Raw genomic sequence first — 141,697 nt, forward strand, 5'->3', positions numbered from 1 at the left:
ACCCAGTGCTGCTCGCACCCCAAGCATTGCTCTAGGCTGAGCCATGCAAGGCACCTGAAGCATTTGCTGACCCTCTGGAAGTGCCGAAGACACAAGAGATCTCAGTTTACAATGCTGCTCGTGGTACCACTAGCAGACCCTTACAGCCTGACTGTAAAACAAGGATTTTGTTCTGCTTTTTCTTCAGTTCTGAATATACCTTTCTCATAGCTTAATTGCATGTTAGATGTAACTCTGTATTTTTATGCCTACACCTCTGTTGGCTGCTTGTCATTTGTCTGCTGCCCAGAATGGAACTGTAACGCATGTACTCTGGAGGTGGTGCTGCCCCATCTTCCACTAAAGGTTTGTCTTTGTGAAGTGTCGCAGCAGCGGTGATGGCAAAATCCATCCGATGGGGTCGCACTGCCTGGCTGCTGATGTCTGTCTGGAGTGATGTGAAGCTGATTCAGCTTCCTATGTACAAACTTACTAGTTTCTCTTTCATAAACCTCCTGAAATAGCTCGTTGCAGGCTAAGCTTTTTCAGTCCATTCAATCAACAGTATTGTGATGTGTACATGCACGTTCTCCTCAGCTGTGTGGTTTGCCTAGGAGAAAACTGGTTTATTTCTGTATCACTTGCAGCTACAATCAGCATGAGCCATTTGTTTTGTTCTTCTGGTTTTATTTTTGTATCTCTTGAGACTTCAAGTTCTAAATTAAACTAAACAGCCAGGGTCCTACTCGGGCAGAAGCTTTGGGTAATGATTTTTCTTAGTTGAGGACATGGTGACAGAAAGTTGCTATCTCTTTTTTTTTTTTTTTTTTTGCTGTGCTATAGAGAGGCAACAAAATGCTACAACTCCCAGAAAGGTGTTAATAGAACGTAGCTAAAGCCGATATAAATGACAAAGTGTGACTGCAGCCACAAAACCAGTATACTAGTGGGTCTCGGTTTGAAAGGCAAATCAGTATTTTTTTATGACTTGTCTGAATCAGAACACTTTACTACATCTTCTGGAGGAGACGATAAAGTGAGGGCATTTTCTTTTGCAAAGCCTCTGTATTATTGGGTTTTACTTTTTTTAGAGTAGATGGCTGGGAAGTTTCTGCAGTTTGGTGGAATGCATGCCATCAAAGTGCATGTGTGGAGGGAGTGTTTGAGTTACTTCTTTTTAATCCCCCTTCTCCCACCAATTCTTTTTTGGCCTGATCATGAACTCTGTAAGCAGAGGCATCGAGTGCAGCCTGCAGGAGCTGAAGGCCCTATCTGAGGGAAGATACTGCCCTGAATCTGAGTGAGCATGAGGGTTGGCAAGGCTTTAGTGTCACTGTGTGACGCTGGTGTGATTCACCTGTTTGGTGGATGAACAGGGCTCTGCTTCCCTTTCAATCCTATACCGTGTTTTAACCATTTTAAGTTGTACAAGCAAATTGTCAGGAGAGAGCCCAGTAGGTGAAATGACAGCCACAACAACTGGACATTGAAGTGCTTGGTTTAAATTTCCTGATGTTTCAAACGGTTTTATTTCTTTGTATGGCTTTAGCTTTGGAAAATATAGAGCAGCTGGATTCCTACAGGTCTTCTGATACAAGAAAACCTTCAAGAAGTTGTAACTAAATGCCACTTGCAAAAGAGTCAAAGTCTTGGAGATCTAGGTTCCTGGAACAGGAACCTAATCCTAGGAGTTAAGGTTTATTTTAAAATGTTCCATTTGTGTCTTAAAACTGTAAAGAATTATGTTTCAAGAAGTGCTTGGCCAGCTCTCCCTTGTGATTCAGACCTCAAGGATAATGCTGCTCCTTTTATTTTCCAGGCCAGACTGTAACATTCCATGGGTTCATAATGTATTTATCAGTGTAATGATCTGTGCAATAACTTAACAAGTCTAGGTAAAACCTTTGTTGTTTAATGCAGGATACATTTAAAGATACAGTCGTCCTCTTGGGGAACAGGAGTCTACTAAGATATTTCAGTTCTCACCTTACTTGGGCAATACTAAATTTCAGTAACCCTACTGAGAGAGTCTTGAGCAATCAGTGATTTAAATAGAAATCAAGGAACATCTCAATGTCCATTTTAAGAATTGAACTATGATGACATGACATCCTCTAGCTGTAGAGCCCTCCTTCATTTTCATGCCAGCAGAAACCTGGTCAGTATGGAGTACTGTATCTTTAATTTTCCTGATGTGTTTTTTGTGAAGTTCACAGGAATGACAATTTCGGTGAACGCTATTCATTGTTCTGTAGAGTGGTACCGAACTTGAACTGCGATGTCATCTTTTAAGAAGCATTATAATAAAGCAAAGAAATATGGAGCAGGATGGTGTTTAGCCCTCCTTCAGGAGACTTCAGTTCATTTTAAACCCAGCGGCGCTGGTGTAGCTTTTGTGTGATGCTAGTTGTCACCTGGTTAGCATCACGGCTAAACTCAAAGTGGGATGCTTTATAATTAAGAAAGTGGAAAAGTATTCTTACTATATGAGTATGAAATTGGCTGGAGGAAAGGAGAAGGCATGAGGCTATGTCCTGTTGGGCCAATGTCATGCATGTTATTCACTGCCAGCAATGAGGGAGAAGGGAAGCTGCTGCTGTTGATGACAGAGCCAAAACTGGGTGTTTCAGCTTTATCTGTTATTGCAGTTTCAGAGTTTAATGTTAAATACTAATTTAGGATCTATTTGAATTAGGAACAGTCTTAAGATGATGTTGTTGCCTCCTTTATTTAAAGAGAATTATAAAGTAGAGACTGAAGTGTTTGCAATATTTACTCCAAGTTTTTCATTAGCTTGTAAACAAAGGCACTTGCCACCGGAGAAAAAGCAACATATCAAGCAGTTTTCCTTTCAAGAAGTGAGATTCCTCTGATGAATCCTTCAGCTGGTGGTGATGCTTCACATTCAGATCCAGTTTCCTTCATCAGCCACGTGAGTGCTCCGGATAATTCATGACTGCACTGAGCTTTAAGTCAATTTAAAATGTTCTTGGTTAGCAGGACTGCATCCTTGTTGCCTTGTAGAAATAACTATTGATTTTTTTTATGCAAACAAGTCGGCATTTGGGTTGGGTAACAGTGCTGATATTATTGCATTGATGCACTGTGTCTGTTCTTGCTGCAAGGTCTTGTGTTAAAGGCTGCTCGGTGTGTTGGATGCAGAGTTTTCAGCTGGGATTACTTCAAGTAAACAGGATATGCTGGTTCTGGAGGGAGGTGGTTTGGCTCTGTTCTGACAGCATATGGAGGCCAATGACCTAGAAACGTACAAAATGCCACGGGAAGCAGTCGTGTATATTCTGAATTCCAATCTGAGCAGAACCAGCAGCATCTGATGGAGTCTTGATCAGAGAAAATGTCATTGACTTGAGGGTGAACAGATCACTACTACCTCACAATACCCAACTTGCTGCTTTGTCCCTTCACAGCCATATTCTGTGTGCTCTGATCCAAGTAACATGAGCAAATCCAAAGCTGTTTGTTAGCTGTTTGTGTATGATCTCACAGCAGATGCAGGTTCAGAAGATGACTACCTGGGTTTCCTGGGGTGGGCAGCTCACTGATTTTAAGGAACCAGACATTTGTGTCAAACCGAAACACTGAAACAAACACTGTGAACCTGAGGTGTTTAGGAGCAGGCAGTGTGCATGTGTCCTGTTTCCCCTTCTCATGCACTGTACCTGTTCCAGCAGGTTCATCGGCAGGTGCTTTGCTCTTTTTTTGAAGCACATTCTTGGCTCTGGGGACCTTCTGAGCACTGTGACCTTCTCTGAACTTCATGGGCTTAAAGCGGTACACAGGTCAAAATGGGCAGCAGGACAGAGTGAAGGCTGATAGCATCTCCACTGCTTTGACACAGGCTTGCATGATGTGGCCATTGGGTGAATACTGGAAGTGCTGTACAGTGAAGTGGAGCTGGGTTGTCCTGTTGGAAAGCTGTAGAAGCCAAAGCTCTGATGTACATCCAGCACAATCATTCATCATCTGTAAGTCAGTAATTTGCAAGGAGGCCAAGGCACATTGCTTGTCTGTCTTGGCTCCAGCTGTTTGTGCTCTGTCAGCACGAAGCTGCTTCTCCTCAGTAATGCAGAAGAAAGGTTTGCTGGCTCATCTAGTGAGTTATTGAATCATAGAATGGTTTGGGTCAGAAGGGACCTCCAAAGCCCATCCAGTTCCAAACTCCTGTTCCTCCTCATCCTATCCCTGCCCTCCCTGATCAAGAGCCCCTCCCCAGCTTTCCTGGAGCTTCTTTCAGTACTGGAAGCTGCTCTAAGGTCTCCCTGGAGCCTTCTTTTCTCTGGGCTGAAGAACCCCGGCTCTCTGTCTGTCCTCATATGGGAGGTGCTCAAAGTCTCTGATATTTGTTTTGGGCGAGATGAAATTGCACTATGTGTTTCTATCCTCAAATGATGCTCTGCCAAGCTCTGGGTTTCTCCAACATTGCCTCAATGGCAATGCTTAAACTGGCTAGAAATGGAAGAGATGAAGTGAAATAAATGCTGAGAAGACCCTGGAGAAGCCTACTTGTAATTGCTGGGAACAAGTAGGAGAGACCAAGTCCCTCTGGCTGGGCTGGTTACAAGGACTGCCAAGACTACAGTTGTGTTGTACTTCACCAGGGCTGTGAACGCTGCTCAAGCAGGAAAATCCAGTGTTATCAGCTCTTCACAGTTTGTAAACTGGTTTCTGTCTTTCCCTTTAAGCTCTGCCAAGCGTGTGCTCCCTCTGAGAGGCTGCTCAGCTTTGCTGAGGCTGTTGAATTTTACAATAGATAAATTGGCTTCTGCCAGGAAACACAGAAAGGCTGGAGTGGAAAAAAAAAAATGCTACCACTTCTGATTGAAGTGCTGCTGCCTAAATCAGCAGTTCTTCACTGGGTTGCTGAAGTTGCCTTAAATGTAACAGTGTTTGGCTAGCTAGAGCAAACCTTGCTTTTTTCCTAGTCTGCTGGCTGGGAGGGTTAGTGTGTGTAAGTGGATGTGCTGGACTATGGAAATGCTGTTGTGATCGAGGTCGAACTAGGAATGTTGTTTACAGAAACTTTTTCCTGTGGTGTTACTGCATAAAGAGTGATTTGCTATTTTAACTCTGTTCACGGATCTATTGACTCCAGCCATCTGCTGTCACTTTTGGGGTGTATCTCAATGCAGTATGTGGGACTTGAACTTCACATGTAGCCTACCTAGACAGGTTCAACCTGAGCTCCCAGCTACTGCACTACAGGTAAGAGTAAATCTGAATCAAAGACTACGTGCAAGTCTCTTAGATCTTGGTGTTGGCAAGAAATTTGTCTCTAAGCTAGTTATAGAACTTGGTGATGGAGTGAAGACTTCTTGTGTAACCTAAGCTGCTAGTTATCTCCCAACTAGTTAAACTAAATCTTTGCAGAACAGATTTGCCTGTTTCCACTGCCTGTTCTCTCTGTGATGGCGGTTGTGAAGGGCTTTGTTTCTTTTGTAAAAGGCCATGCACGCCCTGGGTTCTGCTGGTGTTGCAGTCCAGAAGCTGACCTGCCTTTCTCTGTTCCTGACTCATTTTCTTCCAAAACCCGTGAGCTGTCAGAGGTGAAACAGCTAAGCTGTGCTCGGCTGCCGCTCTCAGTGGAACAGGTGATGCAACAAGGAAGCTGAATCTGGTGTGTTCCAATGAATGATGACCTTCAGTGAGCAGCTACTGCATGGCACCAGCTCAGGACCAGTAAATTTTCATTGGGCTGTTTTCCATTTGCTCCGGTGGTCTTACCACAAGCCAGGCTCTGCAGGCTGCCTTCCCTGAGCTGAAACTCCTCCAGATCAGTCCCAGTGCAAACCTTCTCTTGCACTGGTTGTTGTGGTGAAGGACTGGGGCAATGTCCTGGCTCACAGGGAAGATGCTATTACGCTGTTAGAGCTTGTGGACGCTGCTGGTGAGGAGCCTCACTTCTCTTTCCTTCCTCTAGAGGGGATTGTGTTGCTGTGCATGGCTCTGGAAGGGACCCAGCTTAAATGAGAGGCTTAAGTATCTGGATACAAGGTTAGAAATGGGCTCCTGCTCGTCTATCTGCTTCCCCCCAGCCCAACCTGTCCTTTGCCTGTGACTTTCAGGCTGTGCTAAGCCTACATGATGTGAATTCCTCCCCCCAACCACACACATGCCCCCCTTTGATTTTACTGGCTACCTTATGGTTTTACCTCTTCTTTCTCTAGGGCAGCGTGTACCAGGCTGGATGGAGGCAGTTTCAGGCTTGGACTTTAACAAGTACCAGGTTCTAGGCTATTCCATTAACTCTTATTATCCTGGTGCTCTGCTGTTAAAGCAGTGTTACAGCTCTTTCTTTATGCTGAGGAAGCAGCAGACAATGGTATGAAGCTGGGACAGGGCTGTCCTCTCCATCGCTCGTGATGGTGCGGCACAGCAATAGCTAACAGTTCTCTTTAATGGACTGTGATAGGACTGCACTCGCCCTGCTAGCAGCAATTCCTTTGGCCACGTTCAGTGAAAGCTAATTGTAACGGGATCAGCACGTTCCTGTTGAGTATGAGATTGAAGACTCCCACTTCTCAAGCCCTAGGGGCTTCTTCTCGGGGTCTAGATTTGGCCACTGCATGTTCTGGGCAGCGTGGGACATGGTCCTGACCCAGGTTGGGGTTCCCAGACCATGCTGGAGAGCTGGGAGTGCAGCTCTGTGGTCCGCTCCTCCCTGGGAGGCTTTTGTGGAGCTGGAGCAGTGAGGGATATCTTGTAGAGAAGGGACTGGGAAGTCTCCATGTCCCTGTTGGAGAGATCTGCAACACCTGACTTTGATCTTATAAGATCATGTTGAGGAGCCTCACCCTTAGGGAGCATGGGGGGAATGAGGCTCATCTTGCCTGCTTTGAAGTCTCACACCCAGCAGGAGCTGAAAGTTAAGGACTGAAAATTTTCAATGTTTCTTCTAACAGGAATTGGGAAGTGATGATGCAGGTTCCATATCTTGTTGTGTTAGTGTTTCTTTTGTTGTTGTTCTTTCTTTGGCTTTTTTCCAAAGAAGACTTTTATTATTTCGTTATGAAGGTAAGTGTTTGGTGGGCTTTTTATTAAAGCTGCAGGTCCTGGAGCAATGCAACTGTGGGAGAATTTTATTTTTTCAGAGGTTTGGGTTTTAATAGCTAAAGTTCTATCTTTGTAGTTTTAGACAACCATGACTGGGCTGTAATTAAAATTTTCAGTGAAACAAAGATCTTATTTTCTCTTTTGAATGCAGCCAGTTTTTTTTTAACTTACATTTGATTACCTGGAGTTAGCATTCCTTTTTTTCTGAAGAAAAAAGCAATGGGTATTGCCCTATCATCCAGATTTATTTTCTGGAATGAAACAAAGGACGCTCAATGACATGAGAGCTCCAGCTTAGATTTATAACTGGCTAATGAGAAATTGTTGTATAACTTTTCTGCCACTAGAAGGTAATAAATCTTTCCAAACTTCTTGGGCTCTATGAATGCTGCTGTCCACACTCATTATCAGCTTCCAACACAGAAATGAAGGAGTCTCTGTGGTGCAACACAGGTTGCTGGTGCGCAGCAATCTCAAGGCTGGCTTTAAGGGCTACAAGATGATTCTCCTGGCTGCTGTTGGGTGTGAGATCTCCATGCAAGGTGCTCCCAGTATTACTGATCTGCTATTTTAACTCTTTCTCTGTGGAGGTCTTAACTGTGAGGTGGCTTCCAGAAGTTGCTGTGGCACTGACATCAACGAGTTAAGCAGCAAATAGCCTTGGGGGTGGATTGTGAGCTTTATAGCCAAATATAAACTTCTTTTTTTGAAAGCAGCAGGGAGAGCCTGGCTCCCAAACAATGCTGGGCTCTCTGCTGCCCAGCCCAGCTGGCAGGGGTCCAGCCCAGGTGAACACACCTTGCTGGGGACAAGGAGTTATTAACCCCAGGGAAAATGTTCTCTGGCAAGAACAGCTTGCTGTCAGCTGGAAGGGGGAGGACTTTTTCACTCAGAGGAAATGCAGGCCCTGCAAAATTAGAGATTTTATTGTGTTGAGGTTGGCTGTGAATGCTTTTTTTATTATTTTTTTTCCTGAGCTGAAATAATCAAGTGTGTGTGTGTGTGTGTGGAGAAGTGATGGCTGGTTGCCAGCTGCAGGCTGCTGGCATCGTAAGTGCCAGCTCAGAGCAGGAAAAATCTGAATCTCAGACTGTTGCCAGGCTTTGCTGCCCTGCATGAGAGATTTCTGCAGCTCTCTGCTTGCCCATTTGAAACGCGGAGCCTGGGGAGGACAAAACTTAGGCAAACTCTGCAGTCATTGACAAGGATGAGGGCGACAGCTCCTGGTGTGATCTGTGCTCACTCCTGCCTTGTTGCTGCAGGAAAGGAATGGTTTACAAATAGCTTTTCCTTTTTTTCACAACTTGTGCATTTAAAATTTAAACCCATGCTCTATTAATTCCTCCTTGTCTTTTTCTCAGTCCTGCTTGGGTAAAAGAAGGGGAAAAAATCAATTAGTGGGTGCTAAACCTTCTACTTGGCTTTATAACACCATTGGGAGCTGAAAAGCGAGAGAACTGGCTGTACCCAGCAGTGCCTCTATCTTTTCTGAGCACTTAATGAGTCAAACAACTCGCTAATTTGTTGAAACAGAAAAATCCAGACACTACAGTTCCTCTGAAGAGGAAATATAGATAAAGTGACTCTGCAGTGGTGCTTGGGTATTCATTGTAACCTTGGACTCTAAAGCCATGCTATGAATAGCACCTTTTCAACTGTAGATCTAGCTGATAACTAATTAAACCTGATTATCCCTGTATGTATGGGGACTAGAGGAGATGTATCTAGGGATCTGTCAGCCATGAGGTGCTGTCACCTCCAGGATGGAGCTGACAGCCGCTTGCTTGATGCATGGTCTCTTCAGTGACACAAAGTGCTTTAGGAGAAAGGTGTCAGAGCTGCCCAGGGCACTCCTGAGGTGACATAAGAACCGGGTGCTGTGAGTGCAGGGGCTGCCTGGTTTTGCTTTAACATCCCTTTTCTCTTGAATTGATGAGATGCTCTCTCCCCTCAATACAAAAACCTGAAGTTGTGACCCTCCGGCTGCTGGGCTGAGGGGAGCAGAATGTTCTCCAAGCCTGGATCTGTGCTCACGTGTAGACTGGTAGCACAGGGCAAGGGGATAAGAAATGGTAAGTGACCTCCCTGCTAACATACTTGTGTGGCTTCCAGCAGGGAAGAGGGAAGCAAGCATCTGGATTACCATATTCGAGGCCAAGATCTGACCTGCATGCATTTACCTAATCCCTATTTAAAAATTAATTAAGATTTTGAGGCTTCCTGTTAAGTGGTGATAAATTACACAATTTAGTTTTATGCTGGTGAAGGGGAAAAAAAAATCATATAGTTTGTCTCAAGCCTGCTAACTTGTTTTATGAGCTTGGCTCTGGTCCTTGTTGAGAGAACAACTGCTGCTCCATAGTCACCATTTCTATAGCAGGCATAATTTTACAGTGGTCCTCTGTCCTCTCATCAGCAGTTTTAGTCTATTTGGCTGCCCATCATCCCCTCAGGCAGCTTCCCAAGCACATCCTCAGCAGACCTGGACATCACTGGTTGCTGTGCCCTCCCTATGTTCCATTGACTGAGTATTCTTAGGGCTTGAGGAAATAATATATTTTCAGTAGGTTCTATTTCTTGGTTTTGTGCCTTAAACAGAAGCAATAATGTCTTATTTAAAGGGGACATTATTTAAGGTCATTTATGGAAGCAATAAGCTTTTTTCCTCCTGTGTTTTTCATGATAGAAGCTGGCAACAGCTGAAATCCTTTACCTTGTTACTATAACAGCAAAATACCTGCTCTCAGGCTTGGAGCTTCACTTTAAATAGTCTCTCCTTTTCCTTTCTTCCACTGAATAAAACAGCAGCAGTTTCTCTCTAGTTAATGTAAAGAATACCAGACCCAAAAAGAAAGCAAAGAGGGAACTCTGGGTCCCTTGTGCCCCTCCAGAGTGCGAGGACATGGTCTTGGGACTGGTCAGAGCAGCCAGGAATCCTGTTAACCTATAATGCTGGCAATGAGGTGGCATTAACCGTAGACTGTTCTGCTTTTAGCTCTCTTCCATGGTTTCTAGCACGAAAGCAGCTGCTCCTGGTGCTGTTGTTTGGCAGGCTCTGCTGTGGCCATGGGCTAGGAGAAAGGATGAGGTCTGTGGTGGTTCTGCGGGCTGGATGGCCTGGGGTGAGTTGGATGAGAGCTGGACTTCAGTTTAGGGATGAACACAGTGCCCTGCTGGGTGGGAGCCGGCTGCCTGTACTGTGATGGGAAAGCAATGGGATGGGCAGGGGAGCTCTCCCCATGTGATGCATTCATGTCACGAGTGAAAGATGCTGCAGTGCTGGGCAGGAATGAGCCCTGCCATCCTGGGAGCACCTTGAAGGCCCTTTTGCTGAGGCTTCAACCCACAGACCAGCATCAGCGAAGCTGGAGCAGATTCCAAGAGACAGCCCGAGAGCTGCTGGCTGAACCCTCCTGTGCACACAAGGAGAGCCTGTTTTCCTGCATTTATGGCATGGTGTGATCAGCAGGACACGGGAGAGAGCATGCTCCAGGAGAGCCTGGATAGAAGGAGCCTTGTTGGTGCAGCCTATCGCTGTGGTTCTCCACACAGCTGGGCTTCAGTGGCTGTTTAACTTGGACAGGAGCACCAAGACTGAGATTTGTTCAGCCCCACTAGCTACATCCCTGCTTCTCCTTCATCAGCAGAGCCGGTGGTGATGCTCACCAGAGGAACACCAGCGTATCTCCAGCTACAGAGGCGCCTTTACCCTGTGTCACCTATTCCTTCTTGCTCTGCCCCCATGTCTTCATGTGCAGAAACGTTGCCTGTCTTCTCCCCCTCTGCTCAGACTGTGCTTTGTCCTTGGCTATCTGGAGAGGCGCAATGCACACCCTGAATGCTTGTGTGTGAGTACTGATGTCTCTCATGGTGTCAGGTGCCTGTCACATCCAGGTGGGCCATGGTGCCCTCTCTGTGAAGGTCTGTGCTTGCATGCTGATTAACAGAAAGGATATGGATGTGGTGGAACAACTCGTGCAGATCAGTGAAAGCCTGATAAAGGTTTTCTGCCCCACAACAGAGCCCTATAGAATGCGTCGGATGAAGTCAACCAAGTTCCCAGCCATCCAAACAGGGACAAAGTGGTTGCCAGATGGGAGATCAACAGCACCTAGAGCCCTTAGCTGAGGGGAGACCTCATTGCTCTCTACAACTACCTAAAAGGAAGCTGTAGAGAGGAAGGAGCTGGGCTCTTCTCCCAAGTGACAGGGGACAGGACCAGAGGGAATGGCCTCAAGCTCCGCCGGGGAGGTTCAGGCTGAATATTAGGAAAATTTTTTTCACAGAAAGGGTCATTGGGCACTGGCAGAGGCTGCCGAGGGAGGTGGTTGAGTCACCTTCCCTGGAGGGGTTTAAGGGACGTGTGGACGAGGTGCTGAGGGACATGGGTTAGTGTTTGATAGGAATGGTTGGACTTGATGATCCAGTGGGTCTTTTCCAACCTGGTGATTCTATGATTCTGCAAAGTGCACCTTGAAGACGGAGTTGTGTGGTATGTATTCAATACACTGTAAAGATGTGCCTTGGTACCCACAGAACAGTGTCTACGAGAGCTGAGTCTCTCGGGGGATGATATGAAAATCCCCTCCTGACCTGGCAATGAGCGGCAGTATTTGTCAGAGCCCATCTCACCAGATGGGTGTTACTGGGCTCTGCACCCCAGCCTCGACTCTGAGGAGGTGCAAGGCATCTATTTTCCCCTCTGAAATGATTCAGCATCTCCCTCTTGGTGACAGCGGGCTCCTGGCTTCCCAGCTAAAATCTTACTTTGTAGAACTTGGTGACAAAAGGGTTTCAATGATTTGGTTTTGGGAGGACACCAGAGCCCAAGGGCAGCTCAGCCAGGGTGGCAGACAGTCTGTAAAAGCAGGTCCTCCTGTTTATCTGCCATCCTATAACCACAAGCAGTGAGTGGTGTTTCAGGACATGGAGCTCATTTGGGAGTGCCAGGACTGTGTGGTCCCATGTGCCAGCTCGCTGCTCCTCCAGGGCAGGAGGCGAACAGCTTTCCCTTTGATTTCAGACCTGGCCCCTGTTTGCTCTGCTTATCAAAACACTAACCTGAGCGTGTTTGATTTAGCTCTGTTGGCATAGGGGGAATGTAAGCCTGGAAGGGTCTGCTTGTGCTGATGGGGATATTGGCTAATTAACTGCTGGCTGATGAATTGCTGCTAAAGATGATCTAATTAAGTCAGCATTTATTTTACTGCTGCTTTATTAGGCTTCACATAGAAGCAGGATCTCCTTAGCTGATACAATTTCCTTCCCTTCTCTCACCCCATCTTCTCCACATTCTTTTTTAGTAGGTTTCCTTTATCTTTCTGAGTTTTGATCCTCTATGCCAGCCGGTATTTTTCATTCCTGCTTTAACTAATGGAAATAGAATTGCACACATATCCGATAGCAATGACCGATGTAATTAATCATCTCCACATCCCAGTTCCTCTGCCTATTTGTTTGCTGAACACCATCGCTTTCAGGTCAGCTCTGGCCTGCAGAAAATACCTCAAACAATGGAAATGTCTGGTAGCAGCCGAGGCAGCTCTTGGTGCCTGGAGGTAGGTTTCCGTGGTTGGAACTAGCAGCATCACCCAGGCAAGCAGCTTGGCATCAGTGAACTTCCAAACCCATCAGTGCCAGCTCTTGCTGACTGCAGCCTGCTTCTCCTCTGACTTCTGTGGTGGCTGCTGCAAGGAGGAAGGGCTCAAGCTTCCCTGAGCCCACTTTTTAGCAAGTGTTGGATGCAGCCCACTCTGGAGAGAGGTGGAAAGCCCTTAGGGAGGAGACTGAGAGCAACCCACCCTAAGGCTGTGTCTTGAACCCTTCATGGGAAAGCTACAGCGTAAGGAAGTAGGTTCTCAGTCCATCTTCTTGCTGATCAAACCCCTGATCCTTCAGCCTGTGAGTGCCTGGAGCCTGCTGGAGTCATCTACACCCAGCAAGCAGAGAGGACTCTGTCTCCAGCCAGCTGGGAAGCAGACCTGTCACCTGGCTGGCTCTCAGCTGAAGCCTGGCTGGAGAAGAGCGGGTGAGAAACCAGCAAAGCCGGGATCAGATTGCAGCAGGCTCCTCCTCCAGAGAGGGAAGGAGAGGCGAGGAGCTGGAGCCGGCAACTTCAGGCTGCTTACCTGCCCCTTGCCAGCCGGGCTGGGGACCGCGCTTGGGCGAGCATCTTCAGAGCCTGCATCCCATGGGATGTGCAGGTCCCCTGGGCGCATCTCCCCACCGCTGCCAGCCTCCAGCCAGGCATGGAGAGCCTGAGCAACAGCCTGAAGAAGAAAGCCACGGAGCAGCACTACAGGGCAGAGGTGATGATTGCTGGAGAGCAGCTGAGGTAGGAGGTGATGGGGCCCTTCTCCAGCCGGGAGCTGTGCCCAGGGTTAGCTCCTGAGGCTCTGGGCTGCACCCGGCTAGCAGGATGCTCGGAGCTTTATCCTTGAGCAAGTGCTTCACCTCTAGATGTTAGCGCTTCCCCCATCCCCATTAACTGCTGATCCTTCGCTCACCTACCAAACTAGTGGTGAACCACGTCCTCTCCTGTCTTGCCTTGTCTGGCTGTTCCTTCCTGGGCATCTCTTCCCTTCCACCTTCAGGTGCCAGGGGACAGGCAGGTGTATTTAGGTGGCAACAGGTTTTTTTTTTTTTCATCCTCTTGGCATCCTCCCCTAAACCCAGATCCTGATGTGGTGACACTGAGCAGCCTCCCCAGGGTCCTTGGTCTCTGGCTGGATGGGGACAGCACCGCCTCTGGGGGCTTTTGGACGTTTGGGGTAGTCTAGGAGGTCATCCCATGGCTGCCAAGCACCTGAATTGTTTTGCACAGCAACAAGTAGGGTCTTCCATCTCTTGAAAGTCACTTTTAGGAACTTGTGCTGGTTTGTAGTCCCAGTTCTTCAGCAACTCCCAAGGGTATTTTTTGTCTGGCTTATTTTTATTATTATTATTTTTTTTATGAAGAGAGAAATGTGTTCTCCTATGCAAGAAAACCTGTGTGGCTGAGAAAGCGTGTTCCTTGAGTGTCAGGGAGTCAGAAACCCCTGCTTGCTCTTAAGCACACAACTACAACTTTCTAGCTCTTGAGGAGAGTTTGCTTGTTTGTATTTGGAGCCGCTCTCTTTTGTTGTGAATTGTGGGTGGAGAAGAGGAAATATATCCTTGAATAGTGTAAAAAGCCTGTAAAGGTTCTGTGTTACTATGTCGTCCATTCCTGGTGAGTCATGTTAGCTTGAGATTTATTATTTGTATTGTATCAGGGGCTGATAATTTCTAAGTAAGGACTGGGGAAGGAACTGCTGGCCAGGATGGGATGTGAAAGCTGGGGAGGGTCGGGAGATGGACACCACTAACCTGTCGCTGGGCTCCTCCTTCCCCTGCAGTTTGTGTGGTTGGAAGGAGAATTGAGTGATGCAGAGCACAGCAGCTGACAGCTCGAGCCTGTCTCTCATGCTTTGGCATTCTTACAGCCTGGCAGGTAAGGAGTTAGTGACATGAAGCTTCCAAAGAACTGGATGTCACAAAGGTAGCAATGGGGAAACTGAGGCAGAGTGACTGGAGGATGTCCCAGGCAACAGATGAGGCAGGGCTAAATGTCCTCATTGCCCTCCCCTGCTCTTCCTCAGGTAAGGAATGAAGCCTGTAAATGAGCCTCCTGTTCCGCTTTCACTCTATAAGCCTCGATCAACATTGTTGTATCTACATAAAATCTCAAACATTTGTTTTGCCCTGTTCTCTGCTTTCTACCCTGCCTCCTTGCTGTTGTATTTAACCAAACAAACCTTTGCTCCACCTTTACAGTTCTTTGGCTTCCCAGCAAGTTTGCAAATCCCTCTGAGTTTGGTTTGGCTGGAAGGATGAGTCTGTTCAGTGTCAGAGTGCATTTCCCAGCCAGAAATAGCCACACAAGCGAGGGGTGAGGGAATGCTTCATGGGGATATCCGGGAGCGAAACAGATCCTAAAGGAATCTAAGGGAGAGTGGATTCTGTGCTTAGTGACTCTGACAGCCCATTGATTCCATGAGGATGGTGAGGGGGAAGAGGAATTCTGCATCTTGAGTCTCTCCTCATCAAAAAGATGAAGATATAATAATTCCCATTGATATCTTGGTCTCGAGTTGGAGAGAGCTGCTCTCTCAGTCTCATTCCTTGCATCTCCTGCTGTTGATATTTCTGTTTCAGACAGACAAACTTGCACGGAAGTCACATGAGTTTTACTGGGCGTGTGTTCCTGGGTGGCATTCTGCAAGAGAGGCCCAATTAGTAATTTCTAATTGCAACAAATGGCTTATCTGCACAGAGATATTCTGGAACAGCTACCGTGCTTTGAGTTCACACCCTGCTGTAATCTGAGGTTCTCAAGTTTAGACAAGCCCTTGTGCACTCTCTCATCCGGGTATTCCTCACAGTCAAATGAACCAGCTGTTCACTAGCAGCTCTGTTAAGCTGCATTAATCACTCTTAAGTGTAAAATATGTTTGGTGAATTTATGTGTTGGGCAGCAAAACTGAGAGGAGAAGGAAGGTTTTCTCCAATGAGGAGTAGAATTGTGATTTCAGCTACTATTCAGAGTGTTTTATTTGGATAATCAACTTGATATGCTGGTAAAACGCTCATACTTTATTGCTCTGGAAATTGGGCTCACCTAAAGGTGTGTAGCTAAAAATGCCAGAACTTGTGTTCCTGGCCAAAAATCTAGGAATTTCTGGTCATTCTTTCTGGAATTTGGATCTCTGGAAGTGGAGATGTCTCCCTGGAGGAATGGTGGGACACCGCTTGATGTGGTGTGACCAGGTGAACATCTCTGGGCTGCGTTATTCAAAAGACCAGACTACAGGATCAGAATGATGTTCAAAAGCCTGTTATTAAATTTTCAGGACTGGTAAAAGTGGGGACTGGTAAGTAGACTTGTGCTTATTAGGATTTCCTTTTGAGATTTAAGTCCCTTTTTCCTATATGTACATTTAAATACAAGCAGGAAAATAAAACACCTCAATACCAATTCACTTAGGCTGCTATAGGTGTGCAAAGCTCTCTGCTCTGCCCTAGAATGTACTGGTGCTTTTGCAGACTGGGAGTGCAGCAGACTGGGTTTTGCTGAGCCCATTTGCAGTGGGTTTTTTTGCCTGAATCTGCCTCTCCGGTAGCTTTTTTGCAGATATGATGTTGTGGCTGTTGTTGCCTTTTACTAAGCACTTAGCTTTTTGTGTGTTTTTTTTGTTGTTGGGGCTTTTTTTTTTTTTTTTTGGTTTGGTTGGTTTTGTTTGGTTTGTGTTTTTTCTTGTAGAGACAAGAACAGAAAAGATCCTTTGGGTGATGTATCTTTGCAAGGCCACTTGTTTGTACTCAGCTGCTGTGGGAATGTGAACCCGAGTTAATATCCTTGAAAGATCCACCTTGACATTTAAGATTCTCAAGGTCTGTTTACACGGGGAGGAGATGATGGAGGGTGCTCCAGAGACATGTTCCAGTTCCATGCAGGCAGGTGTGACTTCTTGATGTGGAATAGTTACCACTTTAGGGATTGCTCTGGCTGTGAAACTACGATACAGTAAAAGCAGCACATTTTCCAATACGAGAAAGCCCTTTGCATAAGCCCTTGATTCAGATCGTGTTCTGAAATCATGTGAAATGGAAACACCCAGCAGTGACCAGGAGAGGAGCTCCTTGGGTTGCTCTCCAGCAGTGGAGATCCGGAATGCCACTGGGAGAGCACTGAACTGCCAGAGGAGCAGGGAAATAACATTTGTAACAGCTGAAGTGTCTCCAACTCTTAATTCCCTGGAGGTTTGTGTTGTGGGTTTTTTTTTTTTCCTCCTTCATGTTTACACGGCTGCGGATCTGCCTCTCAACAAGGTCACATGAGATGAATAACGATGTCTTTGTAGTGACCTTGACAAAGAAGCAATTTGGTTATCCAACACAGCCTACCCAAAGCATGTGAAAGCAGCGCACCAACGGCCAGGCAAGGAGGGTTTCATAAGAGTCGACTCATGTTCCAGCAAGCATTTTATCCGCTTGTTATTCTGCTTTTTCCCCCACCCTCTCTTTTGAAGAATTAATATATCCATGGGGTAGGTTTTGGCACCTAGAAAATTCATAATATTGCATTACACATCCTTCCTTAATTTTTATTTTAACTGGAAGCACAATTATAAGCCACTCATAATTTTATTGGCTTTGTTTTGCAATGTTGTATATGGACTGGTTTATAGAGGTGCCAGCTGAGTTGTTTGAAGACACGCTTGGTGTTTTGCCCTTCTATGTCTGAAGGACAGAATTTGTCTCCTCGTAGTTGGTGGAAAACAGTAAACAAGAGGAAAGTGAAAAGACTGCAATGACATTTGAGTTGTGTGTCTTCCGCTGCCTTGGGTCTGTGGGCAAGAGGGCAAACTTATCACAAACTTAAACCAGCCCAAGAATGGCCAAGACTCCGCTGCTCCAGAAGTCCTTGAAAACCACTTAATTTCTGTCCTGGAAGTTGTTCCTAACACAATAGTTTCAGAAAAAGTCTATTTTCTTTTTTTTTTTTTTTTTTTTTATCTTTAAAATCCCAGGTCTGTGTATTTTCTGCAGTAATCTGAAACGTGATAAAAAAAGACCTACAGGAAGAATAGTTGGCCAAGAAGGCCAACAGCATCCTAGTTTGTATCAAAAATGGTGTGGCCAGCAGGACCACAGAAGAGATTGTCCCCCCCGTACACAGCACTGGTGAGGCCACACCTCAAATCCTGGATTCTGTTTTGGACTCCTCGGTACAAGAAAGATATCGAGCGGCTGGAATGCATCCAGAGAAGGGCAACAGAGCTGGGGAAGGGTCTGCAGCCCAGGGGTTATTGAGAGTGGCTGAGGGACCTGGGAGTGTTTAATCTGGAGAAGGGGAGGCTGAGGGGAGACCTCATCACTCTCTGCGACTGCCCGAAAGGAGGTTGTAGCGAGGTGGGCGCTGGTCTCTTCTCCCCAGTAGGAAGCAATAGGATGAGAGGAAATGGCCTCGAGTTGCACCAGGGGAGGTTTAGGTTGGCTGTTAGGAAAAATTTCTTTACTGAAAGAGTGGTGAAGCATTGGAAGAGGCTGCCCAGGGCAGTGGTGGAGTCTCATTCCCTAGAGGGGTTGAAAAAATGTGAAGATGCAGCACTTCAGGACATGGTCCAGCGAGTATGTTAGTATTGTGTTGATGACTGGACTTGATGATCCTAGAGCTCTTTTCTTATCCTAACAATTCTATGATTCTAATCAGACCATGTGGGATTATGGTCTGCGTGTTACTGTGGGTAAAGATACGTGTGTGTGTTTGTATATTTATATATAGCTTTTATAGACTCCTGCTGGCTCTTGATAACAGTAGAGTACTCTTGGCTAAACATTTCTTATCTCTACTGAACACGCTGCTAAGTGGCATCCCACTTCTTGATTACCAAGGAAAGACAATATATAAATAAATGACTGCTTGTCTTCTCATGTAGCAGGGGGATGTCTGGGCAGGGAGCCTCTCTAGCTGCAGTTGCTGCTGCCTGGGTCTGCATTTTGACAGTGGACCATGAAACAGAGAAAGGAAAAAGCTAAAAACTTTCAAAACAGCAGGCAGATGTCCGTAGACTGTTCTCTTTGGGCAAAATCCATATGTCAAATGACGGCTGGTCGCTTGTGGGAATCGGCCTTCCAGGTAAAGAGAGTAAGATACTGAATATAGATTTCAGTGTCTGAGGGAGATCAGTCAAAGGCAAGACCAGGAGCTGGCAATGCATGAATCTTTGGTTTAGTATTTTAGTTATCAGGAAGGTCTGAAAATATCTGTGAAGAATTACATTGGCTCGTAGTAGTCTCAGCATAAATTGCAACAGTCAAATATTAGTTCTTCATCCAACAAAAGGTTTTATCTTTATAGTTTTGAGACCCTAGTATTTGTAAATCCTACAACATAGGATAACCCATTGTTATCTGACAGTTTGTTAGAATATTTAGTACTTCTTGAATGGTGCCTGAAACTGTTGTCTTGCACGCCCTACTGTGGACATAACTTCTTCAAAAGGAACAAAAGGGCGTGAGGCATGAAGTAAGAAAGGCTGCAGTGATTAATGCCTTTGTAAAATATACTGGCCTGGGGCACAACTGTGAATTGAAATGGATAATTTGAAACCAGGAACATCCTGGAGTTAGGGAGGAGATATTAATTAAGCATCTCCCTTCTGAGTCTGCTGCATGCACTGGGCATTTTCCAGGGTTGGTATTTTGGGAACAGTCGTGACTACAGGGCAAGCTTTTGGCTTCTGGACAGATCTCCTGCCAAGCTGGGTTGTCTTTGGCTTGAACACAGAAGATCTCTGTGCCTTGTAGCTTGCTTAGTTGTTAAGTTCCTTATAAAAGTTGAAGCCATACTCACCTGAGTAACCTTCACCCATATATATCTTTCCACTGGAGTCACAGACGAGCCATAAAGCCAGAGTTTTCAGGATAGGAGGTTGCTGTTCTGGTAAGCTCTGTCCTGGTCTATCCCAGTTTGAACCAGGACTGTTGACCACTGTTGCTGTGGGTTAGTGGGTGCGAGCATTAGTAGGATCCACCTGGCACTTGTCTTAGACACGTGTCGAAGGGAGGGTGATGTGCCAAGGTGACAAAAGTGCTATTAATTTTTTCTGTGTTTTGACCCTTTTTCACAAACTCCAGGTAGTTGCTATGTATTTTTTAAGGGCTTGTAAGGACAAAGAGACATGTATGGTTCAGACTGTGGCTGTTGCAGACGGTAATATAACCTGCAAAGTGATACTAGGAGAGAGTGGGATGATGAAGGGAGGCTCCTTAGGAATCATTCATGCAGTCTTGCAAGCAAAGAGGTTTGGTTGAATTTATAAGTCACTGGGTGCATGCCAGAAGTCCCAGACCATCAGTGTTTTTTTTCAAGCTGGGCAGACACTGGGCTATTAGACCTAAATTCTCCTGTAACACCAGCTATGCTCAATGTCTGTCTTTCTCTCTAGGCTTCGCCTCCACGATGGGAAGCTCATTAAAGACAGACGTTACCACCTCCGGACATACCCAAACTGCTTTGTGGCGAAGGAGCTCACAGACTGGCTGATCGACCACAAAGAAGCACCGGACCGAGAGACGGGCATCCGCCTCATGCAGAAGCTAATGGACCATTACATCATCCATCACGGTGTGTGGGTTTCCCTGCTGCCCGCTGAGTCTCCCTGGGGTGGTGGCTGTGTATCTGGTCACCACGTGTGTCCATCAGCCTAGGATATGGAATCACAGTTTAGGTCCCTGTTCACGACCTTCATATGGGTGAAGGTTCCTGGAGGATCCAGGAGATGATGGGCAGGCATGAGGCTGTGTGCTACATGACACAGCATCTGAAGTGGCTCTGATTTGAAAGCAATTTCTGTAACGCCTGACCTATGTTGTCCTGCAGCACTTGCATTGGCAACTGGTGGTGGGTATTTTTATAGATGTTCATGTTGATGTTGTGCAGCAGTGGAAGTTAAATGTCAACACACACTTCACATCTGCAGAAAAGTCCATTTTTTTACTGTACGAGCCCAGTGTTCCTCAGTGTCCCCACCCATGTTGGGGTAGGACAAGTAAGGGTATAGAGTCCCTAAAGCTCAAAGCAAAAAGTCATCTGGTACCTGTAAACCTGGGGCTGAAGCAGTCCTGTAGAAATGCCTCCCTCGGGAATTCAGTGTGTGATGCCATTTCAAAGACTTGTCTCCAGGACGTGTTTCCTGTTAAAAGAGGAAAAAGAAAAAGGAGGGGGCAAGGAAGAAAATCTTAGTGACCAAACCCAGCTCTTAGTAGTCAGGGTTTGTTCTTTTTAAGCATTATTTGGGACTTTCAGCAGTTTTGGACTAACTCGGGTCAGGTACCATGGTCTGCAGAGCACTCCCCAAGGTGCAGCCCTTGGTCCAGATAGAACAATGGCAAACAAGAGCTTCACATGGGCAAAGAGCGGTTTCTCTCCTTTGATTTTTCAGGCCCAGTCAGGGACAAAAGTCCTAGATTATCAAACAGGCCTGGGAGACCGTTGCCCTCAGTGGCTGAGCTGCTGACTCTTGGCTGAGCTCTCTTGTTTCCAAGTCTTTGGGATGTGAGCTGTGGTAACCTGGGGTTTGGTGGGAGTTTCTCACAAGAGGATGCAGCTGAGGAGGCAGAAGCAGATGACAAAATCTTCTCCTCTTCTGTAGGGTCCAGAAATAGCTGCCTTTAACCACTGCAATGCAAACACTGTTGCCATCTGCTACTTGCTGAGGTTATTGCCCTTTACATTAAGCTGCCTTGAATAAAAATAAACTCTGCTGCTGTGCTTTATCACAAAAGTTTGAAGCTGAAGCAGTGAGTTCCCAGTTAACCATTAACACTTAAACTGGATTATTTTTCCATCTCTACAGCCCATGGTTTCAAATAAATCCATTACTTAATTAAACCTCTGTGACACTGGGTACCAGTGCTGTTTTGATTGCTTATCATGGATGCGTCCCTCCTGCTTCTGTGATAATTCCTGGCAGGGCACAGAAGTTGACTTTCCAACTTGCCTTATGACCATTAATTTTCATTAGTCCTAAGGAAACAGGGCTGCCTGCTAACTGCAGTGCTGTGCTAAGTGCTTTGCAATTTGCTGTCTAAACTCTTTACCCTCTTCTCCACTGGGATCCAGAAGGTGATAATTATCTCATGAAGATCATTGTCTGTGCTGTCTCTTAACAGCCTGATGCGGGTTGAGCTGTTATTCTATTTGCATGCTGGAAACACTGAAATTGGTTTTCAAATAGTAAAATAGCTTTGGTTTTCTATGGGCACAGTCCTGTAAGCTTTTATGGTCAATGCCCGATTGCAATGACATCTGAATTGTTGCTCCTTGGAGTTGTTAAGATGCAAACTTTTGCATTTTAAAACAATCTTCTTAACCTGCCTTGTTGGTTGATGAGTCACAGGCTTGAGAGTCCTGATTTCATGCCATGAGAGCTGCTCAGGGGGAATGATGATCTCCAGATAATTGGACAGTTTTTAGCATTCTGCTGGTCACCAAAAGGAGGATGAACTCTTCTCAGTCTGCTCAGAAGAATGAACAAGTGTTAGAATTGTCACAAGCACTATCTTCTGTCTTTTTAACTACTATTACTTTAGTGAGGAAATCTTTCTTGACTGGTTTTTGGGTTTTTTGGTTAGTTGTTCTCCCCCTGCCCTGAAAATTTGCCTTGTTTTCTGGGCATACTATCATACTATCATCGAATCATAGAATGGTTTGGATCGGAAGGGACCTGGAGGATCATCCCAAGTGCCACCCAACCTGGCCTTGAACACCTCCAGGGATGGGGCAGCCACCACTGCTCTGGGCAGCTCTCTCAGCCTGTCCATGGGAGGTGCTCCAGCCCTTGAATCGTCTTCATCACCTTCTCTGGACTCACTCTAACAGATTCTTTATTCTGTTTTTATTTTACTACTGAAGTTTCCCCTTCTTGCTTCTGACAGGCAGACCTGAGGGAAGGCTGGCTGGCTGGTTTGAGAGATGAATTGTGGTTTTGGGCTGAGATTTTGGTTTTTGACTTGCAGTCTAGGAATTTGTGGCAAGCAAGTTTATCTCAACGCCATATCCCAAATATTTACCTGCTAAATGCTGCAGACGCTTAACAGCCACACACTTACAGATTGTGTGCTTATCCCCAAGATAAATATGAAACGGAGGCTTTTCACGTGTAATAGATTTGGTTATTCCAGTTGTACACACCTAGCTTTGAAGAAGAATTACTCTCTCGAGATCAGTTTGCCATGCAAATGAATCAGGGAGGGTCAGCACAAGATGGTGTGGAAAAGTTGCTGTTGTTACTCATTTTAGAGAGGTGATTTTCTGGATTTTAGATGCAGTGCATGAGTTTTTCTTCTTGTCCTCTGAGTCTGCTCACATGTGGCAGTAGCTCTTTAAAAACAGCTGCCTGAGACATTGCTGTTTGTTTTCTTTTAGTTTAAACCAAAACACAAATATTATAAATTAAAAAAACAAACCGAACCTTCATTACAATGGATGTTTTGGTGACTGGATCAAAATATAGATCCAAACTCAAGCTTTCTCAGGGTCTGTTCATTGCCCTGTCCCACCAGCATGGACTAGAGGCAGTTGTAAGTACCTAATGTGGGCAGCGAAGGCTCAGATGCTGGTTGCCCTGTAAGATGAGGGACATAGAGAAGGACAGTGCATGCAACCCTCATAGCTTTTAAACTAGAGATCTGACCCTGCTGAGTCTGCCCCGAGCAGCTCTGTCAGCCCCTGCTGCACTGACCTCCCGCTCTCAACTCCTTTCAGTCTGCGATGAGCACTCCGACTACAAGGACGCCAAGCTGCTGTACCGCTTCCGCAAGGATGATGGGACCTTCCCTCTCAGTAAGGACGTAAAGGTGTTCATGAGAGGGCAGAGTATTTATGAGAAGTACGTGAGTCCTTTCCCTGCAAAAGAAGTCATAGCTGGGGCGCTGGGAGTGCATTCTGCTGGTTGTACTGGCTGATGATGCTCTAAAGCTGGGAGCTGCAGCTGGCTTCTCTTTTCCTTCTCTCTGCTGTAGCATTGGGAAATGCTGCTTTCCTGAGCTCTGTCGCAGCCACAGGATAATTGGCCTCCTTGGGGCTGTATTCTGAAATAACGGATCCTTTGAAGGGCTCCGACCCAAGTGCCGGTGTGGGGTCCGGTAGAGGGAAGCACTAGGTTCCAGTCTGCAGTTTGAGTGCTTCTGGGATGAGCACATCCAGCGGTTGCTTCCAGCCCTCCCCTAGACTCCCATTTATGTCCCACCAAAGCCAGCAGGGTGTAGGATCTTCAGGACCCTTATGGGTTTGGATCCCTGCACCTCACTCAGACTGTCTGCAAAATTTGTAATGGGAGACCTGATTCATGATTAGTAAAAAAACCCTTCCTCTTAATTTGCTTTGTGTTGATTGTTTCTGGTTCTAAAATCAAAACAACTTCCCAGACGTCTAACAAGTCCTTTTTGTGAGACTGGGTTCAACCACAGACAACCCTCTGGACCTGTTTCCTTTCACATCTTCTCCATCCTCAAACCCTGACAGTCAGGTTCTCGAACTGACACCAAAGGAGAAGTCCTTCAGCTGGGCTGCAGCTGGTCTAGGCTGGCTCCCTGCCCTCTTGGCATCCCTTGTCCTTCTCTTCTGCTCTGCAGTGGGGACAGGGAGAGCATCCAGCGGGTCTCACAGCTGAGCCTGCTGCACCCTCTCGTGGAAACGCTGGATTTAGCGCTCGCGTACACTATGAACTGATGATGTGTTTACCAAAACGCACCTTCTCCATCAATTTAGACTCTGCCATTTGTTACGTGCATTCCATTGCTTGCTTGACTTTCCCCTGAGACCTTTAGCTGAACTTATTTTGCCAAAGCTGCCTCCTTTCCTGTGATGAAGATTTACGAAGCTACGTTACTGCAGTCCCGCATTTCTTCTTCTCTTCCCACTGCTCCCAGGCAGCAATAAATTGGCTGTAATGCTTTGGCTGCTTCTCTTGGCCTTGCTTCAGCTGACTGCAGCTCCCGTGTGGGACAACAGCATCACAGGAGCCCTGTCCCACCTCTGTGCCAGGCTGGTGAGCATGGAAGAGTCAATTCTGAAAGTGAGAGAGGAGAACTCGGTGAAGTACCAGAGGACTTTCCTGGGTTGTGAGATGATCGACTGGCTTATTCAGGAAGGAGAAGTGGAGAACCGAAAGGAAGCAGTGGAGCTGGGACGGGCACTGCTGGAGCATGGGATCATTCAACATGGTGAGCGAAGGTCTGGCTGGAGCTGGGGTGGGAATGAAGAGATGAGCATAGTTGTCAAGTCTGTGCTACGAACAAATCCCTATTCATGTCATGCAACAAGTGCTGGTCAAGTGCCCACTTGGAGATGGCAATGGGGGCTTTTAGTTCTATGTTTGGAGCTGGTGACCTTTGAAATCGGAGCAATCTTCCATTGCTCACAAAGGCTTTGAGTTGAAATCTGAGCTATTGCTTTTCAGTTCTTCAAAGCCTCCGGCCACAGGACTGGGATCCACCCCTGGGGTTTTGAGTGCTGGGTTGTGAGGATGTAATGTTCAGCTCCACTTGGCTGGAGACTGTAACCATCTGCAGAAATTAATCTTTCAGTTCAGAAGGCAGAGGGAATCCTCTGAGTGTCTTGGACAGGGACAGGTAGAGGTCCATGAGTCCGTGGCGAGAGATGGCATCTCTTGGGGAAGGGGTCCTGCTGTTCCTCCTTCCCTGCAGGTAGAATCAGGAAAACTGCAATAAAACACAGAGGCATTAAAAGCAATTCAGCTGGGTCCCCCAGATTATTTGCCACATATTTTTTGCACCCCCTTAGCCTCTCCCTCCTCCCTTGTTCTCTCCTAGTCTCCAACAGGCATCACTTCTTTGACAGTGACGTTCTCTACCAATTCTGGATCAACTTTCGACGGAGGCGTCGTCTCACTGAGTTACTCAATGAGAACTCTTCTCGTGCCCTGTCTGAGAGCCCTGACAGCCCTTTCTGTCTTCGCAAGCTCAACCCAGACCCAGGCAACACCAGCTTTCTTTCTGGTAACTATGGATGTGTTTGTGCAGGGGCTGGAAAGCAAGGACTATGTTACCAGAGTAACCCAGAGCTGAGGGTGTTGCTCCAGCAGAGTGCAGGGTGTTCCTCCAGGCATCCTATGGATTATCCACCCACCTGTTTGTGGTGGATGGACACGATGCAGTGGCAGTGTCTATCACAGCTCCCCATCCTTGGAAAATACCTCAATTTACTGTCAGCTCAGCTCTTGATCTTTCTTGGAAGCTCGTTTTATTCTTTCGAAGCTTAAATGCTATTTTCAGTGCATGCTTACCTTTCAGATGTGGGTCAGGCTGGTGGGGGAAGTCTGTTACTTTAAACTAGGCTTCTTCTTCCTTAGATAATTGGTATTTCTGCTTCTTTCAGTCCAGACTAACAAGGAGATCAAAATTGTCTCAGCAGTTCGAAGGAGCAGCATCACTTCCCTCGCTGGAAACTCCAACCCCTACTTCAGCACAACTCCTACGCTGGTGTTCCCTCCTGTGGCTGAGTGCAACCCCAAATCAGGTCTGGGCTTCTGCGTTGCTCTGTCATTGCCCAGGATGCTCTGTTCCTTCAGGGCAGGGGCTAGCTCTCCTCTCACATCCAAAAACCCATCCACTGTCAGCTTAGTGGCCTCCAAGAGGAGAGGGTTGGTCTCACCTCCGAGTCTGGTTTAGAAAAGTGTGCAAGTGTTTTGAAAAACACCAAGATGAATGCAAAGATTTCTGTGTGTAGTGTCTGTGGCTGGTTCTGACATCAGTTCTGCAGTCCACGGTAATCCCTGGGCTGCCTCATTATGCACTCATTATATATGAAACCCTTGATTCTGATAAGATCTGTCACCTTGTGCTCCTAGTGTTAAAGAGACCCGTCACCAATGAAGAGCTCCTGTCCCCTGGAGCCCCCTATGTCAAGAAAACTCTAACGGTAAGTGACCGTGGCAAATGGCATTGCTGACCCAACAGTACTGAGCGCTCTGACTGTTCTTTGAGGGGTTTCTGTCTGCTGTTCTCACCTCTGTATATAGAAACCTTGATTGCGTGTCACATCATCCTGGCTCTTTCTTGATGAGTCCCAGTGGGTCAGTGTCTGCAGATATTCTTGTGGATGAAAATGTGTTCAGCCTCTGAGTTTAAGGTATATTAAAGGGGAAAACCAGAGAAGAAAGCATTTCCTGGACAGAAAAGGTCCCATTTATGTTTTATCCAGCTCTGTACAGGCTGTAGAATCGGTCAGGTCTTGTGACAGCTGAGACTTTAATGCTGATCCTCTGTCACACAGGGATCACCTTTATGCATCAGTGAGGTTCCTGCTGCAGATCAGACACATTGATCTGCTCCATCAGCATCTGGAGAAGCACTGAATGGGGAGCATCTGGGAGCACTCTTGCCTTTTCTTATGGCAGGCTTCTTCCATGGACAAAAGAAACACACTGGAAAATCTAAAGGATGCTGCAGACAACCTGAGCTTTGGGCCTCTGCTTTTCTATTTTTTTCTAAAGCTGTAGAACAGGTCAAGGCAGGGTTGGTGGGTGTTGGGTGTCATGAGACAGCTCCTGCCCTGTGGATCCCAACACCCTGATTTTTGTGTAAAAATTCTCAGCCTCTTCCTGCTTGCATTTGAAAAGGGGAATCTTCCAGTTGACCAGTTTAGGAAGCACGAGGGCTGTCTTGCCATACTGGTTTGACACAAGTGGGGTTACAGAAGAGCCGTGGATCAGGTTCCCAAATTAACTGTGCTGTAGAAATTGGTGGGAAGGAGCAAGAAAAATAAAGCTGGTGATTAGTGTGTCATGCATGAGGACGTGCTGTTTGTTCTTCTCCTGAATGCTCTTGCCCTGCCCTTCAACTCTGCCAGCCTGGCCCTTTCATGGCTCATTTCCTTCTGCTTAGCTGTGCAGTTGCTGTTATTTATTTATATGGGTAATGTGCAAAGTCCTTTGGGAATTCCTTTTCCCTTTTTGTCACGTCAGATGGCCACAGTATCACAGCAAAGTGCTCTGACAGACTGAGATCAGAGTGGGAGAAGTTAAGAGTGGCTACTTCCACCCTGGAAATGCTCTCCTGTGCCAAGGAAAAGGCACCGTGTGCGTGCTCTGGAAATGTTCTCAGCATGCTTTTGGTGCACTTGCACTGCTAATTTTTGCTGCCTGTGCTTCACTCTTCTGCGCTTGCTGGCAGGGAATATTCATCAGAAAGCAGATTTGCAGAGAGCAGTTAATCTGTGGTTCTGCATCTTGCTGTGTAGCCCAGGAATATTCCGCTGTGCTCTCCTGAATGACAGTGGTGTTGGAGGAACTTCAGAGGTTTCTTTAAAAATGTGTATTTTACCCAAATGTAGCAAGACACTTAAGCAAAACATAAAGGTCCTGTCATCTCACTGTTGGTTGGAGGAGGCTTAAGGCAAACCCTTCCTTCCTCTCTCATGCGTGGCAGAAATCAGCATCATGACCAGAGTTCTCCATGACACTAGGAACTGTTGCATCTCCTCTATCCAGCCCATTCCTTGGATCTAAAATCTCTTTTTTCTGCTCGTAGATTGTAGGGGATGCAGTGGGCTGGGGGTTTGTGGTCCGAGGAGGAAGGCCTTGCCACATCCAGGCAGTGGACCCAGGAGGACCTGCAGCCGCTGCGGGGATGAAGGTACTTCTTACTTGTGGAGATTTAACATGTGGCAGATCTTACGTCCTGCTTGAGCTTATCAGGTTGAACACACACTCTGTGATCATCCCACCCCATCCCATCCTTCCTTACAAAAACCCCAGCAGCAAGGGAGTGATTTCTACAAGTTGATATAAGTCTAAAGTCACAAGGACATTTGAAATGATGGGATTCTTCAGAGGCAGAGTGTGACTTTTTGTTTGCTTCAGGCAGTATTAGAAAGGGGATGGATAAATCTGTTTCATTTTCTCAAGAGCCCAGTTAATTTCTCCTTACATAATCTCATTTGCTACTGGATTGCTAGGTGTTAATATTGTTAATATTTCCATCTGTAAAATGAACCACTGCTCATAAACGAGTCTTTTTTTCTCTGTTAGCTCAGTCTAAATCCCTGTGGTCCCTGATTTGTGATACAGTGACTGTAGCACAGTGATTGTTAGCGTAGCTTATGGAGTGGTAATGCTTTAGGGTTTGAGGGTTTTATAGTCAGTTATTTGCATTGCAGGCTCTGGCTCTAGTCAGGCATGGGCAGAAGTTGTCATGAAGACATCAGCTGCCACAACCCACTCTTCCTGTGCTTGCAGGTGTGCCAGTTTGTTTTCTCAGTGAATGGTATGTATGTTTTGCATCTGGACTATCAGACCATCAGCAGCCTCATTATGACAGGACCACGAACTCTTGTGATGGAAGTCATGGAAGCCATTGAATGAGCAAAGGATCTCATCCCACCGCTGTCTGGAAAATCAGGACACTCCACTAAGCAAGGATGGACTGTGGGGAGGGACCAAGCATGACCATTCACTCTGAAATGTTAGCCAGGGATTTTAATATATTTTCAAATAAATACGTTCCAATGGACAAGTCTCAGATTTTGATGTTCTTGAGCTAGTTGGCTCTATTTGGGTCTAAGATCTTGCAGCTCCTTTTTAATGCCAGTGGGACAGTTCAGCACGTCACAAACCCAAGCCTTAGAACAAGCCACTCACCCAGCCAAGCTGCAGGGCAGGTGGTACAAGCTGGTAAGTAGCAAGAAGTTTCATACCAAGTGCGTACATCTGAGCTCGGCTGAGTTGTCTGTGCAGTCTACCGAGAATGCAATGTGCTTTCCATATGGCCCAATAAGCCGTGCTGTTGACTCTGTCAAGAAAATAAGGAAATGAGTACAGTGATGTATGCTTCCTTGTACAGAAAGTCGGAGGCTCCTGCTCCTCTCTTGGCTTAGCCATGCTCACAGCCAGGACTGGTTGCTCTTTCCAGCTGAGTTTCGTGAAAAGGTGAGACTTCCATGATTGTACTTTTTGTGTCCCCATCCCTAATAACCTTTAAATTCATTAACCAGCTTCACCTCAGCATGCAGCCAGGCAGAGGTTCCAAGCATCATAGGCTGCTACAGCCAGTGATGGGGAAGGAGAGACCCTAAACAGTGTCTGTCACAAGGGAGAGGTTGTAGGGAGGTAACAGAAATGAGTGAAAGTCACCAAAATCCAGGTCCCCCCAGCCCTGCTGCTCCCAGAAAGTGTTCATTTGCAGGCAATGCAGAGTATTCGTGTGCAGACTACCCTGTGAATGAACTGAGTACAGAATAACAGGTAGTAACAAGAAACTGGGTAGGGTCCCTGCTTTCCAGTTCATGGAGCATCCTGTTTGTGATCAGCCTGCAATGCTGTGCATACAGCAGGATGATTTCCAGACTCCTGCTTAGGGCAGGTCCCTCAGTGCAGCTCTTCTGGCCACCAACCAAGTAGTAAAATAATAAACCACCAGACCCAAAACCACAATCATTTTCACTTGGTTAAAGTGGGAGCTGACTTTCTTGGAAAATCTGGTGTTAGCTGTGTATTAGGTGTCACATTACTGCTGGCTGCCTTTTTTTCTTTGGTATAAAGGGATATATGTGGTCCCCTATGCTGATGCAGAGGTATTAGGACTACTTGGAGCACAGAATTCCTGGAACATGGCCCAAGTGAGATGTTTGCATTGATAATCCACTGGGGTCCTTCCAGACCCTGAGTGAAACCAGACAATCTTCTAAGCCAATTGTCAATATGCTCATAGTTGTTATTTCTAGCCATTCTGTGCAAAGCAAAGGAGCATCCAAAGCCTTTTTGCTTTTTAACTTCTGGTTGGTGTTGCTGTTCAGGAAGGGCTTGGTTGTTTGTGGTGCCCCCAAGGCTTAATCCACAGTGTTGGTCTTGAACTAAAATCAAAGCCAAGAGATGACAAAATTTTATGGGCACCTTGGGATAAGTAGGTCAGAAAGCAACAACCTGAACATAAGCACTGGAAGCAGCTCCAGATTTTTCCGACATAAGCAGAGCACAAGTTTTAGCTGTGGATCTGAATTTCCTACAAGTGAAGTGCAGGAAATCTGTGCTCTTTCCTGTCTCGCACCCTCCAAGTCTTAAAGTAAACTGAAGCAAACCTGGGCACCTACTGAAATGCAGTAGGAATTCCAGAAGAGTCAGTTTGTGGTGTTTACATGCAGGGCAGTGACAACTCTCTCTCCACGGGCTATCACACTCTTCATGTTTTGTCTTAACAAATTTAATTGATTGCTTTTAATGTTATTCTTTAGCCTGTATATCGCTATGCTTTTAAACACTTAGTAGATTGTAAAGCAAAATGACAATGAATGTTGCTGTTTTGGCACCAAATGTTTCTTTAGAGTGCACAAATATTTTAAAACTATGATTTTTTTTCTCCTGTCTGAGTTGATGCTTTCGAAGGTGCCTGTGTCTCCTGTACAATGGCAATTGGAAGCTTCTTGCAGCTCATTGTTACAATGGGTGAGTGATGCTGACAGTCCCCTGGAGAAGCAGCTGAAAATCTGGTCTCCGTTTGTATCAAAAAATGCTCCTGTCAGTTGTTCCATTCCTGGCAACGAGGACAAAATCTTTCCAAAACAGTTTTGGCACGGAGGTGACTGGCTCCTCCAGGCACTCTGTGGCTGGGGACCACATGCCGGTGGAGGTCAGGGCTGTGTCCCGCAGCTGGGAAGTCTGCAGCACCGTTGAGCTCCAGTTCATGATTCAGCCTCTGGCCTCGCCAAACTTACAGATGTGCTTAATTTCCTTAAACAAATGCAACGCTATTTGCCTTCAGAGGAAACGCCAGGCTCTCAAAAACTATTTAATGGGATGTGTGTGGGGTTGGACTGACTTCATCCCTGGGAGGCTGACGGTGGGCGGCAGCCACGACTTGTTGCTGTGCTCTAGGAAATCAGCGTGCAGCTTCCTAGATGTATATTTAGTATATAATTAGCAACCCCCCCCAAAAAGTAGGCGGCTATATTTCATCAAGCAGACTCCAGCTTTTCGTGCACGCTTTATTTAGCAGCATGGAGGGGCCAAGCAACGTGTGGTGAGAAGGAGGTGGGGGAATCGCTATCCCTTCTCCCCCTGCTCTCCCTCCCCTTCCTTATCCCTCTTGACGTCTGGGGATTGAAATCTCTCATCACGCCGAGGAGCAGACGAGGCGCCAGGGCTGCTTCTCCCACTATTTAAGAATGTAGCCGGATTCATCGCACCTCCCGCCAACGCCAGGGAAAGCTGCATTGCTCCAGAGGTTTGTGGCTCCTTTCCCTTTGGGGCTTGGTTTGCAGGGATGCTGAGGAGGGGCTGTGTTGGTTTGGGGCACGCATGGGTATTGATGAAGCAGGAAACTTCTGCAGGGGTTTGCTCTCCAGGACACTTGGAGCTGGTGCAGCTCAGCCTAGGGCAGCACTGCTGATGCTGCAAAGGTCTCATCCTCTCATGGTAAAGTTGCTTCAAGACTCACTTTTGCTGTAGGTGAGGTCTAGATATCACCAGGACAATTATCAATTTTTTATCAATTATCAATTGCTTTATCAATTGCTTTACCAATCCTTTTGGCGTGATGGCTGAGGGAAATGCACCTTGTGGCTTGTTCTGTTGCTATAGGGTTTTTTTTTCCCCTTCTTTTTTTGTGGTTAATAGTATAGGACCTGCAGGAAACTGCTGCCAGAGGACAAGTATTCGGAAGGGCTTGTTAGCAATGGCAGTTGTTGGGTATTTTGCTGGTGTGGGTTTGCACCAAGCTGATGTTCCTAAGCCTGCCTGGGCTGTGGGGACCTGCAAATGCTCAGCCTGGAAGTGAAACCTGTTCCTTACTTATTTGTGCTATAATACCTGAGAACTTTTTTTCAACACTGGAGCTGAAATACAGATTTCTATGAAAAAAGAAGCAGAAAAGGGGTGGTGAATGTGGTTTTTTTAAATCTCTTTTGGATCGTTTAACTAGCAAAGCACTTGAGCAGTGTGGGACAGACTCACTCCTTGGAGGTGGCCACTTCTGGCAGGTCACTGTCTCTTCTGAAGGGCTGATCCTGGTGCTGCTCATGTGTCTTGCAGCGAGCGGACCATGAGGTGACATGGCTTTTGCCAGCACTTGTGTGCAGAGACAGTGATGCCCTCTGGGCTGAGGAATGATGGTAACATGCCCAAACTGCTCATGTGGAGGGTGGAATAATTCACAGTGCCCTCGGAATCCCCACTTTTAGTTGTGCTGATTTAAAGATGTGGCAGGAATTTTTTTTTGCATAGATTTGTTTTTTTCTGAAACTACAGCAACAACTTTTAAAATTTCCTGTACAAATAAGGGGATCTCCGACTGCATTAACCTTCAAATCCCCTCTGAGCACACAGCTGGGTCGAGTGGGAAGTGGTGTGTGTGTGTCCCCAGCCATTTTCCAGGCTCTGGAAATGCCACATGCTCCATGTGTTGCTCTTTCCAAATTCCTTCCCTGGGCAAGTAACGAGAGCAAGGCATCAGCATGCCAGAGGCTGCCAGCTGGCTGATGTCACGGTGGTTCCCTCTGTCCTGGGGTCCACAGCTCAGGCTGGCTTGCTGGTGGCACCCGTGAGAGCTGAAATGGATGAGAAGGGACCATGGGGTCCCAGGAGGAGCTGTAGGCCCAGCAGGTAACCTGTGGAGAAGATGCTCTGCGGGTTGGGGAAGAGACAGCTCCTCCAGTTGTGTATTTTCCATCATTTCAAACAGGTGCATTCGTTATTCCTTCTTTACAGGTAGGAAAATGAAAGCTGGAGAAGGAAAATAACGATGGCTTTGCCTCTGAGCTAGGGAGAAGAGATGAAGTGCCTGCTCTTTGCTTTAGTTGCAGTAAAGATCTACACCCTGGGGACTTGGCACATTGCAAAATAGCACAAAGGAAGTTTTGAAAAGGGAATGTTTAAAAAATGCCTGCTTTTTGCTGTTGTTTGGCACATTTACCTCTACAGCCAGGGCAGGCTTTGCTTTTCTTGAGGTCATGGTTGGATTCTTGACACCCACCTGTGAAGTGTTTGCTGTTTTTCATAAGCAATGACTTCATTTTATTAGCTGGAAAAAAAAAGCAGCAAGTGTTTCCCATGGCTAAGGGTTTCAGTTACACTGCAGTTGCTCTGTATAACCTGATCGTCCATCAGAAAAAAGCAATCACAAACGGAGTAGGGTGGTTAACATCTCCCTGTTATAACTTGCATAGTTTTCCATCCATTCTTACAGCAATTTAGAACTGAATTAAACTCCAGGAGATTACGGCTGGGTCACTCGTGCATGTTTATTTTTCCTTGAAATCACTAAAAAGCTGATGTATTTGAGGGGAAAGAGGCATTTGCCAGGAGCCTCTAAATACCTGTCCATCAAAATGAACACAAGTGAAATGTCACTGCAGATGGTGGTGGAGGAAATTTGTGTATGGTCTGGTTCTGCCAAAAGCAATAAGGCTGAAATGCATAGCACAAAAATGACAGATGCCAATGATGCGTTGCAAAAAGCCAAATAACATGTGTTTTAAACCTGGTAAACTGAGACTGAGAGGAGGGGGAGGCACTGTTTCCATCAGCATGGTTTTATGCCAGTCTGATGTTTCTGACCCAAGCTCAATGGAACTGAAATACAGACCAGCAAAGACAACTGAAGGTGCTAGAGGTCTGTAGGCTGTAGGGCGAGGGCTGGGGTTGGCTGTCCTTACCCAGCCCGCTCTGGCAATGCCACAGAGGTTACTTCTAACTCAAACTGATCCTCTGCCACCATTAAGTGCATCATTTTTCAGTCTTGTGCAGTCTTGAACAAGTTAAAACAAGACTATCCCAACAGGTCCTGAATATAACTTCTTGGGAACCCCTTGTTTCTGAACAGCTGACATCAACTAGGTCTTCTGTGTCCCTCCTGCCACACAATTGCTTTATGGCAATGACTGCAGGGTCATTAAATCTGTGCTGTAAGGAGCTCGTCTACCAAAGAGTGTTCCCCTAAATGCTTTCCCCCTTATAATTCATGGGTGCATTGCAGGGAGATGAGAAAGATGCTGTGTTTGTATAACTATTGATTTTGGCTGTGATAATCAGAAATAATTACTTCTGCGTGGCTTAAGTGATAAGTTGTTCTAGAATCTGTCTATCCAGTGTTTTGGTTAGTGTTGTTTACTTCCATGATCAGAGCAGAACCCAGCACTTATTGTACCACTGTTGAGATTGACCTACCAAGAGGGCAGTGCCCATCTGCAGGACCAAGCATGCTGAGAGGAGTACTAGGTCAAGGTCCACTGCCCAACACAGCTTAGTGCTCATCCAAGGCACTCAAGACCTGTTTTGGAGAGACAAAAAATGTAAAATAATATCTAGGAATTGCAGGAAAACTTAGTATGTGCTTCTCCATCTACTTCTTCAGTGCTGTTGGTGGTAGAGTTGTATTTATCAGCTTGTGTTCCCCAGCAAAACCACAGGCTTTGAAATGGTAAAATGTAAATTTTCTTTCTCCTTCTTGATGTTTGCCTTCTTGTAGGTCCTAGTCACCATGCTGATTCGTATGTGTCTCTTTTTTGCCTGCCTGCCTGTGATGAGCCACGTCTGGGGACGAGGAGGCCAAGGTGAGGAACCCATCTGCCCTTGCTCTGGGCAGTTCCCTCTGGTCTGTATGTCACCTGGCTTAACTTGTCCAGCTGAGCCCTTTCCATTTGCTGTGGTACCACATACAAAGACCATTTTCACTCACTCATAGGAGTTCAGGGGGCTGCTGTGCTCTGGTGTCTGTGAAGCTCCGGTCAGCCTGCTCCCACACATGTAGAGCAACAGGAGATCAGGGGCCCCTTTGGGGAGAGTATCTTGATCCCTTCCCACCCTGAAAAGCCTGTCCTCATCCCTGGCAGCAGTTCAGCGTGACCCTCCCTTGCACTAGGGATGCATTTTAGCCTGTATAAGCAATGAAGGATGTTTCTGTGATCTGCAACGGAGCTCGAGAAATGGGAATGCAGAGAGGTATTGCTTCTATCCTGTGTTCATCCCGTGTTTGCCCTGCACTCTGAAACTATTGCTTTGGATGTATGTGGTGATACACGGTGCAACATCTGGATAAGAAAGCACACAAGGTGCATTCATCTTGTAATATGTAGTGTTCCCGTACCATAAATCATAGAATCAGGTTGGAAAAGACCCATCGGATTGAGTCCAACCATTCCTATCAAACACTAAACCATGTCCCTCAGCGCTTTGTCCACCCGTCCCTTAAACCCCTCCAGGGAAGGTGACTCAACCCCCTCCCTCGGCAGCCTCTGCCAGTGCCCAATGACCCTTCCTGTGAAAATTTTTTTCCTAATGTTCAGCCTAAACCTCCCCTGGTGGAGCTTGAGGCCATTCCCTCTCGTCCTGTCCCCCGTCACCTGGGAGAAGAGGCCAGCACCCTCCTCTCCACAACCTCCTTTCAGGTAGTTGTAGATATTGTAAATATACCATATATACAGTGTACCATATATATAGCGTACCATAAATGATCAGAAAATACCTATAGCACCTCACCACATCCTTTCTGATAGTGAAGATCCACCTTTATATTATGTTCAAACCTTTTGTGGAAGTAGTCAGCATGAAGATTTCGAGAGAAATGATGGCACTTCAGAGTTTGGACAGACACACCTCCATACTGTGTATCTTCCAAAACAGCCTCTGTAATTAAGTCTGAGCTTAACTCCTGTCAGCTGGAGAGCAAGGTTACAGCATCAAATAGCGCACATCCAACACAGGGCAGAGAAACAGTGGAGCTTTCAAGGCTCTGGGGCTCATTTGCATCCAGCACATAATGGTTCTTTAGAGGATGCTGTCCTTCCTCATCTGTCTGGGGACATTCTTGCCTTTTTAGCTTCTGGGCTCCTAGAGTGATGGCCGAGGAGCTGGACCACACTTGGCCAAAAGACAACAGCTCCGTGTTTAATCTAACCATGAATCCCCCTCGTTGTTCCATGATCTTTTACTCTTTCTCTTAAGTGTGATTCTGGGGATTGATCTTGCCCCTCACCCCTCTTCCTCATGTTTTCTTTCTTCCTCTTCAGATTTGCCAGGGCTGAGAAGAGAATCTGAGCTTTGTTTCCCCAAAATAGTTATCTGCTTGTTGGGCAGCTTGCAGGAAGTCCCTGCAAGGAGAGGTTAAGGCACAGATGTTGGGCTGAGACAAGCAAGTCCTCGCTGCTTTCCTGGGCTGTGTCTTCATGGCAAAGATGTCAGGAGATGTCTGAACGTCATTACAAAACCAGACTGGGGACTCAAGGAGTCTGACACAAACAGTTTGCCAGCACTGAGCAGGATGCTTCAGGTCACCCTAAGCTCTTCTAGTGAGTTAAGGGAAAGAGATTGGTGACAACTGCAAAGGAGTGCAGGTGGTTCTATGGTGCAGGCAAAGGACACGCTCACTCATTCATTAGGGCAGCCTGCTGGAAAGGCAGCTGTAGGTACAATGTCAGGAAGGAGGGGAGGTAAATCTGCTGAGTTGCCCCTGCCAATATCCAGTCAAGTGAAAAAATTTCCTATGGTGACATTTGTACAGCAGCACAGCTATGTGTTACTGAGGAATCATTCACTCAAAGGGTGACACATGAGTTCAGACATCTAGCTGGGGTTTAAAATATATCTGTGAAATCCGGAGATGATAAGGGCTTGTGCTCTTTCTTCTTTTTACCTCCTTGCCTGACATTATTTTCTTCTTCAGGATTTGTCATTTGGTTTGCTGCTCCCTGCAGCAAACTGATCTAAGCTGGTGCCCATGAGTTACGGTCCTGCCAGGAACTGTTATTTACACTTTATTAGATTTTCTTTCTTTTTTTTTTTTTTCCCCTAAACACAGCTGGTCCTTGGAGCTGCCTCTGAAATGAACTTTCTGTACAAGTATAAGATCCATCACCTGGGGAATTTCTGTATTTCTCAGCAGCCCGAGCCTACTGAAGAGCCTCCTAAAGCCCTTTTCTGTGTCCCCTGCCCTCCCATTTCAGATGTTTGCACCAGCACACTTGCTGAAACAAAATGTCCTGCGTGAAAGCTCCTGGAGAGTCCTCTAGGCTGTGAGGGATGCAGAGAAAGCTTCCACCTCTGTTTTCCCTGTTTGCAGAGATATATACTGAGGTCTTATTTGAGCACATGAGAAACTCCTCTCTGCATAGGGTGGAGGCTGCAGGTTTGCAGTGCCTCGAGGTAGGTTTCCTGGCAAAGGTGTGGAGGAAATGCAGGAGCTGCTGTGCATCAGGGGATGGTGTGGACTTGCCTGGGCTGGTGAAGGTTTCTTCTACGCCGCAACTGTTCCTATGTCCATAGAGGAGGTGGCGTTATGTGGTGTTTGGGTATGCACATGCAGAGGGACGTATTGCATCTTTAACAGCACACACATGTCTCCTCCTCCCCAGGGTCAGGCAGGCTGAAGCTCACTGTTCTTTCGGAAGACAGACTGCAAATGAAGTGGAAAGAGACTGAAGGAAACATCAACGGCTACAAAGTTCGAGTAAAGCCCATGGCAGGTACGTGCTAAAGCCTTGGACATCAGACCCAGCAGAGATCTGAGTATGAGTGAGGGACTGAGCTCCTCCTTCTAACTGATGGACAGCAGGACTTAAGTAAGAGCATTATTTAGCCCTTAAGGTGATACAGATAAGACAGAGGGAATTATATGCTAGTTGTTCTGGTTTCAAGTGTTGTGTACCTAAATCAAAACTCTCTGCTGGGCTGTACATGCAGTATGGACAAGAAGCCTTTCTGGTCACCATGAGAGCAGTCTGTAGTACCACATCAGTGCAGGCGTAGTCCCTCTTACCATTCATTTACCGACAGAGATGGAATTCATCCCTCTTCATCCTAAGGGAAAGCCTTAGCCAGCAAATGTTGCTGTCTGGGACAGTGTGAGGAAAAAAAGATAAGGAATGTTCACTGCCTGCTTCTTCTGGGGGAGCTCCTTGCAATCTCTGCACCTGCAGGGACGTGGGATGGGAAGTCTTTGACCCTGTGGGAGGATGGGGACTGAACCCCTAGGTCCCTGCTTCAGCCAAGCTCCAGCTTTCCCTGACATGGGATGCTGAACCTGGTGGTGCTGGAATGACACAACGTCCCTTGTGGGGGAGCAGTGGTTGGAGGCAACCTTAGTCTTGGTTGGCATTTGGGCTTCAGTCACTGCTGCTCTCCCAGCGAGTCAGAGAAGGGAGCTGCCAGGCAGGAGTGCATGCAGGAAGAGCTTTTGAGATCATCTACTCCCTTTTAGCTCACCCTCCACCTGTTTCCCAAGCCAGAGCAGGAAGTTTCTCATTCCTTCCCTGCCCCGTTTCTCCCCAGGCCTCATCTTGACGGAGAGCTATGAGCATCCCAGGAATGCAGGGAATCCCTGCCCTTGCTCTGGCACGTGCCTGAGGCTTTCCTCTTCCTAGGGACCTAGGGATGGTGGAGTTGGAAAACATCCATCTCCATAATCTAAACTTAGCAGACCTTTCTTAATCATAGGATTTGAGGGAACTACTTTGCCTCTCTCCCCGTTTTGTGCAGCTCAGAGACTGTGGCGTTGGCTGCTCCTTTGCACAGCTACCTTGCTTTATCTGCTCGATACTGTGCCAGCAGCAAAATGCTCCAGTTCCTGGCTGGTTGAAGTGTCACAGACGCCAACACCATGGGGCATAGCTGGAGGGCTCTGGAGGCAGCGCTGGCCCCAGAAATGAGCTGTCTCCCCACAGAAAGCAGTTGCGCTTGGAGGGAGATGAGGTTTGCAGAGACAGCAGAGTGAGAGTGGCTGGGATGAATAATGTGATCCCCAAGTGTCAGTGATGACCTCCAACAACATCAAGCCACTTCCTTATTTTCTCATGTATGACCTCAGGCACATCAGCTGGTTGGGTGGTTTCATAGTTGCTCTTTACTAGTAATTGTCCCATCTTTACCCTCTGAAGACTGGCTTTTCACTCAGGAACTTCTCAAGAAGTTGGTGAAAGTTGCACTAACAGGGAATGGGAACTGGTTTTCCACTTGGGGCATGTACTGGGAATTTAAAAAAAGAAAAACAAAAACCCCAAATATTCTCAACTCTGGATTGGGAAAAAAAGTAAAAATCAGAGATCCACAAAATTAAAAAAGAAATAGGAGTTGTCTGAGGTCCCAAGGCAGACATTCCCTGCATTTTATCAGTGCTTTTGTTACTGTCAACTTAAATTTAAGCTCTAACAGTCTCTGAACTGTGTTTTCATCCCACCTCAGGGGACTCAGAGCAAGAAGTCATGCTGAAAACCAAGACTCCCAAAGCCACAGTGGGGGGGCTGAGCCCTACCAAGGAATACACGCTGCAGGTCTACGTTCTCAACGGCTCCCAGGAAGCCCTGTTTGCCAAGAGGAAATTTGTGAGTAAGTAGAGAGACACATTTTACCATTCAGAGAGCTCCTGAGGCTCTTGGAGATGTGGCGCCTAAGAGCTCATCCTCCAGAGGATGCCCTGTGGACTGTGCCACTATCACAGAGCCTGTCACTGTTTTGATTGGAAAGGTGGATGGTGAAGACCCAGGAGATAAAGGATGGGCTGTGACTCACAGGCCTGTGAGATTGACTCTCTTTCCTTTTTTTTGATCTGCTTACAGTAGAGGAACTAAAAAATGCATCCCAGACTAGAAATAATCGAAGAAACTCAGGAACTGCATCAGGAAAGAATCTCACCTCTTCGGGGAGCTCAGCAGCTGAGCACAGTGGGATGACAGAGGCTACCCCACCACCTCTGAATGCCGTCTTGGCACAGCCAGGTGGGTGCACAGCTGTCCCTACAACAGCTTCCACCCCCTGCAATCCCTGCTCCATCAAGGACATGCATTCTAGACATGCTAGTCCAGTTTCACCTTTTGCGTGTATCTCTATGAGAATATGGTAAGAAACCTAAAGATATTTGCCCCCATGCCAACCAAACTGTCCAGCCTGAGAAAAGCACATCCATGTGTTCCTGGGAGTCACAACTGAGAGCAAATCCTTTGAGAAGAAGCTGCTCCCAAAGGACTGAAGTTAATGATTCTATGATTTCCTAGGCTACATATGGTCTACAAGAAGGTGCGATCTCTCCCCTATGGCTGGGGGCTGCATAAAGCTGCATAGACACTCATGTGTCTAACAGCAAGGTTTGCATACGTTCAAAAAAGCCTTTTTACTTGTTGATGGAAGAAAGATCCATCAGGACCTTTATAAAAAAGACTGGCCCTAACACAGGGTGTTTCTGAGCCACAGATTGCTGAGGTCTGGAGAGCACACTGAGTGTTAAGTACCATGGTATGTTTTCCCTGGCTTATATTTTATAAACATTCATTATTTTCTATCATCAGATTTAACAGGACGGACAAGTTTTTTATGTAATCCGTTACTGAGTTCTTCATTAACTCATGAGCCTACTTGCAGCCCTCTCAGAGAGGCGCGAGTGAAGATCATCTCCTCTGTTTGACTAGCTTGTTTGCCAAGGGCTGTAGGACTTTTATCCTCTCTGAGCCCCCTACACCTCTGTGATATGTGGCTGAAACCAGCTGGCTACACAGGGATAACAGAGCTAGGGACAACGGTTTTTTTCTTTTTTTTTTTTTTTTCTCTCTTTGGAGCACAGCAAAGGACAGAGCTGAAAAGAAAAGGCAGAAAGGGACTCAGGCAAAGGGCTCAGGAGAATCCACAAAAAACCAGCCCAGTGTGGAGACCAGTGTGACAGAAGGAACGCCAACAACCACAAGATCATCCAAGCACAGTCCTGCAAACTCGGAGCGAGAGTCTCTAGGAAAAGAAAAACCCACAAAGGATTCATTGAAGCGAGGTGAGAGGGGGTTCAAACATGTCTTACTACTTCTTCCCCACTGTTTTCCTCATTGAATACAAGCCTTGCATCCCACTCTGTCACCAGGATTTTCAGCAGCACAGGTGCTGCTGACAGTGCTTTTAATTGCTAGGTCATGCTTTGGAGAGCTCTCAGGAATCACTGGAGAAGTTTGGAGTTCTGTGGGACATAACAGATCTTAAGGCAAACTGGAGTTAGGCCAAAAATTCCTTCCAAAGGGTTTAATTTATTGGTTTGCAAGTATTCTCTCTAATCATGTAGCCAGCTCCCTCTGCTTCTGTCAGAGCCATGTAAGAGTTTGAGTTCTTCAACAGGTTCCCTCGCCATGGACCTTCCCAAGCCTTCAGAAGGGGAGGAGCATATCAGTGATGTTTGTTAACCCAACCTGCTCTACCTCCTGGACTACTTCTTCATGTTTCACAGATAACTGATCCATGATGATCCTTCAGATTCGTCAGCTAGGGCTATGGCAGGGCAGGTGGCTTACAGCCCCGTCGAAGTGATGGGAATGGGATTGACCAGAACATCCTTATTTGGTTCCTTGAGACCAGTAGGAACCAATGGCTGTGAATAGAGACAGCAACCTCCTTGCAGCCCACTGAATCTTGATGGGAACACCTATTTCCCTCCACCAAAGATGGCAAATCCCCCATCTGAAAAATATTTGGGGATGATGCATTTGATCAGCAACATGCCCTATCCTATCCTCTAAGAAGCTGCAGCCCTGAGGTGAGGAGAAAGGCAGGGATTGAGTATTTGTGATGCCAGCAGGGAGACTGGATTTAATATAAAGCCACAAAATAATTATAGCCCACAGGGGATCTCGTGATGGAATGGAATTAAGCAATCACCTGCAATTCTTGGAGACTTAGGCTAGATAAAAAGCGAGTGATGGGCTGGGGCTGATCTATAATGGAGCTGACAGCTCCTAGAGCAGAGTTGGGTCAGGCACACGATTCCTGACAGCTTTAACCCATCCTTCACAGAAATACAGCTGAACACCACTCAGTTTCTTGTGTGCTACCCTTAGCCATGTGGTTGTCCCAAGACGCTGGGAAGCGTCAGGCTGGCAGATGGTCTAATCCACCATCCAGACAAGCCCTTACATGGCAGATTTGGTTTTGATCTTAAAACTGAAGCTTTTCCTCCTTTACAATCGCTTCTCTCAGTATTAAACCTTATCTCCCCCAGGTTTCCAGTTTCAGTGTGACACATCTGCAATGACTGATATCGTCCTGCTTGTGGATGGATCTTGGAGCATCGGACGCAACAATTTCAAGCTCGTTAAGGATTTTCTGAGCAATTTGATTTCCCCGTTCAGTATTGCCAAAGACAAGATAAGAGTAGGTAGGACACTTTCCTGCTTCCTGGCTTTGGGAAGTCCACGTCCAAAGGGGCTTTAGTCTCTGTTCCTGTGGTTATGTGCTGCTCTGAGGAGCTTTTATTCCTTTAGGGTAGGGTCCTGCTTGCTGCTCTTGACAGATTTTCCCATCTGGTAGCAAGCTCTGGCCTCTAGTGGCTGTAAGCAATAGCTGCACAATGAACACAAGTGATGTCTTCTGGGCAGCATTGATGCTGAGAAGTGTTTGGGATTTCCTGCCTACCTTTTATGAGCACTGCACAGACAGATGAGGTGGCAATGCTACATTGGAGCAGCTTTGAGTTCAGCTAAGAAGGGTGCTGCTCCCAGCTCTGAGAGACGCTAACCCACTGGACAGCACTGGCCAGGCTGTGTGGGAAGTCAGGACTGTGAAAATCCTTCCCACAACTGGTAGCTGACTAATTTGACTCCAATTAACACTGAGAGATTGTCAAATCCTTCAGAGCCCCACCAGAGGGGTAAAGCCCACTGTTCCCAGGGGGGTCTGAGGCACCACCTTGCTGCCTGCATGACAAGAATCGTGTAGAGAAGCAGGGCAAGAAACTAAATCTGCTCAGCCCCAAACCCTTTCGTTATTTTATGGCATTGTCTCCCAACAAGCCTGACACCACCTCCCCAAAATGGGTCTTCTCTTGCAGTTTACGTTGTCTTGTGTGATGCTGATAGCTCTTGCCTTCCCCAGGGCTGTCCCAGTACAGCAGCGATCCCCGCACAGAGTGGGACCTGAGCGCTTACTCTACCAGGGATCAAGTGCTGGAGGCTGTGAAGAATTTGCGGTACAAGGGAGGCAACACCTTTACAGGTAGTTCCATCTCCCTAAACGATCTGTGGCTGCCGTGAGCAAAGCGGTTCCCATGAGATGACGTGGGAACAAGGAGAACCCTGTGGAGAACGAGGCCACTGGGAGAAGAGAAAAGAGTAAAAGTGGGGGCTTGTGTGTGAGGCTGTAGCACGTCACTTGCTTCTGCTCCTCCCCAGGTCTGGCCCTGACCCACGTGCTGGAGCAGAATTTGAAGCCAGATGCTGGTGCCCGGCTGGAGGCTGAGAAATTGGTAATCCTCCTGACTGATGGAAAATCCCAGGATGACGCCAACCTGGCTGCTCAGACGTTGAAAAACCTGGGTATAGAGATATTTGCCATTGGTAAGATCACAGTCATCGATAAGCTGTAGAGCAAAGCCAATCCGCTTCTGATTGTCTTCAAATTGAAGGTTATGTTCCCTCAGCTTTGATAGAAGCATCCTGAGGGTGCGAAACTGAGGTAGCGAGTAGGACCTCATTACATTGTGGCTAAGATGAAAATTAAATCAGTTATTCAGCACAGGCATTGCCTTCAAATGGGATTTCATTTGTTTAGAAAAAACATTCATTTACATGAGAGATTTCACACCTCCCATCCAAAAGCCTTTCCAAGCCTCAGAGACCTGTATGAGAACAAACTCTGCAAAGCTGGAATTAAGCAAGAGAACATTGCATTGGGGAGGGCAGGAAACCTCCTTTATAATTACTGCCTCTCACAACTTCCCATTTCTCTGAATAATAACATTATCTGCTTTGCTATCTGGCAGCAATAATGAGGCACAAAATGGCTTTGAGCAGCTCTGTCCTTGATGACTAAACAAGTCTACTAGAGATTACTACATTGGCAATAAAGTTGCTTAGAAACTCTCCTAAAATTGCAGTTCCCAGAACTTTAAGTGCTGATTTATGTCAGGAACACACAAGCAAGGCTTTATTGAAGAGGGTTTTGTAGCTAAGTGGCTGGTACTCTGATTTCCTTCATGAACTGAGTGGAGCTGCAAAGCCTCAGCTGCATTTTGTGCAGCACAAGAGACCAACATCTCTGTTCCTGTAATCACTTGGAGATCTGTTCCTGGGTGGGGTCTTTGCATGTCCGCTTTGGTTATAGACTCATAAATAGAGTAGTTTGGGTTGGAAAGGATTTTTAAATGTCTTCTAGCCCAACCCTCCCTCAGTGAGCTGGGAGAGATTCAACTTGATTGGTTTGCTCAGATCCCCATCCAACCTGACCTTGAACACTTCCAGGGACAGAATACCTCCCTGGGCCACCTGGGCGAGTGCCTCACCACCCTCATTGTAAAAAACCAAACAAAAGAAACAAAAGAAAAAAAAAATCATTATCTCTAATCTGAATCTGTTCTCTTTTAGTTTAAAAGCATTGTCCCTTGTCCTATTGCTACAGCCCCTACTAAAAGTCTGTCTCCATCTTTCTTAAAAGCCCTTTTTTAAGTATTAATGCCTCAACAATGTCTCTCTGGAACTTTCTCATCTCCAGGCTGAACAACCCCAACTCTCTCAGCCTTTCCTGGTTAGAGAATATGATATCGTTTGGTCCTTAGACATCAGGACCTAAGCATTAATCTCAAAAGCACCTTGGTTCTCCCTTCAAGAGCAAGGGGAAAGGAGGTCACAAGGCACCTTCTGCGTCCGTAGAGTTGAAAGACCTTCCCAGGCTGGACTGAGGCTTTTGCTGCCGGAAAGCCCAAGGCCGTTCTCAGACACCACCCACCACTGCACTGGAATGACTGTGAGGCTTTACTTGGAGAGCAGGATGATGTTGGACCCATCTTGCCTCTGAACAAAACACACAGGAGCAGGAGGCAGGAGCTGATCCTCTTTGGGGAATGTTCTCAGTCTCATTTTCTTCTCTGGTTGCAGGGGTGAAGAATGCAGATGAGGCAGAGCTGAAGCAGGTAGCCTCAGAGCCACTGGATCTCACCGTGTACAATGTTCTGGATTTCCCGCTGCTGAGCTCTCTGGTTGGCAAGCTCACCAGGGTCCTGTGCACCAGGATTAAGGAAAAGAGCAACAAGGAAAACACAGGTGAAGGGCAGCCTCCTCAGGTGAAGGGCAGCCTCCTCAGTTAGGGTTGAGCTTCCTTCTGCTCACCATCCACCTCCCTTGCCACCAGGACTAACCCTTTCTGGTATCTTTTCTTCCATGCTTCACGACCCTGTCAGCATCACTTAACCTTCTCCTCCAGTGCTGGTCTTGCTCAGCCCTATTTTGGATACACCCAAATATGCAGACTTATCTTGAAAAGGTATTCCCAACACCCAGCAAAATGTACAGCCTGTTCTCTATGAAGTATTTATGTCCTCTGTATGCCCGGTTTCAAACTACTCATTTCAGAGAAGCTGGGAACAGTTTCTATACTCTACAGGGAAGGAGACTAATGACTTGAAAACTGTCACTCATATTTGTGAGCTGGAAAGTACACTTGGCAAGAGAAGTCTGATTATAATAGAGTAACTGTGTTTTTAATTCCCAGGCAGCACTGTGAAAGATACCCCAGTGAACACAGGTCCCCAGTTGAGCCCAACTGACCTTAAAATATCAGCTGTGACCTCTAAGAGCATGCACTTGACCTGGAGTCCTCCTCTGAGACCACCAAAGAAATATCGGATTGTGTATTATCCATCTAAGGGTGGCATCCCCAAAGAGGTAAGAGACCCTTCTTTGGACATCCGAGACTGCAGTGTCTTCCAGATGGTAGCTGGGGATTTAAGTAGACTTGAATAGTCAAAGAGACAAAGGCAGTTCTTGTGTGACATCAGCCTCAGATAAATCTCAATGCACACTGAGTGTAAATGTGGTCGGCTGATAGGATGACCAGATAGGGCAGGACATCAGACAAATATTATCTTGCTAGAAATACTACAAGCCATGCTGATGCTGGTTTTTCCTCTCTAAAGCATCTATTTTCACTCAAAGAGGATGAACCAGGCACACAGAGCTGTCCAAGATCCTCATCTGGGATGGGTACGACTTAGAAAACAAATGCAAATTGTTGGACAGATTTCCATTGATTTCAGTGAGAACACAGATCCTGGCCTTAAAGGACAGGAATGGTTACTGCCTCTTACCTCTCTGTATCGACACAAAATTCAGAGGGGAAGCGGACTTCATGTTTCTGGGCACAGATCTACCACAAAGAAGCCACGCTTGCTAGAAAAGCCAGTTCAGACATTCCTTTGCTAAAGAGCTCCTAGCACCTCCTCACCTTGACCGTTCTCCTTTGTGCTTTCAGGTGGTTTTAGATGGAGCAGTGTCCTCTTTGCAGCTTTCCAATTTGACCTCGCACACAGAGTATCTGGTGTCGGTGTTTCCTATTTACGACACAGCTGTTGGGTTTGGGCTGAGAGGCGTCACCTCCACATGTAGGTCGTGAGTACAGGGAATTGCGCCCATGCATGCTTATGATGATTGAACAAAGTTCTTTTTTTAGGACCATCTCAGAGTGGAGCCTGACACTGTATTTCCCCCCCCTTCCTCAAGTTCAGTCGGTCTACAGCTATCTCCCTCTGTGGAGATGTTCAGGACTTGACAAGATGCTGAGCAACCTGCTCTTTGAGCAGCAGGTTGGCTTGGAGACCTTCAGGAGCCCCTTTCCACCTAGATCACCCTGCAAAGGAGATGGCTGATGTGGCAGAAATATCTTGCAACCCTTCTACTTTTTATCCTTGGGTTCCATGTAAATTAAAGCTATTCTTTGTAAACTGGCTGCTCCACTGTATTAGATTGGGGGGTAGAAGTCCACCAGCTTTTGCAGTAGCTGTTGCAAAGCCACGTCTCCTCTGGGGTCTGAGCTGTAACAGACCTGATACACTGAAGATCTCTTTCTTCCTTGTATTTCTCTTCAGTGCCTTTGTCTTCCCCTCGCTCCCTGCGTGTCTCCGAGCTGAGCCACAACAGCATCAGGCTGAGCTGGAAGGCAGCCCAGGGAGCCACACAGTACCTGGTGCTCTGCTCTGCAGCCCCTGATGGAGCAGAGGACTATACAACAGAGGTAGAGTTCATGAGAATGATGATATTATCATTTTTAATGTGTCTGGGTTGAGTTTACTTCCAAATCTAAACTTCGTGAATTGGTTTCATGTGTTTTAAAAAAAAAAGTGTCTGCATTATTGCCAGCAACTTCTTGCATTGAAGATTTTTCTAATGGTGTATCGCAAAGTGATTCATAACTCTGAGGGTTTCTCATGGGAAATTAAGGCATAGAGAGAGAACAGACTACCTCATGGGGCCCTGGAAACCCAGGCACTGAACTCACATCTCTGCAGCCCCAAATGTAATTGCTGTATCCTTGAGGTCGTACAGAAATGCCTTTGCTTTGTTTATCTTAAAATGGTAATTGAAATCTGTTAGGGCAGTTTTCACTGACCTCTAAACCCAGACCTACAACACTGCATGAGAATAGAACAGTGCTCAATGGCTGGAAAAGCCTTAAAATCAGCTAAGACCCCTTCATGTGTACATTTTAATGAGTTCTCTGGAATACCTGTGGGCAGAGGGTATGAATTTAAAAACAAAGGAGTGACGGGAACACTCTGAGTCTCTTTGACTCGGATTCCCCCCAAATGCACAGCAATTGGATGCAGGATGTTTTTCAAAACACAGCAATTAATGCTTATGCTTTCAGTGCATAATTGTGTTTTGTTAGGGTTCAGAACGTTTGAAGAGAGACCATCATTTAAAATTGTATTTTAGCATGTTGGAAAAGTTCTGCAGTTACCTGACCTGCACTCTGTATAGAGTGACACGCTCTGAGGCTACAGGATGTCTGCAAAACCAGCATTAAAGTGTCCCCAGCTTTCCTACACCCGTACTCTGTTATTGCAGGCTCCTGAAAGTCTCTGGGGTGCATTTCTGCAGCAAGCAGGCTGTTGGAGGAGAGCTGTGGCCCCGCCGTTAGCGGCAGGTGGCAGCAACCCAGCTGCTGTGGCTCTGCTTGCAGCAGGCAGCGATCCTGCAAGAGCTTTCCATGTGTCTGAGCAAAGAGGCTCCCATCTTTCCCATGCACCCAGAGCAACAACAGCAGCAGCATCTTCATATGAGGCTTACACCTCTGTAGACTAGAAGGTTATGTGCGCTCTTAATTTGCATCATGTCCCTTGGGAAGAGAGGAAGAACATCGACCATTGCGGAGCATCTAACCCAGTGGTCAAGTCCCAAAGTGGAGTTCCCTTAGTGCAACCAAAGGGACCAGGTCTTGCTTTGTTGAGAGCATTTGTGGATACCCCAGAACAGAAGTACACCCCAAAACACCTCTCTGTTGGCAGGTGAAGGTGGCCCAGCCTGAGGTCCTGCTGGAAGGGCTGTCGCCCAGCACGGAGTACTCTGTCGCGGTGTACGCGATGTATGGGGAAGATGCGAGCGATCCGGCCAGCATCCAGGAAACCACCCGTAAGTGCTGCTGCTGCTTACTGAGTTGTTATTAAATGCTTAAGGCAGGAGAGGTGTGTTAAATGAGGTGTTTCCCATATCGTGCGTGTGGCTTGTAAACACGCTGCCTCTTCCCTGCCTGATCTTAAGCAAGAAATGGTCCCCGAGGGGATCTCTAATGACATTGTGAACTGTGAAAAGGACTGATTTTTTCCCCTGTTAAGAGAACTCCTGAAAGAACTATTCCCTGAGGTCCTTGTTTGCGGAGAAAGGGGAATTATTTGGCTGTTTCATCACCTAAAGCACCTCATACCTCTCATCATGCCCTAGAGGCGTCTATGGTAGTGATAGAGACAATATTTTCCCTCGTAGTGAATGAGTCTCTTTGTTCAAGGTGGGTTTTTCTAAGAGCAGTAGGAGGCAACCAGTGGCATTGTTATTGTGCAGCCTGTGAAACCTCAGAGTGCTCTCACTAACTGTTGTTGCAGTGGCCTTGAGTCCTCCAAGATACCTGAGCTTCTCTGAGCTCAGCCACGCGTCCGTTCGAGTCAGCTGGGAGGCTGCATCTCCAGCTGTGAAAGCTCATCGTGTCTCCTATGTTTCTAGCAAAGGGAGCAGTCCTGGGGAGGTGAGTCCTCAAGGGGCTGATGGAAGGGGAAGCTTGGAAAATCAGTGGCTGGCTTGTTCTTCAGCTGCACGGTCCAGGGAGGGCTTATCTGCTGGCAGTGGGTCAATCTGAAATGTGCCCCTCTGCAACTATCCCCATGCTCTTCTCCAAATACTCATGCAACTCCTCCCCCGCAGGTAGAGGTTCCTGGCACTGCAGCATCCACTGTCCTGAGGCCTTTGTCCTCCCTCACCCAGTACTTCATCAGTGTCCGATCTACGTATGATGAAGGGGACTCCTTTCCAATTACTGGCAACGTTACCACCCGTGAGTAGGGAATGGCAATAGTTTTGGTCCCAGTAATTGGTTTGTGTGTGTCTCAACTGAGATGTTTTGAAGACCTGTCCCAGCAGGTCATGGCCAAAACCCTTGCATAAATCCCACTTGATGATTGTTCTTTGTGTAATGTTTAAATTGAGGTGGGAAGAATAAAAAGACCAAGCAAATGAAGAAAAAGCATGTGGTATCACTAACCTCTGCGTCCTTGGGAGCCCTCCTAGCCTTCTCACTTCCACGATACTGGCATGATATGTGTCCTTTCCACAAATGAGATAGTCTTTCTTAATTAGGGCTTTAAAAATAATTTACCCCTCTCTGGCCTGATGGCAGTTGTCATATGGGCCTGAAGAAGTGAAAGACAGGCTGGTCTCGGACATCTGCCTGGTTGATGTTTTGCTCCCTGACCATCTGCTTCCCACCTTGGCTCTGACAAGGCACTGTCAGTGTCTGTGCTTCAGCTCGTTTTCCTTCTGCATCTCTCAGTAAAGGTCCCCCCGCCACGTGCGCTGAAGGTTACTGAGCTCTCTGGGAACAGTCTCCGACTGCAGTGGGAATCTGTCGCTGCCTCCGATGTGGTTGTCTACCAGATCAAATGGAGCACAGTCAGTGGAGAGAAGCCTCAGGAGGTATGGGACCCATGCGGTGAGGAGACTGGGTTGGCTTTGTGCCTGCTTGATGGCTCTGATCTCACCCGCAGGAGTGGCGTAGGGAGATGCAAAACTATTCAGGTTAATGCACTCAAGAAATTAAACAGTTGGGCACCCAGCAAAGGAGCTTATGGAACAAGACAGGATGTGTCCTGGGTCTGTTCAATGGAGCGGTCACCTTGAGTGCTGGAAGTGAGCGGGACAGCAGGGGTGGAGTCCTACAGACTCTGGGAAGATTGCAGAAGTGTTCTGGAAAAACTCAAGGATGAAACTCAATAGGGACAAGCAGAAAGTATTAAGCTTAGGCAGGAATAATTAACTACAGGTATATAGGATGTAGAACAAATAGCTAAGAAGCAACTCAGTAGAAAAAGATCCGGGTTTGCAGAGAATCACTAGCCCACAATGTCAAGTTGTTGTGGGAAAGACAAAGATAATATGTATTTATAGCTAGAGGTGTTGCCTCTAAGACAGGCGAAGAAACTTCTGCTTTCTGCAGTACTGGTAAGCGCTGGCTATTTTGGGGGTCCTGCTCTTCTAGAAAGATGAGGTCCAACTGAAGAACACACAGAGGAGAATGACCAGAGACAAAGCTGGTGCAAGAGAGGCAGGGATGGGCCAGGTCACGTCTTCCATCTCAAACCCCCATTTTCAGTGTGGGTGCAAACAGCAATGTGAATGGTGGCTGAAATAGGGGTGTTCTGGGGTTTCTGTTCCCAGCACACCTAAGAGCTGGAAACTGAGCAAAGCGATTTTGTGTTCTAGTCAAGTTGACTGCGTTGTGGTACTGAAGTAACTGCTGAATATAACTTGGCGGCAGTGCATGGGCATCTACTCTGCATTAATTAGGGATGGAATTTTGCCTTTGCTTAGATATGTGCAACCCACAACAGTCGACTTCATCCCCAAAGCCCAGAGCTAACTCATTTGTTCTTACAGGAAATCTGTGAGACAGACACTTGGATGGCATGAACTAGCTCGGGGATGCCTGGGAACTTGACTGACTCATTTTTTCCCCTGCTGCAGCTCTCCATTGCTGGAAATGTGGCAACTGCTGTCCTGTCAGGCTTGCAGAAGAACACTGACTATAAAATATCCATCTGGGCCTATTACAAAGATGGTGCTCGAAGTGACACTGTTTCTGTTCAGCACAGGACCAGTAAGTGATCAGCGCTCAGTATCCGCAGCCTGGGGATAACAAACAGGGCAAAGGCCGTCTCAGAACCTGTCACAGACCAGCAGCTCAGATCTGGTCATTTCCAGCTCTGAAACTCCAATCCTGAATATCTGAAAGTGGGTAGAGCTGTTTAGATTCCATCTTAGAGTGTTCTGAGTTTGTCCCGAGACAAATACACTGGGCAAACACAAGCAGCCTGGTGCATCTTACAGGCATCCGATACCCCTGCCATGTGTTTCATGTGGAATACATTGCTTTCCCCCTCTCTTCTGTACAGAGCAGTGATGCAAATTAATTGGCTTCCTGAAGGGTGCTCAGCTGAACTGTGCTACCCGATGGATGTTTCCTGTTGGTAAAATATTGTCTGTCAAGGAGGGTGAGGATTTCTTCAGCTACGTCACTGCTGAGCTGTGCTTCATCTGAGGGCACTCAGAAAAATGAGAAAGAATCCTGCAGGCAAACTCTGTCTGGAAGCGTTATCTAAATCTTGCTTTGTGTAGAGAGGGTACGAGGTTAAAAAGTGGCACTCCCAGAGGTCCTCTTAATTAATATTGCCTGTATAATGGCTTTGTTGGCAGTGAATGGCATACAATTCATTCAACTGCAGCAATCCTCTCCTCCTCCACCTCTCAGCTCTCAACCTCCTTTGCAGAATAAACTCATTTAGGCTGGTGTTGAGCTGATAAAGCTCTGAGTAAATGGCAGTCTTGGAATAAGAAGCTCAGGTTCTATTAATAATGAATAATAACATTTGTTTATAGGATGCTACCTCAGGTGAGTACCTAGGAGCTGCATACCAACAGAAAAAAGAAAGCATCCTACAGGTATATAATGATAAAGGGACAATTAGAGCTGTTTACAGGGTTTGGAAAATGAATGGCTACGTTTTGAGTCATGAATTACAAAATGTCAGAGGAGCTCCCTCAGCAAATGGCTCGTGGTAGCGCCCTTCCAGGCATAATTCAACAAGCCAGTCCGTGCCCTGGTGAGACACAGAAGGCAATTTGACTTCTGCTTGTCAGCTGCTGCCCTTGCTCAGGAACAGGGATGCTTCAGGGATCTCAGACTTCGCCTTGCTGCGTGAGGAGAGCAAAGCACTCAAAGAAACCAGCGCGCAGCTGGGTGGCCAACATGGAGTGTCAGTGCCTGGGTGCTGCTGGTCACTTTGCGTGAGCAGGGAGGGCAGAATCACACTTCTCAGGGCCAATATTTGCATGTGTAATCAATACCTTTGCTGGTGATTCTTTCTTTTTAAGGTTTAAAGCAAATGCCCACAAGGGGAAAGTAGCCTGTGAGAAAGGATGGATGGTGACTTTGGGACTTCAGAGGATACGTGTGGATGCCAGCAAGTTGACTAGGGGTTGTACAATGGATGTATAGGAACACATGGCATTAGGCAAGACTCTAGGAAACTCTGGGATGTGGTTATACTTCACACCTTCACTGTTTCAAGCAAAAGCTACCATCTTGTACTGTGCAATAATAATTGTTTAGGATGTCTGCAGGGTCAGTCTACCTGTCAGAGCTCGTGGATGGTAACCCTTTCAGCATGGCAATTTCTTATGTTATCTGGAAAACCCCAAATCCTTGGTTTGATTTTTATGAGCCTGCTCCACCCTGATTTTCATCATACAATGAAATCCTAGGGGCTGAAACAACACCGAAAGCTACCTATTTCTCCTCAGGATGGCAAACTTTGGGTTGCAACCTGGCGACTAACAGTAATCAGGCTGTGTTGAACACAAACAAAAGTGGCCTTAGAGGAGGCTGAGGAGACTCTCATCCTTTCATCATTGCTTTCCTCCTTGCCTCTCTTGGCAGCGTCCCTTTATACAGGAGTAGGTCAAGTCATGAAATTTCTCTTAAAAATGACTCAGTAGAATTTGCAAGAAACACTGAAGTTTAAGGACAGTGGCTGAACTGAAACTCAGCAGGAAGCAGTGGTAACATAAGCTTCTCTCCCCATCCTTCATCCTCCCTGAAGTAATTTCCTTTTGAAGGTTAAAGGAGAAAATGCCAGGTCAGAGCAGAGCGATGCTTTTTGCATGCTGGTTTTGTGAAATGGAACAACGTTCCTCCCCTGGGAGCGAGGCGAGAACACCAAGTTCAGTATTCAGGACCACTAATCCCTCTCGTCCTACCTGAAAACCCACTTCAAGGCCAAGGGGCTCTGCAGACACCAGTCCCTCACAGACAATAGTTCACCTAAAACATCATCCTCTCTTATAAAACCCAAACCCCTTCATCTCTGTGCTGTGTCACTCGGTAGGCTTGGGTTTTCTGTTCTTCCTGGCAGGCAGAAAAGCTGTTTCAAAGTTATGGCTTGATATCTACCTTCAAAATGTTTATAAATTCAAACTAAAATGGCTGAATAGCTTTAGCAGGGACAGGAACAAATATTGGAGACAGTGACATGGTGCAGGTCCCTTCTTATATTCTTAACTTGCTCAGAACTCACTGTTTAAGTTGTAATGGTGTAATTAAATCTTCAGGGAGAGCAAGAGGGAGTAAAATTACTTCTGGAGTTAAAAAGTGTAGCTGGAAAAACCTCACATCTTCAGTCTTTTTTAAAAACACATAATTATTTATTTGAATATTTAACTATTAACATGGAAGAATATTTTAATGGAACAGATTCCAGGGGTTTATTCTTGTTTGAAAATGTGGCTGTGATGCTGCTTAGACCCAGAGCAAGCGGGCTGGGATTCCTCCTGTGGAGCGGCAGAGATTCAAGAGGTAATCGAAGGCACAGATGGTGTCCTCTGTGCCAGTGATGCTTCTTTCCTCCTGGGTGGCTTCGGGAGGTGACCTTTCCCCTGGCTGTCAGGTCCATGCCATCAAATTCTGCCAGGCCTGGGGGCTTTCGGAAATAGAACCAATTCAATAGACTTTCCCTAACTTTCACTTTGTTCACTTTAAAAAGAACCTCCGCTTCTCTCAGCTGAAGGAAATAGCCAACGTAGCCAGGGAAGATGTAGCTGCGTAGCACAGCACTAATGATGGTGCTGTTGAAGTGACTTTACCTCCCACGCTTGTTTTCTTCTTCGCTTTACCTTGCGGTGATGCACAGCAACAGCCTCCAGCCTGATTCAGCTGCCAGCAATCTTGATTCAGCTTCAGTAAAAGTAAGCTCATTTTATAGGGAAGGAGGATCAATGAAGATGCAAACGATCTTCACGCAGCCTGTGCTCTAGAGTCACCCTGGGCTTTGCTGGGTGGGCAGAAGACCCTTACAGGTAAAACTGCAGAACTGAAATCTTCGAGTCTGGGCGTGCGTTCCTGACTGTCTTCATGGCTCACCCATAATTTTTGGTCACTTCTGATTAAAATGCTTCCTTTTCTCTGCCCAAAGCTTTTGTGTCCTCACAACAGCACAAGTTCAAGGCCAGGCACATGTATTTACTCAGAGCAAGACGCAGGTCGGTAACGAGCTCCAGGAGCAGATGACCCCATGCTCTTGAGCCCCTTGTTTGAGCAGCAGATGGATTCAGCCCCGTCTGCCTTTTTCTTACTAACTCTCAGCCTCTGCTCAGAGAAATCACTCTAGCGTAACAGCCTCTGTTACCAGGTCCAGTTTGCTACACAGCAAACTTTTCCCCAGGGAAAGAAATGCATTTACATAATTAAAAATGCTCAGCTTTGGTCTCTGGCAAACTCTTTTTCTGGCTGACCACGGCTCACCCCGTCACCTACTTGGGGTGCGTCTATGCATCACAGTGTAGGGCCAGAAAAGGGAGATAGCTCAGGCACTTGTACGTGCCCCTTTCCTCGAGGCTGAGTGTGTTGGTGTGAGAAATGCCTGATAAAACTCTTAATTGCTGGCTGCTCTGGGATCTTCCATAGTTCAGAATAATTTTAAAACTGAAAGCAAATTGCAAAATATTAGAAATCATGATGAATTAACTTCGAAGTATGATCCAGGTTTAACCGGTAATCCAAATGTTTGTCCAGTGTATCTCCAGGTCTTTGAAATTCAGTTGTGGTTTGGGTCTTTATGAAGGATATCCTTTGGTGTTTGTTCTTGGTATATACAATAGATCTCTTTTTCTTGTGCTTCTAGGGCTATTCCCTCCTTCCAAGAATTATTTCCAGGTCTTAGGATTTGAATTGTTGAACGCTTGAGTTGTACTGTGTTGTACTCAGGCAATCTTCATCCCTCCAGGATCTGTTTTCTGTTTTGCCTGGTCCCTGAAGCGCCTGCTTCTGCTCTGAGCATCAGTTAACAGCACAGCAGAAACACAGAAATGGGCTTGGAAGCAAATGCTGCTGGCCCTGTTTACAGACATTACTACCTGCCTTTTATGCTGTTCACCTTTAATCCCTGCTGCAGATTCCCGGAGCCCTCCCACCAACCTCTTCATTGACTCCGAGAGTCCCACCAGCCTCCAGGTCCACTGGACCCCTCCTGATGGCCGCATACAGCACTACAAGATCACCTACAGCCCTGTTTCTGATGCTGGTGCTCAGCAAACAGTAAGTCTCCAGCTCCTTTGTAGGTGACAGGTGCTGGACGAGGGGACGCAGAGACAATTTTGTGCTCAGGGGAACTCAGCTCACTCCAGTAGGGTTTGCCATAAGGATAGCTGGTTTGCAGGATGACAAAAGCAAATTTCTTCCTCTGACCTGCTGGACGTTGCTTTATGAGGAGGACCTCCAGGCTTCTTTGTGATTAAGATATTTGTGTCCTTCAAAGCTCTAATACCTCATCTTTCTCCTCTCCCTGAACTGGGCTGGGGAATTCGTAGAGGCAGAGGGGTGGAGCATGAACCTACTGCCCCTCTGACTTGGGGAGGTTAAACATTAATCTTTTAAAGGCCAGCTTTGCTACTCAAATCCAGACTGGTTACCATGTTATGAGGCACATCTACTGCATTTGCATAGGGAACGTTGGGATGCTCTTGCCCTGGGCAGGGCTATCCCAAAGGCATAGCCAGGCTTCCTTGGCTTTCTCTTACTGTTGCCTGAACTAATCAGGGATGCTGCCCTGGACGTCATTGTCCCAGCAGTCGCTATTATAACACTTCCATGTAGCTCTGGGTTGTAAGAGCTGTAACAGGAACCCTGCTCAAATATGGGTTTCTTTTTCCACCCTGCTGTAGATCATGGCTTCTGGCAAAAGCACCAGTGTGACCCTACAGTCACTGCTGCCCGATCGAGCCTACAAGGTGGTCATTTCAGCCATCCACTATACTGGAGAGAGCGAGAGCACATCCGCAACGGGGCGGACGGGTAAGTGTATCAGTCAGAACGTGCATGTTCTTCATAACCTCTCATCCATCAGTCTGGAGGCAATCTCCATCACGGCAACGATGCTCGCATTTGCTCTGTGCTGTGCCCAAGGCCAGAATTTTGCTCAGCAGGGTAGACTACTAGCCTTGAAAAGGGAAAGTCCTGCCCCAGTTTCTGCACTCCTATGCATTACTGGCAATTCAAGGATGACTGGGAAGAGCTGGTGATCATGTTGATCTTGAGCCAGGCATCGCTGTCCTGAATAACAGAGCTCACGCATGCATTGCTTTCTCTTTCAGCTCCTGTGTCCTCTAAATTCCCTTCAATACGAGGATTCATTCCATCTAAAACAGAGGGTAAACAATCTCCTATGAAGTCTTGCTTTGTTGTTTGATTTTGGTTTTTATTTCTCAGTAACAAATTGCATGGTTTGGGCTCTGCAGGGCAAACAGGAGGGGATACGTCAGTTCTTGACAGATGCCCCTGGGGACTGTCCAAGGACAGCCAGAAAACACAGAACTTCTTAAAATCAGATTCCCTTAGCAAAGAGACTGATAGTATTTTTAGAGGATTGCTGACCAACTTGACCAAAATGGAGAAACGGAAACAACGATATGTTTTAAATTAAAGTTCCCTGTAAAGTCCCTTATTAAATTTAATGAGCATATGTTCTCAGAACTGATACAAAGCAAACTATGAAAGGGATTAGTAAGAAACATTGAATTGAATTAATGGGGTGATAAAAAGTTGTTAAGAAGCAAATATTAGAAGACAGATATTGTGGCAGTAATGCCTTTTCCTCTCTATTCAAAATAAATCTCAACAAAACTTCAGGTTCAAAACTTATTGAAGGAAGGCGTGTAGTGATAGGATGAGGGGCAATGGGTATAAACCAGAGAGAGGCAGATTTAGACTGGACATAGGGAGAAATTTCTTCACAATGAGAGTGGGGAGGCACTGGAACAGGTTGCCTAGGGAAGCTGTGGCTGCCCCATCCCTGGAGGGGTTCAAGGCCAGGTTGGATGGGGTCTTGGGCAGCCTGATCCAGTGGGACGTCTCTCTCCCCATGGCAGGGGGGTGGAATTAGATGATCTTTAAGGTCCCTTCCAACCCAAACTATTTTATGATTCTATGAAAGCACAAAGGAAGAATGAAGTGAATTAGATGAGAAAATATTAGTTTGTATCTAAAAGATGACATATCAAACTCAGCTTTCAAGTGGTTTAGTGAGGAAACCTACAGGTGTTCAGACCACAGTGGAAAAGTCTTGTGAACTTTCAAGCAGAAAACAATTGTCCCATAAGGCTGATGAGTCACCTTGTAGAATTTAATATAGCTGTTTGGCTGTGATGGCTGGAAAGAGGAGAAATATTAAATTGTGTGTGTTGCATGAAGTAGCTTCTTTTAAGTGGAGATGATTAGTAGCAATGCTGGGAAAACTGTTTGATGTGCAGTAAAGGTCTTAAATATTGATAGGTAACCAAATTACTGAGAGAAATGGCCTGATGTTGCAGGAGTGAATGTTTATTGTAGAGTGAATAACTGCATTTGGCTGGGACTTGGGGAGAAAAACAGAAAACAGAGAACAACAAGACAGCAGGGATCCTAGGCTGGAAACTAGGAAAAAGTCTTCAAAGCAGAAGTGCATACTGCCAGTGTCAGGGGTCCCTGCCCAGCCTCTGATATGCTTTGTTTGAGCTGAGCACTGCCAGATCAAAGAATGTGAGCAACCTAAGTGCCTGCAGCTTGGGAAGGAGGGGAGAATTGCCAGAGACAGCAAGCTGGACCCCAGGGTCTGAGCAAGGGGCAGGTAGAGCTCCCTGACTCTCAAGCAAGAAAGTCAGATACCTGGTAGATGGGCAAATTTATAGCCTGCTTATATAACTTTCTGGGGATTTGTGGAATTTTCTTCATCATGCTTAAATTTCTGAGCAGTTCTTCACCTTTGGAAAGCTGGTTGGATTCTGGAAGAGGAAGGGAAAGAGTAACGTATAGCTTGTAAACACAAGTCAGATCATCCTAGATGCAGGACATTGCTCTATAACTGGGAGGTGGACAAGCTCAATGTGATGGCTTTGAGGCTCGTATTTCAGTAGCTGATTTCTAAACTGATTTCCATAGACACGTTCAACAGTTTTATACTCAATGCTACAGGAATTATGGGATGTATGTATAAAACTAAGCATCAGGTTTAATAACAGAGGTCATGGCAATTTGTAAATCTTAGTGACTTTACTCGTGGGTTCAGCAGTCCTGTGACCATCGAAGTTATAGGTTTGGGTGCCTTTTCTTTAATGTGTGTCTTGATGACACTGAAACTCCTGTAAACTTGAATCTTGGGTGCCCTGGGGGGACAATAAGTCACCTCCTTTAATATTTTTATGTTTTACAAAACTTAGCTATGGAAAATTGAAAGCCTTACATTTCTGATGGGGTATGAAATGGCATTGATGCAAGAACAGCAATAGCAAGGCTATCCTGGAGCCTCAATATAATGATCTGCTAGATTCTATTATACTGATGACCTAGAAAACCATTTATGAAATAGCCTATCTGTCAAGTGTCCTTGATTTTCAGGGACAATTCTCATTTTGCGTCAAGCTTTCCCTTTGTCCCTGTTCCATCTGGCACCCATGGCCTGGGATTTACATGGTAGCAATAATTGAAAGTAGCATTCGTGCTTTGTTTCCTAAAACACCCCCTCACCTGAGCCTTCTAAACGCCGAGCGTTCATAGCCACGGTGCCTCGTGGTCCACTTTTCATGTTCCAGCCTTTTCCCCTCTGGTTTTGCTTTCTGACCTGTGGCACCTGATAGGATTTACCAAAGGAATCTCTGGAAGGCAAAGTGTAAAACTTTTCCAAAGCTCTTTGTGAGTCCCTAAAGAGTTCAAAAGGCAAACTCTCAGGCTGAAATACATGTTTTTGCTGTGTGTATTTTGAGTTGGAGGTACAAAATTTGGAACTGCAGGTACTTTATTTTACAAAACCATTAAGATGCAAGTTGCAGTAAAGGCAAAATAAAAAAAAAACCACAAAAAAACCCGAACCAAACCACCTAGTGCTTTGATGTCTGTTTTTAAATAGAAACTTGCAGAATATGATTCTCCTTGGTATCTCACATTATAAGATGCCAGGTGAGTTAGAAAGCAATCATGAAAATGGCTGATGATGAAAGACAGTATTTTCATTTTTGCGATGGTGAGGCAAGGAACAACCTTTATGTTTGCATTAACATAAACTCTCTCTCTCTCCATATATATACATATACATACATACATACATATATATATATATATATAAAAGACAAGGTTGAAGTCCAGGCTCTGAATTAAGTTGTAGAATATTTGAAGTTTTAATATATTTTCCCATTGCTCTGCCTAGAGGAACCACATTCATTTTGCTTCTATAATCCCATACTGTGTCTTTTTTCCTAATAGTTTTTCTCTTTTATTTTTCCTCACAGCTTGCCCCACCATCAGCTCTATCCAAGGCTCCGTACGAGGTACAGTGGCACATCCAGTGGTCCTGGGCTGTGAATGTCAAAGCACTCCACCCTGGAGGGGTTCAAGGCCAGGCTGGATGGGGCTTTGAGCAACCTGATCCAGTGGGAGGTGTCCGTGCCCGTGGCAGGGGATGGGACTGGATGGGCTTTGAGGTCCCTTCCAACATAAACCATTCTATGATATTGCAATATGTTTATAATTGTGACTCAAGCTGTATTTTCAGTCTTTACACTACGTTATTTCCTCACATTTTAAAGGAAGTTCCAGTGCCAGAAGCTCTATTTCAGAGATAAATGGTTCTCAAGTAGGTCATTTCTTCTGGCAAACTCCCTAGTACTATCGGAAAATAAAAAAAAAACAACCTGAAAAAAAGCCCCAAAAAAGCCACCTTGGACCAACTCCCAGGCAAAAAACCAGCTCAAACCTAGAGACTGCAGAAAATTGTAAATGGTGAAGGGGTGAGGGAATCCAGAGTGAAGGGACGATGTTGTAATGAAATTGTAGCCTTTCCATTTGCTAAAGAATGAACTATCTCCTTCATCCCAGCCTTCTGCAAACTCAGATAAACTGAAAAAAAAGAATCCCATTTGCACGATCTTGTCTTACTAAACAGAAAACTGAAATGGGAAAATGACTTGGAGCTTTAATGATGAGTTGGGATAGTGAGATGAAGCTGCACGAGCCGTGGAGACGATGTCAGAGATGTCAGGAGAGAATCTCTGTAGAATGCATCAGACAGGTCACCCCTGGGTCTCTCATGAAAATAGAAAGAAATGGAAATGATTGTATTTTAAAGTCCTTTCCTAATTTTTCTGACTTTTAAATGTAAGGCATTTCAGAGCAGAAATAATTCTCTTTCCTTGCTAGCAATTACTGGACTGATTCCATGTCTTTTGAAGATAATATTTTTGCATCTCGTTGAAAAAGAGAAATTATTGGAGTAACTTCTTTCTCATTTGTTTTTCATTCTGGAGATTTGAAAACATAATTGTGAACATCTCCGTCTTTAGCCTACTCTTCTCCGAGAGGAGGGGATTACAGTAAATATGTGCAGAGGGTGTAGATGCAAACTCTTTTCCTTGGCTTCCACTTGTAGAGTACACGCCAGGTTTCTAGTGAGTTTGCAAAGCCTTGCTGATGTCCATATTGCTATGGCTTTTTTTTCCTGTTGCTTTCTCTGTAGTTGCTAAAGGCTAATTCTATCCTTTTTTTACACCCTTTTTTACACTCTTTTCTAACCACCTTATTTCTGTTTTCTTTTGTCTCTTCCAGGATTTGATATGATGGAAGCTTTTGGCTTAGTAGAGAAGGAATACGCCTCCATTAACGGCGTAGCTATGGAGCCTTTCATCTTCAGCAGTTCCCGTACCTTCACCCTGTTCAGAGACACCCAACTCACCCTGAGGACCAGGTGGGACCAGAGCTGTGACCTGTGTCATCCCTGTCATGGCTCTCACGCATACACATTAGCTACGCTCACAGCAGAGGAAGATCCTGGTTTGGGGGTGAATGATGCGGCCCCACTGGCAACATCAAAATGAAATTATAAAGATGAAGAGCTAAATCCAACCATAGGTAGACTGAAAAGAACACTAGAGTCTTTTCTTTTTAATATATACAGAAATTAATCTCTAACTTGCTTCAAGATGGTTATGGACTATGTCCTGTGAAATTAAGGGGACATAACAGAGGTATTCATTATGTTTTTTGTGCAAACATTTTCACAGTGAGGTTTTTCCTTTCTAAAAAAAATCCCTTTTTCCAGCAGCGTTGGTTGCTTTGATGGATGTAAGGATCATGTCATGTAGGAAACTGCACCATTCTTTAGTTATTCTGTCCACAACCACGTACACTTCAGTGATGGCAGTTTGAGGTCACATTTTTCATCTTCAGTCCCTCCTCCCGGTATCTCTGGTTTGGAGACAAGTCTTTGATTTAGAAAATATTTGTCTCATAGCTGCTCTCTTCAGCTTGGGTCCTTATTGATGAGAGGGAATAACCACTGACTCTGGGTTGTGACTTGACCCTGTTCCGTTGTGGATGAGGCTTCTCCATAGGGTCCCAAGCAGGCCAGGCAGCTCCCATGACCTCCCTCATTCTTTATAATAATAAATCAGGAATGATCTGACTCCTGACATTCAGCACTACTTTGTTTACAGCCTAATTACTAAGGCACTGGCTCAGTTTAATCTTAGTTAAAGAAGCAAAGCTTCTTAGAGTAAACAGAGTGGGGGAGATTGGGAGAACTCTTTGGTTTAAATACTCAGAAAATTGTGGGTAAATCCCTTTGTTCAGCTGCCTTTCAAGGGCATTACTCCTTCAGAAAAAGAAAGAGAAATAAGAACCTTGCATTACTTATGAATCAGTGCTGAAAAGATGCTTGATGAGTTGTGTGTATGCCCATGCAAATGTGTCCTAGTTCAGATTACAGATATATTTCAGGCATAACCAATTTGACCTTCCTCCTTGCCTTGTGTCCTCTCGCTGCTGCTCCTGCCCAGTGTGCTCTGGCGAGTTTGGCAGTGGCTGCTGAAGGAGCTGGGTTGTGCTGATGGGCATCGTTGTGCTGGGATTTGGCAACCTAGAGGGGGTTTTCTGTGGGCTCTGTGCTTATCCCTGAAAGACTCTTTTATTAATTTCTGCCAAGGCTTAAAGATTTGCCCATGCTACCTGAGGATCATTCCTCCTTCTTGAAGAGGAGACTTGAGGGAGTGGTTTAGAGCCTGGCAGGGATGTTTGGCAAGCTCCCACTGGGCTCTGTTTTGAAAAGCATTAAGGTCTCACTTGCCATGTCTTGACATTCCCCAAGGCAGCTCTGGCAGGGAAGGACCGATACTGACTGCTCCACCTGGGTATCCCCTGGAAAACAGGGGGCTCGCTCTTTCCTGGTGCATCGCATTCAGCTCCCTTGCGTGAAGCTTCTCCAGGCTGCTCTGCCTAAGAAACACTAGAGATGAGCCCAGTCTGCATGATGTTGCCTGCTGGCTTTCACTGTTTTAAGCCCCTGACGCTTGGCTTGTCTCGTTGCAGTGATGTCCACCTCTTTGCAATCCCCCCCGAGCACACCATCAGCATCCTCCTGCGCCTGCTGCCCGACAGCCCCAAGGAGCCCTTCGCCGTGTGGCAAGTAACAGATGAGGACTTCCAGCCCCTCCTTGGTGTTAACCTTGACCGTAAGGTTTCTTGTTGAATACATTCCATTCAGGTATTTGCACACATTTCTGCAAGCAGCAGAACTCATTTTGGTATTCCCTTGGAAAGTTTTTATGGTTTAATGTTCTTGTTATAAGTCAGAAGTTTTGAGAAGCTTTGTTGTTGCTGCCAAGCTTGAATTTTAAATGCTTCCTTCTGCAATTAAAAGATATATTTTAATTTTTAATCTACTTGTAACATATTCTTTATTTTTACACATTCCTTTTGCACTGTTTAGAAATATTTAATGATAAACTATGAAGTGTTTCACCGTGTTCAAGCCTATTCAATTACTGTTCAGTATGTAGGTGAAATTAATTTCTGTTTTAGTTCTAAGCTGTTATTTTTCCTATTCTCTCGTAGCCAGTAAGAAATCCTTGACCTATTTTAATCACGACTACAAGGCTGATTTGCAGGAAGTCTCCTTTGACCAGCAGGAAGTGAAGAAGATATTCTATGGGAGCTTTCATAAGGTCCTTATCAAGAGAGGGAGAGATGTGGCTCACAATCTCAGTCCACTCTGAGAGTATTATGTCATCAATGTGTCTTGTTCAAAGTGAGGAGTGATTATACAAATGCTTTGCATCCACATTGGTAGGGAACTGGCAAACCTATTTGACACGCTGGAGTTTATGATTCTAAAAAAATATGGTTCATACTCTACTTAAAATACTAGTTTCACATATTGATTTCTTTCCCTTCCCCCCAGAAACTCCAAGATGAGGGGGTTTAGGTCTTAATAATCAGGAAAAATAGAAAAATCAAACTTTTTTTGGTGGGGGGGGTGGGTTTTGGTAACCATTTAGTGCTGGAAGGAGGGGAAAAGGTGAATCTAAACTGTTGAGAAAACCACTTTATGACTCATAATACTTTTTTTTTGTCATCTCTGTTCTCAGAGCAAAAGTATTCCACCCAAATAAGCTTCAAGCACTTTCTATCAGTACTGTAGGCAGTTGCATTATTCAGCTAGTTCTGAAAAGTGAATTATTAAATACTACAACTCCTGAAAGGCTTCTGCCAAGGAGAGGTGAGGGGAACATGAGGGAAAAGTGCAGTGCTGCACAGCAGGCACAGCACATATCAAAACGTATTCCTGAGCCCCACTACTCCATTCGATCCTTAAAAACACTCCAGTAGTAACAGCAGCAGTCTGGGAATTTGGCAGAAGGCACGATTGTCTTTAAAAGACTCCCCCAGCTCATCGCGGAGCTCCAACCCGCCTCTTTCCACCTGCCACCCAGGTGCACGTGGCCGTGAGCCACTTCAAGATCAAACTCTATCTGGACTGTAAGAAAATAGCAGAGAAACCTATCAACACCGTTGGCAGCATCTCCACCGCTGGCTTCATCATGCTGGGCAAAGTGACAAGGACCAGAGGACCCAGGAGCGGGTCTGCATCGGTGAGTCCCAAGAGGTCGGTGCTGTCAGAGAGCCAGGGGGCTTAAATTGGGAGCTGGTTGGGGTGGGCAGAGGGAGAGGAGTGCCATCTCGCATCATTCTCACTCAGAACGCCTCCAAATGTTTCTGTCATGCACAACCGTGCCTTGATCCTGCTGATCTCCGTGATTTTAATGAGCTTTCCTGTTGCAATGTTTGTCCCCTCTGCATCCTGCCTCTCTTTGAGGTCGGTGATCAGAGGCAGCAGTGTGAGCGTGTCCTGGAGGTGCCATCCGCTGCCTGCTTCATCTGAGGACCAGGGAAACACAGATTCTGCACTGAGAGGCAGAAGCAGACAATGTTTGGGAACCACTTCTGCAAGGGAAGGTTGTGCATACCAGCCCCCACCAAGTGATATTGGGAAATGCCAGTGACTGAAGGCAACAGGGCTGGATGTGCCTCAGTCTCGTAGTTTGGGCTTGCCTGTCTGCATGCAAATGACAGGAAAATAATCTGCTTGGAAAAAAGAACCAACAGCTCAAACACGCGGTGCTAGGCTGGATCACAGAGATCCTTACTGGATCACTCAGTGTTGCAGAGAGCCTGCTCCCCATGAGAGGAAAGAATAAAGGGAGGTGTGGACTTGGTGTCATGCTTTATGATGGCCCAACATGTGGCCTTATGGCCAAAAATCCCCATAAGTGATGCCACCTGCGGTCTGTTGCCATACTTAACTCCTCAAAATAGGAATGTTAAATACATGGAACATAAGGGGCAAGTCCATCACTCAGCATGTGCTAGTGGGACTGCAGAAAATCATTCATGGCTTCTGTGAAGCTTTTACTTCTTAGCTCTGCTTTTAGATTTAGAAGTCCAGGGGAAAACAACCCATCAGTTAACATACAACTTCTCTTGTCTCAAAACAGTGCAGTAAAGCCAGTTTGTCTGGTGTGCTTGCCTAACTGACATGAGAGGGGCAGAGGTCTGGGTTATATAGGGATAAAAGTGGACATTGGAATTGATTGTAAAATATGGGGTCAACTATATAGCAGAGCAGAGGACAATATTCAAGCAGTTTTTATTTATTTCCTAAAGAAATTAGGTGGCAATTTGATCCCAAACCTCTGGCCAACAAGGCAGGAATCTGTGCTCTCCTTGTCCCTCACAAATTCTCCCTGCTTAGCTAGACAGATTCAGTTATAAGTAATGAACAGCTTCATGCCATCCCTGCTCCCATTGCCTTTCCAGCCTGGCAAAACTTCGCAACTTCCACAGCTCTGCTGCCCTTGAAGACAGAGTGTCTCATTACTGCTTATCACGGAACCTTATTTAATTTAAAATATCTTTAACTGCCACTTGTTCTATGGGGCTCATCTATATCTCAAAGCTGCATGGCACACTCCCAGGGCTGTACAGCTTGCTCGTTGTTAAATGCATGGACTGGAAGGAAAGAAAAAAGATGAGAAATGGTGTCAAGGAAAGAGAAAAAAAGATCTTTGCCTTGTTATTTCGTTTTGGCTTTGTGCAGTGTGTGCTTTGTTAATCAAAATGGGAAGATAGGTCAGTGTGGTGAGAAAGACAGGTTGGGGGTTCTTGCGAGGGCATCACATTTGTCCTGGGAAATGCTTCTGCCACATTCGCTCATATCTCCGTGCCCCTAAGGGGAGAAAAGCAAAGTCTCTGCTCACATTTTGGTGGTGCTGAAGCCCAGTTACTTGAGAATTTGCTCACTATTGCAGGATTGTGAATAGATTAGATGGAGTCTTGGGTGTGAAGCTGCTTGTTGACTTTCTTAGCAAGACACAGAGACCTGAGGGCTTGTAAACCACTCCATGGTTGGGGATACTTTTCATGCCATGACTTTTCTGTGCATAATTATATTTGGGACCAGATAGATGAGTCCTGTCAGATCATCACTGCAGGTTGTTTCAAACATCTGAACATCATGAGATGTGATGATGACCCATGTGTGCCAGTGCTACTTCCCTGTCAAACTCTCTTTTTTCCACAGTTCCAGCTGCAGTCTTTGCAGATCGTGTGCAGCAGCGTAGGGGCAGAGGAAGACAGATGCTGTGATCTCCCTGCATTGGTAAGACAAGAGGGACTGCTCTGCTAATTGGCATGAAGCTGAGCACTGAGGTGACACTGCAAATGATTTTGATAGGCTCACGGGGGAAACTATAGTTTTTCCCTCTTCTCTTGGGAATAACACTTGTGTATTTCTTGGTGAAGTGAACAAAACTGTGTTCGCTTCAAAAGGAAAGAAACACTCCAAATTCCGATGCAGTGAACATCCCTCTTGTCAGGAGCTCATCAGTGACAGCAGCCCTGACAGCCCTAAGACTTTGCGGCCACCTCAGCCCTGAGATTCACCGCTTCCCCCCCCCCCCGCCTTCCTTACAGATTTTCTTCTCAAAGCAAGAAGCTGCTTGGTGGGGTATATAAACAGGTGGCAAGGAGAAAATTATCTTCCAGTATGTGTTATGGAAATGTCAGTCAGGACTGGTTCATATTTTTTTTTGTCTACACTTGTTATTTGAGAGAAAAATGAAACACTGAATTGTTCACAAAAAACCTCTCAGTGGAGTAAAGAAAAATCCTACTTTTCTTCAGCTGAAAAACTGAAAATGTTACCTGTGGTCCATCCTGCTCTTGAAACGCAGCTGCTCTTGACACCTTGGCTTGCTTCTGTTTCAGAGGGATGAGGAGACCTGCCCTGCCTTAGCTCCTGCCTGCTCTTGTACTTCTGGCCGCCCGGGCTTGCCAGGACCTCCAGGGCCCCCCGTGAGTCCAGCCTTCCACCCAGTATATTGCATGCTCTGGTGTTGCTTCGCATTGTCCGGGCATCAGGCTTGAGGATAACGTTCCTGTAATATTTTGCCCCCTAACCTCAATGACTCTATGACCCTATTTTCTTTACTGACAGAATGGTGAAGAGACTGCCCAGGGCAGTGGTGGAATTGTCATCTCTGCAGGGGTTCAAAAAGAGTGTCAATGTGGCACTTCAGGACATGGTCTTGTAGGCGTGTTGATGTTGTGTTGATGGTTGGACTTGATGATCACAGAATCATAGAACAGTTTGGGTTGGAAGGGACCTTAAAGATCGTCTAGTTCCAACTCCTCTAAGATTCCAGCTTAGAAATATTTTCAAACCTGAATGATTCTGTGATTCTATGATTCATTATGAACACAGGAGAGTCCCTATGGGTTTAAATTGCAGGAGGAAACATTCCAGTTAAATACTAGGACAGTTGTTATTAAAAAGTTTGCAGTTTGGAAGTTTAGGGAAAAGCATTTCATTTCCACAAGGCAGCCAAAACCTTACAACCTGCCCGCAGCACCCCATTTCGACCCTTCCAGGTGCCTTTCTCCTGGAAAATAACCATTAATAAAACCACAGGCCTCTTTGCTCAAGTGCAAAGGTTTCAGATCACCCCTTGCATTGCCGTGGTTTAACTGTGAATTCAGTTTCACGCTTTGCAAGACACAGCACCTTATTGCAGAGTAATTACATGCTCATTCTGGTGGAAGTTTAATTACACAGCACACTCCACCGTAACAGTTTGCTTCAATATCCTAAGTACATAATTACCAGCTTGCATTGCCCTGTGGTTTAAACATCTCCGAAGTACAACTCTTAAAGAGCGAGACTCTTTGAAGCATTAGAGAAATATGGTTTTGACACATAACCTTATCCTCACACCATTAAACCTGTGGTAATTTGCTGCAGTTACAAGAGCACGCCTTGCTATTTTTAAAATTCCACTTAGCAAGACTCTGTCCCACCTTGTATTTAGCACCGTCCTTAATGAGTGGTTTTGACCAGGTCCAGCTGACTTCTGAAATGAGCTTCTCGGAGCTTCTGAAAGCACCTTTCCCAAAGCTCTCTGCCTGTATGTGCTTCTTAATCTGTTTTTTTTAGAGACAAGAATAGAAAATTTCAGATTCAGATGGCAAAAGTCCACGTGATGTTGGTTCATGCCAGAAGATTGGTTTCTGCCCTGCGTCCTGCAGTTATGCAGATGTAGAGCTAAGCCAGGTCTCCCCAGAGCTGGCTGCTCTCCCTGGTCTTAGTGCGTATCTGCTCTCTTGGGACGGTATTATAAAACCCAACATAGTCCCAAAGGGTTGTAGACATGACTGCCTCTTCTTTTTCTTCCCAAATGTGTTCCCATGTTTGTATGCGACCCTTTTCTTTATTTGTTGTTTCAGCATGGCTTTGCTGGGGCACTTGGAGGGAGGTTGTTGGGCAGGTTGATGATGGTGAGCACAGTGTAACCACCACCTGTCACGGAGAGGCTGTGCTGTCCTCTCCTTTCTGCTTTTCCACATTTGCTGGGTGGCTTCATTCATCTTCTTCTTGCCTCCACCTGCTGCAAGCTCTCTGGGGCAGGAAACATCTTTCACCATGCACAGTTTCTGCCTCCTGGGCTCATGGTTGCACTGCAATAAAGATTCTGATATTCCTAACAGCAGCTTTGTGTCCTCCTGGCAGGGCAGCCCTGGGAGGAGAGGCCCTCAAGGGGAGCAGGGGGAGCCAGGACCCAAGGTGAGTCCGAACACTCAGTGCTGCCTCTGGCTTTGCTTCAGGCTGCGTTGGGGGCACGATGCAGGGGTGTAGACTCCTCTGTTAGTGCAGCTGGTTGTGCTCAGTCTTGGTCTAAGCTGGACTTCTTAGGCTGGGGAGCACCCTGATTGCATTGAATTAATGCGATGTACGTGGTCAGCAATGTTCTCTGAAAGCAATCTCGCTGGAAACTGTCAGTCTTTGTGCTGTGCTCTGCTTGTTCTGGCTGCCCAGCTTCCAAACCAGACAAACTGGTACTGCTGTGGGGCAGAGCAGCATGAGGAGCGAAGCAGAGCAAGAAGCACACAAACCCTCTGGGAGCAGCCCTGAGGTGAGTATAGGAAACGGCTGGATCTGAAACAGACTTCCAGGACAATTGGATCAAGCCCTGGTGCAAGTGCTCACTGCTCCACCAAACAGAGACTGACCAGCTCATTGGCCCCCTTCTTCGGGATAACATCTGGGGAAGCACTATGGTTACAGGGGAAAGATTCTGGGGATGGAATGTGAACGGATGCAGATCTCAGCCGCCAGTTAAGGAACATTTCCCTTTTCTCTCTGGCCACCTTGAATAACAGGAATAACAGATGCACCAAGACCTTGGACCTTATAGTCAAATGCAGCCAAAGTTATAGAGATCCCTTCACTGTCCTAACTTCATCATGAACCCTGTAGATAGTTGATGCTGACCCAGGTCATGCAGTGCATGTGGAGAGCAGGCACTAATTACTTTCTTTCCTTATGTTTGATTTCATGTCTCTGGCTTCAGGGTGAACCAGGCCCACCTGGACAAATAGGGCCAAAGGGTCCTAGCGGCCAACAAGGCTCTCCAGGTTCCCAAGGAATCACGGTTCAGGGTCCTGTGGTATGTGATCTCGTCCCCTGCCTTTATTTTTCCTCACTTGCTCTTTGCAATTAGAACATGTCTCTGAAATGGGTGTCCCGATAAAGCCCCCAAAATGTGGTCTATACGTTTACATCATCCTTACTAACAGCTGGGCAGCTGCACTAGAGAGAGATGATGATCATTTTTTCATGCTGGCAAGGCCCTGCATGTAGTCATTCTGGCAAAAGACTGCTTTTGTCCAGACTCCCCCTAATGTGCCTTTAATAAAAAGAGCCCAGTGGAGTATTTCAGCATTTTTCTTTGCACTGATCATTATTGCTTGGCAAGGAGTAGAGATAGAAGCTGCTTCTCACATATCTGGGATGGCAAAATCCCAATGCACGTGCTGTGGCTGTAAAGTATCCTGTAGCACCGCAGAGAGTGGGAACAACCTGGGATGTGGATGTGGAGCAGCAGGATGCTCTTTCCCTTAAAGAATGCCAGTGTGTGCCTAATCATGTGCTCTGCTTTAATTCAAGGGACCACCAGGAATTAAGGGAGAGAAAGGAGACACTGGAAGTCCTGGCATGCAGGTAATGGTAGTCACTGATCTTTCTAATGGTCTCAAAGATCTGTCAACTTTTCCCAGTAACTGCTTTGAGCAGGACTGAAATGCCACAGTTTTACGGTCTGCTTGGAATCTGCATTTGTTTTGGGCTATCACCATTTTCCCAAAGGAAACTGAGTGAGCCAGTGCAAGAAAAATACAGCTATCTGGATCTAGATATAATGGAATTACAGGTGGGATAACAGTCATCGCTCTGTATTATGAATAACTCTGTTTCTTCTTCCATCTTTTTCTTATGTCCCCTATCACAAGATGAATTAGAGCAATGATTATCAGATGCCAACTTTACCCAGCAATTCTGATTTACAGGGCATTCCCGGCGTGCAGGGAGCTCCAGGCAAGGATGGTCTTCAAGGTGCAAAGGTAAAACTGCCTCACATCTGAGTTTTCATGCGTGGGTGCCTGAAGTTCTGCTGTGAGTGTATCAGCAGAGACTTGGAACCTCCACCTCTCCTAATGTACTCAGTGCACAATCAAATGGTCTTTTTACAAAACCAGAGGGACTGGGCTGAGGGAAATGGGGTCACCTCTGGTTTGGCCAAATCTGACCACATGCCACCCTTCTTGCCTGCTTGGCGGATGCATTTTTTTTACCCGTTCCTAGCAAGTTCCTGTTAAAAGCAGCACATAGGAAAACCACCCCACTGCTTTCTAGGTCTCTTTGATTCCTTTCATTAATAAATGACTGGATTTGATGTTGCAGGGTGTGAGAGGACTAGAAGGCACAGCTGGGCCTCCAGGACCTCCTGGACCAAGGGTGAGTACTTGCTGTGATATCTCTTCCTCAGCAGGAACTAGCTGACCAGCTGTCACCCAGAGGTGCCAGGGCAAACCCTCTGCTCAGAGGGGTTTGTGCCCATGTCCACTTCCCCTGCCAGTGCCAGTGTAAAAAGAAAATCTTCAGCTTTTTGTGGTGTGTCCTGGGGAAGCTTTGAACCAGCAGGGATATTTTTGGCTTGCTATGTTTGCTTTCCTGGTGCTACTGTTTTCCAACTCTAGTTGAGTTTGGGGTATATGGATATGGGCTTTTTACACCAAAACCAGCAGGAGCTGGAGGATGCAGGCAGGTATGAAATGTCCCCCCACTTCCCAATATCTGCTGCCAGGGCTGCCTGTAGACAGTTACATTTACACTCTGTTGTGCCCAGGAGAGCAGAACCTTAAGATCTGTTGGTTTATGTCCATGTGCTAACTTTAAAGCACCACAGACCTTCTAAGTTCTGTGAAACAGGTACTCTTCACTTTACATGAGAGACTGAACCAAATTTAGTTTTAAATGATGAGTGGGTGGCCTAACAGTTACTGATTCTCAGTGCTGAGTTATAAGGAATTTGGCAATCTTGAACAGTGGGAGATGGAGGTCGCTCATTGCTGTCTTTGCATTACACCCCACAGTAGTTGTGGTGAAGTCAGGTATTTTGGGAAGCTAAGGTTGAATTTGGCTCATAACCTTGACTTGGTCATCCTGGGAAGATGTAGAGCCAGCAGGGTTAAACCTCAGCTTTCTAAATATGAGGAAAGCACTGTAGCCTTCAGAGCAGGCTCTGAGAGCTCTTCTGGTGCTGCCTTGAAGACTTCATTCCTTTTCACTGATCAAAAGAGTTATTAATCTCTATTGTGCTTAAACGTAATAGCTGGAAAATGATAAAAGGAAGTATTTCTACTGGTTGGTTTTGGCTTATTTGTTTCTTCCCTTTATGGCTCCAAAGGGCACAGAAACTTCACAAAGAGGAGATCACCGAAGAAGACACTTCCCACTCTCTAAGCTGCTGCTGCTGTTGTAAAGCATTAGAGGCAAACACAGGTCTTAAAAGAAAAAGAAAACAGCATCATGGTGTTAGAAGGCAGAAGGAAAAGGTTATGCTCTAGGCTGTGTCTGAATCTGAATATATAATGAAGGATCTAAAGCCTGTAGAGTAAAAAACACATTGCAGTTTGTTGGCAAAACTCTGCTTCACTGGCTTGACAGTAATTGAGACAGTAATAGGAAATGATGGGAACATGACTCATGCCAGTTTACTCTTAGCATTGGACTCATGGCTGGATGAGGTACCGACATAAACCTTAAGGCTACAATGCCCTTGCTGGAGTCCTCTAAACTGAAACTGCTGGTGCCCCTGGAGCTGTAGGGAGTTGTCAGCCTTGAACAGAAAATGAAGGAAGTTTGGAAGTAATTGGACTTTTAGCTGTGTCTTGTAATTAATATCTGCAGGGTTTCCAAGGAGCGGCAGGATCCCGAGGCAACAGTGGAGAGAAAGGACCTCCAGGTGATGTTGGGCCAACAGTAAGTTTCTGCTTTTGGGTCTCAAAGAAAGCCAAGAGATGAAATAATTCAGGGGAAACAAGCTGTTCCCACAGCGGCTCTCCCTCAGAGTCTAAAGAACAGTTTTAATTCACACTCACCCTTCCTAAGCTGTTTGGATAGGCAAAGCCCAGGCTACTTAACTGTTGAAAGAGCATTTAACAAATCCCACCTCCCTTTGCTCTCTGTCAATTCACAAGCTGCACAAAATCCAACATCCAAACAAATATCTGATGTAATAAAGCAAGACTGTCTGTCCTGAGCTGGAGTAGCCAGTGCTGGGCTTGTAGGGACAACAGCAAGTTGAGGTGTCACAGTTATTGCTTCTCAGATGAGAAAAAGAACCTGCTGTGTCGGAAAATTTAAGATTGCATCTGAGGAACCTCTGCATCCCTGTTGATGGTGCTTTACACCACTTCTCCAGCTGCTGCTTTATTATTGTTTTTCTTGAAAAAAAAGAATCCAAAGTGTTCCTATGAGCTTGAAGCTTTTCTGGTCGCTGACATGAGGTCAAGGAAGCAACAAGAGTGTGGGAAACAAGCTTTGTGTCCCCTGTCCCAGTAACATAACCTCCCATCGCCCCAACTGATTTTTTGTTTTCTACTGCTCTTCCTTCCCCTAGACTTTTATTTTTCCTTTTCTTTCCTTGTAGGGGCTGCCGGGTCCAAAAGGAGAACGTGGAGAGAAAGTGAGTTTTTTGGTACTAGGCAACAACACTGTCAATGTGTCCTTCACTTTGCAGGCTGTGCTTACATATATGAGCCTTCTTGGTGTTGAATAACTTCAGGTACCTATAACTTCTTGCTGCCTTTGTGCTGGCCATGCTGATGGGATATAAACAATCCTGAAGCAGTCAGGAGCTTTTTAGTATCAGTTGTGGTAACGAAGATAAAATGCCAACTGCCATACTTTGCTGAGGACAAAAAACCAAAACCACTTGACTTGATCGAGTTGCTGGTTTTTTTTAAATGTATTGTGCAACAGGGAACTGACTTGTAGTGATCCTCTGGAACGTCCCAGCACAGGGCCATGAGGGCAGGAGATCTACACTGCCTTTGAAGGTTACTTTTGGTTAAAAAGAGACCCCATGTCTTTCTACCAATCTGAGTCTCATTGTCAAGACCGACTGTCACAGTTTAGCCCTAGTCTGGCTCGACTGGCGGCTAAACATGAGTAGTTGTGACCCAATTCCTTTCTTCCCTCTCAGAGAAAGTGAAATGAGAGAAAGAGACTTGGTTGGAAACTAAGACAGCTTTAATGAAACAAAAGCAACAGCAGCAGCAGCAATAGTAATAATAATAACAAATTCACTAAGTTGTCCCCCTTGATGATTACATCACCACTGATGCTGCAGAGCTGGCATGGGGAAGAGCCCTCAGGCTGGACTCAGCAGCAGGAGGAGGTTGGACTCAGAAACCAGATTCCTTTCAAGTTAATGCTTCAGTATTATAAATTTTAACAACATTCTCCTCCTATTCCCACCAGCTTTTCTTTTTTTTTTTTTGCAGTGGAACGTTCCTTTTCCCCCTCCCTTGGGTGTTGTTTTAAGCTTTTTTTTTTAAGTTTGGGTAATCTGCACAGTGATCCAGCCAGGGCTGTATATTTTATAAACGTTTTTGGTGGTACGCAGTGTGTTGGTTATGAATTTTCACCGAGTCAGTGTTTATTTTTAAGCAGCTTTTTGCATATTTATTGCTTTTCTCTACTTCACTAAAACTTTCTAAAGAACCCTTCAGATCTGATTTATTCATACTACAGTGACGGTAAGAATCAATCTTCATAAAAGATTTAGACAAAGATAGGATATTGTAATATCTGATCGTATTAAGTGTTTTACATATCACAGAACATTGAGTTATAGACTTGAACATCTTTTTTGATAAAATTTGGGAGTGAAATTTACTCTCCCCTTTCTGGTAGCTTCGGTAATTATAGAGATTCTCTTTGGGCTTTTTGATGTGCATCATTGATGTTTCCCAATTTCAATGTTATGGCTTCAGAGCTTTGTGATAAATAAATGAAGCTGCATTTCACAGTAATTAATACCTCTGAAACCCAAGCTGACATAAAGAATGGGCAGAAAGCTGCCATGCATTATGATATCGAACCTTTCTATAAGGCATTATTACTCTCCTTTTTCTTTTCCTCTATTTAAAATTGTTTCACTTTAGGGGGAACCACAGTCCTTGGCCACGATTTACCAGCTCGTTAGCCAGGCTTGTGAGCGGATGATTCAGAGTGAGTATTGCTTTCAGTTCTGGAGTCCTCAGCACAGGAAAGATATGGATCTGTTGGAGCAAGTCCAGGGGAGGTCACAGAGATGATCCAAAGGCTGGAGCACCTCCCGTACGAGGACAGGCTGAGAGAGCTGGGGTTGTTCAGCCTGGAGAAGAGAAGGCTCCAGGGAGACCTTAGAGCAGTTTCCAGCACTGAAAGGGGCTCCAGGAAAGCTGAAGAGAGGCTCTTAATCAGGGAGGACAGGGACAGGACAAGGGAGAATGATTTTAAACTGAAAAAGGGGAGATTGAAATGAGATCTTAGGAAGAAACTTTTTTCCTGTGAGAGTGGGGAAGCCCTGGCCCAGGCTGCCCAGAGCAGTGGTGGCTGCCCCATCCCTGGAGGGGTTCAAGGCCAGGCTGGATGGGGCTTGGAGCCCCCGATCCAGTAGGAGGTGTCCCTGCCCATGGCAGGTGGTGTGGAATTGGATGGGCTTTGAGGTCCCTTCCAACCCAAATCATTCTGTGATGAGTATAAGCAGCCCAGCTCCTGATGTGTTTGTGCCTTTCCAGCAGTTGTGAATAAAACCATGGGGGGAGACAGTGTGAAGCTGTAGTGGCCCAAGGATTTCCTCCATCATATGCCATGCTGAGCACCGTGCATAACAAATGCCTCATTGCAGGCTCTCAATGCTGCGTTGGTTTTACTGGTTGGTATCAGCACAGTGACCTGTGAAATGTTTCTTCAGAAAACCCTTTGGCCCTTTGCAATCCTCCTTTTATTTTTTTTTCCTCAGTTGGGAAGACTTGAAACCAATTTGAAAGGAATTATTCTTTCAGTGACTTTTGCTAATTCCTCATGAGATTTTGGTAAAGCTCCAGTGCTGTGATGCACAAAGAGAAGCAGAAGTTTGCCCAGGGTCAGGCAAGCACAGTTGTGACTCAGCTGCCCATCTTCATTTTGTACTGACAGCTTTTTAGCACTAGCTGGTAGTTTTAAGTACCTTTTCAGACAACATCATCTGGTTTTGTCTCTTCTCTGTATATTCTAGCCAAGGAAACATTCATTTTTTATCTTCCCTCCCAGCCCATGTGTTGAAATTTGACTCCTTCCTTCATGAACATTCAAGGAAGCCAGTTCCGATTTGGGAAGAAAGGTTGAAACCAGGGGAACCAGGACCACCAGGTCCTCCAGGTCCACCAGGGAACAATGGGGAAAGAGGAGAAAATGGCATCCCTGGACAGCCAGGCAAAGATGGGTATCCTGGAGAAAGAGGTATGGACAGAAGGATTCATAAGCATTCTTTACTGTAACTTTGATACTCTAACTAAACATTTCAGTGCTTCCAGCAGTCCTGTAAAGATGACCCATGATGTTATCTCATCTGATTACTATTTTCCTTTTGGACTTCTCTCTCCTAGGAGGAGATACACAAGTTAGATAGCACAAAGAGCAGGGAGAAGAGAGATGAAGCCCACTCTTTTTGAAAGCTCTGTTTTGAGAAGAAAGCCATTTTTTAGCTTTGGAGGGGTTGGAGAGTTTGATTTTAGAAGACAGGAGGCTTTCTTGACATGGTCATGGGCAACTGGCCGCTCTGGAAGAGCAAGTAGAGCCCCAGAAAGAACTGAAGAAAATGGGTATTTCTCTGTGCTGTCAAAAGCTGTGACTCTGCTTCACTTCAGCATCTAAGAAGAGCCTGGTGAGAGCATTAATTCAGGGTGAAACACAAAATGCAGTGAAGTGACACATGTGTCTTATCTGTGCTTAGGTGCCCCAGGGCCCAAGGGAGAAAAAGGGATGCCTGGAACCAGTGAGGATGGGATGCAAGGACCCAGAGGCAGAACAGGTAGAGTAAATACAACCTCTTTGTATTGACCCAGTAGGACCACCTGGAGCTCCTCAGCTCTCAGATTTCAAGTGTAGCCTTAGCACCTCTGTGGTAGGGCAGACTGGACTTTCCACCTCAGCTCTGTCAGCACCATCCTGGATGGTTACTCTGTGCTGGGACATGAGATTGCTCCAGGCAATCTCTTCCCTCTGGTATCCGTTCCCAGGTGATGATGTATATTAGGGACCTGAGACACATTCAAGGAGTCTTAGCTTTCCTGCCTTTTTGGATGCAAGACCAGGCGCTCAAGTAATTGAAACTCTTTGAAAATTCAGCTCGTGAAGCACAAGGGTTTTGGAGTAATCTGTTTGGATTTGCTGTATTCCTCCATCCTGATCCCTGCTACTTAAAGTCAGTGGGAGTTTTGCCACTGACGTAACAAACCAGATGCTACCGAGGGAAGGCAGTCAAACATATCATTCTGTACTTAAATTTTTATTCTGGCGACATAAAGACACAAACCACAATGACTCTGAGATGGGTCCTGGGGGTAAGGTGATTTTCAGCACTGACACGAGTGGACTTTGCATTCTTATAACCAGGCTCCATTATTAGCCAAGCTGGATATCCTTAAAGACAAAAAAAAGACCTCTAGTGACGGGGATTCAGAAGACATGTTCTGACTGGCAGGTCTGATTATTCCACTAAAATGAGGAAAAAGATACTCAGAAAATTAGATACCATCTAGGACAGAGAAAATATAGAAGAGGTATTACTCTGAAGCAGCCAGTGTAGATCTGCTATGACTTACAGTGCTTGTCCTTCTTCAGGCCCACCAGGAGAAGTTGTGCTGGGGAAACCAGGTCCAAAGGGTTATCCTGGGAATGCCGGTCCTCCAGGTTTTCCTGGTGTCAGAGGGCAGCCTGGCCAGCCTGGATATCCAGGGGGTTGCGAAATCTCTGGATGTTATGGAGCAGGTAGAAGAGGTAAGTCCTGACTATCTCAATGCAAAAGTTATGATTTTACAACTGGTCTCTGTATTTACTTCTCTTAAGCTAGGCAGAGACCTCTGTTCATCCTTTAGACGCTATCAATCCTTCAAAAGCCTCCTTTGCAAAGCAATCAGGATGATTCACATGCAATTCATATGGATAAAAGCCAGTCCAATTGTCTGCTCCTAAGCCATCCTTCATACATTAACACACAATTGCAGCAGTAGCTGAGCAGATGGAGTGGTTATGGGAGTATCTTCTGTTCTTAATGTCCCCATCAATGTTTCCATGATGGATTGAGAGGAACAATGCATTTCATGGAGATTCAGTTGCACAAAGTAGTGGGAAATGAGGAGAATCACTGGCACAAACAGAAGATTTACAAAGGAGAAGAATTAATTCTACACCATTCCTTCTCAGTACTTGACACTGACTTAGCTGTTTGCTCAGTGGCCTCATCTTCTTTCCACACACAGATTTCATGCCCTGATGGGTGGTGCAGAGGCAGCTGAAGACATTGCTTTGCCCTGGAAATCTCTGGGTGAAAGCTCCACGCGCTCCAAGGGAAGCAGCAACCAGAACACCAGATGTGTAGTTTATATTTTTTTAATGTCTCATCATTTCTTCATGGACAAGTCAATCGAACACTAAATCCATGAAACCAGCCTGTGTTCAAATGAGTTGTGTGTCTGTTTCTCAGCACTGGAGCACTGCAGTGTTCCAGCTCACACTGCACATCCCACAGCAAGGCACAAGTGTGCAGGCTGACACACTTGAAAAAGAAAAGAAATAATGTATTGAAAAAAAAAAAGAAATAATGTATTGAAATGCTCAGAAATAACAGCTCATTTTTGCCCATTTGTCTGCTTGTAGTTCCTTTTTGTCACTTGTTATTCTATGTCCCTAGCACAGAGAAAAACAGCACCTCATACCTAGAGATGCAAATCCACTGGAGCAAAACTGCAGTTTCTGTTGGTTGACAAGGTAACAATCTAGCACCATTTTGACCGTTTCTGCTGATGGTTTCCTTGCAGGGCTGTGATGTACACAAGCATCTCAGACAGCAGGATAACCTTCCCGTGACGTGACAAACCCTACTGTTTAACCTTGTTCTCTGGGGCTTGGTAACTGTCAAACAAAGCCTCAGATCAGACAGAGCAAAGCCATGTACCAAGAGGAGCTGGAGATTAACCTACTGGCCTTTTCCAGCTCTGCCTCCTGCAGTCTCAGTAGCTACTTTACATTTTATCAGGTAGAACAGTGAATAGCTCAAAGTCTGACTTTTATATACAAGACATGGAGGTAATTGTCACATTACACCCTTGTGCTTGAGTGAGTCGTAGTCTAATATGTATCCAGAACAAACTGTACAGGTGCTGATAAACATGTACCTCCCCTGCAATCACTGCTTCAGGCAGTGCTCAGTTAGGCTGCTTGTAAACTGTCCCTGCTTCAAAAACAATTGTTTCTGAATGGATTTAAACCTGGAGCAACAAAAGATTTGGGGTTTGCAAATGAGGAATGAAGCAGAAAATATTGGCGCAGGTTTTTCAAAGATGCTAAGAGGCAAAACATGGAGCATCACGCATATTCCTGTGCGCTTAGTTTGGATGTGCAATTTCTGTACCTACATGCAGACTGGAAACTGGGGATTCATATGGCTATAGCCAGTCTTTGAAAATTTAACAACAAATAAATCCACATTTAGAAATCAGAATGTCCCATAAATACCAAAGAGAAAGAAGTCTACCTTAAGAAAATTTGGTTGTTTGGACACGGAATCTAAATATTGATTCTTTTTGCCATTATGGAAAAATTCTAAGTCTTATGAGGTGCGGCTGAGGGAGTTGAGTTTATTTAGCCTGGAGGAGGCTGAGGGGTGATGTTATTGCTTTCTATGACTACCTGAAAGGAGGTTGTGGTGAGGTGGGTGTTGGTCTCTTCTCCCAAGTAACAAGTGACAAAACAAGTGGAAATGGCCTCAAGTTGCACCAGGGGAGGTTTAGATTGGATATTAGGAAAAAATTCTTTACCGAAAGAGTGGTGAAGCATTGGAAGTGGCTGCCCAGGGCAGTAGTGGAGTCTCCATTCCTAGAGGGGTTCAAAAAATCCTGTAAATGTGGTGCTTTGGAACATGGCTTTGCAGGCATGGTGGAGATGCGCTGACAGATGGACTGGATGAGCTTAGAGGCCTTTTCCAACCTTAATGACTCCATAGAATTAAAAACTTTTGCTAATGGAATATTTGAACATATAAGACTTTTGGGAGAGTCTTTCTGCAACAAAAGTAACACGATTACTGCATTCTGTAAGTATTCAAAGCAGTCCTTGGCTTAATGTATATTCATTGTCTACAAGCTTGCAAGAATTAATGTTTTCAGTATGACATACATTCCCTTTGGGAAATGTCAGAAAATTAATAGAAACACTACTCTGATAGCAGTAACATTTTTGTTCATTTTGAACTTTCCAGAGTTGCCTTGGCATACAAAATAGAAATCTTTCTAGCCTAGATGAAGTGTTGCTGCAGAGGAGGCTCCAGCCAGGAGAAAAAGGAGAGGTCAGAGGAGCTGAAGTACGCAGCACGTTGAGAACAGGGGGCTTGGAAGAGAGACGTTCATTGAGATAGGCACCTTGAACATGTGCAGGTGTTTCTGTTCATATGGGTCAAAGAGCTTTTGATCTGTGTTTCCCCTATTCTCTGAAAAGTGAAGATATGAAAATAAACCTACCAACCCTGCATTCACAGTAGTTCTGCATTTAGCACTGGGTACAAACCCCAACACCTATGATAACCAGCAGATGAAAAGCAGTGGGCAGGAAAGACAAGGAGATAAAAGGGGTGCCCTGCACAGCAGAACCTAAAATTGCTCCCATCGAATGCTCACAAGCTCAGTAAGGTAAGTATTTCCATATGCATTGTCTGCATTTTGCAGGTACTTCTTCTCCCTTTCCAATTTTAATAAGTGCAGCCAAATTCCCATTCCTGAATTGCTCTTCCGTCTGCTCAAATCCAGTAACTGCAGGTGAGTTGACATAGAGCTCCTCTGTTTTTCTTTATCGACTGTTTTTGAAAGTCACCAACATCATCTCACTGTCTTGGGATTTAATCTATTTGGTAGAATTTCAAGTGACCTTTATTTGTCTGATTATTTCAGATACAGCGTAAAGGGTTGGACTTTAACAACACTGGGTCCCTGAAGAGCTATTGATTAAGAGACAGACAACCTGCACAAACAACTCATCCATTTATTTTCCTAAACTTTGTCCTATGAGGGGTTTTATTCACTTGAAATTGTGGATATTTAGTCTACCTAGTATCACAGAGCACAAATACAAGTGCTTTGTAAGGCAATTCCTTGAAGGAATTCTTCTTTTGGGAGATTTTAGGCACCGAGGATGTCCTAATCCAGCAATGAATGCTGGGTTCTATTAAACAGCAAACAGAAAAGATTTCAGTGGCTGGAGAAACATTAGGAGCCTTAAAGGTGGAGGGGCAGGGAAGCTCTGAGCCCCTGCCCAGCCCAAATCACAGTTCCCTCCTCTGTCAGTGAGCACAAAAAACCCAGCATTTGTGAATATTAACATCCCACGCTCTTTGCTGAACACAACCTGTTGTTTTCCCTCCTGTGCTGTTCTTCAGCATGCTTTGTACTTTTCTCACCCCATTTATCACTTTTAACGCAAACTGCAGTGAAGAACAGTGCAGTTTCATTAGCAATGCCATTTAAAAATTTCTCTTGCAGATCTTTCCTTGGTGGGGACTTCATTCTCAAAGCTTCAATCACTACAAATAAATGTTTGGACATATATTTTTCTGGATTTAAACTGGTTTGCTGGATAACTCTGGATTAACCTCAGTGCATAAATGGAACACATCCCTGTGAAATCCCACAAGTTCCTTCCGTTTCTTCCCCTTCACAGACTGTTGTCTGATTACCTCCCCTTCTGATCAGTTGTTATTGAAATCCTTTGTCCTCATCTGCTCATTTTTATTGCTGCCTTCAAGTGTCTGTGTCATAAAGACTTTTCCCCACAATAGGGACTGTAACATCCTATCTTTACTTTCTTTAAATCTTTTATCCTCCAGGTCCTAACTTGCTATAAATTTGGATTTGTCTCCCTGCTGCATAGTTTGACCCACCTGGTGCAGCTGGATTCTGGCAGAAACTGAGGACCTTTCAGAGACAGATTGTTTTGCTACAAGCATCATTTTAAGGTATTAAATCAGTCTCGGGGGTAAGATACAATAAATCTTGAGGACTAACAGTACTAACAAGCGTCTCCAAAAAGGCTTTCTCTAGGGCTCAATGTCTTGGCTAGACCAGAATTAGACTAGAAGGAGTGGAAACAAAAAATGCATCCTGGATGCTCTTATTATACATGGACATCACTGTAGTGGAGGAGAGATAGATCACAGGGGCTATCAAGGCAGGTGGGGCTGTTACAGGGGGATTTGCCTTAGCACTGTGTGGAGATTTTACCTCTCACACATGTATTTTTCTGCCTGTCTGTCTCTACACACGTGGACTTCTTGATAAATGTCTAAAGAGAAACTTATCCAAAGGGGAGGTGATACACGCTATGTGGATTAGCTCACCAGAGAATGAGATAATGTGGTGGAAACCAGTCCAGAAAGCAGCTGGGGAGATGGAGATTACATAGATTATCCTACTAGCCAGCTGCAGATAAAATACCCTGCGTGTCCTGTGGCTGGGAAGGTGACCCGGACAAAGTTACCATTAGGGAGCCAGAAGAAAGAGGATATAGGGAAAAACAGAAGAATGGTGGTAGCTAAGGTTATCATGGTTAAATTTCCATGGTTTTGACCTTTATCCATTCACGGACAATGGATCTGTGCTGATGAGAAAGCACAAAACACTATGGTGAGAATACAATCTCTACTCCACAAGTAAAGCAGAAAAAGATCAGCACCCACGACTGCTTTCTGTGATGCCCTTGGGGTCTCTGAGCTTAGTTTTGCACTCTTAGATCCTGAAAAACCGTTACTTTGCTCTGGATCTCTTCCAAGTCAGTTTTAGAGCTCCTGCAGTATCCCAGTCTTGCTTTTTCGCTCTTCTTCTGATGTCAGCTTGTTCGGTCAAGCCCTGGGAATCGGTTCTGAGCTAGGAACGCTGCAAATATTAACAGCCTGGTGCATACATTTTTCTGGAGTCTTTCATATGCTAAAAACCTCTGTCTTTGTGTTTCATGGGTTTGGAATAGCAGAATTATTCATTACAACCATTTACAATTATAGTCTGGTTCATGTCCCAGTTTTATTCCAGTTTCTGATCACTGAATCCTATAGAGGGCTAGCATCCTCCTTAACCTCCATGGTGGAATAACCTGTCTAAGAAAGAGCAGTAGGTGTTTATTCTTATTTTCCCCCCTTAGATTTTACAAGGCAGCACGTTAGAAGAAGGCGGCAAGACTTTATCTGAACTTTAAACAGAGGAACTATTAAGATCATCTGAGAAGAAATACAGTTGCCACTGTATGAAAAGTGTTATAATGTTAGGAAAAGAGAGGATGCCAGTGACCTGCATTACCCAGGCTTCTCCCCACATGCCTGTATATCTTTGTAACCAGTTTCAGCTGTCACTTCTCATCTTGTCCTGCCAAACCCAGTGATCCTGCAGTGATGCTGACTCGGGAGGGACACAACCACATCCTTAGTGCTCCTAATCACACCCGATATTTCCGATGTGCTAATGGAGCAGATAGGTGTGGCTCTTTCCTCCTCCTCCTGCATGGCAGGGCAGTCCTGTCAGGGGTTTCATGTCCTCGACAGGCAGTCTTGCTCCGTTGTTGTCACAGTGCAGCTCTCCCCTTGAGATGCTGCCATCACACTGTGCACACTGGCAATTGTTTTTTGCAGAAAAAGTGCAGATCTGAGATGAGTCCTTTGCTGTCAACAAAGCACAGCCAGTGCCTTCCCCTGCTGTATTTCAGAATATGCCACCTTAAATATTTGTCTCTTAAATCTGTCTCTCACTCTTGCAGGGACACCACTCCTGGTCCACTTTGGCCATCACTCCACTGCTGCCTGTGCCCGTGTTTGCTGGGAGGTCACCGGTGAGCAGAGCCTCAGAGATGCTACTGCCTCTCCAACCTAGCTTGGAAAGCGCATGTGCTTTAATTGCCAAAAAACATGCTTGCACAGCCAAGTCTCCCACCTGCTCCAGTGCTTTTGATACTCATGGCTTCAGGAGAAAGAGGAAGAGGAGGAGGTTGCAGTGGCAGCACTGAAAAGCTGTTGTGGGCATGGCTGTGGTCTGGCAATGTAAAGCCAATCTCCTAGCAATGCCCAGGGGCAGAAATCGTCCCAGCCTCAGGATTATTTTATTAGTGCATTCTGAATGTGAGAAGGCACTGGTGAGAGTTCAGGCCACCTCCGTGAGCTTAGCCTGTGTGCAACCCAGCCCATAACACGGCTCCTGCTGGGGCATGCAGGGCTGTGATGCTTGGTACGTTTATGCACTAGACCTTGAACATGTTTGACTGTTTGTTTTCTTTCCATTGCCATAAGCAAACTCACTGACTGTGAAAAGGGATAAATGAGCGTCTTCAAAGACCGAGACTCTCTTTATTCTGAATACAAGCAAAGAGGCAGCAGCAGCAGCCTGGGCTCCCTCATCCTCCCTCCCCACACTGTGCCAGCACAGCTACTCATGGTACTAGCCCAAACCACAGCTACTTTACGTTTTTGTGAGGTGTACAGGCTCCAGGCACTTGGTTGAGACTGTGAACATGGAGGTCACTTGCGGCTTCTTAGATAAGGCCAAACAAGCTGATCTCTGCATTGATTTTTAGCCTGCACTGTTCAGACTGAAAGCAGTAACTTGGGTTTCAAAGAAGTCTCTTTAAACTGTTGTTTCAGTTCCAATGTTACCAGCACAAGACTATGCAGCTCTCTGCTGCTCTCTGGGTGATGTGGCATGAGCGAGCCTCACGCGCCAGGCTAGCGGTGCCACACATCTCACCTGGAGTCTCACCTACCCCAGGCTCTGGCTTCTACCCAGACTTTCCATGCTGGCCTCTAGGCAGCTGCCGGCCTCTCCCGGTGTGTGTTCTCCAAAGCTCTGGGCTCGGGGCTGCCCAGCAGTAAACCTCACGGTGGCCAGTCAGTCATACGCATGAATATCCCAGCTGCAGGGCGCAGAGGAGATGCTGGATGACGCCCAGAGCCCCTGAGCTGCCAGCCTGGGCTTTGAGTCATGCAGTCACAGCAAGTCCCGGGGGAAGACTGTATTTTTAGACTGTGTTTGCCTTTCCTTGCACACTGTGATATAGTGTTTATAAGCCTTTCTGCCTGTAAGACTTGTGAAGTGAGCAAGGAGACACTGGGCTGGGTGCTGCTGTGCTGCTCCCACCTGGCACTCAGCAATGAGAATGAGAAGGGTGGGTGTGTAAATACCAAACAGAGGGGATGCTGAGCTGGACAGACTTATGGTCTGTCCCAATGTGGTTACTCTCCTGTGGCTGCAGATGCATACAGAGAAAATGTAGAAAATATATGAAGCCCGTGCTTATCTTCTGTCTTACAGTCTCTCCCTCATGCATCTGCTTCAGCTTTGCCACCATGCATTGATGTTCCTCTACAGCAGGACCTGACTCCAGCCTCCCCCACTCCCTCTGGCGCGTGGTGCCTGCCCCTACCTTCTTGTGAGAGGTCTCCAAGCAAGGACAAGGTAAGCAAAAAGATTGGTTTAGCTTGGATAGAGCTGGGAAGAGCACAGCTGCTTGAACAACTGACCAAAACTAAGGCCTGTGATTTCTGCACAGCATCACTGTGAATTCCTCTGTGTCCTGTTTAGGTTTTTCCATGTACTGGCATATTTTCTTATTACACTAGCACACTGTCCTGGATTTCTGCTGTGGCTTCCCCATCTCCAAGCACCTTCTACACCTACAGAAAGGGCTTTTCAGCTCAGGATGACCCTCTGATATTTCACAGCAGCCAGGATTTGGATCCAGGAAATTTCCCTTGGAAATACACTGATATGCTACCAATAGTCTGAATCTTAACCCCAAATCCTCCCTTCATTTGCATGATCCTCGTTCAGTCACGAAGAGCATTGGCCGAAGTTAAATCTAGAATCACAGAATCGAATGGTTTGGGTTGGAAGGGACCTCAAAGCCCATCCAGTTCCAACCAGGGACACCTCCCACTGGATCAGGGGCTCCAAGCCCCATCCAGCCTGGTCTTGAACACCTCCAGGGATGGGGCAGCCACGTCTTCCCTGGGCAACCTGAGCCAGGGCCTCCCCACCCTTATTGTGAAGAATTTCTTCCTAATATCTAGTCTAAACCTTCCCCCTTCCATTGTAAAGGCATTAAACCTGTTAATATAAAGAATGTAACTGCTGGGTTTTGGCAAGCTAATGATCATTGTTGGTCCCAAAGGAGCTGAGCTGCCTTGGGGAATTCATTCATCCTTTCCAGTCTGTCCATCTTTCCCAGCTGACCACAAACCACATCCTACACAGGTATCCCCAATCTGGAACTTTATTTATAAAATGACTCATACAGGGACACACAGTCCTGAACCACTTCAGTTTGACAGGGCAAAATCACTAAGGCAGGGCACAGCGAGACCTCTGAAGATGACTGGAGCTAATTTGCCAGGGGCTGGTTTGTAGATGCGAAGCCTCTTTATGTGCTGCTTTAGGGAACAAGCTCGTGTTCTTACATTGCCAAGTAAATGCCAATGAATGCCACCATGCTATGTACAGACTTTAATAAGAACTTCTCCCCTAAATTAGATGGAGGAGATGAAAATGGCTTGGCAAAATGATGTGACCTCAGAAAGTATCCTCAGAAATCTCTGGAGCAACTCAAGCAGGGATACCCATAAGTTATCAAGAGGGCTGCCTCCATCTCTCTGCTCCTCTCCTTCCAGGTAAACTAAAATCCACAGAGTGGGATATACTTTTTTCTGGGGCTACATTTAGATCATTCCTGCCAGCCATGGTGGAAGGAAGAGACCAACAGTTCCTAGCAAGCACACAATGATGAACATCCAGAGGAAGATCCTGTCAATGACCATTGCAACATACTTCCAGTCTTCCTTCACCTGGGAACACAACAAGGACAGGCCAATTATTAATAATTATTTGAGATTAAAACTACATTAAGAAGATTATTAACAGTTTATTCCAAAAAATGACATTTTAATTTAAGTCCAGAGATAGGAAGGGAATGTCTTGCTTACATTTAGTGGTCTCATTTGATGGCAAAGGTTTATTCTCTCAGTCATTAATGTGGGAGACAGATTCCCAGACTGCGTGGGTGTGAATGTGCAATTGCAAACTCTATTCACATCTCTCCAGGGATGACATATGCCATAATGTAGCTCCTCTGCACACTCACTATCTTGTTTTCCATGAGCAACAGCTGTAACTGGGTGTGTAAATGAGGCAGAAATTCAAACTGGGCAGGGAGGGGGTGAAGAAATTGCTCATTTCCCCATGCTCGTAAATAGATTTGCTTGCAGATAATGAAGCCAAACTCTTTCTGTGAAAGGATTTAGAGCTCTGGGTGAGTAAGCAGTGAAAATGAACCAGCAAATGAGAGAACTGGTCGTATTCACTCTGCTTTTCCCCACTTTTGTCTTGCTGCGGGAGGATTTTCCAGCAATTCCTCTCTGGAGAGGTCTAGTACTTATTAATACCATCAGGCAAGAACTGTAAATGGCTATTTCATTAAGAAAGAAACCACATACATATGAAAACCTCTTTTATTACACTGCTGTTATTAATTTCTTTCCAGGAAGATGACTGATCAGATGGTAAAGTTTTATTTGATATGGCTGTACCCATTATAATTTCCTACAATATCTCCCTTGGTGATTAATAGACCCAAGGGATGGAATTTGGCACACTGCCTCGCTCTTAAGGGAAAACATCTCAGTGGGAGTGAGCTCAGACTTCTTCAGTGCAGCATGTTAGGGGTGTGATGTGAGGAGGAGGAGGCAGCAAAGCTGAGGCTAATCTTGACTGGGGCTGCTTTAGTGCATCCACCAGTCTGCTACTGTGAGCAAACAGTGCTTGAATCTGTCACATACACAGGGCTGTAGCAGTGTGAAAAGCCCAGTGCACTAATAATAGAATACAATAGGAGAAGACTTTATATTCATTTTAAACAGATAATAACAAGGGAGTAGCCCAGAACAGTAGGTATGAGCTAAAAGAAATGGGGAAATGAAGCACACACTGGAGACCATAGCATATTTCCCTTGAATTTGTTTTCTGAACAAAGCTTCTTAACTTTCAGGAATACCTGAACGTTTGCAAAAGCGTAATAATCAGTTAAATATTTTCATACAACGGATAATCCTATTCCCTTTAAAAACAGCACCAAGTTAAGCAAGTCTTTATTATTCAGTAGACAGAGGTAAACAACTGAGGTTCATCCAGAAGCTTGTTATCTTCTTGGAGAAAAACAGTTGGACTTGATCTCAAAGGTGTTTTCCAACCTAGTGATTGCATGATTCTATGAAACCATGTTGGTTTACGTCTGTGCAGCCCTTAGCACAGTAATTTAGAGATGGATGAGGGAGAGTAAAAGAAACAGTGACCCTTGAAAAAGAATTCTCTCATCCCAAGGTAGGATCTCAGTGGATAACTCCCCTTTGCTGTACATTTTCCAATCTACTCATTACTTGCTGAGAGCTGGAGTGAGTCTCATTCTTATAACTCCTGGTGAGAAGGCCAGCTAAGCAAGCTCTGGATGCTTGTGTTCATGGGATTAGTGCTTCATGATTCAACCGATGTGTAAAGAAAATCTGAAATTTACCATCCGTTGTCCAGCTGGAAAGTTGGATTGAGTAAATACTGCCCTGTCCTGGCAAAATAAGCTTTTTTTTTTGAGTATCCATGCTAGTAAAAGTGACTGCTTGATCACTCAGAGAGAAGAAATGAACTAGATGAGTTTCTTTTTCAGAAAAGAAGGGGGAAACAGGATAAGAGGAATAACTTGAGAAGTTCAACAGAACTTCGCTTTCAAATGCAATAGTCTACGCCTGAATACTCAGCCCATCTTGCAAATGATGGCTGGGAGTGCATCAGATGTTTGTAAAATCAATATCCAGGTTCAGACCGAGAGCACAGAAGGGTGAAATTGGAAATTATGGAGAGATAATGACAAAAAAAAAAAATCAGAATGAAAAGAAATTTATCTGGATTTTTGTTTTGGTTTGTTTTCTGGCAGTGCTGTAGCTTTTCCCTGATTTCCAGCACCTGACATGGAGCATGATCCACAGAGGCCTCTCTGACAACATCTCTGCAGCTGCCAACATCTGCCACCCCAACCCCTGAGCTCTATTTTGATTAGTTTTTAGAAGCTCAATCAAAACTATTTTTGGGAAAGGATCAGGGGCAGGTACCAGCTGGCTTCCACACTCCAAATTCCCGAAAGGCAAGGGAGCTTGCAGCTCTTCCCTGGTCCAGCTCCTTGCAGGTCTGGGAAGCAGGAGCAGGGCATCCTATCCCAGGATCTGAGCGGAGAGCTGAGGTGCCTTGGTGACCTCTGATCCCCAGAACCCAAAGCCTGCAGTGCAGATTACAGCACTCATGAGTGATTTTGTTGTACTTTGTTAAAAATAAACCGGTGAGATTATCCCATGTTCCCTCCCCCCTCAGTTCCATTCTCTCCCATTTTATATTTAAGCTGTCTCCAAAGTACTTATTAGAGTCGGCCAGAGATGCACATAGTCAAGGCTTTTCAGGGCTGTTGGTGTCTGAGTCGTTTGGCTTGTGTGTGACATGCAGCTTGTTTCGCTCCTCAGGCTGTAATTAATTTCTAATGACATTTCTATCATGTGCAGGGACAATTCAGTCTTGCATTTTTCCCAACATACCATTGTGCTGGCATTGTTTGCAGATATCTTTTTGCAACAAACAGCTGCCTCTTGCATTTCCCAATTTCTTTCCGCTGAAGCACTTAATTAAATGAGCTATTTACTTTTAATTTAGAAGCACTGCCCCTGTGGCAATGGTGCTTTAGAAGAAAGAGAGGAACTTCAAAAGCAGCTCTGTTCTCATTCTGGGAAGGTGCATGTCTCTGAAAATATTACCTAGCAGACAGCAAGCCATCTCTCAGGGGCTGTAGCTGCAGCAGAGGTGCCTGCTGAAAGATTTGTTGAAGACTTCCATGAAGAAATGCCACAATTTGATTTTAGGATGAAAGCAGATTTCCGAGTACTGATTTTTCCCCCCAGTATATTCTCCTTTCATTAGATCAGTTCTGCTCCTTACAATAAATTTCAGTTCCAGAAGATGATATTTCCTTCTTTGCCACTTCCACCTGCAGAAAAAATGTGTTTTCCACTGGACTTTACTTGGATCCAGAAAAAGAAAATACTATGGGCTCAGGCCAGGCTCAGCAATCGTTCCCCCAAATCTGAAAAGCCAACCCTGGCTTCCAGTGCCAACCACAACTACTGTGAAAGAGCAGAAACCTGCGGGCAGGTTTGCAGGCTCTTCCTGGGGAGCCTGGTGCATCGGTGGTCCTGGGGGTGACCCTTATCTGCTCATTGTTGGATGTTTTCCTGGTGTCTTTGCAGCCTGGGCTGGCAGGAGGTCTGGTCAGAGCCCTCAAAACTGTTCCTTTTCTTCTGCTTCTGATGTCTAGTGCCGTAAGTAGCTTTCTCCTCAGTATAATTGCTTTGTTTCAAAAAGGAAGAGCAGTGGAAGGTATAAAAAGACAATCTGTGGCTTCTGAAGACTGTTTTCATTTTAAAGGAAGTTGCAATCATGGATTAAAAGGAAAGAATCCAAGGTATTTATTGATTCAGTTCTTGATAATATCAACAAGCTCAGCAGAAAGAGAATCAGTTGAAATGGGAAGTATTGTTGGTGTAATAGTCTTTCATTTACACCACAGGGAAACAAATGAGTTAAAAATCAACTGACTTCCACTTTACTTGTGATTATTGCTAAGAGGAGAGAGCAGAGTTTAATTCCTGCAGTCCTACTGTGCCTGTGAAGTGCTTCAGCCCCGCAAAAGAGTGCTGGGCTGTCAAGTAATGAAAACAGGGATTCACAGCCCATCTCTACCACGGATTTGTTCTGTGACCTTGAACAGGTCGCCTCATGTCTGTATTTTGGCTGTCACTCCTCAACACGAGGAATAAACAGTTACTTCCTCAAAGGGATGTTGTGAAGTGAAATACATTAAAGAACAGAGACCTCTCAGACTGCGGTACCAGAGAGTATATAAATGGACAGCAGCATTTAATCTTTTGTTGCTGCTGCTAAGTGCTCAGTGCTGTGAAAAATGCAAATATAAAGATACTTTCCATGCCCAGGAAGCCTTGCATAAAAGCACTATGGCTTGCCTTGCTCTAAATCTTGAGATAACCAAACTGTAAGGACAGCTGAAAAAGTACTTTTTGCTGACAGATCCCTCTAGGAGAAGCTAGATAAGACTTGTCTTTAGCAAGAATCCTGACTTCAAGTTATCTTGTGGCATCCTTTGTTATGGCCATGATTAGCCAGCACGCTGTATCCATAGCATCGCAGGGGAGGAGCTACAAGAGGTGTGAGAGGATGTGGCATTCATACACTCATTACCATCCCTATTAAAAGGAATTCTTTCAGCTTCTATTTTCCTTCTCTATTTGTAGCCATATTTACCCCTTCAGAGAAAGTGTGAAATTTGTTTGTCCACCCACCTTCCCGCACAGAGCCACCTGCTCCAGAGGAAGTCCACTAATGAGGAACCGCATCACGTAGAGCTAAACATACCCCACAATGTGCCCACGCTACGATGAGCTTCCCACATCCACAACCTATTTGGAGAATTTGCCTTCCCAGGCTCAGTAGCCAGAGTCAAAGCTTAATAGAAAACAGAGAGTGTGAATTCCCCGTCTGTCAGAGCCTTCTCTATAATTAATAAGCCTGCTATGCTCCCACCAGATGACTCCTTTCTTGGGTCTCTCTCACAATCTTAGCTGTTTCCTTCCTACCTACCAACTTACTCCTGTTTTCTGCTGGAGAATCAGGGCTGTTCTAGAGCAGCTTCATCTGCCTTTGGTTCATCAGGCTGCTTGGTTTATCTGCCTGCCACAATCCCAAAGAAAACTCTCCAGCTGTGCCAATGTGTTCAAAAGGCATGAAGACAAGGACGGCTGAACCTACACGAGCAAGCGTTTTCTCTGCGTAGCCCCCGGGTCTGGTGGGGCTTCCTTAACAGCTATTTTTTACATACCCAAGGAGAGCAAAGTAAGTGAGCGTACTTACTGAGAAATCCGCATCTTCTGCTTGCAGGTGGTCTGCGATGTAGTGTACCCCTTCCACTGCCAGCTTCATAGCTGGGGACATCAAGAGGAGATGTTGCTCTTTGGCGCTGTGACTCTTGCTCCCTTGAGCTGGTTTGCCAGCTGCCTCGCTCTTTTTGCATTTACACTTGCACTGAGGGGGTTTGTGTTGGGGCTGCTCTTCATTTAGCTGGCACCGCTGGGATGCTGGAGAGCCAGTGGATTGGCCGTTGGTCTGGGATGAGTCCTCCTGGAGGTAGCAATACTGGATGCTCCGGGACCTGCAACGGATACTCCCTTCCTCTGCCTTATTTGGGCTGTACATCTGCTGAACACTTAATGATCGGCCTTTTGAGATGGAGGCGGTCTGGGTGTCGCTCAGGGGGTGGCATGAGGGTTGTGGAGAGGAACAGGTCACTTGTACAGGCTCTGGGTGCAGGACTGAGTATTGCTCAGAAGGGGATTTGCAGATAGGCTGAGGTTTGACTGGCTCCTCGAGGTGGGCACAGAAGGAAGATGTGGGTGATGGCTCATTACTCTGAGGGCTGGGAGAAGATGAGGTAGTGAAGTTGGGCTCCAGGTCAGTCTCAGACCAAAGCCTTGGCGTATTGGTTATTTTGTGCATGGATTCAATGAGCTTCTTGCAGTTGTCTTTGACTGTGGAGGGGCGTTTCATGAAGAGGAGGCGTGGAACAATGTCAAGAAAGATCCTCCTCACCCAGTCAGGCATCGTGTGTGTACGTGGGGAACGATGGTGCACGTTGAGCACAAAGACAGTGATGATGATAGACAAGGTAACAAATATCATGGTGAAGAGAAGATACTCTCCAATCAGGGGAATGACCAAGGAGGTAGACGGGATGATCTCTGTGATGAGCAGCAGAAACACAGTGAGGGACAGCAGCACAGAGATGCACAAGGTTATCTTCTCCCCACACTCGGAGGGCAGATAGAAGACCAAGACAGTCAGGCAGGAGATCAGCAGGCAGGGGATGATCAGGTTGATTGTGTAGAACAGCGGCAGCCTCCGGATAATGAAGGAGTAAGTTATATCGGGGTAGATCTCTGTGCAGCATTCATATTTCTTGCTGTTGTAATTGCCCACAGCGTTGATGATGACCCATTCCCCACTCTCCCAGTAATCCAGCTGGTCCACATGACTGTGCATGCTCACCAAGTCTATTTTGGCTTTATCATAGGTCCAGGAGCCAAACTTCATTGTGCAGTTTTGCTGGTCAAAGGGGAAGAAGGTAACATCGATGCTGCAGGAGCTTTTATAGATAGCAGGGGGCATCCATTTAATTCTCCCATCATAGAAGAGGTGAGCCTTGGTCAGGTGGGTGACTGCAAAGTCGCCGTCAGCACTGAGAAATGCAAGAGATAAAAAAGACTAAGGTTTCTCTGGGAATTCTCAACTCTGTTAAAGAAATGGAACATAAAATATCTGGCTTCCAAAATGTCACTTGGGGCACCTGGGAGATGCAACATACACATCATATGCAAACACCAGCTCCATCCAATCTATCTTTTTTAAACTCAGTTGGCTCATACAAGCACTGAATTTGCATGCACACCTGAGCCCTCACCTTGTGAAAGTTGGGTCCTTGAGGTGAATACACATAAATTTTCCTTGAAGGTGTCCCATAAATGCCCTGTCAAGGGTTGAGTTTGCTTTAGAGAGGTGGGAGGAGCCCCTATCAGGTGCTGTGGCTGCGGGCTCTGCAGAATTAATTGTGACAGCTGCTAGAAATGAAACAGTGTTGGGTAATCGTTCAGTCTCTTACATGGAAAACAGCAAGAACATCCTGTTAATAGGAATAATGAAAGTTAATATCTCGATTCCTCATTCAGGAGGAGAGCTGCCTCTTAAGGTGTCTTCCTACAGGGACTCTCAACTGGAGTCTGTGTGCTGGTATAAGACGAATAGATAACAACCCAAGGTTTTAGACCAGAAAGCCATTTTCCAGACAGTGAAAGAGCTGTTGTATAAACAGCATTTTGGTTTTTGCTTCAGATCTCCTTTTCTCAGCTCAGGAGATCAAAAAAGGCAACAGAAGAGGTAAGTGTACTGGGGATTGGAGGGAAGAAAGAGCACCAGTGAATGCCATACCTGGGCTGTAATAGCATTGGAGAAAGGAGGGGGACTGATTAACTCTGGGAATGGGATCCCCATCCCTGGAGACAGTCCTGTCCTCTGCCTGCATCACCAGCCACAGTTCCTCTCCTTCCTCACACCCACAGCTCTGCTGCTACACATTAACCTGAACCTGCTCCTTGTCCTGGTGCATGGAGGTCCCAGAAATAAATTGGCTCATTAATACAGTCAATTTGCACAGCAGGTAATTAATGTCCTGCATGGATATGCCATGCCCTGTTCCTCCACTTCTCTCAGTGATGAGATATGTAGACTGTGACACTTAAATTCCATGTTAGGGGACAAGTCCACAGACACCTTCTCTACAGCAACATCCTTCTTCCAGGCAGTATATGCAGGATCTGCAGCCAGCTTAAACAGAGGCAAAACTGATGCATACAGAGCTGCACAAGTGACGTATCTCCTTGTTCAAATAGTCATCATGATGAAGACCGGGTGTACGAATGAGAAAATTAAACCTTGACCTGAAAGTGAGCCAAGCCCCTACACCCACAGCCCCTTTGTGCAATGGTTGGCTGAAACTTCCAACCCTTTCCCTCCCTTGATCTCTGTTTGCAGAGAGAGGATTTTAGTATCCTTGGACAGTCACATCCTGCATCAAACGCCCTGGTTCAAGCAGCCTTAAAATGTGAGTGACCTTTGGGTAGAACTGCATTTTTTTTTTTTTTTCATCCTGAGCAAATGTTTGAAAGGTTGAAATCCCAGTTGAGAAAAACAAGTGGAATCTGTTTGTAGAGCAATGTCCTCAAGTCTAGGCACAGGAATAGAGAAAAGAGCATCCAAGAAGGAAGCAGGGAGTTAGGGATCATCTTACACACCTGCCTCAAGCCACTGCAGAGCTCAGGATATGGAGGAAGAAGTCTGTTGAGTTATGCTGGATGGCAAACATCAACACTGCTAAACAAAGGGGAAGCTGAGCAGGGCAGAGAGAGCTTTCACTAAAAACTTGAGATGAATTATTCAGGCTGATACAGATAGAAAGCTCTCTGCTCCTGCCCAGCCCTCCTGCCTGGAGCTGATCCAGCCTGCAGACGCTTTCCCTGCAGTCGGCAAAGTCCCTTGGCCCTTCTCTGCTGCCTCAGTGCTCAGATATACTGTGACAGGAGCCATTCAGTGACAGGGTGCACAGGGGTCACAACTCTCCTCTTCCTCACCAGCACCAGCATAAACAGTATGGGGACAATCCAGAGGGGTTCCTTAAGCCACTGAAGGCAGAGGAACCTCCCCAAGCATATTTCTTTAGGAGAACATCCATAATTCATATGCAACAGGGGGAAAAAAAAGAGACTGATGTTTCTTATTGCCCTGTGAAGCATCATTGTCAGTCCATGACCACGCTGGCTTCCAGTGAGACTGGAGTAGTGCTGCTTCTTTTGAGAAACAGGAAGGATCTGGAACTTGGTGAACTGTCTTGGCTAATAGTATCTGAGCAGGGATGGCAACTGCTCCCAGCTCCCAAGATTTCAGCCCTGATCCTTGCCTTTTGAGACAGTTTGCCAGGTTGACTGCATACATGGAAAGATAAATTCAGAATTACTGTTTGTGCTGGAGAACTGGTCCAAAGGAGGGTGATGAATGTTATCTGAATGTGATCTGATGAACGCGATCCAAAGGAGGGTGATGAATAACTCACCTTCCCTGGAGGTGTTTAAGGCACAGGTGGACGAGGTGCTGAGGGGCATGGTTTAGTGCTTGATAGGAATGTTTGGACTCAACGATCCAGTGGGTCTCTTCCAACCTGGTTATTCTATGATTCTATTATCTAAGAGCTGGACAACCTCCCATAGGAGGACAGGCTAAGAAAGTTCAGGTTGTTCAGCCTGGAGAAGAGAAGGCTCCAGGGAGACCTTAGAGCAGTTTCCAGCACTGAAAGGGGCTCCAGGGAAGCTGAAGAGGGGCTCTTTATCAGAGAGGGCAGGGGGTGTGAAACTGGATGGGCTTTGAGGTCCCTTCCAACCCACACCATTCTATGATTCTTTTTTGTTTCTATAATAGAAAGCCTTTGCTTTTTGTGGCAGATTTTGGCAAAAAACCAAAAGAACGCAAAAGGACCTAGAGCATTTTGACCTATGAATTGGACATCTTCTAAACCTTTAAAATGTCCTTTTTTGACATGGAAGCTAAAAATATGTACAAACCCAGACTGCTGCTCCAAAGGGGTCAAGGCAAAACCACCATCATGTTTTACTCCCATGAAAACAAAACCAGGCAACAGCATTATCCTGTGCAACTCCTTTCATACCTCTTCTTTATTAAATCTAATTTACACTCCAGGACCACCTGCTTTGGATGAAAACCATCTTTTCTTTTCTCCTGGGTTTTGCCTGCCCTCTCAAGCCAGACTAAGACAAGAAACAAGCACAAGTGACAGTCTGTGTTTGCTGTTCTCAGTGGCTTTCTTTCTAATTCTCAAGAGGAATTGGAAATCCAGTTCTGCATTTAATGAGATCTCTGAGGCATGATTAAATTGTTCATTAATGGAACAATATGTTTGTAATTGGACTCATATTGGCAAAGGGGATAATGAGCATCCAGTAGTGAATTTGTTCTTAGGTAGAACAAAGTGTAAGGGGCTGGGTAAACAGCACAGGTGGGTGTTTTGCCTTTTGAAAACTGTTGGAAAAGGGGATGAAACCTGCTAAAAAACCATCCAGGAGCAATAATAATTCACATAGTTGTGTTTCATTCCCAGAAACATCCTGTCTGGCACTTTGCGGTCTCTGCCTGACCAGCCACAGTGACTGTAGCTACAACCAGTGTGATGCTGCAGATCTCCCAAGTCAATTATTTCCATAAATGACCTGCTGCTTTGATAGGGAAGATATTTTTTAATTGCTTGCCTAACAAACTGCCTCATCCTGAGTCCCCTTTGGCTCGCACATGTTTACAAGAAACACTGGCACTGCCTTTCAAGCTGGATTTTACCTGCAGTGCTGTGGCAGGAGTGAAACCAGCAGCAGGGTAGCTTCTTGCATTGGAGAGTCACCTAAGGACTCTGAGGAGCCATAAAATACTGAGATCCTCCTCCTTCTCCCTCACCAACCAAGCAAGGCTGTGAAGTAATTTCTGATTTTACTGGGCATGTTTGAACTCCTCATCGCAGTTCAATGTAAAGATATTTAAGCAATTTGTAAGCAGGGTAAATTAGCCATGCTGTTGCATGTAGACTGTATCCAAGCTAGCTACATCATGCAAAGATAATTTTCACAATTGTTTTAACCTTTCGTGCACACATATATTTTCATCTCCTTCCTCAAGCTTACCACCCACACTGGACCTTCAAGCATATGCTTTCTGGATTGAAAGCTACACTTACTGGCACCCTGCCGCTGTGAGGTGAACCTAGAGAGATGCTTCCATCCTGAGTGAAGCTTTCATTCTGCTCCTCCTGACAAGACAGAGGGAGCAAATGAGGTCACCAGGCCATTGATGATCTTTTCAAAGCCTTTCCTCAATCTCCTCCAAGGAATGAAGGTAAGACAATCGACTACAAATAAAAGAGACTGGGGAAGTCCTGTTTTCTTGTGGAAAAACAGTGGGAAAACATACTCCTGGCCAAGTTGTGCACTGACTGTGTAACGTGAATGTTTCCTTAGACAGGAAGGTGGAAGAGCTGATATAGTGGGATGGAGAAAATCTGCAGTCATTCCTCTATAGTGGTAGCACATTTTCATCTCGTTCAGTCCAACCCACTGCATTGTGAAGGTTGTAATGAAAAGCCATTTGGAAGAAGGAGCTCGCACAAGGTAAAGGTCACAACAAGAGCTTGAGAATTAAGATAGTCAGGCTCTCCTGATTGCTCTGACCTGGCATCTCTAAAAATCTCTCAGTAATAAAGTACTAGAGCTCTTATATTTTCATGTCAACTACGACAGTGCACACTGATGAAGAGAAGACTGTTATTCCTTTGCCAACAGAAATCATGTTGCTGCGTTCTGTAGCCTCCAATTCCCCATTCTGAGAATAAAGGCTGCTCTTCTAAAATCTTCTAAGTTTATAAGGGTTCACGAATGGCATTGTTTTACTGGCAGCCGTCCACAGTACAGTATTTCATTAAAAAGCTCTGCCGATGGAGAACGTGGATTTTTTTATTTTGCCAGTTTCTATTTTCCCTGAAGTTCGGAGATACATCATCTCACAAAATTAAATGTTTTCAGAATGCATGTAAATGAGGCACACATTTATTTTAATTTCTGATGATACAATTTAAATCCAAACAGAGCTTTAAAAGCCTGAAATTTAGCTATAAACATTAATGGATATGGCTTGAATGTCCTCATTTAGAGCATTTTTCATTGAACATCAGTAACCAGGACAAAGTGGGGTTTCAGGACCCCTTTACAGAATGTACCCTGCACCCTTTAGGCAAGCATTAAAGAGATGCTTCTGTAATGTTCAGATTAAAATAGCCTCCAAAGGCCAATCAGAGATCATTTTATTTTAAGACTGTTTTGTGCTACCAAAACAACCTCAGATTCAGAGGTTGGAAGGGGCCTCTGGAGATGATCTAGTTCAAACTCCCCACTCAAAGGTTTTCTCCTCTGGAGTTTCTATGTTCCACGGGGCCCAAATGGCTCCATGTAGTGGTGGAGAAGTGGAAAAAAATATCTGAATGCAGTGCCAAGAACTTATTCCCTGATTAGACAAAAATAATTATTCTTTTTTACTTTAAATATACAAATGAAAACTAAAATGTGCTTAAATTCCACTCATGAATGGGAAAACAAGCCAATGCAGAGGATTAGATAATTCATTTATAAATGATTTGGTGGTGTCTGAAGAGCTTTTACAGCCTCAGATAAGGAGCAGCTGGCCCTCTTGGCAGAGAAGAGGAGGCTTTATCGCTTCACTATTAACTCATTTTCCTCTGCTACACATGTGCTTTCTCACATCTAGTAGAAACTATTTAGAGTCTTGGAACTTATCTCATCAAGCCTGAAAATTCAACAGCATATTAATTTCCCTGTAGGATATTAATTTGGTTTTAGATTCCTTATGAATGTTGACAACTACATATACTCTCTAGGCCAAACCAGCTGAGTTTACTGATTTAATTTGGGCCTCTAGAGTGGATAAACTGAAGTTTTTGACAATAATGAGCTTAGATACTTAGAATAACCTCACAACAAGGAGTTAGGTTTCTTTAAAGATGTAAATCTCAAATCAATTTAAATTTCACCATTTCTATATATACCCCAAGATGAAACCAGAAGAGGCATTTGTATAATCCCCTGTCCAGAAGGTCTCTTTTCCAGAGGATACCATTGCAAACAGAAATACCACACTTCTTGCAGAGCATGTGATATGCAATAAATAACACACACTGAAACGCCTGAACAGTGCAAAAGGAGAGCGTGGCTGCTCCCTCTCTTCCACCAAGCTCTCTGCACACAAACTCTTGCTCCTAGGGATGCAGAATTGTGTGCATGTATCTTACTTTTAATTCAACCTAAGCTATATATATAGGTAAAACATGAGAGGGAATCTTTGTTAGCATCACCCATTCCTGGTCACTGTCTTTGCAAAGTCTTTCCTGAAATATTTCTAGCAGAGATGCCTGCAAAGAGAAACCCTGTCTGGTCATACAGTTGATGAGCTACCATGCAACAAAGCCTCATCTTGGTGTCCCACCATGCTACAGGTTTTGCTCTGCAGCCCTCGAAACCATGAAACCTGACTGTTAGAGCAGTGCAACTAAGATATGGACTGCAGCTTCAGATGTGTTTGATAAGAAGTTAGGTAGAAGAGAGAAGTTTATCTCAGGGCAGAAAACAATCTACACAAGACTGTATGAAAGAGCATGGGCAAATAGAGCAATAAAGAGATAAAGAATTAATGGAGAACCATTACTGACTGGCAAATTGTTGGCGCCTATATCGATGTTTAATTCATGGACAAAGTAACCAATTAAAAATGCATGATAGACTCATGACAACCAAGAGAAGAATGCATGGCTATTTAGTTTGCATAAAGGGAGAGACGTAGCTTGGATTTAGATAGTTGGGGCACCAGATCTCATTGAGCGGTAGAAGATTGCCAATAAGTTAGACCTTCTATTTTCCACTTCTCCCTGCAAGGCAGACTGAGTCAGGACCCATAAGGTGGGCAAGGCTGAAAGACTCTCATCCCAGAAGAGGGGTTCTTGTGCACCAGCAACTCCAGCAAACAGATGGTTGGAAGAGGTTTGTAGCACTATTCCCTTTGGCAGTATGGTCCATAACAACAACCCCCAGAAGCTCCAAAAAAGAAATCCTTACCATTGTCACTAATTAAGCAATGACAAGAGCATTCTTTTTCTTTTTCAAGTGGAAACTGAACACCTTTCTTGGCTGCAATGTGAGAAACTTGTATAATATCCACACTCACAGCGTCTCCCTGTAGGACAGGAAGGTCCAAGTGCTTACAAATTAGTCATTTCCACTGGACTAATCTCTGAAAGGTGCTGTGTGAGGGTGCAGTGATTTCCGAGAGGTTTGCAATCACTCCACATCACTGAGGATCACTGACAAGCTAATGGGAAAGCTAACAATTTCCATAGTCTCCCAGGCTCACAATCCCCTCAATAGATTCCTCCCTCAGCCATTGTTTTTAAACAAAACAAAAGCAAAATCATATCAAACTAGAACTAGGCAACTGTTCATTAAAAATAAGCCTGGCTTCTCTTGTGAGCATTTTCTCTGAGTGTTAGACACATACAGAGGTGGTTTTGTTTGATATCTGCAGCAAGTGTTTTCTCTGAAGCCTGTGCTGGGGAGGGAGACTGGGATACCCTACATCCTAGGAGGCTGGAGAGCTCTGGGATGATAAGCAGAGGAGAAAACAGCATTGGCTCTTGGACAGCCTTTCTAAGAATATCAACAAGAAAAACCCCACCTGCTCCCTAGGAAGTGTCTATACAAGAGACAGATTTCAAGCATTTGGGATTAGGAACAAGTATCTATTTAAGAAGAATTCCAGAATGCTGTTGGGCTGACCTGCAATTTGTAGACACACAAGTCTGATGTTTCAGCATATTTTCCTTATTTAAGCCCACCCTTGGTAATTGGCTTTTTCAGGTGATGAATTAGGAGAGAACCCCTTGGTGAAATGAAACTGAAAAGGACTGAAAGTTCAACTCAGCTTAACTGTGTCTCCAACATGAGAAGAGAAAACAAAACAATACCTAGTGTTCTCCAACAAAGCTCACTGTCCAAAGAAAGTATCATTAGGAGAATAAAAACAGTGCCATGAATGTTACTCATGTCATTTCAGGGACCAACATTATGAGAATCTACATGGAATTCAACCGAAATAAGGAGGAACAATTGCAAGAAGCACCTTGTCACCATGGGCAGGGAAAATTTTCAAGGATGGGTTTGCCCCCTGGCCACAGAGTTGACACTCACTTGTTGTAGAGGACAATGTCTGGCCTCCAGATGAGCTCTGAGGGGATTCGGATGGATGTGACATTTTCATATTCTTGGGGGTCCCAGCGTAGCTTGTAGTCGTGCCACTCCTGAAAAGATAGGACGGTTACAAACCTGGGAGAGTTCAGATTGAAAAACTAAAAAGGAACAAGGAAAAGCACATGTTTTGGTGAACCCACCTGCTTCACCCACACGTTTGTGGTCATCATTTGATTTTTCTCATCCTGAAATACAAAATGAGGTATTAGTAACAGAAGCAGGGGAAGCAGTCCAAGGAACTCATTAAATTTCTTTTAATTACACTTCGTTTCTGCAATTATAAATCACCTCTGTAATAAATAAGTTCCATCTTGGAAACAACAAGCAGCTGTTTCTGTCATTTAACATGGGACAGGGCACAGCTGCCTGCTACCACTGAACAGCTGAGCCTGCACCTAAGCAATTTTGTGAGCAGACAGACTTGAACTTAGTGTGATTCTGCTGCCATACCCTCTGCTGGACCAGTCCTTGAGTATCTGTTTCTCTACCACTTTTTCATTCAGGCATCTGAGGGCCTCCAGCACAGTTCCCCCGACAACTGGGGATCCCAGTCTTGCAGATGCTACCCTTTACTGGAATTTTCCTTTGTGGCTGGTTGCAGTCCCTTGATGGAAACTCCTGCCCATCACTAAGCCCGAGAGCTCTGCCATCCTCCTGACCTAAGCAAAGCATGACTCTCATGCCATGGGTTTATCTCATAGGGGGTTTGCAAGGCACTGATGACTGACTGACTGCCTCCTCCGCTGACTTCTCCCACGCAGAGTCAACCCAGGGACAGTGGGTGACTTTGCAGCCAGTGGTGTTGCTCTTCCTGGCCTCTTTTCCCAAGGTGAGTGCAATACACAAGGTCCTACAGAGACACAGCTTAGGTATCTGAATGTGTTTCTCAGTGACTCCTCCTAGATATACGTTTGATGCCTTATCACTTTTTTCTGGGCTCAGAAAACCCTCAGCACACCAGGGTGAGGTAAGGACATGCAGGGATGTTGAGTTCCACATCGATTTTTGTTCCCCCACCCCCAGCTTTTCTCAGCAGGAGCTGGGGTTTGAATACGGTTTTGATTTCTCTTTCAGACTTCTTGTCGTTGGGAGCTGAACGTTGGGTCTAACAATTGCAATGGGGTTTGCAACAAAACAGCGTCTCTGTCGGGAGGGGGAGAGCCAGCTGAAGTGCTGCAGTGGTGGCAGGGGTGTCACCAGTGCCCAACCACATAGACTGGGGCAGGAAGGGATGAGAGCTCTCGTCCAGCTGAACCCACCAGCCCTGGCACAGAATTGCCTGCTGGTTGCACTTCTAACCACCAACATGATTTTAAGATGATTAAGTCTTCTTAAGTAAACAGGGAATAGCGCTACGAAGCAGGTGTATCGATCTGCTCTCTTCCACAACTCAGCAGCTGCATAATGGAAAGTCTCTCTCATGCCTCCACAGTCACTAATGTCTCATCTTTAGTCTTATCAATTATTCAGATGAGAACCGTACAACTTTAACATTAGCAACTGCAAACAGCCCTGGATGCTGTAAGCTGACGTAAGAGAGGAGGGGAATGGAAGAACATTTCTGTGCTGCAAAGCTGGAAGCTGATGCCTTGTACACAAGGAGATGCAACTTTCTAGCAACTAGTGTCTTTGATTGCCCACCTCCTGTACCACCTTGGCTCTGTTTCCTCTGCATCTCAAAACCCTTATTTCAAAACACAGAATGGTGCAGAGAGTCATCTGCCATGAGTGTCCCACACCAGTAATGTCTTTAAGCCTCATTAGGCTTTCCATTATCACCCTTCTACTCTGCCACGTGAATACAGTAAAAGTGACAGAGAGACTCTACTCAAACACACTGTCCTGGGAGAGCAGAAGATGCACGCAATCTAGAAAGCCTCTGTGAGTGCTTAACATCTGCAGCCCTGGAGGGATCACCTTTGGAGTCACACTTGACCTCCTCACGCTGTGACAGGGTAATCCTTTAAATATCATTTCAGGGCACTCAGGGCAGACTGCAAACCACAGTTTGCACACATGTAACTTGAGCAAACATTCAGAAACAATATTCTTGCTAATATGATCTAAAAACCCTCAAAACATTCAGTTGTAGAAGCTCTTCTCAGCTGAGAGCAAAGTCTTCCCAACCTGACCCTGGATCAGCCAGTGAAACCCACTTCTCCCCTAGCCCTGACCCCTCGTTAACCTTGGTCCCTTGTTGCACTTACAACATCGATGAGCTGGGCGATGGACAAGCCGAAGCGGACGAGGACCACATCGGAAATGTTGGCAACGGGGCGGGACCACTTGTTATAACCGGAGAAGAGTTTCTTCAGGAGACGTTCCTCGGCGTGAGCTCGGGTTTCCACGTAGCCAAAGGCTGTGGGGAAAACATGATGGCATGAAACGCTTGGAGATCCAGGCACCAGCAGAGCCGGACCCTTCTCTGATGGAAAGACCCAGGCTAATTACAGAGATGGGCAAAAACGGACACATGGGAGGGTGATGCCACCCCGGTGAGTTGCCTCCCCATTATCAAAGGCATTGCCACGGATTTCTCACTCTCTGTGGTCAACTCCCAGGATAGGGTTTCCATTGCAGAACAGGGATGTTCTGCAGAAAGTGGGAGCATCAGTAAACCCATTTGAAAACCAATGCATGGGCAATTCTCCCCTTAATCTGGTTTAACGACCACTTGCCCACAAGTTTTTAGCACTAAAGTCTGCAAGTAGGAAAGAGAGATGGTAGAAGGGCAAGGCACAAAGGAAAAAGCAGCCTCCTCCTGGGTGATAGAATCATAGAATCACCAGGTTGGAAGAGACCCACAGGATCATCGAGTCCAATCATTCCTATCAAACACTAAACCATGCCCCTCAGCATCTCGTAGGCATTTTGGATCAGATTTACACACAGAAACTAGCATCAAATGCATCAGGAAAAAAAAAGAGCAGACTGAAATTCATCTCTTCGAACTCACCTTCACAGCTGGCCTTCCACTAAAAGGATGGGTGAGGAAGAGGACAGGGGAGAGCGCAAATTGGATAAGAAGAGCGTGGTTTCCCTTCAGCAATGACTTTAAAAGTTGAAGGCTACAAGGAGCAGCCCTGACCCTGCACGTACGCTACAGGAACAGTAGGTTATTAAAAATTCAAGCCACTCTTCTTCCAGGGGGGCTGCCAGGGGAGCTGTGAGCAGAGGCATCCTCCACCGCAGCCAGCGGGGAGAGGAGCCAGGGGCTCTCCCCGCATCCTCCACAGAATATGGCTCCTACTTAGTCTTTAGCTGCCCTGGATTATACAAAGAGAAGCATTAGCCGAGCGCTGGCTGCGCTCTCCCCAGCCGGAGCTGTAGCCCGGAGACACATTAACACACTTTACTCAGGGAAGGAAAAAACCAGAGGAGGAGCAGGATGCTGAGCCCCAGCCTGGATTCTCCCTCCCGTCCCCTTCCCCACGGCGGCTTTAACCCCTTCCCCATCACATCAGGCAAGGAGCAGAAAAGAAAAGCCAAGGATGGCTCAGCAGAGGCTGGGGTTTGGGGGTCCTGCAGTGGGGCAGGAGGATGCAGGAGTGGGGAGGATCCCTTGCTGATAGGGACCAGTCTTTGCAGCAAGCTAAGGGAGAAAAGAGCTAAAGAGCAGAACACGGGGAGAAAAGCTTTCTCAAACTTACCGGGGAAGATGCTGGCACACAGCAGGAGGAGGAGGTTTCCTTTAGACCAGAGAAATCCCATTGTGGAGCAGAGCTCAGGCTCTAGTACGCAGAGTCTCCCGTCAGGGCAACTTTTCCTCTCCGTGACTCTGGATCCTCCAGCTTCATTCCCCTAAACTCCTTTCTCTCTCCCTCTCACCTGCCTCTGGGAAGGGATGATAGCTGGTGGTTTGTTTGTTTTTTCTTCTCTCTTCTGACTGGCGTCCAGCTCTTCTTCCTAGAAAGATGCTCTTCCCTTAGACACCGAAGCACCAATACTTGCAAGAGATGGGTAAGGGTTGCAGAAAGCTCCTGTGAGGAGCTACCAGACAGATGCACAGCCTCCCTGGGCTCTCCTGCTTCCTCCTCTCCCCTTTCCTACGGGGCGGTTTGGCTGCTCAGTGTATTTGTTGCTGCCGCTGCTGTTTTCACCCTTCCCCCAGCCCTTTGCTCAGATTTTGCTGCTGCTGGGGCCACTGGTGCCCACGCCAGCAGAGATGGAGCACAATATATGTGTATATTTAATGTAGTTAGACCTGCCCACCTCCCGCTCAGGAGGAGGAGAGAATCTGTGCACTCCAGCAAACAGGCTGCGGGGAGGAAAACTTTTAGAATGAGGAATAAAAGGGCAGATCCAGACCTCAGCTGCGATGGGAGGTGGTGGATACGGAGCCATCTGGGATCCTTACAGCACCTGAAACCCAAACAGTTCTTAATTAACAAACCTGTCTGTTTAATCTCATCCAAGCGCATTTCAAAATCACTCCTGCAGACTTAACAGGGTAATTAGCCTGAGAGACGTTTCTGGCCTGGGCGTGTATTTTTTGCTGTCGACAGTTATTGGGCTGACGAACCTGCCCATGAGAACAGGGCTCGGTGCCGTACAAACACGTAGTACAAATAGAGATATTAGTCTCTGCCCACAGGCAATACTAAATCAAAGGTGAGACTAAGGCAGGAGGTCACTTGACTGTATCTCTACACCTGAATGCACCTTAGATGCATCATAAATAACAAAGTCATGAAGAATTTTTGTGGAGGAAAGGGTAATTCCTTCCATTAACAAGGAATTCTCACTCTAGCCCTTCATCTCGCATCCCTGATTCCTCACGAGAGACACGGAGTAGAGCCCTCTCTCTTTCATTTTAAAACTAGCTTTGATATTAACACAATTGCTTCCACACGGATAGCAAACGGATTTCATTTTCAGGCAGGGGTAGTTTTGCCAGCTGCAAAATTAATCAAAGTCTGTTCTGATAGTACTAGCTACATATTTTATGTATAATAATTTCTCTACTCCCAGCCCATCTCAAATATCTTCCAATATAATAGATTGTTGGCTGAAAATGGGGAGGATTAAAGCCACAAGAGAAAACAGGTCTACGGTGAGATTATAAATAACATTGCTGTAGTACCAAACTCATCTTGGCTCACCTTTCTTGTCTCCTCTCTTCCTCAACAACTGTCAGTCTTTTTAAATGACAAACCTTTCTATAATTTCCAGGTGGTTGGGCTCCTGCGTGGTTTGCCTGCCTTGCTTTCAGTGTCCTGACCCTCAATGCTGCACCTGAGCACCTGTGATGTGCCTTAAATATCTGTAGTGCTCATTCCAGGGAACCATCCAGAGTTAATTTAATGAACAGCAGATGTGAGATCCAATTACCTTAAAGCTGAAGTGTGCGTTGCATCCTGAGAGCCAGGTCCTGTGCAGCACTGAGCTGAGCACCTCTCCTTCCCACAGCCAGCACTGGGGTACCACAAGGGCAATTATGCTTTATCAGGGTAAAAGCAGCATTGCTCAGCCACACACTGCAACTGCACATTCCCAAATATCCATACAGCAACCAGGAAAACCCATTGCTTTAAACCACTCTATAAAATCTGGAGGAAGGGGGACATCCCCCCATTTGCCTGCTCCTCCGCTCCTTGCTGGATCCAGCGCTGTGTGGTTCAAACACAGCAGCATTAAATGGGTAAATCCTGAGTTTCAGCCCATCCACTTCCAGCAGCAAGTACCAGATACAACAAATCTTGCAAATTCCCAAAGGCTCGTGGTGGGAAATAGGATTTGTAAAGGCCATTTTTCAAGCCGGCTGATATTTTGCGCAGGTCATGCATTGGGCGACCAAACCCAAGGGATCCAAGATCATCTATTCCCTTTTGAAACCCCTGGCCATAAATAACACAGGTATCCTTGACTACAGGCCCTTCTGCACAGAGTTAATTCAAATCCCATGGACATAGTCCATCCATCTTCACCTTGCCTCGGTTTCTGTGCTGGCGATGAAGGGAGCTGGCGGGTGAATACTGCCTTTGGATTAACCCTATAAATAATTTTGATTAAAAAAGGATTTCCTTCTTCTGGAAATTAATCGTAAATCATCATTTCCTAGAAGTGAAAGGTTTATCCCTCACCTCCCTGGCCCTGTTTTTATGTGATGTGGGGAATGAGCGTATTTTACAGAGGTGCCTGTGCCTTGAAGTGACCTTGTTAAATCTCACTGCCAGTTTCTTTCTGCATCATTGGACCATAACAAAATTTCCATCAGTTCCTGTGTGTATTTGGAAGGCAACATCTTCCACTGGTACATGTGCAAGGGACTCTGACTGGGACAAAAGATGCCATTTAAAGGTTTTAATGATACTTTATTGTGGGAGAAAGCTGCAACTCTGGCCTGATTCTTAGGCACCCGGCTCTAAGCTTCCTCATTATTATTATCTTCCTTTGTCTGAAAAAGATGCAGATAATTTGCGTAATCCAGATGTTCACAAAAACTGAAGGCAAACATACCAGCTATTGAAGATTGCAGACTGAACTAAACAGAACTAAACAGTGTTTCCCCCATGGCTTTCAGTGAAATCTCAGACTTGTCCTTGGAATAAGGACATGCCGGTAACAAGCTCAGGCTCAAGGGGTTGGGGCCAGTTAGAAGAACTCCATGATTTTTGTGGAATCATGGAATGGTTTGGCTTGGAAGGGACTTTGAAGATCATCCAGTTCCATGGGCAGAGACACCACCCACTGGATCAGGTTGCTCAAAGCCCCATCCAACCTGACCAGGGAGAGGGCAACCATGAGTTCCATGACAGGGGACCATGACAGGGGACAGGACAAGAGGGAATGGCCTCAAGCTCCACCAGGGGAGGTTCAGGCTCGACATAAGGAAAAAATTCTTCACTGAAAGGGTCATTAGGCAATGGAACGGTCTGCCCAGGGAGGTGGTTGACTCGCCTTCCCTGGAGGTGTTTAAGGTGCGGGTGGATGAGGTACTGAGGCACATGGTTTAGAGACTGGTGGGGATGGTCGGACTCGATGATCTGGTGGGTCTCTTCCAACCTGGTGATTCTATGATTCTATGACTTCTCTGGGCAACCTGAGCCAGGGCCTCACCACCCCCACAGTTACATATTTCTTCCTAAGATCTCATCTCAGTCTCCCCACTTTTAGCTTAAAACCGTTCCTCCTCATCCTCTCCCTGCCCTCCCTGATCAAGAGCCCCTCCCCAGCTTCCCTGGAGCCCCTTTCTGTACTGAAAGCCGCTCTAAGGTCTCCCCCGAGCCTTCTCTTCTCCAGGCTGAACAATCCCCACTCTCTCAGCCTGTCCTCATACAGGAGGTGCTCACATCATCTCCATGGTCTTCTCTGGACTCTCTCCAACAGATCCATGTCCTTTCTTGCTGAGCATCCAAAACTCAACACAGGACTCCTGGTGAGGTCTCACAAGAGCAGAGTAGAGGGGCAGAATTCCTTCCCTTGACCTACTGGTCACACTTCTTCTGATGGAGACCTGCATTTTGCAAGACTGTTTTGCAAGGACCCGGTAACTCTTGACTCCACTGCCTTGTGTTCTGCACTCTGGCATGTATTTTCCCCATTTCAGCCCTTTCTGATTCAATATGGAACAAATTCCACTGCTGAAGGAGGCAGAGGGACCCTAGGACTGCATGTTTTCTTTGAATTTGCCCTCTCTCTCCATGGTCTTGTCTTGCATGTCCCTGTCAGCTCCCCAGGGCAAGCCCTTGGCCTCTCTTTATCTTGTGAAATGTCATCCGCATGTTTGAATCTACAGAAGTGGGACATAATAATGGTAATATCTTACTCATTCCGTATTTGGGCTTGACACAGGGGACAAAGCCAGTTAATGGAATGCTTGAGAAACATCATCTTTGCCTTCAAAGGTGATCTGATTTTCCTTTCCTTGTCTCCATTCCTGTGATAAAAATTTCTGTCTCCCATTCCTAACTGGTTTGTCATCAACTGAGACTTGAGGTGAAGCAAAAGCAGTGAGAAGAAAACCAACACTGAAGGAGGAGAGATCTCCTTTCAGTGAAATGTGCACTGGTATTAGGAGATCAGAGGGACGTATGAAGCTGTTTCTCAGAAGAGCACGCTCGCTCTGCCTCTGGGGAAATCTGCAGGGTACTGCTGGCCTCACAAGAGTGACTCTGATTTATGCAGATCTATTTCAGATTGTCTGCAAAGAGCCATAAGAGTTCAAAAGACATTTTGAACTAAATCAAACATGCTTACTGTGTGATTTTTGGCCATGCGGGAAGGCTGAGACACCTCCATCGGGGTAAAAACAACAAAGAAAAAGCAAATGTAATAATGATTATTTCCAAAGAAGTAGATATGGTTATCACGCCCAGGATTCTTTCCTTCTTGGAAGCTGTCTGTGGAGTGGATGGGTTTCCAACCGTGTGAAATTACTGTAGCCTCTTATTATTTCTTCGAGCATCCTCATAGCAATGACCAGATTCTGGGGACAAAGGGAGTGCTATGGCTTTACAATTACAGCATCCACAGCCAGAAACCAGCCTTCCACTGGGCAGTGACACCTGGGTGCTGGTAGATGAGAGGCTCAGCATGAGCTGGTAACGTGCACTTGCAGCCCAGAAAACCAACTGTATCCTGGGCTGCATCCAAAACAGTGTGAGCAGTAGGGCGAGGGAGGGAACTCTGCCCCTCTTCTCCGCTCTTGTGAGACCTCACCTGGAGCCCTGTGTTCACTTCTGGAGTCCTCAGCATGGGAAAGGACATGGAGCTGTTGGAGTGAGTCCGGAGAAGGCCACAAAAATCCAACAGCTGAAGCACCAGTCCTGATGCAGGGCAGCCCCCACGGCTCCAGCCATGCAGAGATGCTCCATGGAGCAGATTATATATACTCTTCACAGCAGGGAGCATTGCTAATGCAACGTCTCTCCCTCCTCTCTGTGAGCTGATTAAGATTTGAATCCAAGCGCAAGAGCCTTGATGCATTAACCTATTGTGGTACTTGAAATTCTCATGCATTACTGAGCTGGGAGTTAAGGGAGCTCAGCACCTTGCAGGATTAGACCTTAACAAAGCTCTGGGGAGCATCCAGTCATATTTACCTCTGGACAGGCTGTGCTGATGGAGAGGAAGGGGAATTCTCCCACCACCTTTGTCTCCTGGTTGGTTCCCACCTCTCTCTCTTCCACAGCTGTGTACATGGTGATGATATTTTTTTCCAATCATTGACTCATGTTGTTGGCAAAATGCATTAATCCAGCCATTTCTTCTTCTCTGGATTTCTCCTCTTGCTGTCCCTCACTCAGACACTACCTGGGAATTTCCAAGTGAGGTTCATTATTAATAAAGTAACAGGAGGGTTTGTGATTCTGGCTATGCTAAAACAAAGCAACAAACAAAGTGAGCTAACCATCAAAAATGGAAAAGAATTAAAGCAGCAAGTCATGGCCTCATTAAGGCTTCCAGCTCTACAGCTGTTGAAGACCTTGTGTTACAAATCAGATGAACTTTACATGTTATTTTAAAATGCTAGACTTCATTGTGAAGAGCAAGGAGGCAGTTTTCTCCCCTCTTGAGACCAGTAAGGTGGTTTTTTTAAATTAGAGAACAGAACCCTGTCTCTCCTGAGAAGTTTGCTCTCCGAGTATAGCTTTCATTTCACTGCTCAGCTTTGTAGATCTAAATTAGGCTCTTGTCCTTCCTCACTAGAGGGCAAAAAATGCCTCATTTATTTGCTAAAGTAACCTGGAGTCGACGGATTGACAAATCCTTTCCCTTTTCTCTCTATAACCAGCACTGGCTGCAGAGCACATCTTCCCAACCAGCTCAAACCTGTCCGAGAGCTCTGCACGCTACAAGCAAAGAAGGGTTTAGGAAGAGTCACAGTGTAACTCGCCAGATGAGGTGGTTGAATAAGCTACAACCTCTGCTGAGCTCCTGGGGGAATGTGTCTTCACTCAATGTGAAGTGAAATAAATCTCCTGAACACCCCAGGCTATGAATGTCAGGGGCTCAGTGGTGCATGCACCATCTGGAGAGCAGGAGCCGGGAGCTTCTCCAGCCTTGGTTGAATCGGGGGAACTCAGGAGATGCCACTCTGATTTGAAGCCCTTGATCTCAGCGCATAGACACAATCTAAAACAACCATGCCAGGTATCAGTACCCTGAGCAGAGGTCATTTTATTGAGGCACGGGGAGCAGAGCCAAGCAATCCGGACCTTATATCTGCTTCAAGTGCTCTCATCGAGGCTGCTGTGAAGGCAAGCATGAGATCTGCCAAAGACAGACCATGCTCCAAGCTCTGTCTTGAGGACTTCAGGCTTCGGTTTCATGCCCACATCAGCGTGAATGTGATCTGCGTCCTCTGCACAAAAAATAGCACTAAAAAATGCAGTCAGTGCTAAAAATTTGGTCATAAATATTGTGCTTGGCACAAGGCTTTGGCCATAAATATTTCCTTGGTTAACCAATAGGAAATGACAGCTCTTAAATCTCAATTATAGTTGAGTAGTAACTGGCTCACACTCATTGGCACTGGGGTCTTTCCTTGCTTGTGTGGGAAATAAGGGCAGCTTTCCCACAGCTTCTGAAGCAACCCTGAAATGCTGATTTCTGGTGATTTCTGGAATTCAATGGCATTTTATCCTTCTTGAGTTTGGAAGAACTAGGATGAAAAATATATGTCTATTTCCTTAAACTCTGTCCAAAACTTTTTTGCAGTAGATGTTGTAATGCCAGTTCTGTTCCGTCATTCTCCTCATTACTGGCTGGACTCGTTCTTATATAGCTGAGAGTCTTAGGATGTGAATCTTCAAAAGTACTGTCCAAACAGAGGAGAAAAGATTTCTTTAGGAAATCTATGGAACTGGGAGTCGTTGAGGTGCTACCAACCCAACTGGTAAACTGGCTGTAGTCCACGCAGATCAAATGACCTCTGGTACCTACTGTAAAGTCTGAGTTCAAAGTTAAAAAGTAAAAAAAATGATGTTCAGAGCAGGTTCTGTAGGCAGATAAGCTGTGGCCACATTCACTGACCTGGTGCCTGATCTCAGTGTTGCGTCTTCCCAACGTGCACATAGGGAGATGGAGAGGGGGCAATCCAAGACCTCCAGAAAAAGATGCCATAACAGCATGAATTAGGGCCAAATATTCTTTCTCCCTTCACATTTCTTTGAGCAATAGATAAGGAAGTCTTTCTATACCCAGGTAGCACCTGGTTTGTCCGCGTCCGTCTGCCCCGTTACTAGTACCTTCAGGCTCACATCTTTTTTGTGCTCATTAAGACAGATGCTTTATTATTTTCTTGCTGACTGGCCTGCATGAAAAGAAACATCAGCCATCTGTTCCTCCCACAGTCTTCTGGATCACAAGGGTTTTGTTGATTAAGGAGGAAGTTTTTTGAAAAGGCACCCATTTTCCACTGATTTTGACAAAGGATGGTGTCGTCCTCTAAAATTACAGCTTCTTTGCCTGCTTTTAAAGCCGAAGTCCTGCATATTAATAACACACCAGCCTTTACTTTGGTCCAGATTCATGTACAATGCACGTTCATGCGTAGCAGTTATTTACAGCCCTATGTACTGGCAGTAGAGGAACACAAACACTTGATCGCAAACGTCTGAACATCTTTGGAGATCTGGACCATGCCTATCAAAGCATTGTCAGAAACCCACAGAAACACACTCATCCTATTTCAGAGCTCAGCTATTTTTTGCAGTTTTCTGCAGAAACATTCTATTATGGTGTCCTTAAGCCTCATCCTGCCACTCTAAATATCCAGAAGTGCAGGGTTATTTATACCTGTGCTGCTTCTTATTTTGTCAATGAAGATGATGGGGCTGGCATGACGACAAGTCCCCTCACATCGTGATGACTGTAGAGCTTGGAATTAGCGTGAAGATACTCTGACATATTTTATTCCTGATTCAATTCTTCTTCATTTGGCATAGACTAATGTTCCATATGGCCTATTGTTGGACCCTGCACCAGCTGAATGGAAAGCATCTTTGATTGACACTTGAAAATACTAAGTTGTGCCTCTGGGCTGGCTCAGGCTGAAAATGCTCTTGGCAAATGGAAACAGTCATGTCGTTTTTATTTCGCTGTTCAACAGGAAGAAGTGATTTTCTACACTGAGAAAAAGACATAAAAGTTTATTCTCTAAGGGGATAAAATATGCCTCTTTTGATGTCCTGTAGCATATTTCCAACTGGAAACGGGCTTCAGCTCAAGCATTCAGCCCTGAATGGAACTTGGGGGAATAGAAATGCATTCCCAGCTAAGGCTTCCAAAACCAAATGGCTTGAAAACCAAATGGCTCCTTCCTTTACAGAACAAAACTCTCAATCTGAATAATCTCCTGCTTCATGGGTTTAAAACCTTTGTGTGGGATACCACACTCAAGGTAAGCAAGATTTACTACCTCCTCTCATCTACTTAAGGATGGAAATTCAACTGAATTCTTCAGAATGAGTTTGGGGGGAGAAATTTGGAGGTACAGACAGTGGCATATTTCTTTCTGTGCCATCAAAACCCACTATGATAAGTCTCTACTTACTTTTCTTGAAATCCTCAGGGCTATCCAGACCAACAGGAGTTCATCCATCCTTTCAAATTTTGGCATTATAGACCTGGAGAGAAATGAAAAAGGACTTCCTAGACTATTTCACACAAAAATAGGTGTGAGCAGCAAATAAAATCCCTCTTTGTTAGTAGCGAGGCTTGTGCTAACACTATTTTTCTTGTAATCCTTATTAAAGCATTTTAATGCAGTCAGGGAGGAGCTGAGTAATTTGTGGACTGCAGCAAGGAGTAAAATTTGTGTAAGGGAAGAAAAGATGGGCAACTTATTCCTGCTGCCTATCCAGAAAGTGCTTGAAGTAGAATAGCTGCTGTCCTCAAATATTCTCAGTCATGATCTTGTTACGGGCAGGGGAGAACACTGAAATCACAGATTGCATTCATTTTGTGGGACAGAAATTTTGGTGGATGCAGAGCTGTTCCCGTGTGCGAGCAGTTGAGTTTGACCCTATGGATCAGGGATGTGCAGCAATAACACATCTATAAATTTCTTGAGTAATGGAGCTTTTAAATGGAAATCAAGACAGACAGCTCCACGCAGCACAGAGTGAAAAAATCAATCAAGTGTAATAGCAAATATAAAAGGTCGTGCTGCCAGGACCTCAGAGCCGTTTTGCTCTGTATTCAAACATCTCCTGCAGAAGAGGTTCCTGTGCTGTATCTTTTTTGCCTGAGAGAGATTTCTGATCTCGGTCCTCAATGAAGCCTCAAACCATTGAGCTGAGCTTTGCTTTGTCTAGGGAAAGAAGTGCTGACCACTTAATACAGAACAAAAGGGCCCACAAACAGGAGTTGTAGTCCAAAAAGCAGGAGTTTTTCTTAAAAACTGCAGGATTAAAACATGTATATGAAGTTCCTTTAAATCTCTATTTGCCCCATCCTACATAGAGCACGTATTTCTCTTCTTGACTAAGGCTTTTTACAGCTATAATAAAGAGAAGAACCAGAGGTTCTTAGATGCTTATTTAACCTCAGTGCCTTCTCCAGGGGAGAAGCAAGCCTAGAAGGTCAAATCTCTGACCATGTTTCAGCATGGCTTGTTCTTCTCTGGAAAAATGGTTTTTGCTGAGACTGTTGAAAACTTTCTAGGTTTGAAAACCCACGTAATAGCAACATTTATTTTTTTTTTTGTCCCTGGGGTTTGCTGCTTTTTGTTTTCTTCTCCCATGAGTGAAGGAGCTTTGGAATTCATGAAGGAGCTTTGTTGAGGGGTATTTGCTTCAAAGAACTGTGTCTGTGAGCAAACCCATCCATTGTTTGCTGCTTTAGTCACAGAAGGCAAACATAAGTGTATGAATTATGCAGGCAAAAATCAATGAGGCTTCTGATGGGGGATTCACTGGAACTGCTTTTGAAGGCAGAGTACGGCTCAGCTGTGCTACAGCCAGTGACTCATAAGTGCCGATAGCACCAGCCTTGCAGTTTATTAAAAATCAAGTCAGGTCCCGTGCAGAACTGATATCATTCTGGTATTGCAATCATTTCAGCAAGGTGTAAGTCATTAGGTTGCAAGGAACGATGTTACCTGAGACAAGCTATCAGTGTTGTGGAGGAGGGCAGGAGGTCATTTGTGGAAGAGATGGCACAAGAGCAGACAAGGGGCTGAGGCAGCCTGAATGTTTCCATCAGGATCCCAACTGTAGCAACCAAAGCTTCAGTCATGGACAGTCATTGCTAGGATACAGGAGAATCTGTCCAGAGCGATAACAACAACAGATTACAAGCAATTCCCTAAACATTTGAGGGGACCGTTCACTCTAGTTCAGCACCTCAGCTTCTTGGTGTTTATTCAAGACACGAACACCTTTATCCAAATAATCTAGCTGGTAGACATGAAAACTGATTAAATGGGAAAGAAGACATCTGCAAAAATGATCTCTGTTTAGATGAGATCCAAGAAGGTGAGCAATGTTGGTCCCAATGCAGGAGCTCAGAGCCATGCACACCCTCTTCCTCTATGCACATCAGGTTGTGCAGCCCTGTCAAGGCTCTCCTTGCCCCTCAGATGCCGTCAGTGTCTTTGGTGGAGATTTTAGCCACATCTAGGGAAACACTGTCCTAAAAAATGAAATTGGTATCCCACCTCCAGTGACACTATTGTGTGTTTAATGCAGCCAAGGCTAGAGATGGTCCTTGGCTGGCTAGGGGCATCCCTCGCAGGGTGGATGAGGGTGGGACCTGTCCCATCACATCTCCTGCATGGCAGCGCTGGACCCACTAAAGATTTCCATGCAACCAGCAGGATCAGCAGATCATAAATGCCAAAGCCCTCATGCAGTAAAAGCCCATCAGAAGAAATCAGTTGGAGGAAAAGATGTTTTGATAGAAAACCTTCCCTTTCACCACCTTGAGAGAGTCCAATCAGCTTTCAATGCCATTTTGACCTGTCTTTTCGAGTGCTCCCATTTGCTGTCTCCTTCTTTTGTTTGCTGCAGCTGAAGTCCCCATGAAGGCAGCACTGAGCTGCTGGGAAGGGAGCACAGAGCAGTGTGTCCACCATGGGACAATATCTGTGTGTCAAGGAGTTCAGCTGCCACTAGAAAGATGTAAGCGCAGGGGCTTACTGAGAACCTGCACTTGGGAAAGCCAGGGCTGACAGCATCTCCTGGGGAAGCTGGGCTCCTGCTGCTGCTATCAAATCATGCTCCAAAAATGAGAAAAGTGGTCAGCATCAATACTGGGATACTTAATTCCTGGCAAAGTAAGATCCAGCACCAAGAAGGGCAAAGATTTCCACGAGGGTCTGTGGGTTTAAGCTGTGGTCTGCACTCAGACCATTCAGACCATGCTCTCCTTCCACCTCACGCTGCTGGGATGTACCTTGATTTTCCTGCATTCCCCAGACTTTGCACTCACTTCCCACCTCTGCCAGAACAGTCTCTTTCCCTGAGGTCCCCATTTTCATTTACCACCACCTTTTCCAAGATCTGCTTTCCCGGTGAAGGATGCTGCCTGTGAACACCACCACAAGTGAAGGGAGCTGAGAGCTGGCCTTCAGAGGGGGGAAATATTACAGCCAGAAAAGACTGAATTAGTTAAGAGTGCACAAGGGGGGCATTGTAAGCCTAATTAGAGGTAATTAGAAGTCCTCCAAAGCCATCCACCAAAGCTCTGCTGAATATTTATTGCCCTATTAGGGAGCCTTCACAAGTATTCTCCAGGAGAACTGACAGTTTTTAGGGGAAGGCAGTGATATATGTACTTTTAAAGCCATTCTTTTCCTGAACTGCAGCGTGCTGTGGCATTTATATGATTTTTTTTTTATTTTATTTTATTTTACAGGAAAGGAGAATGACTTTTCTTGGGATATATATGAGAGGTGACCTGACCTTTAATATCCAGTGTTTCACCTGCAATTTCTGCAAGTTTGGAGATCCATTGAGGAATCAAGGTGTTGTTTGTGCCCTGGGCTGTATGTGGCATTCTGTGCAGGCTCAAGGAAGCCACTGGTTGTGTCAAACTCTCAGGAGGAGAGAGATGTTTCTGTACCCAGAACACATAAGCCAAACAATGATGCGCATTGCACAGTCACAGCAGCTGAAGTTTTAATGGTTCTCGTGTTCGAGTCATGGGCCATGAAACCATTAGAAGGGAGAAGGCAAGGTTGAGTTGTTGGGTTTTAGTCTGGGCTACCAAGGCACAGTTGCGAAGGACTTAAGAAATGAGAAAATACTACATGTGAATAAAATTTTCTGAACCCAGCTCTCATGAGGCTTGCTTGTGAAATGCCTTTCCTTCCAAACTGCACGTTGTGAACTCAGAAAAACATCCTGTTTCTTTATTAATTTTAAGGTAAATTTGTAAATCTGATATTTGCAGCTAAAGTGAAAAAGAGATTAAGCTATCACCGGCAAATCAAACATGAAAACAAATCTCAGCATCATCTTTAAAGCCTTATGATTTTAAGGTTTTCTCGGGATTTCGGAGGAACTGACACGTGGGTTTGGAGAAAAGGCCCTAGACACAAGCCATTTGTCACTCTCCCACTCAGGCAGCATTGCACGTTGTCCCAAGTAAAGGCAATACTTGCCCCATATGCACTGGAAACCAGCACCCACATTCTCACTGGAGAAAGACTGAGCAACCAACCCAGTCAGGGAGGAGAGGGAGGAAAGGAGAAGCCTAACTTCTCAAGAAATCCAGGCAGGAATGAAAGTAGCCGCAGGGCATGTGTTATGCAAGTGGGATTTCAGCGGCTTTTATACTTAGTTTTAAACACAGTAGATGTGATTTGGAAGTAAATATCATATAATAAAGTTGGTTTTCATGCTCCTGATCCTAATAGCAGCAGAGGTGATACACAAGGCTCTACACATGCAACAGCAAGTTCAGCACCGAAAGTGTTTGACACATCTCACTGTGCAATTCTGATTAAAATTATGGGACTCGTGTCTCTGCAAACATACAGGTACCATGAATATTCAACATCCATTGACCCTTAACCAGCACCTGTCCTTTCAGGAAGAAGAGCAGAAAATGCACACTTGTGGTTACACAACCCGCAAATCAAGCCTCCTTTCAGCATGCATCTCTGGAAGACACACACAAGATAAATATAGAGAAGACAGATAATTAAGCTCTCACAAAGGTGAACTGCTGAAAGTTTAATTAGCTGCAGCGCAGCTCGCCAACGTTCCCACTGCAAGGGTGTTTAAATCAAAGTCAGCTTCATCTGGATCTAATTTGCAATGTTCAGGAATCCAGAAGGGTGATTAGTCTTTCACCTTCTGGTGGAAACAGCACATCATCACAAACACAGGGAAAATAAGGTAACGACATCATCAGGGCTGCTCTAGGCAAAGAGTAGCATTTTTCTGTTAAAATTAATCTTCTGTAATTTAGCTTATACTGCAACTGTTCTTGCAGAAGGGGCTCAGCTTGAAGATCCTGTTGATCAATTCACTTTGAGTTTCAGTCCTGGTTTAGCAGAAAAATGCTTACAGAGAGGCAGCAGAGGGGTACAGGGTGTTGGGTGAATCCCATTGTAGGGGATCTAATTGAAGGTCACTCAAGCTATTGGTTTGCTTCCCCACAGCCTGAGCTTCTCTTACTGGCAATTTAAATGGAAGATAGATTAGAATATTCCAAGAAAAGTAGAAATCTGAGGTGGAAAAGAAGGCCTGTAGGGCTGCGCATTTCACCTCGTAACCAGTGTCAGAGCAGCTGATCCAGCCCAAGGCTCTTCCAAAAGCAGGACCAGCATCATCTGCTCTACATCAGCAGTCTGGTGCAGGTACTGCAACAGGAAAATATCATAAATCAATATAAGTGCTATTTTTAATTAAATCTCGAAGCTGTCACCTTTTTAAGCTGAAGTGAATATCCTAGACATCAGCTGAAGACTCTCCAGAGCCTGAGAGCAGAAGTGATCAAATGCACATGGAAAAGAAATGAACACACGGTGACTATTAAAATTTACAAATTGGGTTCTTCAGTTGCTGTGTCAAAACTTGACTCTCTCAAAAGCAGAAATCTGCCTTTGAAAGTGAAATATAGACTGTGATCAACATTTCTGAAAGCTCCCAAACTTTCCATTGCCCTAAAAGAGGGGAAGTCCATTCCTGGCCATCACCAGCCCTGCTTTCCTCCTCCATGGTTATTGCAGTCAGGTGCCCATGCTGGAAAAGCATTCCTTCCATATGAAACTCCTCCACTGACCCCACATTTACAAGGGAATGAGAGCATGGGAAGTTTCAAACATGGTTTTATCCATTTGTCTAAATTTTATCTCTTTCTGCCTCTCTGATAAATCCCACTGGGATGTTTTACCTTCTAGCACCATGGTTCTTCTTTCTTGGTCACTTCTCACCCCACAAGGCTCTGAGACAGGTGATGGGAGGCTCAGCAGGAGCACCCAAGGTGAAAGGAAGGTCAGAAACCATCATCATGCTATTGAGCCCAATCCTGTTAAACAGGAGGTTCCCTGATTCAACAGTAACAATCATTTTCCATTGGTAGAAAACCAGCATTTTACTGGCTATTCTTCTATGAATGAAGAGACTCCTTAGCTGGGCAGATAGTGGCTGTATAAATGGATCAATTTAAATACACAGCATTAAAATATCTCTTCCCTCCCACCTTTCTTAGATTTATAAATCAAATGGGTATCTTAATTCTGTCTATCTCTGTCTGATCACGGCAGCTAGTCTGGTCTACCCGTATGCAAGTTCTTACCCCACAGCAAGTGAGAGCTCAATGGAAATGGTTTACCAAGGATGATTTAAAAATAGTTTTTCCAAAAGCAAATTTTGAGAGTTTGAGGCTGTCCTAGACTCAAATAATTATTATCATGTTTCTCCCCTTTAATTTGATCTTATCCACAGCCCTTTGATACCACAGGAGCATCTTCCCACCAGTATCAATGAACAATTAGTATTTTTGCTGAAACTTGCTTTACTGTAAAATGAACAGAAGGTACAACTTCTTAAAAAACACAACAACAAAAATCCTTAAAAAAAAAAAAAAGTGACAAGCAAAATATGCTAGTAGGAAAGAATTACATAGTGCCTGGAAGAGAACAATTAATATCCTCTGTGAAGCTGAGTAAGAGCCACAAAACTCATTTGTGCCCTAACAGGATTTTCCTATGTAAAAGAACACATGAAATGTAAATCAGCCACTGACATTTCTCCTTGGGGAATAAGAGAAAAAGAGTGACACATGACAGATGGCAGGGAAGTGACAGTACACTCTGCAGAGATGCTCAAATCATTTGTTGACAAGGAAAGTTTAAAAGCTTGAACAAAATGAGATATTTCTGCTCATGCATTTATTCAGCTGGTGCTGGTTTGGTGATGAAGGCAGGAAAATGCTATTTAAAGTTTATGAATATCTGAAAAAAATAGCTCACGGATGATCGTTTTCTTTAAAGTCCAAGTTGTGAAAAAGTGATAATGCATTGGCATAATATTTTCTCCAGGACAAGACTTGAAAGCCCACACAGGAAAGAGGTTAAATAAATATATTTTTACCATCATAAGAAATTACGGCATTGCATTTTCCCTAAAGATTCGTTTTATTTTTAAGCAGGCAGAGAAAGTCTTTAAAACCTGATTTTAAAAACCCATATATTTCTGCACTGGGGGGATGGAGGGGGGCAGGTATTTATTTAATTATTTAAATGTTAAAGACATATAGGATTGTTTGTATTTAAATGTGTATTTTTAATTTGAACTCACTGAAAGGCACACCAGAACCCGAGCAGTGAGGAACAGTGAGAGGAAAGGTAGCAAAGGGATGAATGAGATGGAATCAAGCTTCCAAGTCCAGTCCACTTCTTCCAAAGAGGTTTCTCTGCAATTCCAGAAGAAGTTCCTGTATTTGTTTGTGTGAATTGGCTTTGCAGGTACTTGCAAAGCCAGGGGCAGGTTTCAATCACCCCAGACTGGTTTCCTCTTAAGATAGAAGTCTATGACATGAGGTCTGCAAGTGCAACCCAAAACTCGGTGCATCAACCAACCCAATTTAGTGCTGTGTACACGCTCCTACAATAGCCGTGGTAAGCTGAGCTGACCAGTACCAAGAGAGCACAGGATGTCCATAAACTGTCTTAGGAGGTAAAAAATGTAATCATGCAACTACAAGAGATGGTTTATCACAATGTGAGAAGTCACTAGTCAAGTGAAACCCAGTGAATAGCTGTGTGTGCTTCCAGCCCATGGTGAAATATCCCATATAATTAGCTTGTCAGTGGACTCTGAACATACATCTGGTCAGATGAGACCAGTTTACTCTCAGTTTCATCCAGTGTCACCATTTGCGGTCGTCTTACAGGTGATCTACCTATCCTAGGGACGCATCTTCTGCTGCATGCAACAGTTTGCTCCAAGGACTGCTCGAACTGGAAAGCTCAGCCCTCCTCTACAGCATTTCTAGGTAACGACCTGCTATGACCATGTGTAAGAGCACCATCTGGTGACTCTTTCCACAGCAAGAGCATCTCACTTCTTGCAACTTGTGTGCAATATGTGCAAATGGAGTCTCCAGCCCAAATGCTGCTCGCAGTTCTGCACCATCTGTCTGGCCAGGCAGGAACAGGGGATTCCCTGATGGATTCCTCCTGGTGCAGCTGAGAACAGAGCCTGCTTTTCTTCGTTTTAAAAAGTGGTAAGCCCAGTACATAAAACTAATCAAACCACTGCTACCACCTGCCTCTAGCAGTATCAAAGTGTCTTATCACATCCACTGCCCCTCTTAGATTCATCTCCTAGCAGCCAGGTCATTTCCACAGCCATCAGTAACCAAGACAAAGTTCTTTCTCTTTACTTGGGCCAGCAGTAGTTGTTCCTTGATGTCTAAATTCTAGCTCCTCGTCTTCTTTCCCCTTTCTCCTTTCAGGAGTTTGTTGCATTATTTACTGGATACCATGGGGAACACCGGGATCCATCATTTCCCCCTGCTTCTTTTTTTGAGGAGCTTAAAGATGCATTTTACTTATTTTGCCAATTCTGAAAATATGGGCTTTTTGGGGGGAGGGGGTTTCTGTCTGTAAAGACCCTTGAAGGCTCCACTGCTGCATGAATAGAAAAATAAAGCAAGTTGGTTTTGAGCAGGACTCGGAGGTAATTTTATGTGCCTCTTTAGGAGCTTTGCCTCCTACCAGCTCTGCGTGAGCAGGACTACAAACAGATGGTTTCAGCAGAGCTGATCTTGCCTTAGGGCAGGTGAATGGACGAAGCAATCTTCTGAGGTCTGCAAGTTCACTTCTTCCTCTCTGTTCCAGGACTGAAGCATGTGCTTCTCAGGGTTTTCGTTCAAATCAGACAACATAAGCCCTCCTTCCTGAGCATCGTCCCACTGAACCACTCTGTCTGCCTTTACAACCTCCTCTCCCCAGTGCGGAGGCTCTTCCATTCCTTTCAGCCACTTTACATCCCATTGCATGCAAGGCCACAACAGGGGACAGGACAAGAGGGAATGGCCTCAAGCTCTGCCAGGGGAGATTTAGGCTGGACATTAGGAAAATATTTTTCACAGAAAGGGTCATTGGGCACTGGAACAGGCTTCCCGGGGAGGGGGTTGAGTCTCCTTCCCTGGAGGTGTTTAAGGCACGGGTGGACGAGGCGCTGAGGGACATGGTTTAGTGTTTGATAGGAATGTTTGGACTCAATGATCCGGTGGGTCTCTTCCAACCTGGTTATTCTATGATTCTATCTCAGCCTAATTACAGGGAAAAGGGCTTCTAACAAAGCCTGTCAGCTACAGAGAATAACGCCTGCTGTCATCCCTAGTCTTTCTCTGTGGCAAATACACATCAGTGCACACTTGTTGGACCTCAGAGATAAAAAAACAGGCTTATCACTCAACAAGAACACAAACTCTTGCTAACAAATCATAGCATGAGGGTGGGGATGGGATGCTTCCTCCTCTTGAGGACAAAGTCACCTGTTGGCCATTGATCCAAGCAAAACCTTTGCCCCAAAACTGTGTGTACAAAAAAGTGGCAAAATCAGGATAAAAGCTCAGGAATTGATGAAATCATAGAATCATTAGGATTGGGAAAGACAAACTGTATTTGCAAATCCTCTAACAGTTTAGCCCAGAGCTGATGCAAATTTCAAATATAACACTTCAACAAATAGTAGTGAAAATAAGTAGCAGAAGTACTTGACAGCCTCTGTCTGAATAAATACAGATCCACACTTATTCTGAAGTGGTTTTAAAGTCTTGAGAAATGTGGGACCTTCCTCATAAGACATCTCTGCACAGGATCTGCTGCTGAGCAGAGTCCAAGGTCATACTCCAAAGAAATGGGTGAATTTGTGCCACAAAATAACAGACTCTGAACCCCTGTGCTTGAGACTCAGCTTGAAATTAAAACTGGGGGTGGGCTGCTAACACAAATGGAAAACTACCTTCGCTTTCATTGCACCTTGTCAAGGTGACAGGCATCTGCCTGCTTTTCAGCAGCAGCATCAAAGGAATGAAGTTGGGAGCATCTCTCAGCTCCGACAGCCTGTGTGTGTTTCCTGCAGGAATAATGACTCCTTGTCAGGACTAATTCTGTAATGGGAGTGACAACCATTTAGGGGCTGAGATGTGGCTTGCACACACTCCAAGCTACTTTTTGCTTGCAATGTATGCCAAGTTGTCTTTCAAGGTGTGCAGGAGTGGGTGGGTAGAGGAGGGAGTGCAGTGGTTTGTCTGTTCCCAAACCTTTCTAACAGTGCTTGGGCAGTGGCAGGAGTGAGAATACACTTGGGGAGGCATGAAGAAGAGAAACGTGTGCATGAGAGGTGAGGAAGCAACCCCAAATCTACTCTTCATTGCAATGTGCAGGTCCCTGATTTCCTCTATGTCTCTCTGAGCATCTGCACGTGTCCACGAACAGGCAATGGTTCTTGGTGGGAAGTGAGGTCTTTTTCTGCACAGCAGCACTTAGGATTTCTCACACACGCAGAGAGTTGCTGGATCCCTATTTTCCTGTCACTCTCGTATTACTTTTTTAAGCCTAACAGCACAAAGATGTCCAGAGTTTCCCCCCTGGCAGAGGAGCATACTGCTAAGCCCATTGCAAATACATGTTTTAACTGATAGCTTAAAAATAATGATACTCTGAAGTAAGTTTTTCCCTGGTCAAAAAATTCATCAATAATCATTATTCACCTCAGAAAATTACAGTTGTTGTAGCTCTCAGATACTCACATCTTACCAGTTGGCAAGATTCTTTCTTAACAAGAGCTTGACTTTGGTCAAGGACAAAAACATAGGGAAGCAGAGCAAGCTGCTCTTCTAGCTGGAAATGCAGTTGTGCTGCTCATCTTTTTTGGATCCAGTCTCTGGTTCTCATCCTGAAGCAGCAAACCAGCATGGAATTTGCTGGAACAAGAGTCTCTGTGTCATCTGGACTGGCACAAGCTTTACACTTGTCATCTTGTCAGTGGGATAACAATCATAGAATCATAGAATCAAAGAATAACCAGGTTGGAAGAGACCCACCAGATCATCGAGTGCAACCACTCCTATCAAACACTAACCCATGTCCCTCAGCACCTCGTCCACCCGTCCCTTAAACACCTCCAGGGAAGGTGAATCAACCCCCTCCCTGGGCAGCCTCTGCCAGTGCCCAATGACCCTTTCTGTGAAAAATTTTTTCCTAGTGTTCAGCCTAAACCCCCCCTTGTGGAGCTTGAGGCCATTCCCTCTTGTTCTGTCCTCTGTCACTTGGGAGAAGAGGCCAGCACCCTCCTCTCTACAACCTCCTTTCAGGTAGTTATAGAGAGCAATGAGGTCTCCCCTCAGCCTCCTCTTCTCAAGGCTAAACAACCCCAGCTCTCTCTCAAACAAGGTTTGCTCTTCCTTTGGACAGAAAGAAACCAGTATAATGCAAGAAGTCAAAAGGGTAAAACTCAATTGGACCCTGAGCAGGATCCGCTTGGCTTTGTTTGAAGCACTGCTCACTGCAGGTTGGCATCGCCTCCTCTAACGCCGCTGTGTGACCAGCAAAAATCCACTTGGTCATAGCAGTCAGAGAGTTGGCTGTGTCCTGACTGCAGGTGTCAGACGGCATCAATGCTCACTTGAGTTTTTGCCACCTATCGGGCAGCTAATTTGTTCTGACAACACATGAAGTTGTTTCCTCCTCTCTCCCCACAGTCAGATGTTCCTTAAAATAATTTTTTTTTTCAACAGTCGTGCTGAAAAATGGCTAAAATGAGTTAAAATGACTGAACTGATCTGGGGAAGATGGTTCATCTCATTCAAATGTATGACATGTTTGAGCCTTGGTGCAGTGCTCTCATCTTATGAATCATATTCCCATGAGATATGAAGGAGTTGCACCAGTTTTATGTAACAACAAGCCTTTGGACAATACATCCCCCACATATTTTACCTGTTTGGCTCTACAGATTCCTGCAAACACTGTGCCTGCTGATTTTTTTCTCTTTTGGGGGCTACTTGGATTCATTTACACGTACAGTTAGCATGGCTGATGTCAGCGGGAGCTTTTCTTTCCAGAGGGCAGGGTTTTAAATAAATACATATATGTTAGACAGAATTCATGTCAATCAAACATTATAACCTAGTCTTGGCAAAAGAACAAAAGGCATCAGTGGGTTATTATTTTTTTTAGTTGTCACATGAAAATTCGAGTTGCACAGTGCTGAAGGTAAAGGGCAGAAGAGAGAGCTGCTGGGCTTTCACAGCAGACCCAAGTTTCTGCTCATTGATAATAATTTCTGGTGCTGACATGCCGTGGACAGAAACCTGAGGGCAAGTCAGCCCCATGAGGGGAAGGACACGTCGGAGGGATGTGAAGTGTGAGGTCCATGGTACTGTGAGAGCTGACACTTGTGATGGATGGGCCAGAAGCTCCAGTAAGTGTAATGATGGATTATGAAAGCTGTCTTGACTGTGGGAAGAAGAATTGCCCAGGTGCTGAAAGGAGAAACATCCAGGATGCCGCAGGGGGTGAAACCCTTCATTTGTGTCACTGGAGCCACACCAAAAGACTGTGTTCAGGATCTGTGTGTCAGAGACACTCTACATTGTCCAATTTCTGTTCTGTCTCCCGGATAATGATTGATTTACTGACCTTGAGCCTAACACCTCGCCTTGTGAGCAGCAAGCAGCCTTCCCTGTTCCCTCACTCTTTGTGTAAGGTCTTAGCTTTGAGATGTCTTTCTATATATAATCCAAGAATTTCATTTTAATTCAGTACAAAATAACTTTTTCATGCTACTGCATAATGTAACAGGGGCTGAGGCAGGTGCAAGGCTATTGCAGGGTGCCTGGGAACACTCAGGTGTGGGACAAACTTCCATTTATTTATGTCTTGCATTTATCTATGTCTGCACCTAACTGCACCCCTGCTATGGGCTGAGATGGTGTTTTGGAAGATGAAATGGCTGTGGATTCCCCTAGGAAAAAGGGAAAAAGGTGAGAATTAAACTCCAGCTTCTGCATACCAATTCAAAGCCCTGAAACAGCAGGTCACTAAAAATAGTTGTTACCCTGGTTCTACCCATGGGCCAGGCTGGGCTGAGCATCAAAGGGAGGTCAGCCCCATGCAGATGTACTCACTCACCTCTCGCTGCTGAAACACTGGATCTTCTCACCCCCTGCAACACAACCTTCTGCCTGTTTGGTCTCTATCACTTTGCAATCGCATTTTCTCTCTCCTGGCTGCCCTGCCCACTCTTCCATTCCCTTTCTTATTTTTACCCATTTTCCTGACATTTGCCCCTCTCTCTCATCTTCCCTTCCCTCTCCCCACCTCAAATTGTCCTTCCTTTCATTTCCCAGATCGCCTCTAAATCCTTTCTGACGTCTGTGCTTTTGTTCTGCTCTCTCCTCACCCCTGCTGGGACCTGCGCTGCCTTTTCTGTTTACACGCATGTCTATACAAATTCTGTGGCTGACAAAGCGTAGAAAAATGTCCCTCTGAGACCTGTTTTCCTTTTGCAGAACAGACTGTCCTTTATAGCAAAATAATGACTCAGCACTGCCGGGGGGAGAAGGGCCATATTTACTCCTCAAGTGGAAGAACGATGCAGATGAGCCACCCAGGCTTTGGATTCCATGCCTAGGAGAGGATCTGATGCTAGCAAATGAACACAGCAGCAAGGCAGGGAGATGAGAAGGAGGAGAAATGATCCAACAACATAAATCGAACCTTTAGGTTTGTTTTCCTCTGCCTGGATGGACCAAAGGCTGGATGACAAGCAGCCCATCTATTGCTCACCGCATGCATGCGAAGAAGTTCCTAGGGGCTGGCTCATTCCTCTTGTGCAACTTGAAGCGTAATTCCTTTATAAAAAGAAATTGGGGCATTTTGAGTTCTCAGCCAAGTGTTCTTGAATGGTCACTTGTCACCTTGACTCCAGAATCCTTTATCAGTCACTTTATGCCATGGTATTTTTCCTCGAAGACAACCAGCTACATCCTTTTAGCATTGCCCACTTGAATTGGCTGCCAGTTTCTTTCTGACTCACAGCTTTTTTATTTTAAGCAAAAGGAGTCATGAAATATTTATTGGTTTTGGGGCAAAACTAGAAATTGAAAGCTAAATGTAGCATTTTTGCATTTCTCTTCCACTCCTTGGTCTCTGAACTGCCCCTTTCACTCTCATTGGGACGACAGCAGCTCAGGAGCGGCCAGCACTGGTAAGTGCAGCCTCACTCTACAGAGCTTGGAATTCCTTTGTGAGACAAGGGTGTGGGAGTCTCCCTTGATGATGCTCCCAGTGACACAAAAGCCCTTTCACCTTCTGCCTATCTCCGTAAATTCACAGAATCATGGAATGGTTTGGGTTAGAAGGGATCTTAAAGATCACCCAGTTCCAACCCCCTGTCATGGGCAGGGGCACCTTCCACAATTCACCCTGCCCATTTCGGTGCCCCCACAAGCCCTGCTGGCTCTGCTGGGGTTCCCAGTTCAGTCCTGGACACAGGCAATTGCAGACTTTCCCCATGGATTTCTTCTCTCATGCCAAGAGAGGCAGCAGAACTTTCTATTGTCATGAATTTGAAAATCACAAAACCCATCTACTCATCAACTTTAGTGCAACTTCCATGCGCTCAGCACCCTTTAATGATGAAGTGCCCTAACCTGTCACCAGTGGGAAAAGGGAAAAAACCCTGCTAGAGATTCTTGGTGGCCCTGTATGGGGATACATTGGGAACGAGCTGGTTTTACCCACACAAGATAGTAATAAGCCCGTGGGAGGAGGCGATTAGTGGAACAGATTCAAAAAGGCCCTGCTGAGCCTAATCTGTCTGTTGTCATTCTGCTGCTGCTGTTAGGTCTAAGCAGCCAGGGAGTGAGCGAGCCGTGAATTTCCGTGGGGTTTATGTTAATCTTCTGACTTTTCATTTTAATAGTGGGGTATTTTTATTTGTTTAATGTACAGCGTTGGGCCTGGCTTGGGTTGTGGATAATCTCCGCTTAGAGCTTTTTTGATCCATTTTCCAAAAAGATTATTTTAATCTCTTCCGCCCTTCCCCCAGCCAGTCTCACCACACCAAAGGATAATTATTTATCCTCTTGGCTCACCTCGCTTCCATGAAGCCACCGTTTAATACTGGCCAGATGCTAGGTACAGAGGAGACGGGGTCAGGTTCTGTGCAAGGGATGCAACACGGCACAGCAGCAACGATTCGAGGCAGCAGGAGAGAAGGATTAAACCCTCTTCTTAAGTAAACTATTGCAAAACACAGATTTCTTACTTGTCTGTACCCTGGGCCAGTCAGAGGCCATGCTGACTCTGGCAGAGTTTCCAGCAGTCCCTGGGATGCTCTGGTTTGATGTGACAAGTGGTTCTGCCAAGCGAGTAGAGAGCAAGAATCTTAGAATAGAATAGAATAGAATAGAATAGAATCAAGAATAATGAGGTTGGAAGAGACCCACTGGATCATCAAGTCCAACCATTCCTATCAAACACTAAACCATGTCCCTCAGCACCTCGTCCACCTGTCCCTTAAACCCCTCCAGGGAAGGCGACTCAACCCCCTCCCTGGGCAGCCTCTGCCAGTGCCCAATGACCCTTCCTGTGAAAAATTTTTTCCTAATGTTCAGCCTAAACCTCCCCTGGTGGAGCTTGAGGCCATTCCCTCTCGTCCTGTCCCCTGTCACTGGGGAGAAGAGCCCAGCTCCCTCCTCTCCACAACCTCCTTTCAGGTAGTTGTAGAGAGCAATGAGGTCTCCCCTCAGCCTCCTCTTCTCCAGGCTAAACACCCCCAGCTCTCTCAGCCGTTCCTCATAAGGCCTGTTCTATTTTGTTTTCCTTTTCTCCTCCTCCAATCCTCCTCTTCCTATTCACCCAGTCCCAGAGGGTAATTTGTCTCTTTGTGACTTGTGGAGGCTACTTGAAAAGCTTCAATTAGTGAAGAAAGGTTCTGGCCCTGTATTTGCAGCACTCCCATTTCTTGGTTCTCTGTCTTCATGGAGATTACACACTAATCTTAATTAGGAAGTGGAAGAGGAAAAGAGGAGCTTTTTAGCCAGCATTATTCAATTTTGATCTGACTCATTTCCTTTGATTTTGGAAGAAAAACATTTCAAAGACTCAGTCTGATGGCATTGACCAGAGGCACTGTCAGTCTTGCTGGAGAAGAGAAAAATGTACTGATACTGGCAGTTCCTCATAAAATGCAATAATGCCCTCTTAGCAGCTAGCTTTGATTAGATGATTTTTAAATATAAGTACATATGCTTTTCCTTGAGTGGGTCTCATTTAGGATTCTGTAATGAATCGCATCTTGTATTTTGGTTAACTTTTTAGCCAATAAAAGAAAAAGATTCATGGGCTCTCGCTCTAGGTTTCACAGGCAGTTATTAAATATATTTAAATAAGCTGAATATTTTAAAGAATGCTCTAGCACTTTATCCTCAAATAGGAGAAGGGGCTCAACATCCCACCTTCCTTCTGCTGTAGCATGGACACGTTGAGTGGATACATTTACAAGGTGGGCTGAGCTAGATTGTCTCCTCCTGCTCATTAACGTTTGTTTAACAAGCACCACAAACACACTTGTGAGAGGTTTTCGGAGACGGTTGTTTTGCCATCTTTTCTGGAAGGTGGTGTTTGCATTAGGCAGGTAAATGTAGTGCTGGGGGACAGCAGTGCATTTCTTGGTACCCCTGCAGATGACACCTTCTGTAAAGGAAATGCACATAATAGAAGAGGGTGTAGAATTATAGAATACTTCAGGTTGGAAGGGGCCTTAAAGATCATCTAGTTCCACCTCAGCTGCGATGAGCAGGGACACATTGTCTCATCTGCATTGAGTTAAGTCCTACTATGTGACTTCACTCTCTCCGCTTTCAGAATAAACGATACAATGGAAACCTACTGGTGGATGTTCTGATTTTGGTGCTCACACTCATGACTTGCTGCTTCAGTTGTTATACCGATGTCCTCCTCCCCAGGCTGTTTAGAGCCTTCAGCCATTATACATTATTAACATCCTCTTCCTGGGCACCAGCAATCAAACAATAATAGACTCATATAAAATATTGCAGTGCAGATTACTCTTCTTCCTCCTAACCGAAGTTGTCGATACAAAGTGCACATGGAGATGGAAATTGGCCCAAGCATGGAATTTCACCATGAAGTTACTGTTGGAGAATCATAGAATCATTTGCTTGGAAAAGACCTTTCAGATCATTGAGTCCAACCGTACCTGCCCACTATTAAACCGTCCTGGAGCACTGAAAGGGAGGTTTGGTGAAGTTTCAGTTCACTGAGTTAAAACTAAATACATGTTTATGGCAAATCTGGGTTTTGCTAATGTCGGAAACGTGGACCTTCATCTGAGGTTTAATAAGTAAAAAATATACCCCCATCCCAGAATGCACTCACTCTTTTCATGCTTTTCCTGATGAGCAACCCAAATTGTTTCTCATTGGGATCTCCTGCTGTCTTGATTTAAACTCTCCCTGAAATTGTATGGGATTTTCATCCTGTCTCCAGGAAAGACAGAAGTTTTACAACTGGCTGAACTTCCTCAGTCCCTTAGCTGCCTTCCTCCTTTCACAGGAGATTCCTGTCTCCTCCCTTCACCATTCAAAAAGAAGGGTTTTTGTAAACAACCCAAGCCAGAGTGGCAATGATCTCTGCCTGAAGACTTGTCAGATTGTCCTTCGAAAGGAGCATGAGACATGGAGCAGGGGAAGGAGGTCACTTTTCCACCTCGCTGCCTTTCTTCTTAATTATAAGTCATTCAGCATTACAAACACAACCAACTTCAATAAGCAGGTTCAAGTGAGGTAACCAGCTTCCTAGGTCTAACCCTGTATTTTCTATCCTGGCAATAACAGCCCAACAATATCTTCAAGGACAAGCTAGTACCAACCTCTGATCTAGAGATGTTTGGGCTGCTACAGGGGCCAGGAAAAAGGCCACTATCAGCCATCTGAAAGCTTAGCTGAGGATCCTATTTATAGGACTGTTTGGGTGGCAAATGAAACATGAACACTGCCTGGTAGGGGCTGAGGGCAGAGCCTGCCCACAAGGGGCTGTGCAAAACACTGAGCCCTCTGGGACGTTGTCAGAGTCCTAAACTGAGTGGTGTCATCTCCCATGCCTTCAGCACCTGCTGAGCAATGCTGTATTATCAGAACTGAGGCGGTGCAGTCATGTATGAATAAAATATCATATGAATACATTCATTCTACCTGTAGAGTTTGATCTGACTTGCCTGACATACTCAGAAACCAGTCAGCTATACATAATAAAGAGCTTCTATTGGTGCTTCAAAGGACCTAGGTTACATGAAGCCATTACCTCGTTCAAAAATAGCCTGAGATTTGACTTACTTTCTTCTTTTTATTATAACAAGACCCAACAAGAGAAGAGATAGGGAGACTTCTCAGATTGTGCTGTATTTTAGATTAGTTCCTGTAATACAGGAAAATTAAATACATTTCTAAGCATAGCAGGAGTGATCTTGGATTTAGGAAAGGGCAGCAATGAGTAATTCTAAATATAGTCTGGCTGAAGATGGGTGATTTGGCAATAAATAGATTTCCAAGTTGTAATGAGGAGAAATAATTGGTAAGGGGAAGTGTTTATCCTTGCAGAGCTGCCTCTGGAAAGGAGAACCTGCGAGGTGGCTCACACAAGGCTGTCATGCTGGAGAACATCAGCAGAGCAGCAATGCTTGGGAAAAGTCCACAGCACAGTCAGGAACACAAACTGCCCCAAATTTACTGTGGGGTGGAGGAGAAGAGAGAAACCCATGATGAAAAAAAGAGGAATATTTTCTCCATTTTGCTTCCCAACCTAAATACTACTCAAGGCAGGCTGTTCCCATTTCTGGAAGGACTCCAGAGCTCTCTCCTGAATTTAACTTCAATGCAATGTTTGGGGAAGGAGCCCTGCTCACCGTCACGGTGACAGACACCATGCTTTCTATATTGCTTCTTGCTCCAAGCACTGAGCAAGTGTCTATGTTTCATTTTAATGGGATGATTTTTCCCCCTACTGAATGAGTCACATCCAAATCAGGATAATATCTGTATTTCAGCTTTATAATTCAGTTCCTTCTTTTTTATCCCTTCAGGGTAGGATAGTCTCCCTTTCCTTTGCCTTTCTAAATGACTCATTATCTTCTAGTTGTATTTTGCTGTCTTAGCTGGCTTCCAGTTTTCTTAAAGTATCATTCTGATCACCTCAACTGCTCCAACCCCTCGCTATGTCACGTCTGGCATAGGTAGGGCCAGATCATCAAAAGGGTACAAATCAGCACCATTCCAGTGAAAACAATGAAATTCAGGTGCTTTTTGACACACTGTGGATGTGACTGAGAGAGCCAAATGAGGTTTTGTGCGTGTCAGAGTGACTCGGAGCCTGTGGAGGTGGGAATAGCAGTTGGGTGCAAATAAAATCTTACTTTTCCATTGTTTTTCTTTGTTTTCTTTGCTTAAAATGAAAGAATAAACCCAAATCCTTTTCAATATTTTCCTCTTCACTTTATAGCTCCCCTTCCCATAATGTTTTTCCAATAGAGGCATCCTTCACTACAAAACACCAATCAAGAGGATTCTAGTTAATCATTTCATGCAAACCTGTATAAGCTAAATGAGTCAATCCACTAAATAGTTTTTTTCCTTCCCTCTTGCTTTTACTTATTATGGATGGGTCAGTACTTGGGGATGGTGTTGAAGATTAGCTAATAGCTGATTAGGACTCTAATCACGTGCCATCTGGAATGAAAAGAAAATGCCAGGGAGGACTGAAATGCAGATTTCTGAAGGAGAAAGCTGCTGCAGTGCTTGCAGGGTATCCTGGAGGTGCCTGAGTATGTGATGGCAACGTCTGCCAGGTGGGGCTGTCCTAGGGGTAGGGAAGGGGACAAGGGTGAGGTCGGTCCCTTTGCTGCTCTCAGTTGAGGCAAATCTCCCTTTCCCTCCATAAGAACTCTGGCTGCACAGGCAGGGAAGGCAGAATTGGTTTTGCTGTGTGAAAGTGTTGCCACTTCTCTTTGAAGTGTTCAGTGAATATAATCTTGTTTTTCCAGACTCTTATCTACCTCCTGTAAACTAAGGATTGGCAAACATTTCAGTCCCATTTGGGAAGGTGCGAGAAGAAGATTAATACATCTGTCTCCCAGCCCTGAGACAGCTGCTGCTTAATTTTTCTGACACAAAATGCTTCTCAACACAGTGATTGACTGTAACCCATGAGTATATGAAAGGTTGACCTCCACCAGCTCATCACAGGCTTCTTTGGGCCAGTTTGAAGAGTGAGGACCCAAGTGCTCTGACTTGAATGCAGTCCTCTTTCCTGTGGCTTGCGGTGACTATGGTGGAAGTGGGCATCTCAGATGCAAAGACTAACCTACAAAGTAACTTGGCAACAAAGCTCTGCTGTCTAGGACCTGGGGTGCAACAGAAAACCTCTGCTATTACAGTGTGCTGCCTCAGGTTAGAAAAACAGCATGCCAAAAAAAAGATGTTGCCCAGACAAAGTCCTGTGAGCACCTTTCTCAGAGCACAGAGCTCAGCAATTTGAGCACGCCAGGAGAAAAGCTGCAGCCTCTCCCAGAGGGATGTGCCCAGCTAAAACACTGGGACCAGGCGGTCCCTATCTCTAAGAGGAGAAAAAGCTTTCCTGGAGTCAGGGCAGAGTGCAGCAAGGCAGAGGTACTTTTGCCTTGGACCCTTTTATAAGGTGGAGATTATGTTTTCATGGTCTGTAGCATTGTAAAAATGGCTCTGAATTCAAAATAAATTACCTTTCTGGGGTTTTTTTTAGGAATTTAAGGAAGACACCGGCAGCAGCCAGGTGTTTGAGGTGGGGCACTGTGGGTGGGAGACCCTGACTGCAGCTGAAGCCCCGTGATGGCAGAGCTGCTATTGCTGGGAGCCATCAGCGACCAGAGGCTCGATCAGGGAGATCAGCATCGTTCCTCCAAATAGAGGGAAGAACAGGCAACAAAGACCTGGGAGCCCTCGTGAGCTGCCTGCCTGCAACAGATAACTGTTCTGCTGGATTGCTCTGCGTGACCAGACAAGGCTTAAAGGATAAGCGTGGAGGCTTTGTGTTCAGGTAACTTAATGCACATTCAGAAACAGAGAAAGCGGCGATCTCAGCCAGTGACTTTTCTCCAAGTTCTCAGCGCAGGCAGGTTTTCTATTCTGTAAATTTGTGTTTTAATGGGTAAAAGAGGGAATTTATGCTTTTTGAGGAGATGGGGGTGTCTTTGTATTTTTCGCTCAAATAAGTATTTGGTGCTTGGACTCTGGTGCATACTCCCTCTGCCCTCTCCCACCCAGAAGATCTCACCATCCCACAGCTTACGGGGTGGATAGAGAAAACCTGCTATTTTCATTTTACAGGGATCTGAGGGACAGGGAATCAAAGTGATTGCTTGAGTCTGTGCTAAAGCAGAGTCCCTAACCTTGAATCCTACCTTGTGGGCTATTCTTGCTCTGTATGCCTTTAATAAGGACAGGTTTGGACCTAGGAATCAGGTTGCATTCATGCTCAATGCAGCATGAAATCCTCCAGCCTATACATCACCTCTGGAGATTTGGGTTGCTTTTATGCAAGATCTGGCGTTCGGTTCTGGCTCCTGATTGTAATTTCCTATTGCATACAGGTGCTTGGCTCGGGAGCCTGCGTTGCTGCTGGTCCTGAATGTTAATTCCATCCGAGCTGCACGAAAGAGCTATTGTAAATGTGATAAGGAAGCACTGAGAGCTAGTGTCAGAGTCTCAGCTGATTGTAAACTGATACTGCTCCCTTGTTTAAGTGGAAAATTAGCTGGAAAGAAATCATTAAAATATGGTAGACATTTTCTTCAGGCTTTTCTGAGGGGTGCTATTTCCTGATGCATTCAAATAAGATCTGTATTCCCTGCGCCCTTGTAATACAGAGCAACTGTCAAAAAGTACCTGACTATCTGCTATCTATTCTCTGTTCTGTTGTAATTAAGGCACTAGTGATGTTTATGGGATTTGGGTCCTTGCGTTTAATGAGTGCTGGACTTGTGCCTCCATCTTAATCAAGTGTGGGACTGGTTATTATTAATGTAGAGCTTAGGATGCACATGGCTGCTTACGGAGTTAATGAAGATGGATTCCCTACCCAGAACAGATTACAAGCCCAGGTCCTGCAGCCACTTATTCTGAGGTGTTCTTAGTGAGTAAATCATTGCAGGAAACCATGAACTGCTGCAAAATGACATAAATAGTAGCATAGGATGAGGGGAATGGTTTTCAGCTGAAAGAGGGGAGATTGGAATGTGATCTTAGGGAGAAATGTTTTGCTGTGAGGGTGTTGAGGCCCTGGCCCAGGTTGCCCAGAGCAGTGGTGGCTGCCCCATCCCTGGAGGTGTTCAAGGCCAGGTTGGATGGGGCTTGGAGCTCCTGATCCAGTGGGAGGTGTCCCTGCCCGTGGATCAGGGGTGGGACTGGGTGGGCTTTGAGGTTCCTTCCAACCCAAACCATTCTATGATTCTATGAAAACTCAAGAATGGTAAGAACTGCCCTACTGCGGCTGGAAATCAGTAGGAGAGCAGCAACATTTTCTTACTTTGCCTTAAAGCTGAGCTGGAGTCTAGAAGACAAAAGATAGTGAGAGAGGAGTCCTGTGCAGCACTAATCATTTTGAACTGCAGTGAGACAATTTGTTCCAGGCATCAGATACTGAGGTGTTGTCACTTCGTGCACGCTCCCCATCCATCATGCCCACCAGCGTGTCTGACTGTACTCTGAGACAAAACTCAGTTCATTTTTGTCACATTCTTCCTTCTTCTTGTGTCCCTTCTGCTCTTCATCTGCCCTAAGGCATACACAGTATGGATCTGTACCTCCACGAGTCTCCAACTGCAAAACAAAGATAGTGCCAGTTCTTGGCTATTTTGAGAGTTTTCAGTTAAATCACATCTATTATGTATCCGTGCAACTTTTTCAGCCACAGTGCATGGTGTCATTTGGGGGTTCTTGAATGTGGAATTATACAAATGCAAACCAAGTGAGAAAAACATGGGAGAAGAGGACAAATTGAAAAGCAAGGATGAAACCCACGGGGTCAGGGATTTCAAGCCACGGTTGGCTTCATTAAGTGTTGGCAAGAGTCCTGCTTCAAGCTGGAGGTTGGATTAGACACTTCCAGAAACCCTTTCCAGCCAACACTGCTATAATTTGGTGGTTACTGATAAAGTTAATATACTCCAAATTTCACTTACTTTAAAGTGGAGCAATTAGGTGAATAAAATTCTCTTCTGAGAGTCATATCTGAATTGCATTGGAAGAAATGCCCTTGATGTTAAATCCATCGAAAGGCAGCTCTGACACCTGAAGGTGCAGTTTACATAGTCTGAAAAGTTGGGGGTGGATGGATGGATGAATTGACGGATGGATGCTCCAGAAAGCTCACAAGACAAGCTCATAGAAGTGGGCTAGAAAGGCTCCTCTTTAATTCAAAAATTAAGGCTAGGATTCTGAGTTAAGAGAAGGGGCTTCAGCCTTGCATTTTAGGCAGGATTTAAGACACCCGAGACCTTTTTGGACTCTTTTTGTCAGCTCTGTAATGCATTGGATGCTGTGCCCATCCCAGCAGCCAGTAAATGCATAGCAGGAATTCCAGTGTGTTCATGACTTTCGAACATTTTAGGGCTAGTTTTTACCAAGGTAATTTTTTTGACTGTCAAAACTTTTTCTCTTCTGCCCACCAGGGATGAATTTTGGCTTTTGACTCAGTTCCTTGGGATTCCCACTAAGAGCAGAGCTGTGGGCTGTAACGCTGCAAAAGGACTTGAATGCAGTCACTCTAGGTGTGACAAAATAACGCTATGCTCATTATCATAGTCTGAAATCACACTGTATTGTGGCACCCCAAGTCCTTCTCCGCAGGGCTGCTCTCAGTCACATCATCCCCCATGCTGTATTGAAACTCTGGATTGCCCCAACCCAGGTGTAAGACCTTGCGCGTGGTCCTGTTGAACCTCGTGAGGTTCTCACAGACCCACTTCTCCAGCCTGTCCAGGTCTCTCTGGATCACCTAATGTCATTATCCTCCCTGCTCAGTGAGGGGAGATGGAGCAGGAGGCACCCAGAGGTTTCCTCCTGCTTCAGCAACCGTCCGTGGTGTGGTGCAGGGGAAATGAGCTGTGTTTTCCTCAGAAAGAACACTCGTTTCAGCACTTCAGTGCTTACACAGACGGGGCCCATATAAATTATAATGTCAGGAGAAGTTACCAAAGCATGAAATTCCTTTTTCACTTCTCAGTATATTGGAATCGATTAATTTCCATGAAAAATGGGCTTGTGCTAGGCACTATATCCTTTCCCTTCTCTCTCCATTCACACCAAACACCCCCACGCTAAACCTGGGGTTTGTTCCAGTGTTTTTTGATATGAGTTTTTGCACAGGTTTGTAGTGACAGGGGGACCTGGGAGCTGCAAGGTGTGATTGCAGCAAGCACCCTTACAAAAGAGAGTGATGAGATACCCTTTAACTTTCTAATCTTGCAAACCTGTTGTCGTGCTATGAGCAAACACGGTAGGCTGTGTTCAATCAGTTTCTTACGACATATAAACTGGATTCTGTTTCCAAACTGATGAGAGTTTCTGCGTAAATACATTTCTATTACCTGGTAGTACTCCTCTCCCTCCCTTACTTGGTAGTACTCCTCCAAATTATGTCACTAATTTGATTAGAACTCAAATTTTTTTAAAAAAGACCATGATATGATGAAGACCCAAAATATTGTCTTTCATTTCTGCTTTATTTTCATATTGTTCTGTTTTCAAGCAAAGACGGCTACGTCTCAGATCAGCCATGCCATATCTTATTCTTACTGCAGGATGTGCTGCTTGGTAGAAGCTAATTCACACTTGGTGATGAGCTGTTCTTACAGGTCCTTGAGAAAACAAAATGATTTCACTACAGCTTCCAAGACACAAAACCAAGAAGGGGAAAAAAAGAGATCAGGAGTACAGACTGTGCCAGAAATGGCCCTTTCCCCCATTCATTGGTTTAAGAGGATTGGGCTTTTTTTTTTTTTTTTTTTTTTTGTTAGGATGAAACTTGGCAACACTGTGCTTTTACTGAGGTGTTTGAAGAACTGTACATCCTGGGGACATGGAGAAAGCTCCCAGGTACAAGCTGGTGTGTTGAACATGCCTGTAAAATTACAGAGCTCTTGTGGTTTAACCCCAGCTGGCAGCTAAGCACCACAGAGCTGCTTGCTTGCTCCCCCGTGATGGGACGGAGGAGAGAATCAGAAGGGGAAGAGGAGGAAACTCATGGGTCAAGATAAAGACAGTTTAATAGGAAAGCAAAAGCTGCACATGCAGTCAAAGCAAAATAAGGAATTATTCACTGCTTCCTATCAGTAGCAGGGATCCATCACACATAATAGTTATTTGGGTAGACAAATGCCCTAAATCCAAAAGTCCCGCTCTCTTCCTCTTTCTCTCAGCTTCATATGCTGAGCATGATACTATATGGTATGGAATATCCCTTTGGTCAGCTGGGATCAGCAATTCTGGATGTGTTCCCTGCCAGCTTCTTGCACACCCCTCTTCTTGACTCAGTGGTGGGGGGAGTTGAAAACAAAAAAGGCCTTGACTGTGTAAGTGCTGCTTATCAATAACTAAAACACTCCAGTATTATCAATGCTGCTTCCAGCACAAATCCAAAACAGTCCCATACTTACTGTTATAAAGAAAATTAACTCTACTCCAGCCAAACCCAGCCCAAGAGCGTATATAACTGTAGAGGGGGTGGGAAGAGAGTTACAGGAATGCAAACTCATTTCAAATGCAAATACCAAGGCAACAGTTTGCATTAAAAATTAGCAGCTCTGAATGTCAGGGAAGGAGTTTTACAGGCTTCATCTGCCTCATTTCAGGCAAGGTGTCCAAATGTGGGTAGACTGCTATTTCCAGAGATCTGGGCTGGGAAGGGAAAAGTTGTCTGAAAAGGATCTGCAATCATTTCTGTGGGAGTGGTGAGCTGGGGGAGCTCTGAGCTCGCATGAGAGGTTTTTGTGGGGACCCTGGGGGGACAGGGTGTCCCAAAGAAGGATTGCAACAGAAGAAGTGGATAGAGGAGGATACAAGCTTATGGAGAGGATGACTTGAGAACTGGCTACAGACTTGCTGAAAAACAATCACAGGAGAGGAGATGTCTGGCAATGCTGGAAGGCTGCGGTTTGAGAAACAGGAGGATGAGCACCAGGGATGGGCCAGGGTTCATATTGCTTTTGTAGAGGGAGGTTTGAGGGTCGTGGCTCAGTCTGTGATCTGATACTTCTCCCTCTTGTGCTGCAAAATCTCCTTTTGCAACAGGATTTCAGGTTAAAAGGAAAAATATACTCAGCTTCCCAATGAAACAGAAGCTGATGTGATCTCAACAGTTTCAGCCGTCGCTTGCCAAGTTCTGCTCTGGCACAAACAGGTCTCTTCCATCTGGTGTGTATTTCCAGCTCTCTGAATTGAAGTTCTGTCCATGTGAACCATTTTCTGTGACAGAAAACTTCATGGGCCGTTTCTAGCACCTCCCTCTGCCTCTCAATCCCTCTGCCAGTACCTGCTGCATAACGGCTGCACTGAACACACGGGCTGGGACCCTGCTGGAAGTCCTTCGGTGACACTTCAGAAAATACAACCCTAAGTGGAACAGCATCTCCAGCACGCAAAGAAACAATGACTTGCAAGATGCTCAGATCTGCAGGACGGGGTTTAAATCTTTCAGAAATGCTCCTCAATTTCTGTTCCTTTCAATTTTGCCTCTTACCCAACATTACAGTCAATAATAGCTGTAGCTGTTGTACGTTTTTACCCAGACATGTTTCTTTACAGAAAGGCAAACTTTCACAGAACTCTTCTTTAGAAAGAAATCTTCTGTTGAAAAAAGTCCGGAGGCGCTGGGTAACATTTCCTTTAAATTGTCCAATTAAAACCAAAGAGTCCAAGTGCTAATAATCAAAGCAGATGTGAGCTCAAAATCTAAACCAATTATTTTTAAAATCTCCTCTCGATGGACTTATGCTAATGCGCTGC

The 141,697-nt window shown here is 45.4% G+C and overlaps 4 protein-coding genes across 13 annotated transcripts in view; 3 read left to right on the forward strand and 1 right to left on the reverse strand.

The window, feature by feature from the left end:
- ARFGAP1 (ARF GTPase activating protein 1) overlaps positions 1 to 2,302 on the forward strand; it is a 21,106-nt gene extending 18,804 nt beyond the window's left edge. For all 8 annotated transcript variants that reach the window (XM_069871959.1, XM_069871958.1, XM_069871962.1 and 5 more), the window contains one exon: positions 1 to 2,302. This exon is cut by the window's left edge and continues 2,156 nt beyond it. The gene's annotated coding sequence lies outside the window, so the exon portion shown is untranslated.
- Positions 2,303 to 12,975: 10,673 nt separating this feature from the next.
- On the forward strand, positions 12,976 to 29,107 carry LOC138728533 (DEP domain-containing mTOR-interacting protein-like). Of its 2 annotated transcripts, none has more exons than XM_069871967.1 (9): positions 12,976 to 13,384; positions 20,022 to 20,200; positions 23,342 to 23,465; positions 24,623 to 24,801; positions 25,411 to 25,596; positions 25,976 to 26,116; positions 26,448 to 26,518; positions 28,129 to 28,233; positions 28,836 to 29,107. In XM_069871967.1, exons 1-9 carry the CDS (start codon positions 13,299 to 13,301, stop codon positions 28,959 to 28,961), a joined length of 1,197 nt encoding a protein of 398 aa, XP_069728068.1. In that variant the 5' UTR covers positions 12,976 to 13,298; the 3' UTR covers positions 28,962 to 29,107. The 2 variants fall into 2 exon arrangements, with proteins under 2 accessions (XP_069728068.1, XP_069728069.1); XM_069871968.1 differs by having other exon boundaries at positions 28,757 to 28,850.
- A 5,952-nt stretch (positions 29,108 to 35,059) lies between these two features.
- COL20A1 (collagen type XX alpha 1 chain) lies at positions 35,060 to 79,125 on the forward strand. 2 transcript variants are annotated; one of them, XM_069871846.1, is made up of 39 exons: positions 35,060 to 35,140; positions 37,937 to 38,047; positions 39,762 to 39,905; positions 40,136 to 40,294; positions 41,134 to 41,334; positions 42,547 to 42,702; positions 43,419 to 43,538; positions 43,715 to 43,879; positions 45,416 to 45,580; positions 46,029 to 46,201; positions 46,788 to 46,917; positions 47,401 to 47,546; positions 48,820 to 48,943; positions 49,411 to 49,550; positions 49,727 to 49,856; positions 50,352 to 50,494; positions 51,542 to 51,674; positions 56,023 to 56,165; positions 56,792 to 56,921; positions 57,221 to 57,277; positions 60,386 to 60,424; positions 61,698 to 61,836; positions 63,456 to 63,598; positions 63,981 to 64,090; positions 64,859 to 65,017; positions 67,006 to 67,083; positions 67,692 to 67,778; positions 69,490 to 69,543; positions 70,331 to 70,426; positions 70,927 to 70,980; positions 71,325 to 71,378; positions 71,719 to 71,772; positions 73,228 to 73,299; positions 73,970 to 74,005; positions 75,489 to 75,555; positions 76,621 to 76,809; positions 77,303 to 77,380; positions 78,193 to 78,348; positions 78,831 to 79,125. In XM_069871846.1, the coding sequence occupies exons 1-39, from the start codon at positions 35,068 to 35,070 to the stop codon at positions 78,842 to 78,844; spliced, it is 4,422 nt and encodes a 1,473-aa protein (XP_069727947.1). In that variant the 5' UTR covers positions 35,060 to 35,067; the 3' UTR covers positions 78,845 to 79,125. The 2 variants fall into 2 exon arrangements, with proteins under 2 accessions (XP_069727947.1, XP_069727948.1); XM_069871847.1 differs by having other exon boundaries at positions 40,139 to 40,294.
- Positions 79,126 to 86,886: 7,761 nt separating this feature from the next.
- On the reverse strand, positions 86,887 to 106,342 carry CHRNA4 (cholinergic receptor nicotinic alpha 4 subunit). The gene is made up of 6 exons (XM_069871957.1): positions 105,868 to 106,342; positions 104,425 to 104,576; positions 102,358 to 102,402; positions 102,158 to 102,267; positions 92,601 to 93,981; positions 86,887 to 87,433 (listed from the first exon to the last, which is right to left on the reverse strand). The coding sequence occupies exons 1-6, from the start codon at positions 105,926 to 105,928 to the stop codon at positions 87,308 to 87,310; spliced, it is 1,875 nt and encodes a 624-aa protein (XP_069728058.1). The 5' UTR covers positions 105,929 to 106,342; the 3' UTR covers positions 86,887 to 87,307.
- Between the last annotated feature and the right edge of the window lie 35,355 nt (positions 106,343 to 141,697).

The sequence above is a fragment of the Phaenicophaeus curvirostris genome, chromosome 18 (genome assembly GCF_032191515.1).
Source record: "Phaenicophaeus curvirostris isolate KB17595 chromosome 18, BPBGC_Pcur_1.0, whole genome shotgun sequence".
NCBI lineage: Eukaryota > Metazoa > Chordata > Aves > Cuculiformes > Cuculidae > Phaenicophaeus > Phaenicophaeus curvirostris.

Coding starts and splice junctions, on each gene's coding strand:
- COL20A1 (XM_069871846.1), top strand. CDS start 35,068: ATGCTGATTCGTATGTGTCTCTTTTTTGCCTGCCTGCCTGTGATGAGC. Junction 48,944..49,410: donor CAGCATCCAGGAAACCACCC/GTAAGTGCTGCT, acceptor CTGTTGTTGCAG/TGGCCTTGAGTCCTCCAAGA. Junction 75,556..76,620: donor TTGTGAGCGGATGATTCAGA/GTGAGTATTGCT, acceptor CTTCCCTCCCAG/CCCATGTGTTGAAATTTGAC.
- LOC138728533 (XM_069871967.1), top strand. CDS start 13,299: ATGGAGAGCCTGAGCAACAGCCTGAAGAAGAAAGCCACGGAGCAGCAC. Junction 25,597..25,975: donor CAACACCAGCTTTCTTTCTG/GTAACTATGGAT, acceptor TGCTTCTTTCAG/TCCAGACTAACAAGGAGATC. Junction 26,117..26,447: donor TGAGTGCAACCCCAAATCAG/GTCTGGGCTTCT, acceptor TTGTGCTCCTAG/TGTTAAAGAGACCCGTCACC.
- CHRNA4 (XM_069871957.1), bottom strand. CDS start 105,928: ATGGGATTTCTCTGGTCTAAAGGAAACCTCCTCCTCCTGCTGTGTGCC. Junction 93,982..102,157: donor GACATTGTCCTCTACAACAA/GTGAGTGTCAAC, acceptor TGCATTTCTCAG/TGCTGACGGCGACTTTGCAG. Junction 87,434..92,600: donor CAGAAGATGCGGATTTCTCA/GTAAGTACGCTC, acceptor TTGTGTTCCCAG/GTGAAGGAAGACTGGAAGTA.